Below are 113,016 nucleotides of genomic sequence, written 5' to 3'. Positions count from 1 at the left end.
TACTAGTAACCTATTTTATTCATTTCTTACTAAATCACATCATAAATTAAATACATATCAAATAATCAAATAACTAATTGATTTAAAAAAAAATCAACATTATAACATTTGATAGAAATTTAATAACAAAAGTCTACGACTAGAGAACATACCTACCCAAATTGTACCTGCGCACTTGACTAGAAGCAAAATTCGATAACAAAAGTTTAGTTATTGAATCTGTGTCATGATTCTTAGCGAACTCTTTTTTCAATGTGGAAAATCATGTTATCAGCCAAAAGTCATTCTTCATCTTATTGCGCAATGTTGTTTTGATATGTTTCATGGCTGAAAATGTTATTTCTGCAGTTGCTGTAGAAACTAGCAAAGTCAAAACAAGATGAATTAAACTGATCAATCATTTGATATCTCTATGATCTTTTTGTTTTAAAACATCCTCAATATAACTTAGAAAAAGTAGTCACATTCTTTAGCACATCCTGATGAGGTACATTAGACTCATAAATGATCAACTTACTTCTCAAAAGGAAATAACATATATATGAGCAAAAAAAGAAAAGAAATAACATATAGACTAAGTTTAGAAATTTGGGGTTAGCTCAGTGATTAGAGCCCTCATTATCTAAGATCGAGGTGATAGGTTCGAGTCACCATGAGGGTAGGAGTGAAAACATTTGATCCTCTTTAAAAAAGAAAAAAAGTTTAGAAATTTGGGGCGGGCTATTTTTTAATATTTAATTTTTTAAACTAAAATTAAGATACAAATATGTTTTTTTTTTTTTCAAAATTTGGAGTGAGCAGTACCCAACCAAAACCAGTGTGTAACTACACCCTTGGGTCTAGTAGTACTTGTATTATCCATTGGTTAGCCCTTTTAGTACTTTCATTGAAGTAGGGATAAAATTATGAAAAATATGTTGTTTTTTTTACAATTTTTTATTTTTTTTAAAAATTATTGAACTAAATTAAAATAAATTAAATTGGGTTATAAATAGAAAGAGCAAGAATTAAATTTTAGTGAATATTTAGATTTACCTATCGCTTCCATTGATTAATGATATTAGTTATTCGAGAAAAAAATTATCTCATTAGTTTACCCAAATTAATATACATTAACATTTTCATAAAAAAAATTTATAAAAAAAAAAAAAACAAACAAACAAACACAAGCAAAAGTACTTAAAAGTTTAAGGGCTCTTGACCATTTATCCAATTTGAGCTCAACAAATGCCCGCTTACTCTACTAAAAGATTTGTGTGCCCACTTATCCAATTTAAATGTAAAAAGACAAGTTTGCCCTTCAAATAATTAAAAAATCATTGGAGACTTTGCCAGACTCCCATCACCTGTCGACGGAATCCAGTCACCAGTAGCAAGACTCCGATAATCGGTCGCCGAAATCTGGTCACCAACTGGAGCTTCCCAAAGAGGTCACCGGAGACTTTTATTACTCCAAATAAATTTATTGGGGGGTAATAAAGTTTATTGCAGAGCAATAAAATGTTTATTGGGCATTATTGGAGAGCAATAAAACAGGTTGCTGGACTCCGGTCACCGGTCAGGAGGTTGCCGGAAGTTCGCAAAGAGGTCGTTGGAGACTTTTATTACCCCCCAATAATTTTTTTTTAAATTTTTTTTAAAGGGGTTTTAGAACCCAGTGTAGCTGAGAAGCTCATCCCCACTCCCGGTTCCATTTATTATATTAATAGTAGAGTTTTGCATCGGGAAGGACATAAAACCTGGACCCCGAGCTACATAAGAGCAGTTACACATATCCTCGTAGAGAACATCCTGAATGATTGCAGGCATCTCATCTAACCAAACCTCATTAATAACACTATTCCTAGCAAGGTGAGCTAGTCTATCTGCTACACAATTTGCTTCACGGTAAATATGTTGAACTCTAACTGATTGAAAAGCGCCCAAATACTATTTACAATTATCTAAAACTCGACTTAACTCAGAGAAATTCTTCTCCTTGCAATTAGGATGGCATAGTCGCTTTCAATATCTATGTCCGTCCAACCTTGGTGAATACCAAGAAGTAAACCAGCCCTACACACCTCCGCTTCCATATTCAGGATCGAGTGTGCATGTAGGAAAGATTTAGCCAAAGCAGCAATACCAATGCCAACATCTTTCCAAACTACTACTCCAATACCTCCATCACTTCCATCTTCAGCGTTAAATGCCCTATCCACATTAATTTTTAGACACCCGCTAGGACCCCCCAATAAATTTTTATTGGAGGCAATAAAATGTTTATTGGGGGGGGGGCAAGTTTATTGGATATTATTGGGGGGCAATAATACCCAATAAACTAGGTTAACTGAGGGATAGTACATGTACTACTAGACTTTCTAAACATTTATAGGTACTAAAAAGCGCATTTTGTAATAATTCAGATACCATAATTTTACCCGTTGGACATTTTACAAAACTAACAATGAGAAAATAGAAAATATAGATATAAACACACACTTTAAGAGAGTATGAAATAATGATTTGTTCACGTAAGGAGCTAAACATTTTCCTGTGTTGAAAAAATGGATATTGGTCAGAGAACAGAAAACTATGTGAAACGTGTCATGCGACACATGTTCTAAATCCTGCTGAAAAATATCGGTTTCTTGCTCTCATACGAAACTTTCGACTCTAAATGCATTAGTGCATACAACCCCCCAAGAAGGATAACAAAGTCTCACTGCCTTCTCTATGTTCATACTTCATACACACCTGTTTCAATCTTAATAAGAAAGATATGGGTACTCTGTAAAGCCTTATTAGAACTAGACATCAGCATTGTCTAATTAAGATGATATTTTTTAGAAGTTTAGAGTTCAAATAAATACTAATACGTTGTATATATAAACTTGTAATCGAAAATAGTTTTATATATATTGAAATCTGTTTGAATTTGAATTTCAAATGGTGTGGTTATCAATATCAATCCAATCTGACAATGATAAGGAAGTTATGCAGCAGTTCCTTAATGGATGGAACTGCATAACTGTTTTGTCTGATATAAAGAATAAACAACGCCTGCATTGATCCCTGCTAGAGCACCACACCTCAATCGAATTGTCCCATTAACAATATGAGATCAAGGGTGAATCTAGGAGAAGAACAATGCAAGGAGTAGTGAATCTAGTTAGTATCTCTACAATCTCTTTATCTTTGATTTCAATTTATATTGCTTGGTGCGATATATATATGTACTTACTGTGTCATAGGATTGCAATGTCATACGCATCCTAACTTAGGATCAGAACAACATATCAATCTTATATTTGTCATAACTGATCTTCTGTTCATGTTAATTTGCAGACATTAAGATAGATATAGGGTTGCAGTCCTAAATTAGGATGCGACTACAACAGCAATACTAATCTGCAAACTGCAGTATATGTGTTTACATGTGCTTATTCTGAGATAGTTTATAGTACTCATTTTGTGTAACTTCTAACAATTGGTATCAGATCTCACTATCTTTAGATGAGTTACATGTTACTGATATTCAATTAAACTTACTTTACAACCGATTTCTGGGGATTTCATGTTCATATATATAATCCGCATGCAGTTATATATATATATATATATATATATATATATATATATGCAGTTATATATATATATATATATATAGAATCATTCTCAGGTGCGGATATCCGCACCTAAGAAAAAAGGTGCGGATTTCCATTTTTTCCCCACTTTCCGATCACATTTTGCACATCTTAGCCGTTCAGTTTTTAGGTCCTAATGTATAGATCATCTCTACAAAATTTCAGCTAAATTGGTGATCGTTAAGGCATCCAAAACAGCAATTTACACGAACGGACCGAATCTGCAGAACCGGAACCGTTCGTGTACATTGTTGTAAATTGCAGTTTTGGATGCCTTAACGATCACCAATTTGGCTGAAATTTTGCAGAGGTGATCTATACATTAGGACCTATAAACTGAACGGTTAAGATGTGAAAATATGATCTGAAAGTGGGTCAAAATTGGAAATCGGCACCAATGAAAAACTGCGGACGTCCGCAGTGGAGAAGGCATATATATATATATATATATATATATATATATATATATATTGCATATCTAATGCATTTATCCACATATGCACGCTCTCACATTTGCAAATCCAATTTGCTCTGGATTGATGCAAGTGAAATTGGGTTCTCCCAAATTTATTATCCATTACCCTCATTCTTTGAGAGGAGGAGAAAATGAGAGAGCAATTAAGGCAACCACCGAGTTCTATCACTTCAGTTGATCACTAAATAGTGCCTTCTACCAAGTTGGTGTATGTCGATCCAGGTCTTGCTTTATGAGCAGATAAGATATGTATCCAAATTATCAGTCTTCGATTTGGTGAGTTCCCTTGAGGCATTATAGTGAAACTATAATTTTATTTGGTTGTTTGATAGTAATGCATGCTACTTACATTGTTGCTGTGTGGCTAGTTTAGTTGGTATGTGTTTATGTATTACTTGGATTATAACTGATGAGTGGATCTTGGAGAAGCATAAATGGATTTTGAAATTGCATCATGTTGGTATTGGTATCACATACTCTTATCAGTTTTGACTTTAATATTTAATTTGCTACAGATTATATTTTGGCTTTGAATCATGTTGCTGTTGATTTACAATCTTATATTTGGCATAGTCATCTTAATTATCTAGCAAGTGTTGATCTGTATAATGTCATACTCAGAATTAACCAAAATTCATAGTCAATTATATTTGCATGATTTGCATGATAGATCTTGACAAATGTTGTTGCTATTTTAATTGTCTTAGTTGCTATATATGTCCAAGTGTTTATATGGTTAGAGATAATTGTTGACTTAATGGTCAGCAACAAGATCAATTATGACTTTGACATTCCTACATTACATATTGAGCATTGTATCACGGTTAATTGATGTACTTTCAATCTGAGCAATAGCCTCAGAACATTGCTTAGAAATCACAATACTTTTCTTGGTTAGAAAATTGAGTGATGAAAAGGTTTTTGGCCAAAGAAAGAGATTTTAGCCACTTTCAGATTTTCTGGAATTTCAACCCAGTCACTTACTTTTGCAAAACTGTATAGATGCACTGAGAATTTGAGGTTGGTTTCTTCTAAAGAGTTTTAGTAGACATCTTAGAGAGTCATTGGGAGCTAGAATCACCCAAAACGGAATTTTCTAGGATTAGTTATGAATTTCCAAGTTCAGGAGTCAGTCACAGAAATTTTCTGATATCAGCTTATTAAGTTTAGTCAAAGGTACGTAACTCTTATAGCACCCTTAATTGATTCAATACAGGACCTCTATTTCATATGAAGATTACATTATATTCATCTGAGTACATATTTAGGTATTTCACATTATTTTGAAATGCTAAATGATGGATATGCATGTTTAAAGTTTCTGATATTAATTTTGAAAACTTCATATGTGGTGTGCTGCCAAAGTGGTCTCATGCATATACGAAGATTCTAAAGGATCAGATACACTGATGAAATGTGTAGAATGAAGTCAGTTGCATTTTGCATATGAAAAATGCTATCAAGATAGTTTCACATAGATAGCAATGAAACTGTCTTCAATTTCATCAAAAAAGAGATTATGAAACTTAAAATTAAATTTGATCCTAATTTTCAAAGAAATTTTGCATCAAACATTTGGTTTCATAATCTTGTATATATTAGGTGAATGAACATTTAGAACTATTAGAGAATAGTACTCAACAAATCTTGAAAATAGAAGAGTTCATTTTCTGCATATATACATCCATATTTCAGTAAATGGCTTTCAGATAGGTCATGATCACATTGTTGATATAAAGTCAATTAAATCTTCTTAGATGCTAAATGCTGTCAAAATGGCTTAGTGTAAAGGAGATCAATTGTCTTGTTTGGTTTTCAACAATAAAATCAAGCAACTTAAAATTTAATTTGATCCTTATTTTCAAAGAAGTCTGGTATCAAACATTTGGCTCTTGATGTATATGATGAAAATTAAACATTCAGATATCATTAAAGATGAGTACACCCCAAAGGATGTCAAAATCTTGAAAATGGTTGAGTTCTATTTTCTGAACATATGCATTTGGTGTGAAATGAATGTTTAAATCATTAATATTTTCATTTTATTTGGGATATACAGATAATTCTAGTATTGTGGTAAACTAGAATGATTTTATTGATCAACTTCATATACACCTGTGCATTTTCCTTTGAGCATCAATCAAGTTGCACTACAGAATGACTTAAATTTTGGAAAATGGTAAAGTGACATTGAGTTGAACTTGAGAGTACAAGACTAAGATGAATGATTCAAGTGCATCATGTAAGACTCCTTCACATATGTACAATTTATATACATTGCCGATATCAGGATAGATATGATGTTTTAGTTCTATATTAGGATACGACTAGTATATCACTCCTAAATAGTTCATTCAAATATTAGGATAGATATGTTTCTGCAATCCTACTATACTATGCGTTTACTACTGCAATCCTAAATATAGTTCACGTATATAAGTCTGTTATGTTTGTATTATGTTATTTATGTATTCTGCAGATACAGGATTGATATAGCGACTTCAATCCCAAGCCTGGATACATAATCTGATGATGCACGTGATTTCATTTATATTGCTTTATATATCATAAAGTTTATACAATATGCATACATAGGATATATATGATATTTCAATCCTAAATGCTAATTACAATCACTGCTGCACTCCTACATATTTTTACATAGAAATCTTTGTTTACATGTGTTCAAGCTAAGATAGATTTATAGCAGTAGAACAGTGTAATTTCTGACAATTGGTAATGCACATATAGGAGAGCAATACAGTAAACTTCAATGTCTTAGTATTGATATTGTTTATATTTGTTTTGTCATATGAGATATAGTTTAGACTACTCTCATCTATGGGTCATCATTTTAAATTCTTGTTCAATAAATAATAAAAACAGGGGGAAAATATACATGTATATGTGTTTTTATTATCATAGTTATTTTCTTCTTGTACTTGATTTTGATTGTCCCAAATTGTATATTTATCGAGTTCTCTTAAAATCTGCTTCTCATATTGTATCAAAAAATGTAAACTGAGGAACAGTGGGAGTAAGTTCTTGGTCAATTACTTATTCTCTCAGTAACTTTTGAGTCTTATATTGGTGCATTCAGTTTACACTTTTTGCTGCAAATTATATTTGTGTGATTTACGAATGCATGATACATTATGGATGATCAAAGTTTTGAGTTTTGATTATATCTCAATAGCATTTGGATCATTATGTTCATTCATAACATATATCTATAGTGTATATTACTGTATTACATTATGCTACCAAAGTATACGTGTTTGTGACTTGGACTATCTAACAATTGGTCAATCTTAAGTGTAAGACCAGAAACTGCTGCATTTACATTGTATTACATTATGCTGCCAAAGTAGCCGTGTCTGTAAAGTTATATGCAAACTAAAGGTGTTTTCTTGATTATTTCATGCATCTTATACTTCCTGCCATCAAAGTGGTTGTTGTGTAAATGCATGAATTGATTCATTTGTTAACAGAAAACTATAACTCAAATTAGCTTAAAATTTAATTTGACTCTGATTTCCAAAGACGTCAGTGATCAAACATTTGGCTATTTGAGTTTGCATGTATACATCAATAAACATTCAGATGATACTGAACTAACATTTGGGACATACATTTCTGGTGGATAGTTTAGTCACCATAAAAGAAATGACTGGTTGCTAAACTGCGTAGGCAGTTGATAGCATGCAACAGTGACACTTTTGGCCTAAGGTTGAAATCTCAAGTTTTTGGTTATTTTCATTTGTTTATGAGTGATTCTGATTTTGCTGGTATATTAGGATTCAAATAATGTTGCACTCGTATATTAGGATTGAAACAATACTACTCTCCTTTTGTACCTTATCTATATATTGTTGTTTATATATACTATGATTATATTATATATTCAGTGACCCTATAGATTGATTTAGGCATAACAATTTATGACTTTTATGATGCTCTGCTTCCATAATATAGCTATAACTCTCTCTTATTGTTCTATTTTCTTCAATGATGCCATATGTCTCGATCATGAATTAAATTGTGCATTTTGTAGCATTCTAAACTCATAGCAAGCTTATTGTTTCCCTTTACTATATCATACCAAGAAGATATGGTTATTCAGAACAAACAAATTGTGATGCATCATAAATTGGTCTTAAACTATCAAGTTATGCATTAGTACTTTATTCAGAATTAAGCAGTCAAGTTTAAGTCTTTTGAGACAAGATTTTTGAACTTAGCAACTATAGGCATGAGAGCATGGATGTGACAGATTGTTTGTATAATGTTGTTTAATATCTCATCCTTTTGTTTATTCCAGTTCATCATTGGATGTTGTTTAATATTTCATGCTACGTCAACCTCATTCTCTTCTTGTTTGTTTGTATAGAGCTAAGTATTTTCCTAATGGTGAACTATGGGATGCTGAACTGACCTCTTCTCCTTCAGCGTGTTGGAGAGGGATTTTTGAGGCTTTGAAGGTTTTACAAAAAGGTGTTAGATGGCAAGTTGGAGATGGAAGATCAATTCATATTTGGGATTCTCCTTGGCTACCTAGACCTTGCTCTTTTAGGCCTATTGTTCGCAGTCCTAATTCTCCTGAGTGGGTCCATGAACTCTTACTTCCCTCAAGTTCTTGGAATTATGCTTTTATATCGGCACATTTTGATCCAGCGGATGCTGCTCTTATTCTCTCCATTCCACTTAGTAATCGACAAGTCCATGATAGGTTGATATGGCATTATGATGTTAAGGACAGGTTTACTACTCATAGTGCCTACAAAGTTGCTTATGGGATAGTGCATGATTCTGTTTCGGGTGCTACTACTTCAGAGGTTACTACTTCATTTTGGAAGAGCATTTGGTTTGCTAAGGTTCCAGGTAAAGTTAAGGTACACATTTGGAAGGCTTGTGTCGGTATTCTTCCAACGATATCTCAGCTTCTATCTCATCGAGTTTATTTGCAAGATGGTTGCATTTTCTGTAATGACGAAGATGAATCCATTACACATGTTCAGCGGGATTGTCACTTTGTGCGGTCAGTGCTGCTCTCTTTCCAGGTTTTTACTCCTGTTATGTATCTACCTTCTTCTCCTGCCTCTGTCATGGACTGGTTAATAGAGTGCTCTGAAATCCTGCCTAAGAATGATTTTGCTTTACTCCTCTTTACACTTTGGATGCTTTGGAAAGAGCGCAATAAGAGGGTATGGAGTGGTAAGGCTGTGAGTGCACAACATGTTGGCTTTCAAGCCTCCCATAAATTTCTCCTGTTCCAACAAATTACAAAGTTAGTTGCTACATCTTCCAGGCCAAGACGAACTTTGGCACAATGGCAGAGTCCCTCTAAGGCTTGTCTAAAAGCCAACTTTGATGGTGCATTTGATGTTAATTCTCGTAAGGGTGGCATTGGTGTGGTGGTGAGAGACTCCACTGGTGCTGTCGTTGGGGGGGGGTGGGGTTTGCATGCATGTTAATGTGGCTTTTTCACCAGTAGAAATTGAGGCCAAAGCTGCTAGAGTAGCTTGTGACTTGGCTGTGCAGTTTTAGCTTACTCCGATCAGTTTTGAAGGGGATTGCCTACAGGTTATTCAAGCTGTTAATGCCGGTGAGGAGGACACATCTCCTTGGGGTTGGTTAATTGATGATTCCATTTTCTTTTTGAGTCAGTTACTTGGAGCGTCATTTTCCCATGTCTTCCGGGAGTCCAACTCTACTGCTGATAAGTTAGCTAGATTAGCCCTTTATAGTCAAGTTACTGTTTCTTGGTTTGGCTGTATTCCTTCAGAGCTTAGGGGTTTTGTTACCTCGCTTTGTACACTTTAACTTTCTTTAAGTTAATAAAGTTTGACGTCATTCCTTTCAAAAAAAATCATTGGATGTTGATGTGAATAGATTATGTCAATATGTGATACATTTGTATGAACATATTGTGTGTTTAGTATTATTTGGTTATGTGTCTATTTCAGTTAATCAGTCATTTGTGAATTTATCGTCTGGCTTTTGTCATTTGAATAAAATTAGTTTTCAACATTTAGTTGCTATATAGGTAGAACATGTACATATGCAGAACCATGTACATATAAGGAACTAGATACTGATATACAAAATCAGTGAATATGTACATATGCAGAAGAACTTGATACTGATATGCCAAATCAGTAAGATAATACAGCTCTTCATCTAGTTGAAAATAATTTTGGATCAAATATGTTACAAATCGATTACTGTAAATATTAAACAGGTACAAATCACACTTGAGGTAGTTCCTATAATTTTGCTTGCTATATTGTGATTGCAGAAGATCAATGTTTTGCTAATTCATTATAGTCTTCTGTAGTTCAGGAAAATTGACAGAACTTTGAGGACAGATAGTGTTTTTGAACTCTGGTGCACACTTAAGAAACAACTCATTAATACAATAGATTATGTGTGATGTCTAGTTCAGTGGGAGATTGTAAAGCCTTATTAGAACTGGACATCAGCATTGTCTAATTAAGCTGATATTTTTGAGAAGTTTAGAGTTCAAATAAATACTAATACGTTGTATATATAAACTTGTAATCGAAAATAGTTTTATATATATTGAAATCTGTTTGAATTTGAATTTCAAATGGTGTGGTTATCAATATCAATCCAATCTGACAATGATAAGGAAGTTATGCAGCAGTTCCTTAATGGATGGAACTGCATAACTGTTTTGTCTGATATAAAGGATAAACAACGCCTGCATTGATCCCTGCTAGAGCACCACACCTCAATCGAATTGTCCCATTAACAATATGAGATCAAGGGTGAATCTAGGAGAAGAACAATGCAAGGAGTAGTGAATCTAGTTAGTATCTCTACAATCTCTTTATCTTTGATTTCAATTTATATTGCTTGGTGAGATATATATATGTACTTACTGTGTCATAGGATTCATAGGATTGCAATGTCATACGCATCCTAACTTAGGATCAGAACAACATATCAATCTTATATTTGTCATAACTGATCTTCTGTTCATGTTAATTTGCAGACATTACGATAGATATAGGGTTGCAGTCCTAAATTAGGATGCGACTACAACAACAATACTAATCTGCAAACTGCAGTATATATGTTTACATGTGCTTATTCTGAGATAGTTTATAGTACTCATTTTGTGTAACTTCTAACATACTCACCACTGTTTCTTAGTCTAACTGTGTATACATAAAGATATACATATATTTGAAAGCACAGAAGATACATATCGATGAATTTTGAGTCTGTCTCCATATGTGGAAAACGGTGTTACAAGCATCTTTAACAGGCAGAGTACATATAGGGCGAGAGCTCAAGTGGCATGGTGAGAAACAATCTAATGGATACAGAATGCATGTATTAGTACCCTTAACGTGCCTCAAATTCAGAATTGGACATATCATTTACTAATATAATTTCTGATCCGTCTCCATCTATACCAGCCCTGACAATTTTTCTTTCTATACAAAATGCTGGCTTTGTAGGTACAGGTAGAGAAATACTTTCATTTGTCAGCATAGATATGATATCCGATATGGTGGGCCGATCAACTGCATTTTCTTCGACACATAACAGACCGACATGGATGCATCTTAAAAATTGATCCTCAATACAAGAATCGGATAGTGTTGGATCCATTAATTCTAGCCCACGACCATCCTTCCACAACTCCCATGCCTGAAACAAGAGTATACAAATCGTTTTGGATATCAGAATGATTCAGTGTAATCAAAACTGCAGAGATTTTTTTGACATACATATCCTACTATATTGAGCACTGGATCATCGCTGTGGAAGCTGTTGTTTTTCCTGCCACTTATGATTTCAAGCATCATTACACCAAAACTGTAGATATCAGATTTTGTGGAGAAAGTTCCACGCATGGCATACTCAGGAGACATGTAACCACTGTTCCAAAGGAAAAGCAAAAGTAGCACGTTTAGCACCTAAATGTGAAAGTAATATGAACATGCTGTCTACTTACTATGTGCCAACAACCCTGTTAGTATTTGCTTGTGGTTCATTGTGCGAGAAAATCCTTGCCATCCCAAAGTCGGAAATTCTGGGAATCATGTTTTCATCAAGTAGTATGTTACTAGCTTTCAAATCTCTATGAATTACTCTCACTCTCGAGTATTTGTGCAAATAAAGCAATCCTTGAGCGATTCCTTCTATTATACTGCAACGCTTATTCCAATCTAGTAGCATCACTCTGGTTGAATCTGTCCATAGTTTTATTATTATGATAATCAATAAAGAAAATTTTGATACAAACTTTCCTACAACAAATGAAGTCAAGTATTAAGATTAAAGTAGGTGACCCTTACCAAACAAAAAGTAGTCCAAGCTTCTGTTTGGCATATACTCGTATATCAACATCCTCTCTTCCCCATGAGTGCAAAATCCCAAAAGTTGAACAAGGTTCGTATGTTGGAGTTCAGATATTAGTATCAATTCATTCTTAAACTCCAATGCTCCTTGCCCTGAACATCTGGAAAGTCTTTTCACAGCTATGTCTCTTCCTGTCACTGACTTTCCCTGAAGAGATGTTGCACATTAATATCTCACTATAGTAAACTATTAATAATAAAGCATTTGATTATAGTCCCCTACCCAATAAACAGGTCCAAATCCCCCTCTCCAAGTTTTTTTTCTTCAGAGAAGTTACTTGTAGCGACCAAGACAGATGCATAAGTATAAACTCCCAAATCACAATGTCCCACCCTTTCATCAGTTGGAAGCCCCTTGACATCAAAAGATTTATCAGATTGCACCAAATCAAGCAATTCCTTCTCAATCTTTTGCTGGCGTTTCCCTACTTAAGTTCATGTAGAAATTAGAACTAAATTTCAATTTGCGATCGAGAACAATTTCAAATATGTGAAATTCTGTCTAATGCAATGTTCAAGGGGATCATGTTATGATTACGGAATTTACCTGAAAGGAGAGATTTTCTTCTTAGGAGATAACACAAGATGCAAAGGACCATCACCAACAGACCACTAGCTATGGAAGTACCAATCCATATCCATCTGTTAGTATCTGATTCTTCATTGGCTGTATCTGCACTGTTTGTTTCTGCATTTAGTGATAACAACTCGCTTAGCTACTAACATATCCCGGGGAGAAACATGTGATTAACTTGCATACCCTAAACTCGTATCCTAATTAACAACCATTGGCCACACGGTAAGTATATTATTTCTTGTTGACACATGAAAAGTTCGTGTGAATAGAAAGTTTGTCGACAAATTTTTACCAAAAAATGTAAATAGATTATTAAACTTACCATTGCGCGATAACTCAGATAGGATAAAAATTCTTGGATTACTATAACCAAAGAGGTCATGTGAACTAAAGACCCAGTTTCCAACCCAAAATTTGCATCCAGTCTGATTATCGAATAGAGACAGGAATCCAAGACAGTCACAATCTTCCCTGCAAGCTTCCTTACAATCGCTGAGGGTGAGACTTGTATTTAAGTCAAGCTTAATTGTCTGATTGGATGTGAGTGATTTTAAATAACCATTTTTCTCAACAAATGTGTCACCAATATGCCTGCAACTGGGATAGTCCCGACTCTGGCACCCTTTATCAGTGTTAAAGCCATAACACTGATCTGCTGGTGCAATAACATTTCCTTCTAATTCAAGGAGTTGCCCAAATATGTTCAGAACCCATTCTGGTTTATGACTTTGATTAACACTAGCAGTAGTGTAAGTGAAGTAGTCTTCATTCTCATTTGAAACAATGCTAAACTCAAACCTGATCATACGCATATCATCATAAGGTTTCATAAATTCAAATTGCCCATCTCTAAAGATTCCACTCGTCCAATAAACCACCCCTCGTCGCTTGATTTTCAGTTCACGTCCATTAGGGTCCCAAACAAGGGTGAAAGGCCCTGGTGCTGGCCAATACACACTTGACCATGATGAAATCGACCAAATGTGGCCATTTATATGGTTAACTCCTACTTTCATGCCGGGCAAAAGGGTGTGTGTAGGATAATCAAAACTTTGCCACAGTACATGCTTCACTGATCCGTCAGAGTTCAGTTCTTGCATGATAAAATTTCCAGAATCCAATAGAGTAGCCACAACACTACTAGTACTGTAAATACTGGTAGTTTCAGAAGCAGGGTAAAGCACCACAGGATCCCCACCTTTGTGCATAATTTTCAATGTTTTATTGACGTCCAATGTCAGAACTCCCAAAGGGGATACTATTGGTGAGTCTCTGTTGGCAATCCATACGTGACTTTTACCTCTCTTCTGCCATGTATTTAGGTAGTTCTGCCATATAGCTAGGTAGCTGGACTCGGAATTTGGATTAATTACATGGAAACCCAATGTGAACTTCCCCTTTGCAGAAACTAAGAAACTTGAGGAATTGAGAGTGTCCCCTGGTTTGAGTGTGTCCGAGAAAGCCTCATGACAAGTCCACGAGATTGCAAAAATGAGGAAGAACAAGTTGAGACTGCAGATCACCGTTAATTAATTACGACAGGCATAAGTTGATATACTAATTATTCTCTTATAGTGATGAAAACTACTACGGCTGAAAAAACTTGAACAATAAATTATATAGAAGCCTTCTCATTTTGATATAAATTATCAAGTACCTCCACCTTGGTATCTGTCCCCCTAATATTCACCTCTTGATTATCAACTTATCCACTGATCCTAACCCAAGATCAGATATAGACCCAAAGGCAATAGAAATTACACAGTTGACAGAACTGGAAATATGAACCCTAAATCAGTCATAACAGATAAATGAGATACTGCAGCCCACTGTAAAATTTAAGCCATATTTCACACACATTACAGGCAGTATTTCCAGAGCATCACATCAAACTCTTCAAATTTACTGCTTACAGAGCCAATATTGTAGAGAGAGACTAATTGACAAACGAAAGATTAAAAATTGAAACATCCAAGTGAGAACTACAGAGATTACGTACCGGTTAGGTAACTGAAACTGCAATGAACTCATTAGCTGCATGTGGTAGGATTTTGAGGGAGGAGAAAGGAAGGATAGGAGTGAAATTAAAAGGCTGAAACTTTCAAGATTTCAGGGCTTTCACTACTCACTTAAACCCCTTCTCCCCACTTTCAACATTTTGAGTCAAAATCAGGGTACCCTACCAGCGCAAAACACGCTCTTCTTATCTGTTTGGTGAGGGAAGAAGTTCCGATTTGAACTTACATGCATGCACAATCCTCTTTTTTGGTCAGGTAACTCCCTCCCTCTTCTTTTTTTTTGTTCGTGGTCTGTGCCTCACTAATGAGGAAATTCTCAAATATAATATAACAACAAAATAAATAACAATATGGAACAAATCTGTATTTTATGGACCACTGCTACATTGCCCTCCAGGCCACCACCATTGAAGTGGAAGGTTGCCGAGTTTCATTGAAGGAGGACTTAATGTATAATTATCATTTTGCTTCTAGATGGCCCGATTTGGATGGGAATCGAAACTGTACCCTAACCCAGCAAAAAAAAACAAAAACAAAAAAAAATCTGATTTGGGCACCCACGTCGATAGCTGGACGCCTTTCTCACTGGTGCTTCGGAGCTCGGACTCCGAGATAGCCTACCAGGTCCGATTTCGAAGGAATGTTCAAGGCGGTGGTACTCTCTGACCTCCGATTGGGTCTCCATCAATCCTCGCCTCGCGCTTCTCTTCTCCGCTCCCAATTCCTTGCTTTCGAGCTTCTTGGCCTTCTGCTTACGACGCCTTTGACCAAATCGGCGACGGGATCTCCGATTGGCCTTCTGCTTCGCCGCGACGGGATCGGCCTAGTCCCAATCGATCAATCGACACCAAAGGAAGGCTGTAATTGCGATGAAGACAGCACCACCTGAAACCGAAAACGACGCCGGTATTCCTCTGGTCCCCGAGTTGCTGCGTCGTCGCCGGAGCTGGAGGAGAAAAGGAGACGACCTGGGTCGAGCACCAGAGCCGGAAGGGAGAGAGAGAGAGGGGGGGCCTGGGTCGAGAGCCGGAGCCGGAGGTAGGGAGAGAGGGGGAGAGAGAGAGATGTTGAGTGGCATAATGTAGTTTGTTAATTAAATTAAGGGTAAAATAGTCATTTGGTGTCAAATTAGATTAGTAGAAATAAAAATCTGTTACTGAAGTAAGTAAGATAATTTTGACTAATTTTGATGATTTGAGTCAAGGACCCAAATAGTTATATCTCAATGTAAGGTGTCATATTATATAATTAATAATATTGGTTATGAACCTTTATAGAGTAAATTGCACGGACAATCTTTTAAAATGAACAAAAAACTAAAGATTGCTTTTATCCATACCTCTATATTTGGTAGTTGGACCTCCTCCGATTTTTGTAACTTTTTTATTCCCATTATGCCCTCTAACGAAACAGAAACAGGGATTGAAACCCAACACTCGGCTTCCATGACTTCTATCTCAACCCCCTCATCTCTCTCTCTCTCTCTCTCGCAAGAACAGATCGCTCAATCTCCCCATGGTGTTTATCTTATGAATATGGATTTATTTAAATTAGGCCAATTCAAATACATGAGTCATGAATCTTCACTCCGAGAGCAAGATGGGGTTAAAATTTTCACGCAAAACGGCACCCTTGAAAGGGACCATATTTGATTCAAAAATTTGATACTTTATGAATTCCTAGCTCATCTTCAATTATTCGTAATCTTCTTTGAACACCTAAAACCCGAAAAGATGGTTGCTTGATTTCTATGAAGAGAGAGAGTTTGTACTGGAAAATTTAATCACCCAAAGAGACCACCAGTAGCTCATACCTAGTCTTGTTCCAATTTCATCAATGAAGACTACTATCGAAGTCTTTTAAAAAAGCTAATGTTAATTTGTCAAAGTAGTTGTATAACTATATCAAGACCCAATACTCTCTCACGTTTACTTCAAGATAACTTGGGAATCCGATTTTCATCTACAAGAAAATGTAACAACCAAAATGAATCTCACATTTGCATTCATCAATAATCTTTCATGGGTTTGAGAGAAGAGAAATAGAGAGAGAAAGAGAATGCCATAAAAGATCGAAGACACAGCAGAGTTCTTGTATTCCCAATTTTTTCAGTTTTTTAGAGGAGCATAATGGACATAAAATTTGTACAAAAATTAGAGGAGGTCCATAAGTCAAATTTGGAGATTTGAATGGAACCACTCTAAACTAAAAAAGAGGCGGTCCTTTCAGATAAAGTCTCTTTATAACCAATATAAATAGTTATATAATATGACATCTTCATCGGAAGGGATCACCTCTTCTCTTTTTTTTTTTTTTTTGCATTTTAAGAGAAACTGTACCGTAGAGCATCTTTAGCAGACTCTCTATTTTGGCTCCTTAGCTATTTTGGAAAGCATGTTTTAGCAGCTGCACCAGACTCCTAAGTGACTCTCTATTATAACTTTTAGCTATCTCGCTCCTAAATATAGAGAGCAGGATGAGGCTCTCTAAAATTTAAAACATTCCTTTTAAGTTATTTTATGTAATTTATAAATACATTTAAACTATTTAATCTTCATTTTAAAAATAGGGGCTGTGACCACTTACCCAATTTCAGCTTTAAAATTGCCCACTTACTCCACTAAGAGTTTTTTAACCTCATTTACCCAATCTAACAGCTATGGACAGTTTCGCCCTTATTTTAATTCATAAATTACACTCCCCCTCTCTCTCTCTCTCGCTCTCTCATCCCCTCCTCACCCAGACCACCGTCAATGATAGATATATATATATATATATATATATATATATCTCTCTCTCTCTCTCTCTCTCTCTCATCCGCCTCCTCACCCAGATCACCGTCGTCGATCTGGCAACAACCTCCTTTGCGGCTTCTCGGCCATCACCGCTGGCTACTCCATCATCGAGCCCAGGCAACCATTCCTGTCCCCATCAGAAGCAGCATCGGACCACCGTGCCAATCACTAAGTCAAACCACAAATCTGGAGATCAACGTCGACCTCAAACACGAAAGCCCGACCTTGACCCGATTCCAAATCCGATTAGACAGCCCGAGACACCGAGACCACCTTGAAAGGGAGCCAACCCAAGGTCCTCAATCCCAGGTTTGCGATTTTGCTGTTGGTGTTTGATTCCGAGGATGAGCTTGTGCTTCTTCTTGGCGCGCTCGTCGTCATCGTCCGGCGGAGGAGGAGGAGGGGCCGGCTTCACACTCTTGGGTGCCCAGAGCAATTTTTGGGTGCCCATAGCACTTTTTTTTTGTTTTTTTTGTTTTTGTACACTGTGAACCCCGAGAATGAGGAAGGAATTGCAATGTAACTGTGGGGTTTGTTTGATGGTCTACTGGGGGGCAGTAGACACATTATTGGCCCCCAGTAGACTTTGATACAAGGGACAGGGATCACTATAGTGTGGTGTTTTGATAAGTTACATGTTGTTTTCTGTGTATTAAAGTCAAATTATCTGTGAATCCTACAAAAAAGTGCATTTTTGGTGGTCTATTGGGAGGCAGTAGAGACATTAGACTTTGTATTGAGGGGCAATAATATGATTATTGGGAGGCAATAATATGATTATAAATTGATCAATTGTGTCTGTAGTGTATTCATTTTGGTTTTGGGAGTTCATACAATTCACTGGACGGCAATAATATGATTTTTGGGAGGCAATAATATGATTATTGGGGGGCAATAATATGGTTACTGGATATTATTAGGGACTGGTCGCCGGATTCCGGTCACCGGTCGTCGGATTCCGGTCACCGTTGGCCGGATTCCGGTCACCGGTTGCCGGCGCCCTGCCACTGGTCACCGGAGGCCGGCAAGGTGGAGGATGACTTCTCCCTCTAAGTGAAAAAGAAGGAGAGGGCAAAAAAGTCTAAAAAAAAAAAAAGAATTAATTGGGTAAAGGGGAAATAATCCTTTAGAGCGTTTTGGGTAAATGGGGTTAAAAAATAGTTGGTGGAGCAAGTGGGCAATTTTTAGCCTAAAATCGGGTAAATGATCATTTCCCCTAAAAAATAATATAAATTCAAAACTAGCTAAAATAGAGAGCATTGATGCAGAAGTGGTTAGCTAAAATAACTTTTTAGCTACTTTAGCTAAAATTTGACTCAAAAATAGCCAGCATTGCTAAAAATACTCTTAACTCAGCCAAATCCTAACTATTCCTAAGCTTTCATGTCCACCACAATTTGTGAAGATCGTGGTAAGATTTATTTAGGATTGCTCTTTGAAGACTCAAGAGCAATAATATCTCTATTTAAGATGTCATATTTATAATGATTGATATTGGTTATAAAGGGCTTTTATCGGCAGGGATCACCTCTTTTTTACTCTTTGTGCATTTTGAGTTTTCGATCATACTTAGACCAAAAAAAAATTCTGAGATTTCGACAATCTAAAATTTTAGTCCTCCATGAGTAGATACTTATGCAAAGTTCCGCTACATCGAAAATCGTTAAGACATTTTTTTTTTTGAAAGAGAAGTTGAATTCATTAGATCAACAGCAAAAAGGCTGAAGTCTACCAAAACTTACATAAGAAATCCGGAGTAACCTACTTACGCTAAAGCAAACCTTTAAAGATCACTGGGTCGCTCACAGTTAAGCGAGCCTATACAAGAATGATTGATTTAGATCACTGGGTCTCTCATCGTTAAGACATTAATAATTATAGTCTATGAACAATTAAAACTAAACATATTTAGATCATTGATTGATTTGATCTACTTTATACTTCAAGAAAATATTGGTAAACCTTCGGGTGCAAAGAGTAGTTTGTCCCTACACACCCTACGGAGAAATTGCATGGTCAGAGGAGTCGATAAGTTAGGCTTTGGTATGACAATACAATATTTGAAAATTTTGGATTTATTATGACATCTCCTTTGGAGATATCTACAAGAGCTTTCTTTTCCTCTTGGAACTAATCAAGATAAAAGTTTTTAGCTAGTTGTTTTCAGTAATAGCGTTAAATATGACTATATGTATCAAGTGATCTAAAAAAAAAAAAAAAAACAAGCTAGGAAATTTAATCTTACATACTTCCTAAATTATTCCTTAAATATCCTAGAAGGCTAGAATACTCGCGCCAACAGTTCACCCCAAACTCTTCTAGAGAAAAAACTTACACACAAGAAACGTGTAAAGATATAACTGATGATGTGAAGCACACCGAAAATGCAAAGGCCTTGGCTTAACATGCATCAAAATTGGAATTGGAAAAACCGTTTAGAGAAACTGTTTCTTATTCCATAAGTCTGACAACTCTTTTTTCTGATAAAAATGTTGGCTTTGTCCTTCGTAGGTGCAGGTAGTGGCACGATTTCATTTGTCAGCATAGATATCACCTCGAACAGAGTTTGCCAATCACCTGCATTTTTTCAAAATATAGTAGACCAACGTGGAACTATGGAAGTGTACTTACATGAGCATTTGCAAAGCATAATTAGCTATAATGAGCCACGCTCATGATACATCGACACTACAACAAAAGTCCTCATTTCCGACAAAAATTTCCGACGGCCCAAAATTGCCCTCGCAAAAAGACTCCTTTTTCGACCACAAAAAATGGTCGTCGGAAATGTTCTGTCAAAATATATTTTATTTCCGAGGGACAATATACGGTAGGAAAAGAGTTCCAATTTCGTCAGAAAAACAAAAAAATTGGCGGGACCTTTTGGTGCCATTATTATTTTTGACAACATTTTGTGTCGTCGGTAATGATAGACCTATTTCCGAGAGGCAGTTGACTTTGTCGAAAATGATTTCTTAATTGCGAGGGCAACAAAGTACCCTCGGTAATGAACAAAGTATTTCCGACGGCTAGTGACCCTTGAAAATATTTCTCTAAATTGTATTATTTTTATAAAAATATTATGTCAAAGAGGAGAATTGAACATAGGATCTCTAACTTTCAAAATTAATTTTACCATTTTTCCACAGGTTCATTGATGAGTATATTATTAGTTTATTAGAATTGATGCATATAAAGAAAACAATTTTATTATATATTGGTTATAAGGTAAGATCGAATAAATCTCATAATATATATATATATATATATATATATTATAAGTCTCATAGTTATATATACATAATACGTATGTGTTTTGAATTTATATATATAAGACTTGATTGATCGATCATGCTAATTTGGAGGTTCCGCCCTAACCCAATATATTATTAGTTACGAAAGTAGATAAGAGATCATCTATGGTAAATCACGATTATGCTAATTTGGAGATTCCGCGCTAACTGGGATGCTAACTAGGAGATTCCGCATCTTTAGATAAGAGATCATGCTAATTGGGAGATTTCGCCCTAAAACCCTAAACCTTAATAGTAAATCATGATTATGACTACATTAACAATCATCGATTGTACTAGAAACTTGTATAAGTGATCTACTCATGGCCAAAGAAAATATCCGTTAGTGGAAGACTCCTACACACACGCAATTCAATTCATTGTTGATCGATCATGTGTGCTTGTCCACACACACACTATATTATTACACAGTACTATTCATTATCGATCACATACATACTACATATATAGTACGAATTTCCCTCCACACATATATGAATTTGTATACAGTAGACATTGATCGATCATATACAATTATATAGAATAGCTAGACGAGAAAAAATAGAATACTAGCGAGTACATTTGTTTTTTAAAGGCTAACAAGTACATATTTATATATCAAGAATGTTATGAAATATTTTTCATTGGTCTATCTTATATTATAATAAAGATATTGATCTACATAGTCCGACATATCAATACATATGCATTTATATATAAGTTCCATGAAAATTGATTTTAAAAAAAATAAAAATAAAAAATAAAAAAATTCCCGCCTAGGGAGGAAAAATTTCCCTCTTATGGAGTATATTTTCTCCCTCCTATGCATTTATACATACCCTAATAAGGAGTCTTATCTCACCAAAAAAAGGAAAGACTCCTTATTTCTCCTCATGTTTAGTTCAACTAAATAATTAAAAAAATAAAACTTCCTTTGCTACACACTTGTTTCTCAAACCCTAAAAGCTTATGTTTCTAGCTTCCTCCTCTCTCATACGGCAATGGGAATTGAATTGAAAAGTTGAGAAGCTTCTTGATTGATTGGGTGATGATTAAAGGTTTGTCCATCTCTCCTTTCTCTCTATTAGTTTTCTTTATTTATTTAATTTTTACTTCATGGGTTAAGGTTAGGGTCACTATACGCTGCTGCAAATAAGCCGTCTCTTTGATAGTCATCCAAGAAGTCTTCGAATATGGACTTAGTCCCTTTCCTTTGCTATTGTCCCTGCTGAAAGCTCTGAGTGGAGGTGAACCAAAGCAAGGAGGAGAGCAGCCCGATCAATAGTAAGTCATCAACAATGTGGCAGCAATATATATGCTCAAGGTCAACGGAGTTAGGTCAATCAAATTGGATGGTCCAATGATTCATAATTAGAGGATCTCCTACGGCTTCAGATATATTGATTGCAATTATGTAATTGTAATGCTTGTATGTTTTCTCATATTATTTCTTACACAGTTTTTTTTTTTTTGGATATGTACAGAGTGAAGTGGAGTGGATCGGAATCGCTGTTGATTCATTCTTTCGGTGCGGTGCGGCAAGCAAAAGCAAAATTAGGTACATATACAACTCTCTCTGTTTTGTTTCTCATTCTGTTTCTAGTATTTTTTTTTTTTTTCTGTACATTGATATGGGAGTGTCTTCTAGACAATTTAAATAGACAACTTGATGATTGATACAGAACTAGAATCACTCAAAAATAATATTTCTACATTTAGTTATGAATTTCTGAACTTAAGTGTTAGTAAATTTTCTTATTTTTAACCTAGGTAAACGTTTACTTAAAACTGTACCAATCCATTAAGAAAATTGAAATAGTTCCTTCTAGAAAATTTAAATAGACAACTTGATGATTGATACAGAACTGGAATCACTCAAAAATAATATTTCTACATTTAGTTATGAATTTCTGAACTTAAGTGTTAGTAAATTTTCTTATTTTTAACCTAGGTAAACGTTTACTTAAAACTGTACCAATACATTAAGACACTTGAAATAGTTTCTTCTAGACAATTTAAATAGACAACTTGATGATTGATACAGAACTAGAATCACTCAAAAATAATATTTCTACATTTAGTTATGAATTTCTGAACTAAGTGTTAGTAAATTTTCTTATTTTTTAACCTAGGTAAACGTTTACTTAAAACTGTACCAATCCATTAAGAAACTTGAAATAGTTCCTTCTAGACAATTTAAATAGATCGACAAATTGATGATTAATACAGAACTGGAATCACTCAAAAATGATATTTCTACATTTAGTTATGAATTTCTGAACTTAAGTGTTTGGAACAAAAAGAAGATTATGAAAGAGTGAAAGGCCAAGTTGAATCTCTGATAGATAAATTGGACAAGTTGACTCAAATTGTTCAAAGTTTGCTGCCTAATACCTCAGACAATTCTAAAGCAAGAAACTCAAATTCTGTGGTACTATTTCTATCTTTCAAATATTTGTATATGTTGCTATTGTTCATGCTATTTACTGCATGTTTTAGCTCTTACTTATTTTGCATTCTAACTTCTGTGTTTTTCTTTTACAATAGGATAATATTGCAACAGATTCAAGTGCACACCGTGATGAAGATGGTACTGATGAAGATGGTGATGAAGATGTTGCTGATGAATATGATGCAAACTCTAATGAGGACTTTTATTAGATATATTGTTAGCTTCCTTGCTTAAGAATGATTATATTATAAAGACCAAATATTGAATATTTATCTTTATCTGAACATGTATGAATGATTAACTATGTTTCTTCTAATGCAATTTTTTTTTATGAAGATTTAATTGTCTCCTTGTATGTTTAATAAAAAATTATCTTGATTCATCTACCTCTTCCAATCAGGTTAATTGACAATTAAATTGAGTGGGAGGAAAAAAAATTGCTGACAAATTTCAACGAATAAATCTCGTGAAAAACATTTCCGACCAATTTTTCTGACTACAATATCATTCTCGGAAATATTAGACTATAATTTTCCGACAGAAAATATCAATTTCCGAGGAAAATATGACCCTCGAAACTTATTCATTTTCGATGCCAAATAGTCGTCGGAATTAAATATTCATATCAGAAATAGTTTTTTCCGACCACTACTATTCGTCGGAAATAAGTCCTTGGAAAAAAATGGATTGGCTAGCAACCAATTTTTTTCCTGCAAGCAACGAATTATTTCCAACAAACATCTTTTGTCGGAAATACTATTTGTCGTCGTTGAGGAGTAACAATTTCCGACCACCGAAAAATTATTTACGACCACATCTGGCTGTCGGAAATATATCTTTTTCCGAGGGTTGGTCGGAAAAAGACTATTTCCGATGATATTTTTTCCGAGGACCACCGAGGGCACCTAGCTGTCGGAAATAGCTTTTTCCGACGGGGAAAGTGCCTTTTCCGACCAAACGCCACCCTTGGAAATGACTATCATTGTTGTAGTGATCCAGTGGTACCAACTACCGCCAACTGTGTGACCTACGGAAATACAGCCAAACAGGCTACCGCCTGAGCCCCGGCTCACCCCCAGATCACTGCTGACGCGCCACCACGCGCCACTCCAAGTTAGCATCAGAAGCTCCAGAAGCTGGGAGTTGAAGTACATCAGTCCCACATCGAAAACATAGAAGATCTCGGCCTCTTCCCCACCTATAAAAGGCTATCTCCTCTCTCCTCATTAATTACGCATTTACTACTCACCTATAGTTACTCTATCAATATAAATACATTGACTAACTTAGGCATTGGAGAAGAGAAGACCACCCAACGCGGTCTCCCTCTGACAAGTCTTTGTATTTCACTTGACAGGTAACCGAAGCTCTGAGAACATTGCAAATAGCGGTCCGCCCATCGGATCAGCGTTAACCAAAGACTTGGGCTACTGCCCAAATCTAAAGCATTAACAGGAAGAATCTTTCAATTGATCCTTACTGCATAAATCGCTTAGTGTTTGGTCCATTACTTCTAGTTCTGCATCTTCTTACCTGTTAAAAGGGTTTCCAGGATAATCATAACTTTGCCACAACACCCTCTTCGTTGATCCGTCGGAGTAAAGTTGTTGTAGGATGAAGTTGACAAAATCTAAAAGTGTAGCAACACTATTGGAATTACTGGTAGTACTTTATGAAGCAGAGGATCACCATCATTCTATTTCAATGTGTTGTTTGATCATGTCTAAGGTACGAACTCCTGTTCGATATAAAATGGGAGTGTTTCAGTTGGAAATCTATGCATAATCTATTGAATTTCCAGTTTTGGTGTGGTAGATTGCTAGATAGCTGGATTTCGAGTTTCCATCTTTAAAGAACCCCAAACTGAACTTCCCCTATTTCAGAAACCAAGGAGCTTGCTGCTTGAGGAATTGAGCGTATCGCTTGTTTCGGTATATCTCTGTTTGCAGCATGAGAAGTCCAAAAGTTGGAAAGAAGAGTAAGGCCAAGCAACTACTGTTTGGCTCCAAAACCAGTCTGGCGTGCAAACAGTCTCTTTTGAGTGCGCAGGCGTGCCAGCACCATGGGGTGCAGTCGTCGGGGTGTCCCTTGACCTGACTTCTTGATCAAATGATGTGGACGAGGAGAGCATCAACCCCGTCACAAGGTTCTTTTATCTACCTTTAGAAAAATGACTTTTTGTCTTACAGATAAGGGCTTGTGGTGTGATCTCTTGCATCACCGAGTCAATACTTAGTATTGTAGACTAAGCAGAGCAATCACCGGGAAGTAGGAGAAAGCACGGGTTTTGCTAAATCATGACTTTAGCTTCGCTAGGTTGTGAGGGCGTTACCCTTGTTTCGCTGGTTTTCAACTAGGTTGAAGGTAGATTTGCTTAGGAGAGACTCAGATTGCAGAGTTGTTCGTATTTTGTTGTATCGCTTTGGCTTTTATATATAGGCTGCTGCAAATTCTCCTTCCAAATAGGAATGAAATACTATATTTTAGGCCATAGTTATTGGCCTTTGAATCAAATCAAAACAATTAATAGTTTTGATAGCTATCGTAGGCAATAATTAATAATTGTCCTCTGTCGTAGCTAGAATGTAGGCAAAGTTAATTGCCTCTTGAAGTCCTGGACGTAATCTTCTTGAATGTGAACTGTTCACTATACACGTCTTAATTGCATATATATCTTCACCAAGCATAATAATCTCATAATTCTCAAAAAAAAAAAAAAAAGCATAATAATCTCATAGCTATCCTTAATTGCATGCATGCTGTTTATATAGCCCACGCAAACTAACTTGTATATATATACCTTCCTGTTGACGATCGCGAGCAAGACTTGATTGCATAGCACCATGATTCCTTGCATCTTATTGGTAGCGAATAGTTAATGGCCCACCATACTATTCCTTAATTGTCTCACCATGCATGAGCCATCATACTTGATATATATATATATATATATATATATATATATATATATATATATATATATTCCTTGTTAACCTCAATCAAAGGTAGTTGATTCCTTCAATATGTTGCACGTCCATGCCATACTCCTTAATTGCATGAGAATATGTGAATATTTGCATGGCTCACGTACGTCCATGATCATTTCCTTAATTAATTATTGGTCCGCCATAGGACTTAATTGCATGGGCAACTATATGTATATAAAGGTCTGCTCACCTAAGGGACTGTTAGGGATAAGTGAATCTGATGGCTGAAAATAAATGCATAATTTTAAGTTGTTATAATTTCTGCTTTGATATTTAACATATGTGGTTGAGATGTATTTGTCTCTCACATTCCCTTAAACTGTCTCTTAGGTGAGCAAATCTGCATGTGTGTGTATATATATATAATAAGATTATATATACTTTCCTTGATGACCACAATCAAGCATGATTGCATGCTTCTATATATTGTACTTGCATGCCATTACACATTAATTGCATGAGAAACTTGACTACTCGCATGGGCCACGTTATTGTTCTCTCTTGCATAATCTTGGTAATCAAGCAAATCAAGTCACCATTAATTATCAAATATTTGATAATTAATAGTATATCAAGGAATATCCAGATTTGCTTCAAAATTGCCTGGCCTCCAAGTAAGCTTTATTTAGCCTCTAAATAATATATTCCGAACTTGTCGAAAATATATAGCTTGAGCCACGGATATTGGCCCGGTTTTCTTCAAGGCACACCTTGCAAGAAAAAATGTTAATTTTGGGTTCAAACAGCTACTGCTAGCCATGAATGTCTTCTATTTTATTTTTTAGTAGAAACAAGAACACTTTATTCAAGACATTACCTTTTTTTTTCTTTCTGTTTTTTTGTTTGTTTAAGGGGGTAACAACAACCTATTTTTGTTTGTTTTTTGTTTAAGGGAGTAGTTGTTCTCAAAACAAGGCAAGCGGCTCTTGGGAGTTTCATAGTTCTAGCAGAACCCTAGGGTTTTGAGTAGTGTGCGGCGGCAGCAGAGGAATATTTTCGGTTGCCGTTTGTCGTTAACACCGACGAGGCGCCTCGTCGTGGCAAGGGAACTTTGGGCATCTTGATTCCAAGCGGATTAGTGGTGCTTGAAGATTGAATCGTCTCCGATTTGAGGGAAAACCAGATAGGCGTTGGCTGGGCAGTGTGGTGCGTCTCGACGACCTGTATCAAGGAAGCAGATTGCAGTGGTTTGATGAGGTGGAGATTGCTTCTTCCTGGTACTTGATCGATCGACAGTCTGCATAGTGAGGTCCGGTTGATTAGCTTTTCCGGCTAGCTCTCAGTGCAGGCTCGGTTTTCTTTATTTCTCTCTTGATCCGGAGGATTGTTGACCGCGTATCGGAGAGGCAACAGCATCTGATGTTGTTGCACTGCTGGAACGGCCGGCCACCAGAGCTGTGGTCGAAGGTAGTGCCGCCGGAAGGTATGACGGCGGCAGAGGTAACCAAGCAACATGAGGCTCCTGTTCTGCTGGCCTGGGATTGGGCCTGGGTCTCTGGGCCTGGGCTCAATCTTGGGCTGATGGGCCTGGTTGATTTTGTTTCTGCTAGGCAAGACTGGACTTGGGCTTGGGCCTACGGGCTTAGGCTCAGATCAAGGCAATTGGGGCCCTAATGTGTTAGGGTATGAGCCTATGTAAAGTTGGATTAACTTCTATGAGTCTTCTATGACGTTTCTAGTTTCTTACTTGTACCACAATTGCGTGATTGGCACGTGAGGGCTAGTTGAATGATTTCTTTTCCATAGGGGGCGAGGTTTTTTCATTCTTGTATAGGCTCGCTTAAATGTGAGCGACCTAGTGATCTTTAAAGGTTTACTTTAACTTAGGTAGGTTACTCCGGATTTTCTTGCCGGATTTCTTATGTAAATTTTGGTAGACTTCAACCTTTTTACTATTGATCTAATGAATTCAACTTCTATTTAAAAAAAAAGAAAAAAGAACACTTTATTCAAAAGAACTGATAAATTATCGGTCCCTTTTTTTTGGTCCTGGCCTTCTCAGTCCCTAAAACTTGAAAACGAAATTTGAGCCCAACCCAAATAATTCTGGCTCGGTCCCGGATTTCGCTAATTACGTACCGGGCTGGAACCGTGCCCAGGCCTACAAGTGATAATATTGGTAAAGCCTCTTCTTTGGAAAGTACTGCTAGCCATGGATGGGCACAAGGCACGTACTTTCTCCAAATGATGAAAACATTAAAGAAAAAGACAAAAAAAAAACGTAATTTCTTGTCAAAGATAACATGCTATGCTTTTCAGACTACCATAAATAATATGTTCTTAAATAGATTGTATGGAATGTGGCCCCCTAACGTTAGAAAGAAAATCCAGTTTGGCTCGTCACATTACATCTAATGAACCATTCATCCTTACCTACAAATCACAGTGACATATTTATAAAAATAACAATGTAAAAATTATGCTTTGCAAGTACAAAAGATGGGTACATAGAGAACATAGGGTGAAAGCTCAAACCGGGAGCAACAATCAAATTGATACACAACGCATATATTAGTATCCTTAACGTCCCTCAAATTCATAATCCGATATATCATTTACTGATTCTGATCGATTTCCATCTTTACCATTCCCAACGACTTTTCTTCCCGTACAAAATGCTGGTTTTGTAGGTGCAGGTGGTGACATGCCTTCATTTGTTAGCATAGATATGACATCAGACATGGTGGGTCGATCAACTGCCTTTTCTTCCACACAAAGCAGACCAACATGGAAGCATCTCAACAATTGATCTTCAATATATGAGCTGCACAGTGTTGGATCCATTAATTGTAACCCAAGACCTTGTTTCCACAACTCCCATGCCTGAAACAAGAGAATATGAACCATTTAGGATATCACAATAATCGAATGTAATCGAAACTGCAGAAATTTGTTTCACATACATATCCTACTATATTCAACACATGATCATTATCGTTGAAACTACTGCTTTTCCTTCCACTTATGATTTCAAGCATTAGCACACCAAAACTGTAGACATCAGATTTTGTGGAGAAAATTCCCTCCATGGCATACTCAGGAGACATGTAACCACTGTTCCACATGGAAAAATAATATATTTTAGAACATAATATTATATAAATACATCTTCATCAAATCCAAAAGTAGTATGGGCGTGTTCACTTACTGTGTACCGACAACCCTATGAGTATTTGCTTCTGGTTCATCATGCATGAAAATCCTTGCCAAACCAAAGTCAGATATTCTGGGAATCATGTTTTCATCAAGTAGAATGTTACTAGCTTTTAAATCTCTATGAATTACCCTCACCCTGGAGTATTTGTGCAAATAAAGCAATCCTTGAGCTATTCCTTCTATTATACTGAAACGCTTATTCCAATCTAATAGCATCCGTCTGGTTGTATCTGTCCAATATATGAAGTTAAATGAGATCAATAATTTATATCTTTTGACAATTAATAAAAAGATATTTACAAACTTTTCTAGACCAAATGAAATGTGACATTAAGATTCAAGTGATAGTGATGCAAACCGAATAAGAAGAAGTCCAAGCTTTTGTTTGGCATATACTCATATATCAACATCCTCTCTTCCCCGTGAATGCAAAATCCCAGAAGTTGAACAAGGTTAGTATGTTGGAGTTCAGATATTAGTATCAATTCATTCTTAAACTCTAATGTTCCTTGCCCTGAACATCTAGAAAGTCTCTTCACAGCTATGTCTCTTCCTGTCCACGACTTCCCCTGAAGAATCATTTCACAATATCTCACTATAGCAACTATTAATAATTAAAACATTTTATTATATTAGCCCTTACCCTATAAACAGGTCCAAATCCTCCCTCTCCAAGTTTGTTTTCATCAGAAAAGTTGCTTGTAGCAGCCAAGACAGATGCATAAGTATATGCACTTAAATCATTATGTCCCATCTTTCCATCATTAGGAAGCCCCTCAGCATCAAGCGATTTATCAGATTGCACCAAATCTAGCAATTCATTCTCAATCTTTTGCTGGCATTTCCCTATTTAAATTGATGTAGATGCTAAAATTAAATGTACAATTGTGACTACAATGTCGAAAATGTGAAATTCTGTCTAATACCATATTCAAGGGATCAGGTTACTTGAGGAATTTACCTGAAAGGAGGGATTTTCTTCTTCTTAGGAGATAACACAAGATGCAAAGCACCATTAATAACAGAGCAGCAGCAATGGAAGTACCAATCCATATCCAACTGTTAGTATCTGATTCTTCGTTGGTTGTATCTGCACTGTTTGTATCTGCATTTAGTGATAACAAGTTACTAACAAATCCGGGGGAGAAACATGTGATTTACTTGCATACTCTAAACTCGTATCCTACATAACAACCATTGGCCAATGCCACTTAAAACACAGTAAGTGTATTGTTTCTTGTTGACACATGAGAAGTTTGTGTGAATAGAAAACTGGTTGAAATATTCTTACTAAAAAAGTTGTAGATTATAAGACTTACCATTGCGAGATAATCCAGATAGGACAAAAATTCTTGGATTAGCATAACCAAAGAGGTCACGTGAACTAAAGGTCCAGTTTCCGACCCAAAATTCACATCCAGTCTGATTTTCGAAGAGAGTCATGAATCCAAGACAGTCACAATCCTCCCAACAAGCTGCCTTACAATCACTAAGGGTGAGACTTGTATTTGAATCATGCTTCGTTGTCATATTGGATGTGAGTGATCTGAAGAAACCATTCGTTTCAACAAATGTGTCACCAATATGCCTGCAACTGGGATAGTCCCGTCTCTGGCACCCTCCATCGGTGGTAAAGCCATAACACTGATCTGCTGGCGCAATAACATTTCCATTTAAATCAAGGAGTCGCCCAAAGATGTTTAGCACCCATTGTGGTCCGTAGCTTTGATTGACACTAGCACTAGTGTAAGTGAAGTAGTCTTCATTCTCATTCGAAACAATGCTAAACTTATACCTGAGAGTACCCAATTCATCATAAGGTTTCATAAATTCGAATTGCCCATCTCTAAAGATTCCACTGGTCCAATAAACCACCGCACGTCGCTTTATTTTCAGTTCACGTCCACTAGGGTCCCAATCAAGGGTGAAAGGCCCTGGTGCTGGTTGTTCCTCACCTGACCATGCTGAAAGAAACCAAATGTGGCCATTTTTGTGGTTAACTCCTACTTTCATGCCTGGCAAAAGGGTGTCTGTAGGATAATCAAAACTTTGCCACAGTACCTGCCTCATTGTTCCATCATAGTTCAGTTCTTGCACAATAAAATTTCCAGAATCCAACAGAGTAGCCACAACACTACTAGTACTGTGAATACTGTTAGTTTCAGAAGCCCGGAAAAGCACCACAGGATCACCACCTTTGTGCATAATTTTTAATGTTTTATTCATGTCCAATGTTAGAACTCCGGAAGGGTATAATACTGGTGTGTATCGGTTGGCAATCCATGCGTGATTTCTACTTCCCGTCTGCCATGCAGCTAGGTAGCTGGAGTTGGAATTTTCATCATTTACATAGAAACACATAGTGAACTTTCCCTTTGCAGAAACCAAGGAACTCGATGAATTGAGAGTGTCCCCTAGTTTAAGTGTGTCCCTTGCTGCCTCATGATAAGTCCATAAGATTGCAAAAATGAGGAAGGACAAGTTGAGACTGCAAATAATATTACAATTAATGGCCACCAACCATAAAGTACTAATTACTTGTATCAAAGTGATGAAAACTTATACAGGGGAAGAAACTTGAACAATAAAGTTATATAAATTGTTTTGCAGGTTGTGGCTTGATAAGCTAGTTATAACTATTGGGAATTAAAAAATGATGCACAATATCTTGATCAAACAAACAAAAGGTCAAATAGGGTACAAAAGCCACCAAAACTAGAGATGGCATAAAAACCCACGGGTATGGGTACTCACGGGTACCCATTCCATTTGGGTAAAAATATTCGGGTATGGGTAGCAATAAATTACCCATGGGTAAATGGATGATGGGTGTTAGATACCCACTCGGGTATGGGTATATCCGCGGGTACCCATACTCATATTATTAAACTTTTTTGTTTTTATATCCAAACTTCCTTTAGAATTTATTTTATTATTATTATTTTTTTTTTATACAATTTTCCGGAGTCATCGACTTCGCCGGCTCCGGCGTCATACACATGGTTGAAGGCATCGCCGGCCCCTGGGGAGCTCATATCGAAGGTCCGAGAATCAGCCGTTTCGACCATTCTGGTTCGAGTGGTACGGGTTCAACCCGGAGGTAGAGCATCGGGCGTTCATGGAGGAGGAGGAGGAGGACGAGATAAACGCGGTGGCACATTCCAAGTACTCTTCCATGGCGGAAGACAGCGTTGTCGGCGGCTGAGGCGACTCGATCGAGGAGCATCATCACCAGCACCTCAGGCCAGAGAAGAAATCCGCGACGATTTCGGTGTTTGGCTGAGGATATAGTCCAACGAGCCCATCCGGATCTGACAACAGCGACTCCGGTGTGGTGCATGCAGTCTCGTTGGCATCAGGTGTTTAGGCCGGTGGTGAGAGCGGTGTTGAGGACGTGGTCGCCATCGAGCCAGAACAATATGAACGGTGTTCATAATCCAAAAAAAAAAAAATATATATATATATATATATATATATATCACACAATTTTATTTTTCTTAATTAAGATTAGAAATCAAGGAATCAGATGATGGGTAGTTGGGTACCCATTTACCTGATGAGTGAGCATGGAAATACCCGCGAAATATAAACCGGATAATAGGTATCATGGGTAATACCCATTCTGGTTGCTCGGTGGGTATATTACCCGCTGGTTTTACCCAATGGAAAAAATGCCAACTTGTCCAAAACCCTGGAAAACTCCGCAGAGGCCACCTTTTGAAACCTTTGGATTTCAATTTCATTTATCAAGTACCTCAACCTGCTTAATTTTCCTTTGAAAGTTTTGGTCATTCTAATTATTTATCCCACAAATAGTTCACTGTTTGATTAACAATGGGGTTATCCACTAATCCTAGCTGAAATCAAATATAATTACACAGTTGACAGTACTGGGAATACGCCCACAATTCAGAAAGACAATGTTTGAGAAACAGCAATATACTAGGCCATTCCACCATGTCTTATATTTTAGACTGACCAAAACAACTAACAAATAACACTGACACATATTATACATCAAATTTATTGCTTATAAAGAAATAGGCATTAAAATACAGACAAAATTGAAATTACAGACTTATAGAGAAACTATCCACAAATGGAAGATGCAAAGTAGAAACATTCAAATTACAGAGATAACATACCTATTAGGCAACTGAAACCGCAACGAACTCATTAGCTAGCTGTGGTAGGATTTCCAGGGTGGAGGAAAACAGATCAGAGAGAAAAGTAGGGTTGGAGTGAATTTGAAAGACTGAAAGTTAAAGATTTCATGTTTTCAGCGTTCACCCAAACCCTTCGTCGCACTTTGAAGATTGCCGGATTAGGCAAAAGTAGTCTAAAGGCTTCCCGCGCCAAACACGTTTTTAATATGTTGGGTGAGATGACAAGGACGATTAAACGCATATTTTCCCTGTGACATGTAATATATAAGGGAAGAATTTAGAACCGGATAGAATATAAGGGGACCATATTCGGTTTTGCGTGATGGCGCCCAGCAGCACAGCACAAAACGTCAAAACCCAAATTTCATCAGTAAAGTGAAAATGGTGCAAGAAGGGGGGCGACATGTACCTAAAAGAAAGACAAAACAACTCGATAAGACATTCAGATTGAGAGTGAAAACCCAAAAGAAGAAAATATCTTTGAACACTCATGCAATGAACTTGGAAGGGCTCACCTTTTTTGAATAAAGGGCTGGTGTGACTGCACTTATACTTTGATTGATAAAACTGTCGAATATAAAATAGGGATATTGAGCCTAAACACTTAATTACAATAACCATATAGAGAATGTCTTGAAAATAATATCAAGAGTCTCTACCAAATAAATATATTCAACTAAACACCAACCAGCAAAAAGTGTACTACTGACTCTTCTATTTGCTTTGACATAGCGTTGACATAACATAAGATAATGGAAAGGCTCACCTTAACAAGTAAGTGCCATTGGATTAGATTCCCCTAATGGTTAAGAGACAATGATGTACTCCGTTGGCTTATGAATAAAATTTCGAGTTCTTTTCATTTTCATTATGACTCAATTTTAATTCTGAGCATATTACTTTGTGACTACGATGGCTAGGCCATCAATATTAATTCGAGGACATGGAATAGCCCAAGTTCCCATTGCCAAATGGCACCTTGATTACTGTCACAGAAACTCTTTACGCTCTTAGGGCAAATTGTCCTATGAATAGCCAACGGATTCCATGCGAAAACACATGTAGAGAACGGAGATGAGTTCCTTTGCAATACCTCTAACGATTGCGAGCAAAGGCGCATCTTAGAGAAGTTTATGTGTCTCTCTAGTGGACTCTATGTCACTATTCGAGCTATTAAATCCAATAAAGCTATGAGAGAAGATCTCTTGGATTTAGACACATATTGGCTTTGTCACGACAGGATAGATCATCCTAGTCATGACATGATGATCCGTCTACTAAAGACTTCACACGGACATCCATCCTTTTGAGCAAACGAAGCAAGAATCTGATGACGCCATAAAAGGCGCCAACCATGAGCATAACGCCATGGTTGTTCCTCCTAGTGGCCATGACGCCATACATGCTAATTTCCATGGCTCCAACGCCATGATGGGAGATGTAGTCACACTTTTTGCTTCTAATAGCGCTACAGACGCTCAGGCCAAACCAAAATCCTCATTGGTTGCTTCTAAGGCCTCTTGCTCATTTTGCAAAGCTAGTTCCTTCAGGAAATTAGGACTGAGACCGTCCTACGGAAAGGATATGAAAATACTCATTATATTCTTACATCTAATCCATAGGGATTCTATGGAATGATTCAACCAGCTTGCGGACGTTTAAATATCTCATGATGTTGGTTGACACGCAAACACGCTGGTCACGTGTTGTGCCATTTTCCACTTGTCATGCTACTTATGCTACACTCCTAGCACATATCATATGACAACTGGCTCACTCCCCGAATCATCATATTCAGTCAATTGGATTTGACTATGCTAGTGAGTTTACATCGAAGACTCTCGATGGTTATTGCATTGAGACTGATGTTGGACATCATATTCTCATGTCCACACCCAAATGGTCTTGCGGAAACAACTACGATGGTAATCCGGACATTGGTAATGCGCACCAATCTCCTTATATCCGCTTGGGGTGCTGCAATATCGCATGTAGCTATGCTAATTCGTCTACGACCTACCGCCACTCAATGTACCTATGCGTTACAGCTAGTGACTGGGTATAAGTATTTTGTACTTACGCACATTAGAGTGAGCCATTTATGTGCCCATTGTGCCGCCATAACGCACTATGATAGGTCCTTATAGACGAATGGGTAACTCAGTTGGATTTGAGACTCCCATAATCGTCCGCCACTTAATGCCCTTGCAAGGCGATCTCCTTACAGCTAGACTTGCGGATGTCACTATGATGAAACAGTCTTCCCGTCGTTCGGGGGAGATAAGAACACAGATGTTCAACAGGAACGACAAGAATTGTCATGGTATGTCCCCATTATGTCTCATCTTGATCCCTATTAAAGTGACGAGATCACACAAATATGCTGCAAACATGCCTGCAAGGAAGGACGTCCCTACGAGAGGACGTAACGCCACCCTACACGAAGGTAGGCATGGCGCCAACGCCAAAGAGAGTGGCACTCTGGCGTTATAGGCCATGGCCCCAGCTATGATGCATGGGAGGCCCGTGGGTTCGAATGATACATTGGCACAAACCAATCCTTGAATCATCGACACTCAAAATCCGTCTCATGAGAATCTTCCAGGTTATGGTTATCGTTGGGGGACGCCTCAACGTCAAAACCTATTCCTGAGAATATAGAGCTCTATGAAACTTACACTAGTGTACATGAGACGTGGGATAGAAACTCCATCATAATTGATGATGTAGTTGCGCATTTCATTACGCATGAGTTTATTGAGTCTAATGATATCGAACCACGCTCCGTTGATGAATGAATGCCAACGGAGAGAAATTTGGACTAAATGGAAAGATGCGATCCAGGTTAAGATGGATTCTCTAATGAAGAGGAAGGTTTTCTGAGCCAGTAATGCCAACACCTTCTGACATAAAACCTATTGACTAATGGGTCTTCGTTAGAAAGCGTGATGAGAAAAAGAGATGGCAATCTCGCCTTATGGCGCAAGGCTTCTCACAAAACGCCCTGGAATCGACTACGATGAGACATATTCTCTCGTAATGGATGTCATTGTACTCCACTACCTTGTCAGTTTGGTAGTTTCCGAATAACTAAACATGCAGCTTACAAATGTGGTCACTACGTATCTCTATAGGGATCTAGATACGGAATATACATGAAGGTTCATAGTGAACTTCATTTACCCAAGTCAGGAGGCTCTAGACCACGGGGCGCGTTTACAATAAGATTGAAACGCTCACTAAAGTGACTACTTGATTGGGAAGGGATATGCCCACGCGTTTCTATAACAAGTTTTGGATTCTATCGCGGTTCATGTTGGACATGATCTTCATTAGAATCCCTTAAAGAGTTAAGGGAAACCGCTGAACACTTGAAGTCCGAGTTTGAGATGAAGGATTTTGGGAGAACACGATTATGTCTCGGTTTGGAACTTGAGCACCGTGTTGATAGATGCTTAGGCATTTAACAAGGTCAAACCTTTAAGCACCCCCTTGATCGTTCGTAGTCCTGATCCTGAAAAGGATCCTCTTCATTCGAAGGATGATAATGAAGATGTGCTAGAGGCAGAAGTGTCTTGCTTGAGTACAATAGGCGCATTATTGTACTTAGCTAACTGCACAAGACCGGACATCTCGTTTACAATGAACTTGTTAGCTAGATATAGCTCTGCGCCAACGCAACGCCATTGGATTGGTGTAAAGATATCTTTCGAGACTTGAGATGTATGATTGATATGGGCTTATTCTATCCCTACAAAGAGATGATGGATTTGGACCCGTCACACACCAGGTACGCCGCCAACACTGGCCTGCGTCCACTATCCCCATCCCAAAGCGACATAAGTGTTTTGGAAGGTTTTGCTGATATTGGGTATCTCTCTGACCCACACAAAGGTCATTCTCAATCCGGGTAAGTGTTCACCATGGGAAAAGACCGTGACATCTTGGAGGTCTATAGAATAGACCCTAGTCGCTATATCTTCGAACAATGCAGAGATCATTGCTCTTCACGAAGTGGTTCGTGAGTATATATGGATTGGATCCATAATTACGCATGTTCGAACAATTGTGGTTTGAAGTCTAACACAGATGAGCCTACGAGCATTTAGGATAATGCTGCTTGTTTTGAACAAATGAGGCTAGGCTACATCAAAAGCGATAACACCAAGCATAATCAGCAACAACAGACTCTCCTCGAGATCAAAGTGAACTAGGTTCAATCTGAGGACAGTGAGGCAGACTTGTTTACTAAGTCATTGCCCAAATCCACGATCGAGAAACATGTGGCAAGAATTGGCTTGCGGAAATTATCTGAACTCCCATGATCGTAGTCATCAGGGGGAGGCGCAAACATCAGGGGGAGATGTCTACATGTTCACCTCGAAATGTGAAGGGTGTGTTGTGCTCTTTTTCCCCTTCGACCGAGGTTATTTTTGTCCCACTGGGTTTTTGTTACTCGGCAAGGTTTTTAACGAGGCAACGCGAGAAGCACCGCGTTTGGACAACACAAGGGGGAGTGTTTAAGGATATCTCTATTTGTGTTTGGCCCAAACTCTAGGTTACTTGACCTAGTGGTAATAGGGTTTAATTAGAAGAATCTAGAGATTATCTTTCCTTGTATGATTCTAACTCTATGCATTGTAATCCTCTATATAAAGAGGCCCCTATTATCAATGAGAAGACACAGCGATTACCTCTCAATTTCTGATTCCCTAAAACAGTTTTTGTTTGTTTTTTTTTTTTTTTTTGGGTCTATTTTCCGGAATTGCTTGTAAGACCTACTTTTCAATTACATATCAGTATTTTGATGGTTCAATTTTTAAATATCCGAATAGATAATTTATACAAATTTTCAACTAAATTGATAATTGTTATATACCAAATTAGATCAAATTATTATATGAACCAAATATGTCCAACCTGAAACGTTCATATTCATAATGATATATCAAGATTATGAATGAAATTTTTTAATTCGGCTAAAGATTTGCATAACAATGCAATGCTATTTTATCAAAGGGTGCAATTGATTCAGCCAATCAGGTGTACATGTTCGCTCCCTGTCTCAAAAATGAAATCTTCTTTACATGATGATTTATCTGGTCATGATTACCAAGCATTGCTCTCACCATATATGTATGTTACATGTCATAATCACTCCTGAATCGTGCTCGAGACTAGGTGGGTAAAATTATAATGACAGGAACAAGACGGAAGAAAATGCGAAGGGCCTAGCCAGTATTGGGTTTCACTTTCACCTCGATGGGCTGATTTGACTTTCACCCTATTCACCCTGATGAATGGGTTGTATGGGTCATATATCATACAATATGGTACCTTGGATTCATCCTGGTCTTCCTGTCGGCCACAATCGCCAGCTTCTTTCATCCTCAGAAACCTCTAGGGATGGCATTAATTAAAACCCACGGGTATGAGTATTTACGGGTACCCGTTTTATTTGGGTAAAAATATTCTGGTATGGGTAGCAATAAATTACTCATGGATAAATGGGTAATGGGTATTAGTCTATTAGATACCCACTCAGGTATGGGTATATCCGCGGGTATCCATACCCATGTAACTTATTAAACTTTTCTCTTCTTTTATCCAAACTTCCTGCAGAATTTTTTTTTTTTTTTTTTTACAATTTTCCAGAGTCATCGACTTCGTCGGCTCCGGCATTATCCACATGGTCGGAGGCATCGCCGGCCTTTGGGAAGCTTATATCGGCGGCCACTCCATCCTCAACACTGCTCTTGCCATTGGCCTGAACACCTGCACCGACGAGACTGCAAGCACCACGCTGGAGTCGGTGACGTCAGATTCGGATGGGCTCGTTGGACTGTATCCGCTACCAAACACCGAAACCGTCGCCGATTTCTTCTCCGGCCTGAGGTGGTGGTGATGATGCTCCTCGATCGAACAGTCTCCGCCACCGATGAAGCCGTCTTCCGCCATGGACGAGTACTTGGAATGCTCCGCAGCGATTCTCTCATCCTCCTCCGCCGTGAACGTCCGGTGCTTCACCTCCGGGTTGAACCTGTACCACCCGAACCAGAGAAGAAAAGTGTCCAAAACGACGATTCTCGGACCTTAGATATAAGCTTTCCAGAGGCTGGCGATGCCTCCGACCATGTGGATAATGCCGGAGCCGACGAAGTCGATGACTCCGAAAAATTGTACAAAAAAAAAAAAACAACAACAATTTTCTTTTTCTTAATTAAGATTAGAAATCAAGAAATCAGATGATGGGTAATTGGGTACCCATTTACCTAATGGGTGGGTATGGAAATATCCGCGAAATATAAACTGGGTAATGAGTATCATGGGTAATACCCATTTTGGTTGTTGGGTGGGTATATTACCCGCGGGTTTTACCCAATTGAAAAAATGCCAACTTGAGAAACCTCAAATCCCAGCAGCCCCAATTGAAACCAATCGACCATGTGATCCACCTCGAAAATCCCCAAAACTCCCCCAATCGATTTTTCAAGGTAAACCCATATTTCACCTTTCGCTTCTGGGCTTCTAATTTCGATCATTTTAGCTAAAGTTTTAATCTTTGATTCTGGGTCTGTTGGTTTGCTCAGCCATGGAATCAGGGTACTGTACCTTTGTGGACGTCGGCAGTGGACCATACAGTCCATACCTATGGAGGCCTCGCGTCACGTCTTCCACCAAGTCAACGGATTGATCTCTTTGGGGAACTGGGTCTCGCTCCAAATAACAGTACAACACACGTAGGTTTGGGATTAAGTTAACTGCTACGGTGGTGGTGTAATATTGAGAGTTCATTTGTTAAATGTGTAATTTAAGAGAGACAATTGAAAAATCCAAAAAAAAAAAAAACAAAAAAAGGTCTTTTTCTTTCCTCTGCACATGATTTATTAAGACTATTCTCAACGATTCATTATTATTATTTGAAGTTTTGTTTACAACTCTAAATTAAGATTCTGAATCAGAATCGTAGGGAATTGTTTTCTGGTTTACTGTTTACATTCCTTTTTTTATTATTATTATTATTTTTTTTTTATGATTCGATCTGGTTTACATTTTGATCTATCATGAAGGAATCTAATGACTTTTCGGTGTAAGATTATGTTGAGGAAAGTCAAGTCAAGTAATTAAATCCAATACTGTGATTAATTTGATTCTTCCATAGTTATTGTGATTAATTAGCTTTCTATATGTATTGAGAGAGAGAAATTTAACTTTCCATATGTATAGGAATTAATCATCAAAACAAATGTAAAGGAATTAGACGAATGATTTTTCCTTAGAATAGCGAGGTTGTTCTTGCTTGTTTAGGCTTGCTTTCTAGCGAACGTCCCTTTAGATTTTAATGAGTTTAGTTGTGGCTTAACTAGAGTTTATCCGGTTTGTTCCGGGTTATCTTATGTAAGTTCTGTTAGACTCTGGCCTGTTTTCATGGCTTGATTATTAATGAAATCAATTCCTATTCAAAAAAATCGCACAAAATTAAGAACAATAAATCAATTGAATAATTGATCATGAAACTTAAATTGAATGGTTACTTGGTACATATGATACCAATAGTATGAGCTAGAGAGTGCAGGGACTTGAACTTTATAAAGAAAATTGGATATTTTATAATCTCCGTGAATGAAACAATTTGAGGCCAAATCACTCTTGTAAATGTATTAGCTTAGTAACCACATATCAGACTCTCAGACAAGAACCTCCCATGAAGGATTTAATATTGAATGGAGCTTGCACTGGAGAGAAATGTTTTACGATTAGTCTCAAGTGTTAAACCCACCGTAATCATCTCCATATTTTTTTGTTATTTTGTCATTACTTCATCATGAAAAATTATTATAGTCAACTCAGTCTAGTTCGATGTATGAATAACTGTTAATTCTATTGTTATTCTGCCATTACTTCATCATAGTCTTTTTTTTTATCAAAAGAAAAGTTGCATTAAGGGCACGTTTACTTACTTGGAAGGAAAGGGAATAATTACAGGGTAAAAACATTCATGCGTTTACTAACACATAAAGGAATCAGATTCCAGGTAAAAGAATTCCTGCGTTTACTAACACATGAAGGAATCGGAATTGATGTAGGTTCCACCTCCTTATCAGGAATCGATTCCTGAATACTCAGGAATTCGATTACGAAGGGGGGAGATGGGTTTAGGAATCATTCCTCCGGAATCAATACCGATTCCTTTCTTCTCCCATTCCACTTGTCTCCGATTCATGATTATTTTCCATTCCAAGTAAGTAAACGTGCTATAAGATTAAGAGGCAACAGCCCATAAAGGGTACAAAGTCCATACTGGACAAGCTCCAGAAAGAGCTACAAAAGTAAACCTAACACTATAAACCATGAAACAACAAACAGGGGCCCAAATAGTGGGCCAACAAACAAGACCAGCCCACACACGCCAACCCATCATGAAAACCAAATGCCGTTGTTTGGCTCCAGTTTTGTTGCAGCTGGTCAACAGTCTCTTTTCTGCGCGGGTGTGCTAGCACCGTTCAGATGTGGTCGTCGGGGGGTGTCCCTTGACCTGACTTCTTTTGAACGACTGTAGACGAGGAGAGCACCAACCTCGTCGTGGGGGTCTTCTGTGCCTCGTGGTGAGGACTTTGTCTTGTGTCACCAAGTCAATACTCAACGTTATAGGTTAATCAGAGCGAAATCACCGGGAAGTAGAGAGAACTTGCTAAAACTTTAGCTTGGTTGGTTTGCGAGGGCGTTACCCTTGCTTGGCTAGTTCCGTAACCGTTGTGGTCGAGGTACTACAGTCAGCTCCTAAGGAGACTAGGATCGAAGCACTTTGATAGAGGGTTTGGTGGCACTGACAGTCGGCTCTTGAGAAGACTAGGACTGGAGTGTGATCACCGGTAAGAGAAAGAGAGGGGTTGGTCTTGAGAGGGGTTGCTCTAGAGAGGCTTGGATAATCTTAGAGATTGATTGATGAATTGTGTTGTGAATTGTTACTTGTTGTAGCCTCTATATATAGGCTACCAACCCATAGTGGTTGGGCTTAAACAAATCATGATGGGTTAGGTTTGAGCGCTTAAACACTAATTGCATGTTTGTTTCACGGGACTACCATGCCTTACCTTAATTTCTATGAGAGTCCTGGACTTCTCAAGCCTGGCTTATGCTAAACTAATCTTGATCCATGTTTGGTGCTCCGTAGGAGTACAACAGAAGAACGAACTCTTAATAAGAAAGAACAACACAGGAAAGAACACCAGGAGAATGATTGGTGGAGTAGAAAAAGAAAAAAGAACCAACTGATCGATTAAGGATTAACCAAGCCTTGATGAACTATCCAAAAAACATAGAGACAGATCTCAACTTATCTAAAATTTTTGAAAACAAAACATATGGTTTGGCAAGGCAACCAATCCCCCAATCTCCCTCTCTACTCTCCCAAACTTTATTACGTAACACCACAACTAGTTTGAACAATTTACCACAAACATTAGATCAAATCTCAAATAACAAAAGCAAAAATCAAAATCAAACTCAAATTCACAAATATGTCTTCTTTGTCCAGCTCTTGCTTCAATGGTTCTGTACTCCGACTCTCTTTTCTTATTTCTTCTCATAATCTAAATCAGATGTCTTTATTGCCACTGACTAGGAACCCAACTCAAATTTGTGGTAATCGGATTGCATGCAAGAACTCAAATTTCTAGTGAGTGCCTTTGAACAAAAAATATTTCTTACTCCCAGAAAAAAAAAAAAAAAAAAAAAAAAAAAAAAAAAAAAGCAGAGCAAAAATGTGAAATTGATCACAATTCTTACCAGGTCAAGCTACTCAGACAACAAATTGATCAAAATCTTAGCAGATCAAGCTACCCAGACACCAAAGAGATAGAAGAAGAAGAAGAAGGTAGAGGGGATTGAAGGAAAGAGTGAACAATGATTAACGCAAGAAAGGGAGTATGATCGAGTAAGAAGAGAAACTGAACCTGGTCTAGTTGAAGGAGACCGAAGCAAAAGATGCGAGTGAGGGACGAGAAGCGAAGAACGAGAGCGTTGCTTGCATAGTCCGGTGAAATTTGGGGAGACTATGTAAGAAGGTGCGAAGGCAAATTCGGAGACTGGATAGTCTCATTTAAGTGAGTCCTTGTTTCAGCCAAACATAGGATAACTCTTATTCTAATAAATAAGACAGTCCAATCCCATATAACAAACACCACCTAATGGAATTGTCAGGTTTAAGCATTTAAACACTAATGGAATTTGTTAGGTTTGAGTCACTTTTTGCTGCTTTATTCCTTCAGTTAGATCTCCACCAAGAAATCATAATGGGCATCCGACTTCTTCATATCAAATGATCCTTCATGAGTGTAGATCATTGTGGTGAGATTTCAGAGCTTAATTCCATATGGTTGGGCCGAAAATGCTGCTGGACTCCTTACAGGTCCAGTTTTCCAGTTTTGCTTCTGCAGAAAATTAGACTGATTGTTTGAAGGCTTTTCACTCAAAACTAGCTCTGGTACTCTTCATAAGAAATGATCCTTGGGATGTCTAGAATTAATCTGGAGAGTTTTAGCTCATTTGGATTTCGTTTGGTTAGTCTTCCGTCCTCCTTCCTTGTTTAGCTCGGTTTCTCCTAGCCGAAGTAGGAAAATGTGCTAAAGTTGACTTTTCATTTCCATGCTTCCTTCATTTCCTTTTCTTGCAGCTCGCATAATCTTCCATAATTCTGCAAGTAGGCTTTATTTAGCCTCTAAATAATATATTTCGAACTTGTCGACAATATATAGCTTGAGCCACTAACATTAGCTTAATTTCTCCAAGACACGCCTTGTCAGGCCAAAATGCTCATTTTGGGTTCAAACAGCCACCGAGACTCGCCGTAAACAACAGTGAGAAGCAGCAGCCAAGCTCCATGATGATCATTCAGAAATTGAAATCGAAGCTCCAAAGATCTCTAGCTAGCAGATCTAAATCTCTATCTCAGTACTTGCACGAACGTAAATCGGGTGACCCAGCGAAACGCCAAACTGGGGATCTCCCAGCAAGATGCCAACCAAGGAGAGAACTCCTCGTCGTCCAGGTTCCCGTCCGGGGACTCCTCGGAGGAGATCCGGATCGAGCTAGCAGCCTAGTATTTTTAGTAGTCCCAAAGGGGGAAAAACTGCTAATTGAGAAGGAATAGGAGAAGATTTGCAGCCATTTTCCAAGAGAGACGATGCCAACAAGAAACCAGGTAAGGAGGGAAGCAAAACCAAAGGTGGGGGAGATATAGAGATGGTTATGGATGGAGAGTAGCAAGGAATTTGGCCCCATGGTTCAGAGAAAACAGATTGAAAAGGATGTAATGAAAGAGAAAGAAAAAAAAAAACGTAGACAAACAAGTAAAGAAACAAGGAAAACCGGGACAGAGCCCGAATGAGGAGGCCGCCCCCAACCCTCAAGCCTTTTATCTGGATCCGGATAGATCAAGATCTAGGCAGGAGTGGAGGGGGAGGGGAAACTAGTTTCAGATTTGTTTTCCCTCTCTAACTTTTAGAGAGAGACGCTCCCAAGGTGGGTATTGTACATGTAGTATTATCCAGTCTAACTTCACCATAGTCAACGTACCTAGTCATGTTGATGTATAGGTACGTTGGAATAGAATTATTAGTACGTTTGGACAGAACAACAAATCAGTGACTAAGATTTGGACAGAAAAACAAATCAATGACTAACACTTGGTCACCATAATCAAGAACATTTGGAATGTACGTTGTTGCATGTTTAGTGACTAACATTCGAAATCAAACTAGTTTTCCAACATATTATTTTTTGAGAATAGAAATTATCCATTAATTAATAAAGCTTACAATGGGGGGGGGGACATTAACCAAAACCCTAAGGAAACCGCGGTTACTGAGACCATTAGGCCAAAGGGCCCAAACTCTAACCACCAAACGCCCATTTTCAAGCTACTTTGAGCGTTTGAACCCGAAAATTCTAGTAAAACCTTGTAATCAACCGCCAAGAAGGAAGCGTCCTCTTCAACACCATGTCTGAAGGTACTAGACCACGTGTAAAGAATCGCTTACCAGCAAATTGACAACAAACGTAAACCAGAGTTGAACAAAATCATCCTCGTCCTTGGGAATGACACCATTTACATGGCAGAACACCTAGACCAACTCCTAACTCAACAGAGTAGGAAACCAACCCTAGCTCAGAAGAGTAGGAACTTATTAAATCTAAACAAACCAAATAGAAAACCCTAATTAAAAAACAACTAAAACCAGAACAATTGGAAACCATGCCACACCAGCAAGGCCCACAAACAGGGGCCCGGCCTAGCACCCACTTCCCCCTGCAGTAATCAACCAATGCAGAAAACCATTCCCGCTACCGGCAAGCACCATCAACACCACCCCTCCACTCCACCTTGCCAATATGCATATAGATTCTACAGCTAGTTGACAATCGCAACCAGATCCAGAACCACAACAGAAACAGATCCCAACGGGGATCCCCTCTGCTGCTATTTGCTCGCATCCACCATAACCCATATTGCCTGTTCGATGACGCCATCTCCCACTGCTGGTCAAAAACAATTTGCCGCAGCCCCACAACCGCAGTCTCCCTCGATCCGAGAGGGACAAATCGAGAACGATCTGCCCAATCCATAGTCAAGAGCCCACCCTCCTCCCCTAGAGCACATCCCTGCTCTGAGGGCCAGCCACGAACCAGCAACGACATCCCTTCCCGGGCAGGAACGCAACTGTAGGATCGCTGGTAGCGTTCGGCCAGGAGAGAACGAACAACCTCCGGGTTTTTCCTTTCCTTCTGCGCGCGTGGGGCACGTTCTTCTCCTAACCTTGGAAAAAAGAGTTAGCAAAACTTTCTTTTTGTTTTCCAGCATATTATTAGTACATGGCTACAAGCAAACACAAATTTAGTATCTTCAACTAAAGTCCAGTGAATTCTGAAATGGACAAACCATTCAAAGATTCGATTTCTAATCCCGTACCACCTCCCATATCACCGGTCATGACCGCTATTCTTTCTATGCAAAATGCTGGCTTTGTAGGTGCTTGTAGTGCCATACCTTCATTCATCAATGTGTGTATCACTTCTAGCTAACAGAGTCGGCCGATCCTCTCCATTTTCCTCAACGCATAGTAGACCAACATGGACACATCTTAGAAATTGATTCCTATTACATGAATCGCCTAATGTTGGATCCATTAGTTCTATCCATGTACCGACTTTCCATAATCTCCATGCCTGCAAGGATGTTCATACAAAATAATTATCAGGTACAGATCTAACACCTAGTACTTTAAGAACTTAGATTTGTTTGACATACATACATATCCTAGTATATTGAGCACATGGTCATCATTGTAGAAGCTATTGCTTTTCCTCCCACTTATGATCTCAAGCAGTAATACTCCAAAACTGTAGACGTCAGTTTTTAGAGAAAAAATTCCCTCTCTGGCATACTCCGGAGGCATGTAACCATTGCAACAAACCAAAACATTGGTAAGTTAATTATAAATTATCAATGATCGATCTACAAAATTTCATGCTTTGCTACCAAAATAAAACTAATTAAACATATATGTGATAAATAAGAATAAATATTACCAGGTTCCTACAATCCTACTATTATTTGCTTCCATTTCATTATGCGTGAAGATTTTTGTCATACCAAAGTCGGAAATTTTAGGGTTCATATTTTCATCAAGCAGGACATTACTAGCTTTTAAATCTCTATGAATCACCCTCAATCTTGAGTATTTGTGCAAGTAAATTAATCCTTGAGCAACTCCTTCAATTATATTGAAACGCTTCTTCCAGTCAAGGAACATGCCTCTTGTTGAATCTGTCCAACATAGGGAGTTGATTAAAAATTAAAGAACAAAAAAATATGAACATGCATTTCTAGCTAAGAACAAATGAAACCAAGTACTAAGTTTAGTTTTGCTAACCAAATAAGTAGTAGTCCAAACTTTTGTTTGGGATGTACTCATATATCACTATTAGAGAAAACCCATTTAGAGACAAAATTATTTTGTTCTAATAGAGAGAATTCGTCCTCCAAAAAAATTTAAGACGGAACCGTTTTGCGGCTAAAGTCGTCTCCTAAATCTCGTCCCAAATTGTTTAAGGCAACAACCGATAAATTCCGTCTCCTAATGTATTTGGAGAAGAAATAAAAATTGTCCCCTATTCAATGAAATTTCATCCCCCATTCTCATTGAGCATTGAGAGAATGGAGGGAAAATAAAATAAATTGGTGCCAATCAGAGGAATAGGGGACGAACTCATTCCACCTCCTTTTATTTTCAAATTTTAAATTTTTTTTCAAATTTAATGGCTCCAATTAGACAAATAGGGGACGAAACTCACTTCGTCTCCTTTTATTCTCAAATTTTAAATTATTTTTAAATTTAATTTTAATTTTTAATAAATTATTGAATTATATTAGGCAACAAATCTAAGGGCTGTCATCAATTATATAAATAGAATTTTTCTTTTACAAAAAATTTGAATTTATTATGGATAAGAGTAGTGCTAGAGACACCAAAATATTATACCAAATTTCAATCCCAAATGATGTGGCATTGCCACCTCATTCATAGTTATTTCCAACATGTAATTATGTCAATTAATTTTCATTTATATAGTTTCCATTATATATGCAATTATTTAATATTATATTAAATGAGAAAAATAATGTTTCCCTGCAATCCCAAAAATTGATCATCATCATCCTCATCTCATGCTGCACCAAAATTTGGAACCCAAGAGACGAAAAATCATCTAGGATTTGAATAAATAAAAGGTCTTGCGTATGAAAATCTAAAATAAAGAAGATGATTATGAATATAGCAACCACAAGGTATAAATTGGCTTTGTAAATCATAATCACAAAGGATTATCATGAAAAACTGTGACTTAGCTCTTAATAAAAGATTAAGAAAGATACAAATCAGTACAGAAGTTAATTTAGCCAACTTGTTTTGAATCCACTGGATTGGTTCAAGAAATTAAAGAGAGAACAACAAATTTACTTCTTCTTTTTTTCTTCTTCTTCTTTTTTTTAACAATAGAAACAAAGAATTTACTGGTTGTGGATAGCATGGCTGCGATATATGGAGGATGAGTTTTGCATTTTTTTAGGGTTTATCAAGACATGAGTTTGCGCACTTGTTGGATTGATTAACTTCACCGCATTTTTCTTCTTCCGTTTTTTAATATCTTAGAGATAAATAATAAACTAATTTAAATACATATTCTAAATATATAAAAAAAAAATGACTAAATACTGTTTAGTCCTTGAACTTTTGCCCTAAAAACACTTCAGTCCCTGGCCTTCTAATTTCACACGTTTAGTCCTTGTACTTCAAAATTTCAGACAAATAGGTCATTTCCGTTACTCTCCGTCCAAAAACACAGTTAAATTGCTGACATGGCACTCCTTCCGCTGCAAAAAGTCAATTATACCCTCACTTTTTTTTTTCCCTCAATTTAATTTTTTTTCTCTGTTTTTTGTTTAATTTTTAATTTTTCTCTATTTTTAGGTTTCTTCTTACCCTCTCTCCAAAACTCCCAACCTCTTCTCTCTCCGAACAACCACCTCCCAACCATCAAAACCCAGAAATTTTACATGTTCTTGAACCAAATCCAAATAAGAAAGGAAAAAAAAAAACTGCAACAATTCTTCTCCCAAACCCAGATCGATTAGGCAAAAAGAAAAGAAAACCAAAACGATTCCATCAACAACCCATGAGCTCCATCTAAACCCTGCTCAAAACCTTCTTCAAAAATCCCAGTACCAACAAATCTCAATCCCAGGCCAAACAGCTGCATGTCCCAATCCCTACCGTCATCACCAACGCCATAGCTCCGCCGCCCAAAACCTTAATTCCCCACTTCTCCAATAGCCATCTCTCAAATCTCATTTCCTTCATTTGAATCAACCCTTCTACAAATCCATCCAATCCAATTCTCATACGCATTTCTCTGCTCCTCCATGAAAATACTATCCCAAATAGACTGGATACACTTGCTGACCTGATTGCTTTCGAATTAACTCATCATTATCAGAATCCAAATTGAACTCCTACCCAACAAAATCTGAAGCCCTTGTGGTGCTAGAAAGTCACCGAATTTAGAGCCGGAGCCCTGAGAATTTGAAGTTGCACCAAACCCTAGCCCCAAATTGGAATTTGACCCGAGATCATTGCCGTCATCACCTTCGATCTCCAGTTCAGTCACGAAAGGATCGGAACCCGACACGAGGACGCAATCGCTGGGGGATATGATCAGAAAAGGCGCGTCGGTCGAAGAGATCGTTGATGAAGCAGCTGACGTCATAGTCAGAATCGGAGGCGGCATCAGAGAAGAAGTCACCGTCGGAGCTGCTGGAATCGATGGGATAGGCGAAAGGGTTGAAGTTGTGATGGGTGCACCACCAGCGAGTCAGGTTGGTTTGGTGGCTCTGGGTCGCTAGGTAGGTGGCTCTGGGTCGCCAGATTTTCTAAAAATCTTGAAAGGTTTTAGCTCGGACGCTCCTTCGGGTTGGAGACGGAGAGGATTGTGCGGAGGTTTCTGGAGGAGAGAGAGAGAGCAGATGAGATAAAAAGAAAGAAAGGAAAAAAAAAGAATAAATTAAATATTAAAAAAAGAGAAAAGAATAAATTTCAAAAAATAATAATTAAAAAAAGGAAGTGAGGGTAAGATAGACATTTTGCCTCAAAATGACTACCACGTCAGCAATTTAACTGTGTTTTTAGACGGAAAGTAACGAAAAGGACCTATTGGTCTGAAATTTTGAAGTATAAGGACTAAACTTGTGAAATTAGAAGGGCAAGGACTGAAGTGTTTTTAGGGCAAAAGTTCAAGGACTAAACAGTATTTGGTCCAAAAAAAAATGACAGCTTGAATATTTTGAGGTTTATTAGGGTTGATGTAGTCAATGCCATGTCATTTGGGATGGTTTTTTTTGTATAGAATTTTGGGATCCAAAGCATTTTCCTTATAGTAATGAACAGAGCCCTAACATCAACTCTTTTTTCAAATCCAACTAACATGAACAAATGAAGCACTTTCATAATATGCTTCATAAGTCTTCAACTAGAAATAATATCTATAACTAAGTAATATCAGAAATGCAGACGGCTTTTGATGGAGAACCAGAGGCATATGGTGACTGTCCTTGAACATGTGTCCGATCAGTATACCTGCACCAAAAGCCTTAATCGTAAAACATTGCTGACCCCAACAAAATGCATGAAAGTGATAAAATGAAAATATATATGGTGGACCTTGATAAGAAATACTGAAATGAGTAAATAGGATTTGATAAGGAAACATGATTGACATTTTACAAAAATGGGTTCATGATGAACATAAAACATTATTTAATTAGTGCAAAACATCAAATTAAACAAAAGTTAGTTTTCAGTACCAAACAACACCATGAATACTTATCAAAGCAAAAATAGACACAAGATGCCAATGGTTTAAACTTGAGTTAAGCAACTAAAGACAATCAAACAAACATGAGAAAAAACATGTGGTCAGACCCATAAGGCCAAATAAGAAAGGGTTTACTTTAACGGTAAGGGGATCAAGGTAGGAGCCGACTACATAATTAATCTTCATGCTCCTAGCCACATATTCATCCAACTACACAATGTAACAAAAATCAAACACCAAAAGTTAATATCAAGAATGAAAATCCATAAAGTAAGCTAAATAAAAAATATCTTTATAGTAAATATCAAGAATGAAAATCAATATCAACTTGAAATTTGAACCATGTTAAAAAAATAAAAAAAAGACATGCAGAATTTCCACAGCATGTGACATTGATTAATCCAATTCTATGAAAGTGGATATTTAGTAAGAAACAGAGACAAGAAGCAATTGTGATTTTGGTAAGAAATCAATGACGAGAAGTGCTGATTAAATCTGCAATACAATAATATAACCTTTTGTCTGCAAAGATAGACTACCCTATAAATGAGCACTAAAAAATAACAATAACAAAGAAAAGGAAGACTTGGTCTGTTTTAGAGTTTTATTCATGTAATATTTGGTTAGTTTTATAGTTTTATCAAGTAAATCAAACACCTCAAGTATGATAACATCAAGGGTATCAACAATGTTCAATAATTATTTTCTAGGAATTTTATATGTAATGAAAAAGATTCACATACCTCAACTCCCAATCTCTAGTCAAGTCCCAGTAAAAATGAGTACAAAGAGTTCAAAATGGCTTGGATGTGCTTTGTTATCACGTTACTCCAGCAGATCTTGCAATTTTTCTGTACACGAAAACAAAAATTTTAATACAACACTCATGCAAAGACCAAAACAGTCCATAGTCATCGATATCTTTGAAGACAGAAGATATAGTGGCCTATATATAGACGGTCCCTTTGATCTAAAGCCAAAGAAGATAATGAATTGAATTGAAAACATCACTAAATTAGACTCTTAGACTAAAGTCACAAATATGGACATAAATTTTGCACCTCATGAAACTATAATATTATATCTATGATTTTATTGGCCCAGGATAATGATTTTCAGCTCAGGATTCACAAAAATACTATAAGCTAGACACAAATATATTCAAAGGGTACGGTTCCAGAAGATATATATAAAGTGTTGTGGCTATTAAACAAGCAGCTACAAGTGTGGCATTGTATTTCTCCTTTTCATATCGTAATTTATTCATCAATTTAAATACCTCAAACTTTGTACAGAACTTACTTCGGAAACAACACTGCACAAAAATGGAAAAGCAAATGAACATGGATTGATCAGAAATTTCTCAAGCAAAATCCTTATTCTCTAGAACAGAAAGTGCATGATTATATAATCTAATAATGTAAATGCATTTTATGGACTTGGTCCTTCTGCCTCAGACTTAGTAGCATCATGATCATTGATTATATAATCTAATAATGCAAATGCAACTATATATTGATCCTCTAGTGATTGGTTAACCTGGGAACTCACCGTCAAATTCAGAAAACCATAAACTTCTAGACACTGAAGAAACACAGAAAAACAAAACTGGGTCAGAAACATGAACGCCAACGACCCAGAGCTTTAATCGAGAATTAAATCAAAAATTGAATGAAACAAAGCTTTAAATCAATGGAAAACGAATCGGAGAGAGAGAGAGGGAGAGAACGAACCTGAAAACAGAAACGGAAAACGAATCGTAGAATCTTCGGGAAGCGAACGAACGTGAAGCAGAGAAGAAGAAGCTTCAAAGCGAGAGGGAGAGAGATTGGTTTGCGATGAATAATGGGTCTGCAACTTTGTGTTGGGAGAAGGGAGAACCCAAAGACACACGAAGGCCAGTCTGCTGCACCCTACAACCCATAAACAGAGGAGTAGTATTGCAGCAAAAGACTATACCTATGTAAAATAATGGGGAGAAAAAAAACAGATTCGTATAAAAAAGAAAATCAACTAATTGGAGGCACTTAATTTACAACATAGTTATTTACTATTTATTTTTTAATTAAAAAATCTTGAAATATATATATAATGAATTATTAAATTAAGTACCTTATGTTCCTCTCATAGTCGTGTGGTTGAAAATGGGATGGAAAATATTGCAACAAATATCTAAGCCAATCAAGTCACTTCAATTGATTTCAATAAGAAATTAAATTCAATATATAAAATATTTTCCGAATTGAAAAACACAAAACATCATTAAACCCCTAAACCTTACGCCCATCTCATAGTCGTGTGGTTGAAAATCGGATGGAAAAGATTGCAACAGATATCTAGGCCAATCAAGTCACCTGAGTTGGTTTCAATAAGAAATTATATTCAATATAAAATGCTTTTCGAATTTAAAAACAAAAAATATCATTAAACCTCTTAAGGCATATTTGAGTGAACAGAAATCTCCTTAAGGCTAATCTGGATGAGAATAAATCCTCTCAAGGCAAATCCAGGTGAGAAGTAATTCCCTAAATACAAATCTGTGTGAGGAGAAATCTCCTCAAAGCGAATCTGGGTGAGGAGCATTCCCTTCGATAAAAATCTGAGTGAGGAGTCGAATCCAGGTGAGAAGAAATTCCCTCAAGACGAACTCCAGGTAAGGAGAATTCATGATGGAGCAATTTTAACAAAAGAAAACAAACTTGATGGAGTCATGTTTCAAAAAATCTTATGCATATACATACGCGCTAATACTTCAACTGTATGAACAACTTTGATTAGAAAGAGGTTGGCGCCTAGGTTGGGTAAGTGGTACGCCGGCCTTTATGGTATGCGGTACGCTAGGATATATTAGTTAAAATTTTAATTAAAAATAAATTACATATGATAAATATAATTATGAAAAAATAATAAATAGATAATCATACATATAATAAAAATAACTTTTTTACATAAGTACCCCTCATACATATACTATGAAAACCACATTAATTTAGAAGGGTAAACAAGTAAAATTAGAGATTAGAGGTAATAAAGGAATTAGGATCGAAATCTCTTAGATATTATCTTCTTCTATTTTCCTTTTTTTCTTTTTTTTTCCTCTCAGCTTGTCGAGTTGCGTTGTCTTGTCTTATGAGTTTGGTACAAAGTTGAATCTTCCGTTTCATATATGTTCTATGTTATATAAAACAAAAATACTGCCAATAGAAATAGGGGCAAAAAAATTTCACCCCTATTTCTTTTTGTCAAAATTTTGAAATTTGGTGTAATTCCCTCTCAAATTTTAATCAATTATTTACCAAAAAAAAAAAAAAGGAGATGAAATTACATTTCATCCCCAATTAAATTTTGGGACAAATATTTTTTGTCCCCAATTGAAATTTATTTGTCTCTAATAGCATTGAGTGGAGAATTTTGAAACACAAAACTTTTAGGGACAAAATCAAAAAATTTGTCCCTAATTATGTGTTTGGGGGACGAAAAATTAGTCCGTCCCAAAAATTTTTGTCCCTAAATGGGTTTTCTCTAGTAGTGTATCAACATCCTCTCTTCATCATGAAGGCAAAATCCAAAAAGCTGAACAAGGTTTGTGTGTTGAAGTTCATATATGAGGATTAATTCATTCTTGAACTCTGACACGCCCTGCCTTGAAGATTTTGAAAGCTTCTTCACAGCTACTTCTTCTCCAGTCACTAGTTTTCCCTGAATTAACAGTAAAACTTTAGACCCTCCTAAATGAAATTTCTAGCTACGACACTGCCGGCCTCTCTTGCCTCACCCTAGGACCTCGCTCAACGACTAGAGATCGCGCCTTTGCTAGACCCAACGAAGAGGATTAGATCCGTTCCCGTTGCTTTCTGTGCTCAAACTCATACGGTCTCTCTATTTTATTTAGCGGGAATTTTCTGTATACTACTAAGCTACTACTATTAATCATCGATTTCTTAAAATTAAAAAATAACTACTGAAAAAAAAAAATGGAGAGAGAGAGATCTATGCACTAAATCTGCTTCCAAAAATCATTAACAGAAAAAGAAAATTGGATACAAAGAAAAAGAAAAGTGATTAATGTTGGAAATTAATCTTATCTCTGAATAACTTAACTTTCTTACCAACCTAACCGCTCTGCTAGGGTTTTATCGTTGGCCTCTCATCTTCAACAAATTTCCCAAATATATGGCTCTTGCCACAATTTTTCCTTCCTCCAGCGTGTCCTGTGTTGTTCTTGGGCGCTCTGCTGAATGCTATTCTTTGTTTTTCCTCCTCCTTATGTTCGATGTTTGCGGCTTTGATGGGGGACTATTAGATCCGGTTTTGGATCGGACTTTGGATCCTTATGTGTTCGGTGAAGGAGGTACTGCAAATAGCAGAATCAATCCTTGGAGGTGGAGAGGGTTTCTGGGCGTGGAGACTCTGATGCGTCTCGACGGATTCCGTCCGGGTTGTTTTGGCCTGGTTGGTTTTGGAGACGAGGGCAGCAATCTGGTAATGGTGAAGGATGGTGATCTGGCTCGATTTGCTTTCTTTGGTGATGCTCGCGACTGGGGTGGGAATTAGCTTGGTCGTGGTAGTCTAGTAGTGGCTTTATGTAGAAGCTTTGCGGTGTGGCAAGTCAGAGGTGGTGGTGGTCTGGACGCTAGGGTATCCTCATCAATTGGCGCCATCTGGGCCGTGTTAGGCCAGAACTATAACCCCAACATTTGGCTCGATGTGGAGTTGGTTGCCCTTATGTTGTTGGCTGCCCTTGTGTTGCGGGGTTGCTAGAGTAGGGTATTTTGGGCCCGCCGTGGTGAATCTTCTTGTGAACTTGTTGCTGCTGAAGCATCCAAAAAGACTGAGATTGCAGGCATGGAGGACTCGGAGCATGAAGAAGCATCACCTTCCATTCCCGCAATTGTTTAATTTCTATTTTAGGTCGCAAAAATTAGATACTCTGAGGGTCATTTTTACTTACTTGCTTCGGAGATTCTAGATTTTTGTTTGGAATAATGGTGCGTGGATTTTCTAAAGGGTGGGTGTACTGGGGGTATCCTGGGTATCCTGGGTCTTTCCTGGGTCTTATTCTTGAATTTAGAATAGGTTTTAGGGTTCTCTAATGAACGATTCTTTCTGTCAACCCTATAGGGGTGTTTCGTTTTTGTATTGCTTGCTGAATCTATATAATGAGCTGACCTCTTTTCATCAAAAAAAAAAAAAAAAGGTGATTAATTAATGAAATATAAGAAGCCTCCTTCCTCAACAAAAATGACTAATTATGTGAAACCTTACGCATGAACTATTAGAGGGAACCATAGTTTTAAGAAATTAAAAATAGTTAAAAATAACATTCAAGTGAGGATTGATTAAAGAGTTTTTCTATTGGAACCTTCAAATTTACTCACTTGACCTCTATGCTTTTTACACCTCCCTATCAAATTTTTAAATACTAAATTTACTCATTAAACCTCACTAAAGTTCCCCAAATAACCTCACTCATATAATTTACAAACAAACTAAGATCTTTATAATAAAAAACTTTAGTCGTTTCAATGATTTAATTACTCTATAAATCTTAATTACATCTTCATTCCTTAATCAGATCTCTTATCCAATAAAAAAAAATCAAACACAAAGTATTGAGTTTTAAAAATTAATAAAAATAAAATAACATGAAATATTATGTGATTTTTTTTATTTACTTTTTCTTTTTTAGCTGTGAAAAAAAAAAGATTAATAATTTTTTCTTAATGTTTCTCTGTACCTCATGATTAATTATTTAAATATTTATTTATTTATTTTTATTTGCTAGCTCTGTTTTTTTTCTTTTTCTTTCTGCAAATATAATGGATAGATATAGATTTAGGTCATAATACAATTTATTTTGTTCTCCCTGACCAATATGAGTTCAATATGCATATCATACATTTTTATCTTAATCATAGTTTTATTTCTTATTAAATATATATGAATGCTTTAATGAGTATATAGTGAAATTGGAAAATGAAAATAGATAGGGAAAATAATAAAGAATGCAATCTAATATTATTGAATTGGAAAATCTAGAGAAAATAAATATAATAATTTTTTTGGTATAATTATTGTCCTTAATAGTTATTTTATAGTAGGTTATATATGTCATTTAATAATTCATAATATAGTGAGGTCAAGTGAGCAGATTTGGAGGTCCCAATAGAAACTCTCTTGATTAAATCACAAAGTCATAGAAAAATACCTATCAGCGGCAACTGCAACAATCGGAGTGATAGTATGATTTTGCCAAGAGGAACCGAGTGCTGGGAGAACACGAGGTTGGAGACTTGGCGTGATCGAATTGAAATGCTCATCAGTGCGCACAGGTTAATTGACCTTAAAGGTACAATTAATTAAGAATCTAGTTATTAGGTGATGGAACCTGCACATACGTTAAATTAAGGAAAGGCGTGTAAAAGAAACTTTTGTTAGTCAATCAGAGTTATGATGAAAGTGTAACCCGGTAGTCCCGGGTTTCCGTGTTCACTTTTTCCGTTTAACGCGTTCAATACCCTTTCGAAGAAATTGAGAAAAAGGTTGAAGAAATTAGGCTCAAAAATTGGGAAAATGTTTATGTACTCAAATTTGAGCCATACTAATACTATTTATCCAAACATATTATAAGATTGTCCACTTATGTAATAAATTTCATATATTTTGCCCTAATACACAACTAAGTTTTTTTTAATTATTATTGTTTTTTGTTTATTTTTGGGATAATTTTGCTCTCTCTCTTTTTCTCACTTCAAGAGATAGAAGTCATCAGAGACTTCGCCGGACTCCCGTCACCGGTCGCAGGACTTAACAGGAAATCTTGTCGGAGGTCTCCAAAGAGGTCTTTGAAGATCTCATAGGTCACCAGAGACTTTTATTGACCCATAATAAAACCTAATAAACTTTTATTGCCCCCCAATAACATTTTTACTGGGGGGCAATAAAAGTTTAGATTTGCCACTTTGCCGGAACCTCGCTAGAGGTCGCTGGAGGCTTTTATTGCCCTCAATAAAACCAAATAAAAATTTTATTAGTGGGAGGAGGGCCAATAAAAGCTATTATGTTGTTATTGTCTGCTAATAATTTTTTTTATTAATGATCAATAATGAGTGAAAATGAAGATGTTATGCCCCCCAAAATAGAAATTTTGAGAGGCGATAAAATACTCAACTGCGATAAAACCAAGGTTATATAGCTACTTTAGCTTTAACACTATGACCAAAAAGGTAAATCCCACTAGCAGAAAGTAGACAATAATAAACAAGCCAAATTTAAGACCTCTCAGAAGCAAAAAGTAATTAGGAGGAGCACCTAGTTCGCACTAAAATACTAATTATATAGTACCAAAATAGATATTGCAAACGACCAGGATTTAAGCAATCCAAACAGGCCCACCCAAAGCATTTGTCCACTTAAGCTATTCCTGATTTCCTGCTGCTGCCGTTGGTCATAGTTAAGAGACCATTACTAGCTCATGTTTCAAGAGATACAAGACATTTCAATTGAATAGCCAACCATCAAAATTACTGCTGCTGGACTTGCCGTACCTGAGCACTGCTATACATACCGTAGCCATTAGCCTGACCACAATAATTTCAGAAGCTACATGCACAACACAAATATAGTATCTTCAACTAACGTCCAGTGAATTCTGAAATGGACAAACCATATTCAGGGATTCGATTTCTGGTCCCGTACCACCTCCCATACCACTGGTCATGACCGCTGTTCTTTCTATACAAAATGCTCGCTTTGTAGGTGCTGGTGGTGCCATGGTTTCGTTCGTCAATGCCTGTATCACTTCTAACATGGTCGGCCGATCCTCTCCATTTTCCTCAACGCATAGTAGACCAACATGGACACATCTTAGAAATTGATCCCTATTACATGAATCGCCTAATGTTGGGATCCATTAGTTCTAGCCATGTACCTTCGTTCCATAATCTCCATGCCTGCAAGGATATTCATACAAAATTATCAGGTACTGATCCAACACCTTGTACTTTATCAAAACTTGGATTTGTTTGACATACATACATATCCTACTATATTGTGCACATGATCATCATTGTAGAAGCTATTGCTTTTCCTCCCACTTATGATCTCAATTCTCAAGCAGTAATACTCCAAAACTGTAGACATCAGTTTTTATAGAAAAAAATTTCCTCATTGGCATACTCCAGAGGCATGTAACCACTGCAACAAACCAAAACATCAAAAAGTTAATTATAACTTATTAATGATCTATAAACTTTCAAGCTTAGCTACCAAAATAAAACTAATTAAACATGTGATAATTAAGAATAAATATTGTTCACTTACTGGGTTCCCACAATCCTACTAGCTAGAATTTGCTTCCATTTCATTATGCGTGAAGATTTTTGCCGGACCAAAGTTGGAAATTTTTGGATTCATATTGTCATCAAGTAGGACATTACTAGCTTTTAAATCTCTATGAATCACCCTCAATCTTGAGTATTTGTGCAAGTAAATTAATCCTTGAGCAACTCCTTCAATTATATTAAAACGCTTCTTCCGGTCAAGTAACATGCCTCTTGTTGAATCTGTCCAACATAGGGAGTTGATTAAAACTTAAAGAAGAAAACATATGAACATGCATTTCTGGCTAAGAACAAATGAAACCAACTACCAGCTAAGTTTAGATTTGCCAACCAAATAAGAAGTAGTCCAAACTTTTGTTTGGCATGTACTCATATATCAACATCCTCTCTTCACCATGAAGGCAAAATCCGAAAAGCTGAACAAGGTTTGTGTGTTGAAGTTCATGATATATGAGGATTAATTCATTCTTGAACTCTGACACGCCTTGCCCTGAAGATTTTGAAAGCTTCTTCACAGCTATTTCTTCTCCCAGTCACCAGTTTTCCCTGAATTAACAGTAAAACTTTAGATCATCAGACCAACTATTATATTTCTGCTTTAGATGTGTAGGTAATAAAGAAGAAACCTATTATATTTTTCAGCTACTAACAAAAATAGAAATACACTTCATTATTTAAACCATTACTTAATTACCTTGTAAACCGGTCCAAAGCCCTCCTGTCCCAGTTTGTTTTCTTCAGAGAAGTTGCATGTGGCAGCCAATACAGATGCATAGCTAAATACACTTAAATCCTGCCCCATCTTTCCGTCAATTTGAAGTCCATCCACAGCAGTTGGTCTATTAGATCTCATGAAGCTAAGTAGTTCTTTCTGAAAAATCTTCGTCCTGTTCTTACCTATACAATTAGATTAGTATTGAAACTTTAGAATTTCAATTTGTTGCAACAACTGTCAAAGATAATGTGATCAAACTCAATCGGAAAGGGATATATTTTCCTCTGAATCGGAAAGGGATTGGCATTGTTGGGGCCATGTCACAATATTATCCAATAATCTCAGTCATCGAAGTCTTAAATAAGAATTATATATCCTTGCTAATTGTTTAACGTACCATTTGATTATGACCATGATTGTTTCAGTTATTCAGTATTTACATTCTCATGTATAGATTGTCATGGTTAGTCTAGTTCAGAACTTCAAATGACTAATATATGATTCTCCAGTAAGGTTGATTCTTTGTAAGAACAATTCTTGAAATATATATTGGACAGATAAAATTACAAGTAGACTTACCCTTTTTGCGAGATGATGATGATGTTCTTATCATTGGTGGTCTTGTCATAACTACAAAACCAGTTGTAGTAGCCGAACCAGTAAGGTCTTCAGAGAAGGGACAATCTACACTCCAAAATCGGCATCCAGTCTGATTATCAAATAGAAAGTCATATCCAATGCAATCACAATCTTGCCAACATGTAGCCTGACAATCTGTACTACTACTGCTGTAATTTTTATCTGAAGCAAAATTAAGCCAGTACGGGCATCTTGAACTAGACAAGGAGGAAGTACTTGGTTTGAAGGAACCATTTTTTTCCTCAAAATTATTGCTAAACTCAAACCCTGTTGTACAGTCTGGTGTCCGGTCCCTTCTCTGGCACCCTCCCTCAGTGTTATACGCACCACACATGTCTGCTTCTACAATACCGACTTGGTCATCATTATCATAAAGTCTCCCCTGAAATCTTAGGATCCATTCTGGTTCATTAGTTTGATCCTCTAGAGCAGCGTAAGTGAGGTAGTCTTCATACTCATTTGAAACCATGCTGAAGTTGTACCTCTGCCTTTGATAAGGCAAAATGAACTCAAAACTATTGCTTGTAAATTTTCCACTTCTCCAATAAACCACCCCACGTCTTCTAAGCTCCAATTGGTGTCCATTTGGGTCCCAATCAAGGTTGAAAATTCCCATCTCTGGGTTGGTGTGAGTTTTCCATGATGTAATTGACCAAATTTTGCCAGTCTTATGGTTCACCCCTAATTTCATGCCTGGTAAAAATGTGTCTGCTGGATGATCAAAACTTTCCCACTACACCTGGTTAGAGTTCACTTCTTGTAGGACAAAATTACCAGAATCCAAAAGGGTAGCTACATTAACGCTAATACATTTCGAAGCCGAGTGAAGCACTATAGGGGGATCACCACCTTTTTGGGTTGTGATTTTCAATGTGTTGTTCATGTCCAAGGAAAGAACTCCCGTTGGATATGGAATAGGCATGTGTCGGTTGGCAACCCATGCTTGGTTTGGACCATTACCGTGCAGTGTAACTAGGTTGCTGGAGATGGTACCATTTGTCCAGAATTCAAAAGTGAATTTCCCAGAAGAAGAAACTAAGCTACTTGTAGAATTGTGAATGTCTCCTGATTTTAGTGAGTCCCCAGTGTTTTCAGCACCACTACAAGTTTGAGCCATGCATCTTTCCTACACATCACAGGCAAAGTGCCTCTGCAGAATCACATTACACTCATCAAATTTATTGCTTACACATCCAATATTGTAAAGAGAGAGACTAATGGACAAATGAAAGATGAAAGATTGAAACATCCAAGTGCGAATTACAGAGCTCATGTACCCGGCCTATAGGTAGCTGAAACTGCAATGAACTCATTAGCTGTTGTAGGATTTAGAGGGCGGAGAAAAGAAGGGGCTGGAGTAATTTTGAAAGGCTGAAACTTTCAAGATTTCAGGTTTCCACAAGTCCCTCAAACCCCTTCTTCCCCCATTTCAACATTGATTGAATATCAATAGCAGGTACCCTTCCTGCGCAAAAACACGTTTTTTTGTCATCTTTTTGGTGAGGGGAGAAGTTCGATTGAACGGAGTCTGAGGATTCACATGCATACTCAGTACTCCTGTCTTTTTTTTTTTTTTTGTTGAGAATACAGTACTCCTGTCTGGGTCAGGTAACTCCTTCCCAGAAAGTTCATAGTCTGTGTCTCACTAATGAAGGAAATTCTCAAATATAATAATTACAAAATAAAGAACAATGGAAAACAGAACTCTATTATTGAAGTAGAGGTTGCTGGTATTTATTGATCAGTTATCATTTCGTCAGGACTAGGGGTGGTTGGGTTGGTGGCATGGTTTGGTTGCAATTATGAACCCAATTTCAATTATCACAACGCCAAAGCGGCCAGCCCTCTTGGATCTAGTGAGTGTGCAACTCGGTCGATAGGACTCTGGGAAAGCATACCAACATGGATGCATCTTCATTGTCAATCTCTAGTACATACCACATTAATCTCCTATTGTTGAATCCATTTGTCCTAGCTCTCCACCTTGTTTCCATAACCCCTACGCCTGAAATGAACAACTGGACAATGATTCAGGATCAGAATCTCACAATAAAATGTACAGACCAAATTCTAAGCGTAATTCAAAATCGTTAGACCATGTAGCAGATATTATTTCTCGTACAAAATAGGTGTGTCCGGGTTGGCAATCCATGCATATGACTTTTATTATCATCCCACCTTATAGCTAAGTAGCTGAAGTTGGAATTAACCTCATATACCCAATAGGCCAAAATGAACTTCCCTGTAGCAGAAACAAAAGAACCTGAAGAATCTGAGTGTCACCTAGCTTGAGTGTATCCTTTGCAGCATAACAAGTCCACATCCATGAAAAACTGAGCAAAAATATCAAGAAAGTCAACTGGTTCTGTTAGTCTGAGTGAAACGCTGGACTGAACAAAGTCTGTAACATTAGCTTGAGTGGGTTGAAGCCTAATACTGATAAACATCGTGTTTCCTTCTCTGCTCGCATTCAGAATAAACAACAATTCAAGAAAGCTGAGTATAAGAAAAGAGGATACATGGAATATTGCAAAGAACTGCTGGTGCTACAATAAGCAGTCACCATTCATGCGCAGGAATGAGGGTAGCTCCATGTCAAAATCCATAAATAAGTTATTGAAAAGGAAATTGAACAACTTTTACTTTTAAAAATGAAAAACAGAGCAGCAAGCCCTCAAGGCATCTCATAATCACGACACTAGTGCTGCTGAAAATGTTAATGACAGGAAACTTGTACACATCATGTACATCAAGTATCAAAACAACTGTGATTCTTAGTGTGTACTAATTACCTATTACATACAAACTACAATCCAGAGGAGATATGTGTTAATGTATAAGAAACATTTGTACAGGGGAACACAAACCACAAAGAAGTCCTCAGTAGTTCCCACTCTGCCAGGACAACTAGGGGGTTTATCCACCTACTGCCACAGGCACATATGCAGTTCCAGCTAGTAACTTTTGTAAACAAACTACAATCACATTCATGTAAGTATAATTTTGACACACACCAAACATATGTTAACGCCTTCATCGCCCAATAACAAAGGAGTTTGACAAGTCATTTGACGAAATTTCTGATCTGTTTCCACTTCCATCAACTTCAGCCACACGTCTTACTGGGAAAAATGCTGGTTTTGTTGGTGTAGGTAATGGCAAGCTTTCATTTGTCAACAGTGATATGGCATCTGACATGGTTGGCCGATGTTCTGCATCTTCTTCCACGCATAATAGACCAACATGTATGCATCTTAGCAGTTGATCTCTATTACATGAATCGCTTAGCCTTGGATCCATTAAATCTAGTCCTGCACCTTCTTTCCATAACTCCCATGTCTGAAAGAAGATTGATTTCTCTAAATTATCAAAAATTCACACATCAAAGGAAAAAGAAATTCGTTACAACTGAGAGAATTGCATGACATACATATCCTACTAAATTGAGCGAGCGATGAGCATTGTGGAAGCTGTTGTTTCTCCTACCACTTATGATTTCAAGCATCAACACTCCAAAACTAAAGACATCAGATTTGCCAGAAAAAATTCCCTCCATAGCATACTCAGGAGACATGTAACCACTGTCCATATGAAAAAGAAACTATTTTTAGTGCAGACACAAAAATGTCTGATTAGCAACCAAAACTGAAAGAAACAGTAGAAATATGTTGCTAATGTATGACTTACTATGTGCCAACAATCCACTGTCCATATGAAAAAGAAACTATTTTTAGTGCAGACACAAAAATGTCTGATTAGCAACCAAAACTGAAAGAAACAGTAGAAATATGTAGCTAATGTATGACTTACTATGTGCCAACAATCCGATTAGTATTTGCTTCAACTTCATTAACCGTGAAAATCCTTGCCAAACCAAAATCAGAAATTTTGGGATTCATATCTTCATCAAGTAGTATGTTACTAGCTTTAAGATCTCTATGGATTACTTTCAATCTTGAGTATTTGTGCAAGTAAATCAATCCTTGAGCAATTCCTTCAATTATATTGAAACGCTTCTTCCAATCTAGTAGCATGCCTCTGGTTGAATCTGACCAATATATACAGAGTTCTTCGTTAACAGGACAAAATCTATGCATTTTCACCACTGAAACTCAGATGAAACAAGTACTTAGATGAAAACACAGCTAATTACCAAATAAGATGTAGTCTAAACTTTTGTTTGACAGATACTCGTATATTAACATCCTCTCTACACCATGAATGCAATATCCCAAGAGCTGAACAAGGTTAGTGTGTTGGAGTTCAGATATGAGTATCAATTCATTTTTAAACTCCAATGTTCCCTGCACCGAACCTCTTGAAAGCCTCTTTATAGCTACTTCTCGCCCCTCTGACAATTTTCCCTGAATTGATGATCCGTAATAAGCCATATGATCAGTTTCATTCAACACGTAATTAGAAAATTACTTCTCAATACCTCAAACTTACCTTATAAACAGGTCCAAAGCCCCCCTCTCCTAGCTTGTTTTGTAAGGAGAAGCAGTCTGTGGCAGCCATGATAGATTCATAGCTAAATGCTCTTAAATCATGTCCCATCGATCCATCATTCTGAATCCCGTGGACATCAGTTGATATATCAGATCCCCTTAAGTCAAGCAGGTCCTTCTCATCAATCTTTGCTTTGTTCTTCCCTATTTAGAACAATATAGAAAATTATTTTGTTGTTCAAATCTGGGAAATTATCTCTAAAAGTTCATTATGTTTAAGAACTTACCAAAAAGGGAGAGTTTTCTTCTTCTTAATAGACAGCAGATGATGCAAACCGCCATTAAAAATACAGAAGTGCCAATAGTAGCGCCAATCCATATCCACTTATGCGCTGCATAGGCTAACAATTAGCTATATATTGAGTTACAATATACCAGCTATAGTTTTGAGTTTTGACAAACATGCTCATTATAAACAAGCTAAGGATGAGTAACTTACAGCTGCTGTCTGACTTTGTTGTTAAAAAATATACAACACTTGAACTATAACCTGCGCTGTCTGCAATGAATTTCAAGTTTCCAGTCCAATACCGGCATCCAGTCTGATTAACAAACAGAAAGATGAATCCACGACAGTTACAATCTGCCCAACAAGCAGCCTTACAATCACTAATAGTGAGACTTGTATTTGGATCACTTGTTGATGTTGCAGTAGAGCCACTAGAATCCGTTGGATTGAAGTAACCATTTTCTTGCTCAAATACATCACCATAACGCCTACACTTAGTTGGCTGGTCCCAAATCTGGCATCCTCCATCTGTGTTATACCCATAACAGGAATCTGCTTTTGCAATATCAATTGATTCATCAAAGTCTTGTAGTCGCCCTATTGTGGTTAGCATCCATTCTGATACAGCATTTTCATCTAAAGCAGTGTAACTGAAATAGTCTTCATTCTTCTTTGAAACAACGCTAAAACTAAACCTCTTCTGCTTAATATTTTCAAAATTCCCATCTCGAAACACTCCACTACTCCAATACACCACCCCACGCCGCTTAATTTTCAATTCGTGTCCATCAGGGTCCCATTCAAGAGTGAAAGGTCCTGGCACTGCACTTTTCTCAGTTAACCAGCACGAAAGTGACCAATTATGCCCATTACTACGGTTAACCCCTAATTTCATACCTGGCAGAAGCACATCCCCAGGATAATCAAAACCCTGCCACAAATCCCTCTTCACCGATCCATCATCACTCACTTCTTGCAGCACAAAATTCCCATCATCCATAAGAGTAGCCACAGCATCACCACTGATAGTCTCCGAATCAGCAGAGTAAAGCACCACAGCATCCCCATCTCTGTCAGTAATCTTCAATGTGTAGTTCCTGTCCAATGTAAGAACTCCAAAAGGGTACAAAATGGGTGTTTCTCTGTTTGCAACCCACGCATAGTTATGACTCGCATTCCACTTTATAACTAAGTAACTCAAGTTTGCCTCATGCTCATAAACACGAAAATTCAAAGTGAACTTCCCATTTGCAGAAACTAACAAGCTTGAAGAATTTAGACTTTCACCTGGTTTCAGTGTGTTTGTTGCACCATCACAAATACTCCACAAGCTCCACATAAACACTAAGCAAATCAAATCGACACCGCCAGCCATAAATGCTAAATCACCAAAACCACAGAGTACTCCTCCAAAATCCAAATGATAAAATCTATGCTGAAAATTTTTCTTGCTGCGCTGTACTGTACAGCCAAAAAAGCAAAATATTCTAGAGACCCTTTTTTGTGCTGGAATAATTGAAGAGAATTTAACACTCAAAACCAATGTCTCCCCATAAAGTAAATGGTCAACTGTAGCCAGCGGGACACAGCATCACAGGAATTAAAGTTTTTTGCTTTAATTAATCAGATTTTTGTTTGATTGATAGAGAGGGGAGTGACAAGCATGTAGCTTTTTTCCACTAACAGCTATTTTGAGCATTAAAGAAATGACCTTTCATTCTCAGTGAGGACTTTCAGCAAACACCTTCAACCCAATTCACCCACCTTTCTCGCAAAGACCATAAAACCCAATTGACCAAAAGCTGAAAGATGGTAAAAAAATTCAACCTGAAATCAAATAGAGAACTTGGGTGGACGTCAAACCTATGATTTCTCTTCTTCAAGACTTGAACTTTGGGTTGTTGGTACTTGGTAGTGAGGAGCGGCTATCGTTGTCTTTGGTCTCTGGCAATCTTCACAATTTAGGAACTCTTACGTTTTGGGGTTTTTGACGCATAGTTAAAATAGTTGGTACAATAAGGAATGGTATCAGATCTCATTCATTACAAGCCGCCAAAAGAAAAGAAAAAAAAAACAGGAAAGAGAAAGGGAGTCATCTGGTCCCAATAGCATCATTACCCAAACCCAACCGACTTGAAAGCCGTCAATGGCGTTGGTACACAAAAATCAACCTTGGAATAATGGCCATGGCGATAGCAGAAAATCTCACATGATGCAAGCATTGTGAAGAAGTCAACTTCAAACGGATCTTGTAATCAAGAAAGTCTAGTTCAAGACCGAGGTGCTTAAACAATAAGTTATTCTGATTTTAGCTTTCATAACAACTCTGTTGTTAACTTATGAAAGCTGTTTCTCACTAATTTTTATAAATCATCCTAAAATGATTGAAACTTTCATAGAACGTCGTAAAGTGGTTGAACTTTTTTCATTTAAATGCTCCAGATTAGACATATATTACAGTAACCCCTTGTAATACACATAATTACCTATTACATAATGTTACAAGTATAATACAGAGGAGATATATTGTTGTATAATACAGAGGAGATATATTGTTGTATCCCCTTAGCTGATTGAGTAAAAACTCAACCAGGAGGGATTAGCTGGCTAGCCACCTTCTTCCACAGCACATTGAGCGCCTTCACCGTCCTACAATAAGGGAGTCGGACAAACCATTTTCTGATATCTTTCAGAGTCGTTTCCTCTTATATTTACTCCAGCCGAAATCCTTACTGGAAAAGATGCTGGTCTTGTTGGTATAGGTAAAGGCAAAAGCTTTCATTTGTCAGCATAGATATAGCATCTGACATGGTTGGCCGAAGTTCTGCATCTTCTTCGACGCATGGCAGACCAACATGGATGCATCTTAAAAATTGATTTTCAACACACGAATCAGTTAGAGTTGCGTCCATCAATTCTAGTCCTGCATCTTCTTGCCATAACTCCCATGCCTGAGACAAGATTGTATCCATTTAGGATACATAACTTATTTACATTCACATGAAAAATAAAAAAACAAAAATTATACTTGTATAACTGAGAGAATTGCATGACATACATATCCTACTAAATTGGGCGCACGATGAGCAGTGTGGAAGCTGTTGTTTTTCCTACCACTTATGATTTCAAGCATCAACACTCCAAAACTAAAAATATTCAATTTTTTCAGAAAAAAAAATTCCCTGCATAGCATACTTAGGAGACGTGTAGCCACCGTACCAAATGAAAAAGAACCTTTTATTAGAACATACATACATCAATGCTTGATTTGAAACAAACTGAAAGACAAAATAGGAATATGTTGCTTATATAAGACTTACAATGTCCCAACAACTCGTCTAGTAATTGCTTGAACTTCATGCCGTGTGAACATCCTTGCCGTACCAAAATCAGAAATTTTGGGGTACATATTTTCATCAAGTAGTATGTTACTAGCTTTAAGATCTCTATGAATTACTTTTGATCTTGAGTGTTTGTGCAAGTAAAGCAATCCTTGAGCGATTCCTTCGATTATATTGAAACGCTTCTTCCAATCTTGTAGCATGCATCTGCTAGAATCTGGCCAATACATACAGAGAGTGGTTATGTCTTTTCATAACTAAAAATCAAATGAAACAAATAAGTGAGGGTCTGGTTACCAAATGAAATGTAGTCCAGACTTTTGTTTGGCATATACTCGTATATCAGCATCCTCTCTTCACCATAAATGCAATATCCAAAAAGCTGAACAAGCTTGTACCGAACCTCTTGACAGCGTCTTTACAGCTATTTCTTGACCTGTCGGCATTGATCCCTGAATTGATGATCCATAATAAGCCACATGATGATCAATTTCCCTTAACTAATTAGAAAATTACTTCTCATTATCCAAAATATATGTACCTTATAAACAGGTCCAAAGCCCCCTTCTCCGAGCTTGTTTTCTGCAGAGAAATTGTCTGTAGCAGGCTAGCAGCCATGACAGAGTCATAGCTAAATACTCTTAAATCACCTCTCATTGATCCATTATTTGGAGGCCCTACTTAGAGTAATATAGAACATAAAAAGATTTCATTTGTCAAATCTCTGAAAACATGTCTGAAAATTCATTATGTTTGAAAAGTTACCTGGAGGGGCAGGATCTCTGCTTAATAGATAGCTGAGGATGCAAAGCACCATTACCAATAGACCAGCAGCACCAATTCATATCCACTTATGTGCTGTATAGGCTAACAATTGAAACATAAGTTGAGTTTTAATACACTAGCGTCTGGAGAGAGTCCTGATTTCAATAAGCTAGTATATGAGTTACAATTAACTAGCTATAGATGTGTGAAACATGTAAGTTTACTGATCATGATTTCTGTTTCTTCTATTTATCTTAAGATTCATCATTGCTTGTTCTTTACTTTTTGTGGAAGCCAAAATTCTTATTTGTTGTTGGTGCGCGCATGTTCTCATTTAATTGAAGGATGTGAAGTCATGTTATATGGAAAATTTGTTGAACAATTATCATTAGCTCATGAGCAAGAATGCTTACAGCGGCTGCTGGCTGATTTTGTTGTTAAAAAATAAACAACACTCGAACAGTAACCTGCTTTTGCTGGAATGAACTTTAACTTTCCATTCCAAAATCAACATCCAGTCCGATTAGCTAGCTAACAGAAAAATGAATCCAAGACAGTCACAATCTGCCCAACAAGCAGCCTTACAATCACTAATGCTGAGGCTTGTATTTGAATCACTCGTTGATGTTGCATTAGAGCCACTAGAATCTGTTGGATAAAAGTAACCATTGTCTTGCTCAAATACATCACCAAAACGCATGCACTGAGTTGGCTGGTCCCAAATCTGGCACCCTCTGTCTGTGTCATATCCATAACAGTAATCTGCTTTTGCAATATCAAATGATTCATCAAAGTCATATGGTCTCCCAACTGTGGTTAGCAGCCACTCTGGTATAGCACCTTGATCTACTGGCGTGCAAGTGAAATAGTCTTCATTCTAATTTGAAACAATGCTAAAATTGTACCTCTTCTGCTTAAGAAACTCAAAACTTCCATCTCTGAAGAATCCACTACTCCAATTAACTACCCCTCGTAGCCTAATTTTTATTTCAAGTCTATCAGGATCCCAATCAAGAGTGAAAGCTCCTGGCATTGCACTTTTTTCAGTTAACCGTGACGAAAGTGACCAAATGTGGCCACTACTATGGTCAACCCCTAGTTTCATGCCTGGCAGAAGTACATCACCTGGATAATCAAAACTTTGCCACAGAACCATCTTGTCCGATCCAACAGAGCTCACCTCTTGTAGCCAAAATTTCCAGAATCCAAATGTGTAGCCACAACGCTACTACTGGTGATTTCTGATGCATTGTAGAGCTCCACTGGATCACCGTTTTCATGTGTAATTTTCAATGTGTTGTTCATGTCTAACATAAGAATTCCGAAAGCGTATAAAACAGGAGTATATCTATTGGCAACCCAAGCATAATTATGACTTGCATTCCACTTTATAACTAGATAGCTCAGGTTTGCATCGCGATCATATACATGGAAACGTACTCAAAGTGAACTTCCCATTTTCAGAAACTAAGGAGCTTGAAGAATCGAGAGTGTCACCCGGTTTCAGTGTGTTCATTGCAGCATTACAAGTACTCAACAAGCTCCATAAAAAGAGAAAGGGAATCAAGTTGAGATGGCAAGCCATGAATGAACCACAGGGTTTCTCCAAATGATAATTTTAGCTGAAATTTTTCTGTTGTGGCTAGCTCAAAAGCAAACAATGGGAAAAAAGTAAAGGTCATCTGCAGGCCAGCCAACAAAACTTCAGAAAATTGATGTTTACTCAATCTTATTTCTCTGTTTAATTGGTCGCATTCCTATCCTTAGTTATGAGTGCACAAGGTCATGACATTTGTGGCTAAACCATTTCCAGTAAAAGGCTGCTCTGCAATCTCCATGTTGGACGTCAATCTCAATTATAAACCACATGCATAACAAATCGAAGGTTCACACAGTATTTGGGCACATTCCCTTATTTCTCTTTCCTTTTCTTTTTTCCATTTCGAGGAAATCCAATCATAAAATCACAATTATACTATGGGTTTTTTACTTCAACAGTGTCTGAACTCTTTGAGGACTTTTGAAATGATATCTGAACTCATTTTTTAGTATCAACGTCGTACCTGCAGTCGAATTCCGTCACAGAACAGTTAACAATGACCACGTGCCCAGCACGTGAGGTACAAAATAAGGGTAAAAATGGCATTTCCCACTTCCTTTAGTTCTTCACGGGGTTTTTTTTTACTTCAACAGTGTCTGAACTCTTCGAGGACTTTTGAAATGATACCTGAACTTTCAAAGTTATCAATGTGATACCTGGACTCATTTTTTAGTATCAACGTCGTACCTGCGGTCGATTTCCGTCACAGAATTGTTAACTATGACCACGTGCCCAGCACGTGAGGCAGTTAATGAGGTTAAAAGACTAATTTACCCTCAAAAGTATTGTTTTTTATTTTTTTTGCTTTCTTTCTTTTTTTCTTTCTTGTTTTTCTTTTTTGACGTCTTCTTCCCTCTTATTTGTCCCCTCCGATTGGAAGCCATGGCCACAAATCAGATCTCACCTTCTCTCTCAACCACCCAACCCTTTCCAAGCACTACCTGACTACAACCACATTGAACTCAGCTAGATCGATATGGTTACCTTGCAAAAATTCAAGCTCCTCACCACTCAATGCCCAGTCGTCGCCTGAAGCCCCACGCGTATCCCATCCGCCAGCCCCGTCATCCACCTCCGCAGCCGTAAAACCCTCAGATTGTTCCTCACCCGCCCCGACTGCCGCCGATTGCCTCACCGGAGTACCTGGTTCGATGCTCCCACTAAGTACTGATATTACAGCCGCAAATAACCAAAGGCCGGTTCTTTTTTGGACAAATTGATTAGAAGCTGGAATCAATGAAATGATCATTACCCCATTGTTTGATAAATCATATACAGATAGATATAGTTATACACAGACATGCAGTCGTGGAAAAATCAGTTTTGGGTTTTCTCCCATCATCACCATCCTTCGCCTTTTCGCCGCTATTGAGAGAGAGAAAGAGAGTTGCAGAGAGAGAAAGAGAGAGACTCTCAGTCTCCTTCACTTTTGCAGATTTTGATTCAATTACAAAGACACAGATTATTTTTGAAATTCATGAACTTATGCTGTGATATTAGTTGCGGTGAGGAAGCTGAGTGCCACGATGGCGTGGCCCGCTTATATCATATCTCCGGCAAGCTGCACAAAAAGGTCTGGATTGCCGCCGGCCATATTCTCTCTCTCTCTCTCTGATCCCTCTGTCTGAAATCTCAGGTAAATTCCAAGTCTCAGATCTGGAGGCCAAGAGTCGTGAAACCGTCTACACCGCTCTGGCCTACAATAAATTCAGAGAAGCAAAATCGTCGAGCAAGTTGTGCTTGGAGAACTCCGACGAGATGGAGTCCTCGGCGGTGTCCGTCCATCAGAGAATTGGATTCAAGTTTTGCTTTGGGTTTTGCATTTTGCTAGGAAATGTCATCATCCCATCTGATTGCATTTTGCAGATGAAAAAGGAAATAGAAATGGAGAAGAAGAACTGAAGGCACGACGGGACACGTGAAGAACTAAAGGAAGTGGGAAAGGTCATTTTTACCCTTATTTTGTGCCTCATGTGCTGGGCACGTGGTCATAGTTAACGGTTCTGTGACGGTAATCGACCGCAGGTACGACGTTGATACGAAAAAATGAGTCCAGGTATCACATTGATAACTTTGAAAGTTCAAGTATCATTTCAAAAGTCCTCGAAGAGTTCAGACACTGTTGAAGTATATACTTTTGAGGGTAAATTAGTCTTTTAACCTCATTAAGTGCCTCACGTGCTGGGCACGTGGTGGTCATAGGTAACGGTTCTGTGACGGAAATCGACCGCAGGTACGACGTTGATACGAAAAAATGAGTCCAGGTATCACATTGATAACTTTGAAAGTTCAGGTATCATTTCAAAAGTCCTCGAAGAGTTCAGACACTGTTGAAGTAAAAAACCCTTAAACTATATATGAAAGATGAGTTAATTGTTCACACATGTCCATGTAACAGTAAAAAATCGATTTTGCCCTTGCTTTTTTCCCACAACTTCAGGGTGCCATTGAGCTGCTAGATGCTTCCATCGGTTTCTTCGTTCTTCTACTGGGTGTTTACTCCGGAGAAGGACAACCTACTTTGATCTGCTGAAAAAAAAAAAAAACAGAGAGAGAGGGGTACAGAGAGTGAGTGATAGAACAATTGCACCAACCAAGAGGAAGAAAGAAGAGGGAAATTCACATCACGAGACTGAAAAGAGAGAGAAGAGGGGGACGGGAAGAAGAAGAGGAGGAATCTGGGTCTTGATCTGAAGCACCTGGCTTTTTTGGATATCACTTTTCTTTTTCTTGGCAAATCTTGATCTACAGAGTGTGAGGTGCGTAGGTCCTTTTCGTTGATGTTTCGTGTTTGTGATTATCATCTAATTTCTATTTCAAGTGTAGCCGATTCGCTTCCAAAATCTGGTTGCTAAACTAAAGCAGCCGAGAGGGATGTCTATGATTTCTTCTCCTTCTTTGGCTCAATTGAAATGTTTTGTTGGTTGGTTGGTTTGGAATATTACATATTCGGTGAATGTGCATGTGCTGTCTATCTGACGTTCAAGCTAGGATTGGTATTAATTTAGAACTTTTTATTAATCAAACTTATTTAACCACTAATCATGATTGGAGTCCTTAATTCTTTTCAGCTGTTCAGATTTGCTGTCTATCAATCTGTGAACCAGAGTTTCGAATTGGATTGAGATTTGCAGAAGCCTTACAGTTTCATGAATCATTGTTGAGCTTGAACCAGGTAACTAAATGTTTGATTCTATGTGATTTGCTTTTAAATTAAATATACATATAATTGAATAGTTAGTAAACCAGTTTGACGGTATTACACATATAACGTTGGACCCCTTTATATTACTACACAGAATTCTTAAAACTTTACTCTCTACTTTTGTTTATCATTTGTCTTCTATTCAATAAGCTACAACAATGAATGAGAAAATTGGCAAATTCTGCTGTAAAGTTTGCAAATTTAGTTATACCTACAATGACAAATGAATAGATTGATTTCAATTTTATTGACTTGGTTCAGGAATTCAGTGTGAACATTGTAGCTTCATATTCAAACCTATTTCACTAGAAATATTACAGTTTCTATAAATGCACTTTTCATATCTCTTTTGATTTGATTCAAAATTTATGTTAATATTTTTTCCTGGAATAATTCATTTTGTTTAGTATAATCTCACTTCTTTTTGTTAACAAAAAACCTGTCTAACTAAAAAGACTACAGTTTCTATAACTGTACACTTTAACTTTTATTTTCATTTTTTTTTAGCCTAATCTCTTTTTTTTTTTTGTGTGCAGTATTTCAATGTGCTAATGTCATTAACTCCCTCTTGAATGTTTTATGATATTGCTTGCATTGAATCAAATAAGTTGGTATTGAATTTCTTTCACTTAGTATTGATTGACATTGATTTTCAGTACTGCTCAGAAAGAATGCTCACATATTAATAGCCGTTTCTAATGTTTTTATGTTTAGCAACTTTTGACAGTACAATGCATTATTTGATACACAGACCACTACACCTTAATGAAATTGTTAAGTTGATTCCAGTTGTACTGGCTACAATTTTTTGTTACTAACTGACATTGCGCCATGTTTTGAAGATTTGGTCTTGGGCACCACCATTGTATCTGGGGGAATATAGAATGTGTCTCTATCTTTCATGTTGAACTTTTCTTAATGAAATAGTCGAAGATCATGAGAATGCAGATGATTAATTCAATCTTCATCTCATTCTAAAATTCTCTAATTGCTGGAAAATTTAGAATCCGTCTTAAAATAATCAAACTTGGTCATGAGAGATTGCCGGTTGTCAAAGTGGCATGATGGTTAGTTTTGGGGTTGTTAGGATATGCATGTAGTTGCTTCTAAGTTGGTGTCTATGAAGTAATGAAACTGTTGCAACTAGTTTAATATTTTTAATCAGGTTGGAACTAGAGGAGTCATTCATGCGGTTTGTGAATTCTTTAGATATATTTGCAAAAATCATTCATGCTGTCAATCATTTAAAGAGAAATTATTATCGTTACTATTGTTTTAGTTTTATCTATACGTGATATTCAAATGTTTAGCTGATTTAACTGTCAAGTTACAACAAAAGAGGCTAAAGTTCTAAATTATGTTGTTGTCTAAAGCTGCAGTTTTGGGTAACAAGTGTGCTTTTATTAAATTAAATATAAAAATTTCTTCTTTAAAATATTTGCAGAATGAATTGACACAAAATTAAAGATTCATTATCACATTTCTTGACTCATTGATTATTTTTCTTACTGTTTCTTTTTTCTTATTTGTTTTTAGGCATTGAAATCTAATTAGTTGTTTGTATGTAGTTCAGCACTACTAGAATAATGTCATTAGACATCACCACTATTAAATCGGTCAGGATTGCACCTGATGTTAAAAAACATTTTAACATCAGTTTGTGAAGAAACCGATTTCTATTGTTATTGTGGACATCAGTCACCAAATAAACCGATGAGAAAAGTTTCGTACGGAAAATTTACAAAAACGCGGAGGGACTAAGTTGAAAAATTTGAGAAACGCGGGACTTAAAATTTCATTCCCCCCACACTTAGTTATTTTTCTCACACGACTTGCATTGACTTTGAGTCATTCCCAAACCCTAACTCATTTTCACCCGACCTCCTCGTCTTCCTCCTCCGCCTCTGAGCTAGCCATCTTGGGCACCTCCATTCCCTTCAACTCTCTCAAGCTCGATTGTAAGCACAATCAATCTCTCTCTCTCTCTCTCTCTCTCTCTCTCCCTCCCTCTCTCTCTCTCCCTTCACCGACGACTACTTCTCCTTGTACCCCTGCAAGCTCGAAGACTGGTCCTTGTCTCTCTCTCTCTCTCTCTCTCTCTCTCTCTTCCCTTCTTTCTGTTTCTCTTGTTCCGAATCTGAACATGCCTCTGTTGATTTCGTAATCTAACAATCTGTTTCTTCTGTAAAGCTCTAATTGTAGGCGTCGGAGAACCCCATGAGGGAAATCAAGGTCCAGAAGCTCGTCCTCAACATCTCCGTCGGCGAGAGTGGCGATCGTCTCACCAAGGCCGCCGAGGTCTTTGGAGCAACTCACCAAGGCCGCCAAGGTTTTTGTTTTTGTTTTTCTTTTGTATCTACTTTCTGATTATCTTAAATTTTGAATTTGGATTTGGATTTGATTTGCTTGCATAATCACCGGTGCAGAATGAAAAACCCCTATTAATTAGCTGTCAGTGTTCTATACTTGTCTACTCTACTCATCTTGATCGCTCAGTCTCAGACTCTCTATACGACTGTAAGTTCACTTTGTAGAGCTTATTATTTTCAATTGTGTGCATTTTTCTTACTTAGGAAAGATGATCGATGATGGTATTAGCTATGTATTGATTCATTACTGTGTTTTACAGCAAAGAGAAGCAGAAAAACCGAACTCTTGATGTCGCTCTATTTGCTTTCCATAACTTTCTTTTGTTTGCTCTGCAGTCGGTGTCTATTTGATTTGGAAACCTAATTTATTTTCGTTAGTGCTTTCATTTTGTTTCTGGTTTCAATGGCATTTTGCTCAAAACAATATTTTGTTATATATTTGCAGGTAACAACAGTAAGATTAGAAGATATCAATCTATTGATACCCCCATGTTTTTATATTCAAAGATATCAATCATCTTTATGCACTAATTTTCTCTATAAGGGCCATTCGAAAGTGGGTATCTTGATTTTGAATCATGGATTGCGATAAGCATATAAATCTCAGGATGTGTTCAAAAATTAATTGCTGCTTTCCAATCGATTTTGGTTTTGGTTTATATATATAGTGCTCGATCTATAGACATTTATGTGATGTTTGTATGCTTTTCAACAGCCAAGTGAACATGGGATTTCATATGTATTAAAGGAGGATAAGGCTATAATCATAGATTCATTGACGGGGAGTTATAAAATATCTTGCTATGTCCAGGTTTTGTGTAATTAACTAACTTATTTTCTTCTTCTTGTGCTAGAATAATTTTGGGTTCGACTAGTGGACCCGGATCTGATGAGATACATTGATGATAAAATGGCCAAGTTCTATAGATCTTCAAGAAGTAAGTTGTACATTAGATATATAAATTGGTTAGATGTATATTCAAGTTTGTTTGATGAGAAAGTGGCACAATATTCCGAAAATCATTTTAATTTCTTTCGTTTTTGGTCCGTTTCACATGACATTATGACTCATTATGATATTTCATTCTATTTGGTTTGTAGGATTCACCTCTAGTAGGAGCATCACAAACACCAGTGTCAACACTATTGAAGAAAGCTTCGGAGGATATGAATTCACCAAATGTAATGAATATTTCAAAGCACCAAAAAAAGGTAGAAATTTCTCACAGTTTTACTGATGGTATATTAATAAGTAGTGCAAATGGAGGAGGTCCTGACTATTAAGAACAGCTTGTCAGAAGGGCTGAGAGGGCTGGTTACAAGGCAATAGTCCTCACTGCTGACACTCCAAGGCTCGGGCGCAGGGACACTGATATCAAGAACAGGTGAGCGGTAATTTAAGAATATCGCGTGGAGATAAAGAATTTCATGTGATATCTACTGTTACTATGTGGCTCTTTTGGTACATGATACTGCTTCTATGTTCCATATGCAATCAAATATCATTTTAAGGTTTGATATATCTTCTTTAACTTGATTTTGCGTAATGAGGTCCTAAAGCTGTCTAATGGTTCTTCACAGGTTTACTATGCCACCAAGTTTGACATTGAAAAACTTTGAAAATTTGGATCTTGGAAAGATTGATGAGGTTGGACCCATTTACTTCTAATATCAGACCAAATAAAAGTCTCTGCAGTTACTTTTCATTTTGGCTTAGTTATTCAGCATTGTGTTAATGAAATTACAGACCAATGATTCTGGATTAGCATCATATGTTGCTGGACTATTTGCCCGCTCTCTCAGCTGGAAGGTAAGATGATTGCTTCAATATTGATAAATGACGTAGTAGCAATCTGAAGTAACAATTTGAAATATTTTATGGGTAACATGGGCTCACAGGATGTGAAATGGCTTCAGTCAATCACTACATTACCAATTCTGTTAAAGGGCGTAATTACTGCTGAGGATAGTAAGTAAACACATTACTAACTTCAACCTCCGATCCAAAATTTACTTCTGTGCTTGATGCTAATACCTTGTTACAAACTTGTCATATATGTGCTAACATTAATGCAGCAAGGTTATGCATACAAGCTGGAGCTGCAGGAATAATTGTATCCAATCATGGAGCTCGGCAACTAGATTATGTCCCTGCAACTATTATGGCTTTGGAAGAGGTACATATACGCTTCATTTATCTTTCTGATTTTTATTGATTTATTTATTGCTTACGAATGAAAGGGCAGGAGTTCCTTTATCAATTGTTTGCATTCCTGAAGTTTCAGTCATTATAAGTGCTTAGTATTTCCCTTAGTTTGATTTTCTATTAAACTTTGTTTTAAATATTAGTGTTTCATTATGACTTACATTGTTATATATATTTGTAGTGGGCGGTAAAGGATCGGAAATGGTATACCCAACAACAACTTGACGAGGTGCGCATTGAAGTAGCCGACTACTTACAGACTGCTGTAAATTCTGACCAGTTTCTTGATTTTGAGTTAGACTAGCTTTTGATTAACTTTTGTGTAGCAATTATGAACAAAAATGAATACTAATTGCTAGGCTAGCCTTGTAGTAGGTGAGTTGGGGTTTTATTTTGCCCATTTTGTAAACTGTTTAGGATGTGATTTTAGATAAAATACCCCAATATTCAAATCACTCTTACTCTTGTTAACTGTCGAAATTGCAATTTATAGCAGCAGCTACATATTCTGTGGACATCATCCTCTTTATAGAATATGATGACTAGATATAAAGTTGAAATCAGTTTTAACCATAAAAACTGATGTCCAGTAATACAGATACATCAGTTCTAAAATGAAAATCGATTAAAATATACAGACATCGATTTTTTGTCCAAAACGATATGTTACTGAGTACCAGACATCAGTTCCAACATGAAAATCGATGTTACTGAAATATATAGACATCGATTTTTTGTCGAAAACGATATGTTGCTGAGTACCAGACATCAGTTCCAAAATGGAAATTGATGTTACTAAAATATACAGACATCGATTTTTTGTCGAAAACGATATGTTACTGAGTACCAGACATCAGTTCCAAAATGGAAATCGATGTTACTAAAATATACAGACATCGATTTATTGTCGAAAACGATGTACAATAGATAATTAACATCGTTTTTTCCTTAGGCACTGATGTTAATGTAAGTAAATATATCGGTTCATACAATACTAGACTTTGTATATTGAATCTAAAATCGTGGTATATGTGGCAAATTATGCTTCAAAATCATGAACAACAAGAAATCTTTATGGGAACCAATGTCTGTAACAGTATTAGTCATCGTTTCTTAAATCAATAACGATGTTAAAATGCAAACTTGTGCTGTATAATATATATTTGTTTAAGCATTAAATACAATAAAATGAGGGTTTAACAATAGTAAAACATGCAAGTTTGTTATCATTTAAACCTATTTACATCGATTTCTAATGAGGAACCGATGTCTAAAATAATACTAGACATCGGCTAAAAACCGATGTCTGCATTTTCCGGATTTTTCTCATCACCCACAAAGACATCGGTCAGGTTTTTGTTAGACATCGGTTTTTGGCCGATGTCTGGGGCCAAAATTCTAGTATTGCAGACTCGAAAGTTGCATATACTCGAGAACTTGGGAAAACAGTTTTTTAAACTCCTAGACGCAGAAGTTTGACAGTTTAAGGATTCTGCTCCAACGTTAGCATTCTGTATATATGCTAAAGAGAAAATTGTTTTAATCTGTAAAGGTCTTTTAACATTGCAAGTAAAAGTTGTAAATAAACTGGCTAATACTCATTTGAGAAAAAATTTATGCTCATTTGAGTGTCAAGCAATTACCTTCAGACTGGATCCTAGACCATTGTCATCATTCTAAACTAGAAGTGATATTCTACAACATCATCAATGGAATTGTCAGCAAGGAGAAAACCGACTGCAGTTCCAAACCACTTTTTCTAAAAACAAAGGAAAGCGACTTTTCGCACATCCCCCACAACTACATTATCAACTATTTTTTGTAAACCATTGCAGCAGCAATTGTAACTAAGTTAGCCTTAAACTATGACAACCTATTTTTTCAACACTACCAATAGAACACAAACTATTTCATCTGTAGTTGTAAAACAGACATAAATCTTTTGTTAATTTAGTTCTTGAATAATGTTGTATTAGCTCCAAAACAGCAGCAAAGCGCGGGCACAATTTCTAATAACTCTTCGTAGCTCTAGGCCTCTAGCTACTTGCACATACTAAAAAAAAAAAAAAAAATTATCGGTTCTGACTTCTCACAAAGCACTCTTAACTTTGTTTAACAAACAGCACCAAAATTTTTTGTGCTTTCCTCCAAAAAAAAAAAAACAAAGTCTGGTTAAAAATCCTATAATAATTTACAATTGTTAAAGTAAAATGACAACTAGAATTGGTCTCATCATTTCATTTCATAGTCCCTTTATATAGGGATAGAATTACAACGGAAATATCGATTACATTAATGATACTAAATGCTGATTGATCCGTAATTGCGCTGATTGATGGTAATCACTGATTCCTTAATTCCCTCTCCGTCAGTTGCTTTGACGAAGGCACACAATATGTTTTTCCTTTAACACTCCCCTTGTGCCAAGTCAAAGACGAAATGGTGCATGAGTTGTTGCCTCACTAAAAACCTTGCCAAGTAACAATAAAAACCCTGTGGGACAAAAAATACACTTTGGTCGAAGGAAAAGAGCACAACGCACCTTTTACATTTGAGGATGATATGTGTGTGTTAGACTCCCCCTAACGTCTACACCACCCCCTGATCCTTACATTAATCAAGGGAGCTTGGAAAGTCTTCACATTCCTATGCTTTTCACATGTTTCTCAAATATGGCTTTAGGCAATGATTTGGTGAACAAATCTGCTACATTCTCCTCAGATCTTACTTGATTCACTTAAATCTTGAGGAGGGCCTGTTGTTGCTGATTGTAGAAAAACTTTGGTGATATGTGTTTTGTATTATCACCCTTGATATGCCCTAGCTTCATTTGTTCGATGCAAGCTGCATTATCTTTATTAATGCAAGTAGGCTCTTCAGTGGTAGAACTCAAACCACTAGTCCCTCGAATATGTGTGATGATAGCTCTTAACCATACATACTCACAAACCGCCTCATGTAGAGTAATGATCTCTGAGTGGTTCGAGGAGGTAGCCACAAGGGTTTTCTTGGTTGATCTCCAAGATATCGTCATGTTCCCACTGGTAAATACATAACCAGTTTGGGAACGACCTTTATGTGGGTCAGAGAGATACCCAGCATCAGCAAAACCAACCAAAACGTCATTTGGCGTTTCGGTGTAGTGAATGGCGCTTTCGCCTTCAATATTTCCTTCAGGGATTGCAGTTCCATCTGTGGTCCCTCTTGTCTCTCTGTAGGGAAAGAACAGTCCCAAGTCAATGGTTCCTTTTAGGTATCGAAAAATGTTCTTGATACCATTCCAATGACGCTGCGTTGGCGCTGAGCTAAATTTAGCTAACAAGTTCACTGAGAATGCAATGTCTGGTCGAGTACATTAGGCTAAATACAATAATGCGCCTATTGCACGTAGATAGGGAATTTAAGCTCCCAACATCTCTTCATCATCTTCCTTTGGACGAAATGGATCTTTCTTTGCATCCAAGCTTCGACCGATCATGGGAGTGCTAGCAGGATGCACTTTGTCCATGTTAAATTGCCTGACTTTTGGACATACGCAGACTGGTGGATTAGTATTCCACAAACTCAGTGTTCTAGTTCAAGGCCTAGATAGAATTGAGTTTTCCTAAGATCTTTCATCTCAAATTCGGATTTCAAGTAGCTCGCGGTTTCTCTTATTTCATCAAGAGTACCTATTATGTTCATATCATCGACATATACAGCTACAATTGCAAATCCGGAACTTGTTTTCTTTATGAATACGCAGGGGCATACTTCATCGTTCTTATATCCCTTTCCAATCAAGTAGTCACTTAGACGGGCATACCACATCCACCCGGATTGTTTCAATCCATAAAGTGAGCGTTTCAACCTACTTGCAAACGCACTCCATGGTTTAGAGTCACTTGACTTGGGTAATGTAAGGCCATCAGGCACTTTCATATATATCTCTGAATCTAGATCCCCATAGAGATATGCAGTAACCACATCCATAAGCTGCATTTCCAGTCCTTCGGAAACTACTACGCTAACTAAGTAGCGGAACGTTATAACGTCCATTACAGGAGAGTATGTCTCCTTGTAGTCAATTCCAGGGCGTTGTGAGAAACCTTGCGCCACAAGGCGAGTCTTGTACCTTAGGACTTCATTCTTCTCACTACGCTTTCTGACAAAGACCCATTTATGTCCTACAGGCTTTACACTTGGTGAGGTTAGCACTACTGGACCAAATACCTGTCTCTTTGTCAGAGAATTTAATTCTACCTGGATTGTTTCTTTCCATTTAGGCCAATCTGCTCTTTGTTGACATTTTGCAACAGAGTGTAGTTCGATATCATCGTGCTCTATGATTCCTTGAGCAACAGTATATATCATCAATGTGTATGGAAGATCTTTCTATCAACTGATACGCACTCTCATAATCCTTTGAGATTTCTTTGTTCTCTGGAATCATTTTAAACATCGGAGCGTCCTCCAGTATTGATTTATGGACATAACTATAATCAGAAACAATCTCATGAGAGGGATTCTATACATTGATGATTGGTTTGTGCCTTACTCACCCTCTTCTTCCTTGGGTGAGTGTCAATCGAACCAAGTGGCCTCCCCCTTTTCCCTTCGGGAGCCACGGCCTCAACCACACCTCCACTAAGTGTGGTTGTAGTGCCTCTATCTGCAGCACCGTGCCCCTTGTTGGGGACTTCTAACCTTGCAGGCACATTTGCAGCTGGTATATGTGATCTCGTCACTTTTGCGATATCAGTAAACGCATCCGACATCGAATCTGCTACGTTCTGAAGATCGATTATTCTTTTCACTTCACTTTCACATTGTGAAGTGCGGGGATCAAAATGAGACAGAGTGGGGACAAACCACGACAATTCCTGTCGTTCCCTTGGAAAATCCTTTTTCTATCTCCCCCTAACGACGGGAAGACTGTCTCATCAAAGTGACAATCCGCAAATCTAGCGGTAGAGAGATCGCCTGTCAAGGGTTCCAACTAGCAGATAATTGTTGGGGATTCGTATCCAACATAAATACTTAATCGTCTCTGAGGACCCATTTTGATGTGCTGTGGGGGCGCAATAGGCACATATACTGCGCAACCAAATATGCGTAAGTGTGAAATGTCAGGCTCATATCCAGTTACCAACTGGTACGTAGAAAATGGTTGGCTAGTAGTGGGTCTGAAACGAATAAGTAAAGCTGCATGCAATATTGCATAACCCCATGCAGATATAGGCAGGTTGGTGCGCATAACCAATGCCCTAGCCACCATCTGTAGCCTTTTGATGGTGGCTTCTGCGAGACCATTTTGTGTATGTACATGGGGTACATGATGCTCTACATCGATCCCAATAGATATGCAATAATCATCAAATGCTTTTGATGTAAACTCTCCAGCATTATCAAGCCTTATAGACTTGATAGGGTGATCAGGGTGGTGAGCCCTTAAGCGTATAATTTGTGCTAGGAGTTTTGCAAATGTGGCATTTCTTGTGGACAATAAAACGACATGTGACCAGATTGTCGAAGAATCCACCAGAACCATAAAGTACTTCAATGGTCCGCATTCTGGATGGATAGGTCCATAGATATCTCCTTATATCCTTCGTAAGAATGGAATGTTTTGTTTTGTATCTTTAGCATAGGAAGGTCTCGATCCTGTTTTTGCTAAAGAGCAGGCTTTGCAAAACGAGTGATGTGCCTTTGAAATAGTCAATGAGGCATAATGGGAGGGAGGTAGTGCTTCTGGTACTTCAGAAGGCAATGGCTGCATTTGAGCAGTACTAGGACCGACACCTTGCAGTGTGGCGGACTTTTCTCCCATTTTATTTTTCACTCGAAAGAAGGGATGTCCATATGAGTTCTTTAAAATACGGATCATCATGTCATGACCGGGATGCCTTAGGCGGTCATGCCAAAGCCTGTATGAGTCAGTGTCCCACATTTCATTGTTGGTGACAGTATAGGATTCAATGATCCGAATCATAGTGAGGTACAGTCCACTAGATTGACTCATAAGTTTCTCTAAAATGCGTTTCCTTCCACATTCATTAGAGTTAATATCAAGATATTCAGTTCCATTCTCACAGTGTGTTTCTACTGGATAACCGTTGGCACAAATAGCTTTGAAACTTAACAAGGTTCGATTATCTCTGGGTGCATATAGAGCGTCTGTGACTTGAAATGTTGTGCCATTAGGCAGCAAAAATTTGGTAGTTTCTCGCCCTTTTATTACTTGTGATGATCCAATCATCGTAGTCACAGAGGAATTATAGGCTATTAATTCAATGAATAATTGCCTATTTCTTAATATTGTGTGGGTAGTCCCACTATCAATTAAGCAATCAAGTTCTCCTCCATTCATTCCTACAAATAAATGGGAGGTATTTAGAAAATATAACTCATATTCTTTAGAGTATTTCTATTTGTGTAGAATGTTATTCTTTTTATTCTAATAATTTTTCTCTAGATGTATTGCTTTACATCTTTATAGTGCTATGTCGAACCATGTAAATATGTGTAGTAAATAAATTTGAATAAATTCAGTACTTCAGAATAAAATTCAAAATTTATTAATAAGCCAACGATAATCAAATCAAGGTCTTTGTTCAGAAATCTAATTCATCAAACCATTCTTTAAGACCAAATAATAGTCTAATTAAAAATGAGGCATTATGCCTTCAAATCTGTCTTTGGAAAATAAATAGATAAAGCAGATCGGTCAAAATCTAGTCCATCCATTGACTGACCAAGTCCCTTTTTTCCATTGAAGTCTGCAATTGTAAGGTTGACGTCTAGGTCATGACCTCCTTCTTCCATATAGTGAGCCTCTTGTTCTTTAGACTCTCTATACCTCTTGTAATTGGCTACTACTCTGTTGTTTGCTTGGCAGTTCTTGTACCAATGCCCAATGAATCCACACCTATAGCATGGTTCATTGTCAACTCTTTCCTTTTGCATCTTGTTTCCACGATCCCCATGTCCCTTTCCACGTGGTGCATTGTTGCCACGTGGGTAGGGATCATCACGTCTAAACCCCCTCGCATTGGAGTTCTTTCCACCTTTCATTTTTCCATAATTAGCCTTGGGAATTTTCTTTATCCCAGTGGGCTTGGCATTGTTGTTCAAGAGAACCTCATTATGTCTTTCAGCTACTTGCAGTAGGCTTATTAACTTATTGAAGGTTGTGATTCTTTTGTTGTCATACTCTAACTTATACTGGTTCGCTAGTATAAATGCTGAAGTAGGAAAGGTGGTAAGAGTCTTGTAGATCATATCATCTTCTGTGATTTCCCTTCCACAGAAATTGAGACGTGCCTTTAAGCTCAACATGTCCTTGTTGAAGTCATTGACCTTTTTATAGTCAAGCAAGCGGATTCCAGTCCACTGAACGGCCAGTTCTGGGAGCAAAGTATCGTGAATGTTCCCAAAACGTCCCTTAAGGGCATCCCACAGTTCTTTGGGTGTCTTCAACTGAAGGTACTCCCAGCGTAGGCTAGGATCAATATGTCGCCTCAGAAACATTAAGGCATTTGCTTTCACCTTATTAGATAGTTCATCATCTTTGGGGTCGGTAATGGTGGTAGTGTAATCTTTTGCCACAAAGGCAATTTCCATATCGGAAACCCAACGATGGTACTCAAGTCCTTCTGAGTCCAAGATGTCAAATTCAGGTTGAGTTGAATCAGTCATCTACATAAACAAGAGAGAAGATATAAATTACGCAGTCATAAAGACATCCACGTAAATTATTTTCCAAAAATGTGAATTAGATTTCAAGACCAAGATTCGTAATGGTCACATTGTTTTTCGATGCTATGTGAAAATATTTTATCACAGTAAGTGTGTGTGTGTGTGTGTGTGTGTATAATGCGCATGAATTTTCATTATCATGGCAAAGCAGATTGTATATGGTGCATGCTAAAAATAAGCATAGCACATTTAAACATAGCATATATAAAAATAAATTTCATGGCATGCTCAAATTTCACACATATACAACAAATTATATACTACACATAATAAGAGCAATAATATATCATGCATAAAATAAAATATAAACAATAGCATAATACAAAGCATGCGTAGACATAATTTATATAAGCGTAAATAAAATAAAAACATGCTCAAAATTTCATAATAAAAACATAAGCAATAAAATATAAAGCATGCTTAAATTTCTACGAATAATAAAACATATATAAAATAACAAGGCATGTTTAAAAATCAATATTATCTAACTAAACATGCTCATTAGCAAATTATAATAAACGGATTAACAATAAAGTATAAAGCATGCTTAAAAAAAAAATAGAAAACATAAAATTCACATGCTTGGTTAAAATTATAAATTAAAATAAAGAAAACATACTTGATTTCTAGAAAACAAAACGATCCTAGCACGTGCGTGTTGATGCAGGCGTGTGTAGCGATGTTTTTAGGCTTGAGAAAAATTGGGCTGCTTTCTCTTTTTTCGGCAGTGGGCCACAATGCCTTTTTTTTTCTTTTCTTTTCTTCTCTTTTTTTTTTGTTGTTTTTTTTTCTCTGGGCCGGGTTTTCTTTTTGGGCCGGTCCTATTCTTTGGGCCGGGCACCCTTTTTTTCTCTTCTTCGTCTCTCTCTTTTTTTTCTTCTTCTTCCTCTGGTTCTCTCTTCTTCCTCTAGTTCTCTGTTCCTTCTTCCTCTGGGCGTGCGTGCGATTCGGCAAGAAGAGCGAGTGGGCTCGGGCAGTGCGCTGCAGGTGAGAGGAGGGCGCCGTGCGTTGCAGGTGGGAGACCGGAGCCGTACGCTACTGGTGAGAGGCCGGAGCAGTGTGCTGCAGGTGGGAGGCCGGACTCAAGTCTTGGGGCGGAGGCAGGGTGTGCAGCGCTGAACAGAGGCTGGAGGCGGTCTGGGTGGAGGGTGAGATCTGAAGATGAAAGCCGGTGAAGGGGAGAGGACGGGTGAAGGATAGAGGACTGGTGAAGGCTAGCGGCGGGGCTCGAGCCCAGTCTGTTGCAAGGGCGAGGTGCAGAGGCTGGAGGGCGCTGGGATCTGGGCTGGAGAGACCGTGGAGCTGGCGACCAGGCAGAGGCCGGCTGTGGGGCTTAGTGTTGCTACGCGGGCTGGGATGCAGGCTACTGCTGCAAGCAGCTGTCGGATCGAGGAGAAATTTTTTTTTTTTTTGTTGACGGCGGCAAAAAAGAAGAAAATATTTTTTTCTTCTAGGGTTTTGGTTTTTTTTCTTGGCTATTTGCTCTAAGCGTGCTGATAACGTGTTAAAGTAGAATGACAACTAGAATTGGTCTCATCATTTCATTTCATAGTCCCTTTATATAGGGATAGAATTACAACGGAAATATCGATTACATTAATGATACTAAATGCTGATTGATCCGTAATTGCGCTGATTGATGTTAATCACTGATTCCTTGATTTCCTCTCCGTCAGTTGCTTTGACGAAGGCACACAATATGTTTTTCCTTTAACAACAATTTGAAATTACTGTGCTGCAATATAAGTTTAGGAAATGTGAAAATAACACATAACTAATTCTAACCTAACTATCTACAAGTTTTAGAGAAGCAAAAACTGGAAAGCACCAATTTTCTTCGCTAGAAAGCAAAAAAGCGGAGGTTTTAATGTTGCTCTTAGCTTAGTGCCTTTTTTATTTTCCTTTTGGGAGGAGCTCGTTTGGTTTGTTCTATCTGAGGACTCCGTCTCTCTCAAAGCCTCTGAAATTTCCTTGCGGCGTTGCCTTTTGGGTTTGGCCTTGATTTCGTGGCTGGATTCTGAGATTTTTATATTTGGGCCTGGGTGTAAGAGATAGTCTAATGGCCCAATTACTATCTAAACGACGTTGTTTCATCTATGGAATCACGTCTCTCAACTTAGTAAATTCTCTCTTTGGGAGACGTAATTTTTTTTTTTTTTTTATCGCAATCACACGGTATCCTCAAAGCGTTTCTAGGCTCAGAGACTAATCCGGACCAAGGGATCATGTCAAAATGGTTCATTTCCTCTAGCCACTAAGAATAGATTGAGATTTAAACTCCAATCAACGTCTGTGGGATTCGATCCCTAGTGTGGGGGTGGAACAACTGGAGACTCTTACCAACCTGATTACCTATGTTGGTTTGGTAGAAAATGTAATTGAACAGCATACTACTTTGCGCATGGAGTGAGACAATAATAACAACGCATTAGAGTAATCATATTTAATTCTAGAGGTGTTAATTTAGCACGGTTACACCTCATTTTTGTCATGGAATCAAAATCAAGAACAGAAAACTTATTCTTGAGCGGTTAAACAAAATTTTTTTGAATAATTTTTGAAAGAGTTTCATAGTATGTCACACTGATTATGTTATAACATTACCATTATTGACCATTAGAATCCAAACGACTATAATCAACTCAATATCAGGAGTACACATAAATATTAGAATCCAAACGATTATAAATTATTCAGCCATAAATATCGTCAATAACATACATAACATACGTGATTACATTTTGTAAAGAGAAGAAAATAGAACCATCTTATGCTTTTTGACAGAAAATCAAACTTCGAATCTCATAACCACCTATATTCTCAAGGGGAAAGGGTGTAACTTTAACGCCCCTCAAAACCAGAATTGGAGATAGCATTTATAGATGAAACCGTTTCCGATCCGCTTCCACTTATTGCATCTGTGATCACACTTCTTTCTGTACAGAATGCTGGTTTTGTAGGAACTGGTAAAGACATGCTTTCATTGGTCAGCATAGGTATCACATCTAACATCGTGGGTCGACTAGCTGCATTTTCCTCCACGCATAGCAGACCAACATGGATGCACCTCAACAATTGATCTTTATCACATGAATCGCCAAGTGTCGGATCCATTAATCCTAGTCCTGCACCTGCTTTCCATAACGCCCATGCCTGAAACAATATCACATTCATTTAGAATTTTTGAATCACTAAACCCGGCAACCCCTACAAGAAAAACAAAGATTTGTTGACACTTTGACATACATAGTCAACTAAGTTGAAGGCGCGATCATCATTGTGGAAGCTGTTGTTTCTCCTACCACTTAGGATTTCAAGCATTAACACTCCGAAACTATAGACATCCGATTTTGTGGAAAAATTTCCCCCCATAACATACTCGGGGGACATATAACCACTGCACCAAATGGAGATGAAAAATTCATTAGTGCAACTACATTCACAAATGCATGCTTAACAACCAAAAGCAAAATATCAGAACTGCATGTTTGCTTACCGTGTCCCAACAATCTTCATAGTATTTGCTTCTTGTTCATCATTCATGAAAATCCTTGCCATTCCAAAGTCAGAAATTTTGGGATTCATCCTTTCATCAAGCAGAACATTACTTGCCTTCAAATCTCTATGAATTACTCTCATTCTGGAATATTTGTGCAAGTAAACCAAACCTTGAGCAATTCCTTCAATTATGTTGAAACGTTTGTTCCAATCTAGCTGCTGGCATCTAGTTGAATCTGTACAATTGGTACAATCGGATCAAATCTAATGACAAATACATATGTACATTCCTATAACAAATAATATATGGAATTAAGCAAGTAGTTAGATTAAAGTAACAACCAAATAAAAAGTGGGCCAAGCTTTTGTTTGTCATGTACTCATATATCAACATCCTCTCTTCACCATGAATGCAAAATCCGAAGAGCTTAACAAGGTTTGTATGTTGGAGTTCATGTATAAGTATCAACTCATTCTTAAACTCCGATATTCCCTGCCCTGAACGTTTTGAAAGCCTCTTCACTGCCACTTCTTGTCCGGTGACCAATTTCCCCTGAATAATACGTCACCCAATTATATTTTATATATTCTCAGTAGTGCACAAGAAAAAAACTAATAATGTACTATATAAGATTCACTTGCATTATTCAAAGCCTCACCTTATAAACAGGTCCAAAACCGCCTTCTCCTAGCTTATTTTCATCAGAGAAGTTGCAGGTGGCGGCTATGATAGAAGGATACTTAAATACCCTTAAATCATGTCCCCCCTTTCCATCATTTTGAAGTCCACTAGCATTAGTAGGTATATTAGAATTTATCATGTTCAGCATATCCTGGACATTTCTTTGGTTCTCACCTATTAAGATTAATTAAGATAATTTATCATTTCAATTTGCAAAAGCATTGTCAAAATGTGAAGTTCTTTATAACAGGTGTACAAAGCAAATGTTTAAAGAAACTATATACCTGCAAGTTTTCTTCTTCGTAGTACGTAGCACATGCTAGAAAACACCATTGCCAGAAGAACAGCGACAAGTGCAATACCAATCCATATCCACTTATGCGATGCATCTACATAGAGTAACTATTATGCATCATTATGCTTTGTGGTTAAGTAGACTTACCATCATTTCTGGGAGATAGCTTTGTAGTGTTTATTAGTCTGGGTACAATTTAGTTTTGACAAACATGCTCAATATAAAAAAGGTAAGGATGTGTATACGTACCACTGCTGTCGACTGACTTTGTTGTTAAAACATATACAACATTTGAATTATAACTTATGCTGTCTGCAATGAATTTCAAGTTTCCAGTCCAATACCGACATCCAGTCTGATTAGGAAACAGAAAGAGGAATCCAATACAGTTACAATCTGCCCAACAAGCAGCCTTACAGTCGCTAATACTGAGACTTGTATTTGAATCACTTGTTGATGTTGCAGTAGTGCCGCTAGCACCTGTTGGATTAAAGTAACCATTTTGTTGCTCAAATACAGCACTAGAACGCCGACACTTTGGCTGGTCCCAAATCTGGCATCCACCTTCAGTGTTATACCCATAACAGGAATCTGCTTTTGCAATATCAATTGATTCATCAAAGTCTTTTAGTCGCCCTATTGTGGTTAGCAGCCACTCTGATACAGCATTTTCATCTAAAGTAGCGTAACTGAAATATTCTTCATTCTTCTTTGAAACAATGCTAAACTTATACCTCTTCTCCTTAATATTTTCAAAACTCCCATCTCGAAACACTCCACTACTCCAATACACCACCCCACGCCGCTTAATTTTCAAGTCGTGTCCATCAGGGTCCCATTCAAGAGTGAAAGGTCCTGGTACCGCACTTCTCTCAGTAAACCAGCACGACAGTGACCAATTGCGGCCACTACTACGGTTGACCCCTAATTTCATACCTGGCAGAAGCACATCTCCAGGATAATCAAAACTCTGCCACAAAACCCTCTTCGCCGATCCATCAGAGCTCACTTCTTGCAGCACAAAATTCCCATCATCCATAAGAGTAGCCACAGCATCACCACTGATAGTCTCCGAATCAGCAGAGTAAAGCACCAGGGCATCCCCATCTCTGTGAGTAACCTTCAATGTGTTGTTCCTGTCCAATGTAAGAGCTCCAGAAGGGTACAAAATGGATGCTTCTCTATTCGCAACCCACGCATAGTTATGACTCCCATTCCACGTTATAACTAAGTAGCTATGGTTTGGATCAAGCTCATGAGCACGAAAATTCATAGTGAACTTCCCATTTGCAGAAACTAACAAGCTTGAAGAATTTAGACTTTCACCTGGTTTCAGAGTGTCTGTTACACCATTACAAGCAGCACTCCACAAGCTCCCCATAAACACCAAGCAAATCAAATCGACACCGCCAGCCATAAATGATTAGTCACCACAACCCCAAAGTACTCCTCCGAAATCCAAATGACAAAATCAATGCAGAAATTCTTTTTGCTGCGCTGTACAGATCCGTTTTTTGTGCTGCAATTATTGAAAACAACTCAACATTCAAAACCAATATTGTCTGCCTAAAAAGTAAATGGTCAACAGCAGCCAGCGGTCAAAAGCATCACAGAAATTAAGTTTTTTACTTTATTTATTCATCCAAATCCCATGAATGTAAAGGTAACTGTTAATGGTTATCACAGCAAACTTCAAACCACTAGTAAACTGCCTGGAAGGTGCTCGTCATAATGCCTCGGACAAGAAGTGAGCTTTTTTCCAACTTAAATTTCGAGGTAAAGAGAATGAGACTGCGAATGGGGGGTGGCTTTGATATAGAGGAGGGTAATCTAGGAGTTGAAAACAAGTGGGCTCTGCCGGGTTGTAGTGCTGGAATTTTCTTGGCAATGTCAAAGCAAACAATGTAAGGATGTTCCTGTACCTCCATGTGTATGATTACAAATGCATTTAGAGGTAGTAATTGTTTTGGAAAAAGTTTCTAGAAGCAGGAATCTTTGTTGACAGAGACTGAAATCTTGTTACAATATTCTTGGATTATGCAATCCACTTAGAAAGTAATGTGTAGTTATAGACTTGGATGTGTTGACATGATGTTAGTGCAATGTTTATTTTGATTGGCATTTCCTAAGCGCAACAACCAAGAGTCATGTTTCTTGTAATAGCTTTCTACTCTTAGATCCTTGAAAGAATGGAAAGCTTCAAGCTTCAGGCACAACTCTCATCAATCAGGTATGTCTTGCATACATGTGCATGCTTGTAAAGTGGTTAGGACTGAACTTGCCTTTGAATCCTATTATAGGATGCGAAAATCTTTTCAATCCTAATGTACTGATATGAGAATTTTTGGAAGGTTTTATCCAAAGCATTCAAACTTTCTTCATTTGGTTTATGGGCTTTTCCTTTTAAACGTCTGATTTTAATCCATGGATAAAAACCTCTTTTGAAAAGCCTTTCGGTAGCAGAAACCCTAGGAGACCCTAGTTGATTCATATCTTATATATATGTGTTTTTCACGTTGTTAAGTGTGTGCACCAGAACAGAAAAAACAAATTACTGCTACATTTATAAAGAGCTTTCTGATCTTTCATCCTCAGAAAGTATTGAGCCAAAATTGTTGTTGAGAATTCTTCATGAGCTGTTCCTTGTTTAGCTCTTGAAGGATTATCAAATCTCAAACTTTTTCTATCAAAAAGTTTTCTGGTTTTATGCTTCATGTGTGTTGGTAGTTCATGCATGATTTGTGCCTTGAGGTGATTGACAACCGAGGTGAGAGTTGTGCCATCTTAAGATTGACAAAGGAGAACAAGGTCGCTGATTTGGAAGTAGCAAAGACGAGGAGACACCGCTGCCCACTAGATTGGTTCTAGTAGATGAGTTGTGTAAGATCTTTATGTACTTCCATATTCATATAGTGGATTGTTCACCGGCATAGTGCCCGCAGTTGTTTACCTCTTTGGAGGGTCACTACAACAAAAAACCTCATTTGCGAGAAACAAATTCCTCGCTAAAAACAGACATTTCGTCGCGGAAGTACTTCCGCGAGGAAATTCTTTTCGTCTTCAATTCGTCGGAGAATGCTCGTCAAGAAAAGGTTCAGCGACGAAAAAACAATGTCCTCGTCAAACCCTTTCCGTGATGAAATCTATTTGTCTCGCTGTTATTCTATAGCGACAATTTCTTTCCTCACTCAAACCCATACTTTTTTCTTGTTAAAAAAGTTCAATGATTAGAAAATAGTCGTTAAATATATTTTCTGACATACTAGATTTCATCGCGAAATTAATTATTTCCTCGCCAATGATAACTAAAATAAAAAAATGTAAATAAATAAAATATTTAAACTACTTTTTTCTGCGACGAATTTTCATCGTTATAAGCTTTGGGTGAGGAAGCTTTTTCTCGCTGTAAACTTTTTTTAGCGAGGATATTTTGTTTCATTGTACCATGTATTCTTTCAGCGAGAAAAAGTTTTCTCGTTAAAGATACTTAACAACGAGGAATATGTTTTCCATCGACGTTGGAACTACAGTTTTTGAGATGAAAATATTTTCGTCGTTATAAATAGCTTTGGGTGACCAAGTTTTTCTTCGCTATAAATTGTTTTTAGCGAGGAAATTTTGTTTCTTCGTAAAATGTATCTTCACAATGAGAAAAGGTTTTCTCGATAAAGATACTCAACAATGAGGAATGTGTTTTTCCTCGGTGTATGGACTACAGTTTTTGGGACAAAAATATTTTCGTCGTTATAAATAGCTCTCAGGTTTTTGGTCGCTAAACCTCATTGACATGCATATATTAGTGAAAATGTTGACAGACAGCTAACACATTGAACATCGAAAATAAAATATAAATCCGCGAATAAAAAAAACAAATAGGCTTTCCAAGGCTTTTAATTTTGGTCTCCATTACACTTGAACATTTGTAATGAATAATCTTCAAAAGAACACCTAGCTAACAGAGATAGCACTAAAAGAAACCATATGTGAAGAACCCTAACTATTTGAGAGATGCTACAGTGCTGCACTTCTGAATTTTTACCACCCAGCACCACTCTGCAAATGAAAAAGATAAAGAAATATGATTTAATGTTAAGGAGAATGCAACAAAATATACTTTAAGCAACTTCATTATACAAAGAGGCAACATAAACTTCTGAAAACAAGAAGTAAAAAACAAAAAGCAAAAAACACTAGCAACAGCTAGCGATGACAAAATAGTACCCAGCTCCAACAATTACAGCTCTCAAAAGTTCCATCCTTGTCTCATAGACTCTTAACAAATACTGTATCTGTAAATTTGATAAATAAAGAGGTTCAGGGTTCAAATATAATTCACTTCATACACTATGCATATTTAGCAGATTTGAAGGTAGGCAACAGAGTTTCCACTGCTTAGGTATTGAAAAGGAGAAAAGAGACCTCCTGACATGTTAAAAAGGACACGATATGATGCTAAAGAAAGATAACAAAATAGTTAATATGAGAATAAGCATTGGACTTACCATATCTGAGGAAAATTGTCCTGCATTTCCCTTTGCACAATCTCTGTCATTCATGAAGAAGAATACCAAAGCCCAATTATCATTAGTCACTGAGAACTAACCCACCAAAATACCAAATCACCCAAACCACACCAAAATCAGAAATCCAAAAATGCAGGCACCAAATTAGAGAGTGAGAATACGAACTGACCTTGTGAAAGTTGAGACCCAACTTGAATCATGGAACTAAAATATGGAAGCACAGACCCAATTGAAACCCAGAATAACAGAGCAATTGGTGGTGCAGCCAGAGAAAAGCTTGAATCAACAACTCCTTGACCTGGACTCACAAGAAAACCAGAACAATCTTTGTTAATTTAACACTAGTATGTAACTGCTATTTTCTCTCAAACAGTATGCAATTTTAACATGGATAATAATATTGGACAAAAACATGGGGGAGATAGAAAGCTTTTTTAGGCCTCTAAAACGTTGCCCTTTCATAAAACGTATCCACAGTGCCACAACGTATTATTGAACAGAAATCTTCTAGCTGCAAACAATTTAGACCCATTCATTGCTTAGCCCATCTGATGAACTAGAAAAGGATTTGGATTCTCCGATCAAGATAACTGTTTGCAGCCTTACAATTAAGGTCACCACAATAAACTCTCAAGTAATTGATGTGATTAGATTAATACATTTTTCTGTAGCACACAACGATGAGATAGCCCAGTAACTAAAGGGGAACAACCTTGGACCATTCTATTTAATGCAACCACGGACGGTAACAATAAGAAACTATACCTCTCACGCTTCTTGTCTTCTTCTCATTCATGGCAAGTCTGTATTAAGAGGCGAAGGCATACCCATCTGTGTAACTATTGATCTTGAATAGTTGCCCTTCAATCTGTGTAACTATTGATCTTCAATTGGGGTGCATTTAATTGAAATAAAACCAAATATATAAACCACGACATCTCACATTTAGATTTAGCAAAAAATAAAAAGACCTTGATTAATCAAGCTATACAAGAATGAGATTCAGGGAGGAAGAAAGATGAATCTAATCCTACTTACAGATATGAGAGCTTCAAATATGGTAGATTCAGAAAGGGAGCCAGAGACGGAGCTTCAACAGGAGAACGCTGTCAGAGATGGAATAGTGTGAAAAAGATGGAACTCTATCTAAAGATTAGGTTTTTTATCTTCGTTTATTTTTCCTTTGGATCAGCGCCTTTTCTTTTCTCCCCGCCTTTGATCAAATTTGGGTTTTAAGTCCCGCTTCTCTAATTCTTTTTATTTTTATTTTTCTCTAATCCTCAATTATGCCGTTTATAAAAAATAAAAAAAATAGAATTAAGGTTTGGGGTTTGGGGTTTAGGGTTTAGGGTTTAGGGTATAAGGTGTCTATTCACAAAACATATAGCTTAATGATTCGAATGTTTCCTTGTATAATTTATAACTAAATACTTAAATTAAACATAATTTGCATCGTCAAGTATGTATTGCATAATATGTCCAACGTATAATCTCTCAAATTAGTGGTTACATCGTCAGAATTCTATTTTATAGTGAGTTTCATGTGTGGTCCCTAAAATTGCAAAAAGGAAGACTTCCATTATTGAACAACAATTTATCCACATACATACAATATAGGTCATGTAATGAGTTATTGTCATATTATTGTCTATGTGGAATGTAGTGATTCTTATGTAGGAGAGAAACAAAGTAGAGTGAAGCTCATGCAATTGTAGAAAACTGAAGAGTGAAAATAAGTCATTCATATTAATGTTTACAAACAAACATACCAAATTAGTATCATGAAGGACCATCGATGTTTATTAACTTGTTTAGTAACTATGAAATCATTCATACAGACACGCCTTATGATTTTAGAGAAGTTCATGATATTCAATCATAGTTTGAAAAGCAAAAATATGAATAATGCTCATATATGTGAATAATGAGTGTGAAATCAAATATATCATATAGCACGTTTCACACTTACAAAGGAAAAAAAAAACTGATTACAACAAATACGAACACCTAGCACATGTGGTTCATTATTAAACTTACTTGTAGTATAATATTATTTAAATATTTATTTATCGCAGGTCAATTTATTTCTTCATCTCAAATTTTCCTATTATTATTAGCAGGGTCCTTGAGGTGGTTCGGGTAGCGTAGTAGCAGGGTAGGTCTCTGTTCCTGTAATTAGTCAAGTACTCATATAAAATAAAATAAAAGTCTTACAAATGCAACATAAAAATTCCAGGGGAGTTGGTTAAGCAATTGGGTATTGTTGTGGCTATCTAGGGTTCGAGTCCCTTTTGTGAATTAACCAGGCCTTTTTTATATTCATTTTTTTTGCATCCTTTTTATTTAATTGAAACTAACTAACGTTTTCTATTTGAGTATTGTGTGCAAGGTAAGTTTAAAAAAAAGATATGCCCACTCTTTTCGTTTTTAATACCACAAATTTTTCCCCTGCAAAACTTAGAATGACTAAATAAATAGATCCTCGCTAAATGTATCAGGGGTGAGGAAATCATTCATCGCTTAAATGATACTGTTAGCGACGACTGCTCAAATTCGTAGTCATTAAATTTGGCAGGTCTTACTAAATTTTCTGCCAAAACTAATAACGATGAAATCATTATTTCCTCGTTAATTGTTTTTTTTTTTACGAGGAAATTGTTCCTCGTAGAACATAGACTTTTTGCGAGAAAACTATAGCTTTGTCGCCGTTAAATTTGGCGGGTCTTACACAATTTTCCGCCAAACTAATAACGACGAAATCATTATTTCCTCACTAATTGTTTCTTTTGACGTGGAAATGGTTCCTCGTAGAATATAGACTTTTTGCGAGGAAACTATAGTTTTTTCGCCATTGAATTTAGCGGGTTTTATACAATTTTCCGCCAAACTAATAATGAGGAAAGCGTTATTTCCTCGCTAATTGCTGCATTTGACGAGGAAATGATTCCTCGTAGAACACAAACTTTTAGCGAGGAAAACTAGTTTTGTCGCCCTTGAATTTGGCGGGTCTTACACAGTTTTCCGCCAAAACAATAACGACAAAATCATTATTTCCTCACTGAATGCCGTTTTCACGATGAAACAATTTGTCACCTAAGTCTCATATTTCCTCGCTAATAACATGACGTTTCGGGAGACCAACTTATGGTCACCTTTAATGATGAACTGAAATATTCGTCGTAGAAAGTGATAAATAGTGAGGAAAATATATTCCTCGTAGAAAACTTAATAGCATTTAGTGAGGAACTGAAATATTCCTCGTAAAATGTGTCATTTATTGAGGAAAATAAATTCCTCGCAAAAAACTTAGTCGCTAAAAAGACTTTCTGTTGTAGTGGGTTTTACTGCGTCAACAGATCTTGTGTTATGTGTGATGAGTTTACTTTGAATGATTTGGCTAATTGAGTAAAGCATAACATCGTTAGACTTATTAAGATTGATCGGCAGTTTCGTTTAGGATTCAAGTTGTGTTGCTATCCTGTATTAGGATGCGAACTGGCCTGCACTCCTAAGACTGATTTCTAAAGTTGTTGACATATTGATCAGTTCCATTAGTTGAGAATTACATACATCCATTCTGTAATTACAATTGGCATCAGAGCAGGTCACTAGACGGACTTAGTGAGATCCTCAAAGGAAACAGAATGGAAGGTATAAGTGATCGTGCAACTGGGTCAACAAGTCACCCTCCGTTTATTGATGACAAAACCAACTATGCAGCATGGAAGGCTAAGATGAAAGCTTTTTTGTGGGCAAAGGATGTAGCTGTATGGGCTGTTATTGAAAGTGGTTGGGAGTATCCAACTAAGACTGAAAAAGTTGACACAAAAGAGATTGGAGAGGGCAGTTCTACTGTTGAAGCCAAAGTCAAGAAGCCGATGAGTGAATGGACTATAGATGAGAACACCAAGAGTACAAATAATCAGAAAGCATTAAACTCTATCTTCACAGCGGTATCCTCTGATAAATTTCAGCTTATTTCTCATTGTTACTCTGCAAAGCAAGCATGGGATATTCTCCAAGTTACTCATGAAGGCACTACAGCTGTTCGAGAATCCAAGCTTCAGCAACTTATCCAGCAATTTGAAAATATGAAGATGGGTGATGATGACAAGTTTGCTGATTTCTATGCTAGGCTTAGTATTGTTGTGAATGGTTGTTTCAACTTAGGAGATCCCATACCTCAGCACAGAATAGTCAAGAAAATACTCAGGTCTCTTCCTATGAAATATCATTCCAAGAAGATAGCCATTCAAGAGTCAAAGGACCTGAATACTTATAATCTGCAAGAATTGATTGGAAACTTAACTACATATGAGATGGAACTCCCTGATGAAATGAAGAGCAAAAGCATAGCTCTTAAAGTGAAGAAAGACATTGAAGATGAGTCAACAGATGAAGAGGATGCTGATGAAGATGAAATTGATCTTGTCACAAGAAAATTCAGAAAATTTCTCAAGGATAGGAAATCCAAAAGAAGTGAATCAAGGTTTGTCTCAAGCTCCAAGACTACAAGAATAAAAGAAAAGCCGGGTAATAAGGTTTTAAGGTTTGAAAGAGCACATGAAAAACGAAACAACAATGCTCCAAAGTGTTTTGCATGTGAAGGGTTTGGTCACATTGCATCTGAGTGTGCAAATACCTTGAAGAAGTCCAAGAATAAACGGAATAAAGCAATGAATGTTACTTGGAGTGACAGTGAAGATGACTCTATGCTTGATAGTGATTCTGAAGTGGTGGCCTTGGTAGGATTAATGACTATTGGTGATGAGTCTGAAATTGAAGAATTTGATCTTGAGGAAGTAATGCAACAATATATCATGTTGTCTGAGGCTTCAAAAGAATTGAAGAAAAGAAATTCAGAATTGAGTAATGAAGTTGAGAACTTGAAGACTGATATTAGTAGGACTGAAGCTGGATTTCAATCCCAATTGGAGGCAAGTGATGCAGTGAGAAAGTCTCTTGTGGAGGACTTTCAATCCCTTCAACAAAAGTACCAAGAGAGATGTGATAAAGTTGAGGGACTTGAAACTGAAAAGGCTTGTCTGTTATATGAGCTCGAGCAAATGAAAGCTAAGGCTGGATGTGATTCTTCAAATGGTGAAAAGTTGGAAAGTATTCTAATGATTGGTAAAAAATTTGGAGATAAACATGGCCTGGGATATGATGCTGAAAGTTCATCCAAAGGAGAGCATGTCACCAAGTTTGTTAAAGGTTCTGATCATTCCTCGTCACAATCCACGTTCCCTGTGCGTGAAGAACCTAAACCAATGTTGAAGAATTTTGTGCCTGTGTGTCATCATTGTGGAAAGCGAGGACATATAAGACCGAGGTGCAATCAACTAAGAAAAAATTCTTGGAATGACAAGAAGCCACTCATGAACAAAAAGAAAGAATATCTTCAAGACAAGCTGGAATTTCTTTTGAAAGAAGTAAACAAGATAGCAAGATTTGTTTCAGTTCCATTCTCACCTATGCCCAAAATGAAGCAAGTCTGGATACGAAAAGAGCCTCATCTTTCTAAGCTTCCACATACAGGTAAGTGAACTCTTCCAATGTGTGCTTGTGAAAAATATATTCTTGAATGTCAATAGCTTTATTTTTCATCTTAAGTACATATATAGGGGGAGTAGTGTCTTTCTGTTTACATTAAGTTTTCTTATTGCTAGTATGTTCTGGTTTGTTAGGACTGAATATGCTTTCAATCCTAAGATCTTAGTAGCTTATGTTTATTTTTCTGTAACATGTTCTTTTCTCTTTTTAGGTTTGTTTTTGTTTAGTCCTTATAAAAAAAAAAATAATAATACTAATAAAAAAAAAAAGAGAAAAACTGAAGTGCATGCTTTGATTTTATATCATACCATACCATGCCTCACGGGTATTTTTGTTTGAGAGTGTTGAGTTGCAGGATTAATGGAGAAATGTTTGGATGCTCAATTTCCAAAGAAAACTAGGTTGCCGAAGTTTAAAACAAAAAATTGGTCTGGAACTTTGGCATCAACAACTCAATGCCTTGGAAAATTTCACAATGGTGTTCTTAAATCTGTGAATCAAATTCATCCGATCTATCATGTGGTAAGTTGACAGGTAAGGTTAATTATAAGAACATGTCATGTGGTGTTTTTAATGGTGCTGAAAGAAGTTCTCTTGCACTTGAGTTCATGTTAAATGAATGCCAACTTTCAATGCCTGTGGATTAAGTATGTATTGACAATCTCAAGCGATTCATTAGAATTTGTGATCTAAGTTGGTTCCCAGTTTTTAACTTGTGCTTGCAGCAGCTGTGTGCTTGCATGTAGTATAGATTTGATTATTGTTGTCCTCATTTAGGTTCGAGTTACTTGACTATCTGCATATTTGTTGCTATTTCTGCATTTAGGATTCCAGGTTTATTTCAATCCTAGTTTAGGATGCGTGTTCTGTTGCAATCCTAATATGTGCATTGTCGTACATTATCACCTCAAGAGCAACTCATGAACCGAGATTTAGTTAAATCACTTGGCCTTCTCCTGTAGTGATATGTTCTTGCTGTTTGAGTGTTTAAAGGTCCAGAATTAAACCCTATTCTTTTCCCTCCCTTCTTGTGTTTACGGCAACTAAAGCCTTGCTTTGTCTCTTGCACTTGCGCACCTAAGATGTTGAGTGGGGTATGCAGACCGAGTTATCACTCTTGTAATGGCACCAGTTGTTCTTCAAGGAGACATCCAGTCTACCACCAAATGTAGATGGGACACCTGCCTTGTAAAGCTAGAGTGTTTCAGGTCGAAACGGTGGTGGTCTAGGCAAGTCAGGCTATCTCCAAATGTAGATGGGACACCTGCCTTGTAAAGCTAGTGTGTTTCAGGTCGAAACGGGGATGGTTTGACTCATGATCTTTCTGTTAAAAAAAAAAAAAAAAAAAAAGGAAAGCAGGGGGTCGCAACAAAAAAAAAAAAAAGAAAGTATATCCGTTGCTCAACGCTCAATGCGCCCTCATAGATCATATCTCGATTTATATGTATATTGTGCCTCTTCGTGATACTCTCTCTAAAGCCTCTGATGATCTGGGTTCACTTTTCAGCATTGCACTTTTAGTACCCTAACTCAATTTGGTTTTGAAATAAATAGTGTTTCGTTACTGAGACCTGCTCTCTTTCAATCTGCGAGTTGATGCTCTTGAGAAGTGTTCATGTTGATGTTATCTTGGAAAAGCTCTGCTTGATTTCTCTGTGCGTGGTAATGGTCTATCTCATGCATCATCTCTGCTTGGTTCTTCTTAATTGTGTCTGCTACATAGTGCAGGTTTCCTTGGTTCAAACATATACACTATTCTTCTTGATCTTTTGAAATTTGTCATAACATACTAATATTCAAGAGTGCTTGAAGGTTCAATTCTATTGCAGGATCAGTTTGACATTTTATTCCTAGCCCCCTGATTAATGTTTGTTTCCGCTGCTACCAATACATGTGTATTGAATTTAGGGGGAGTGAAATCTTATGCACAGTATGCTTTGGTCCCTTTGTCCTTTCCAGGCAAAAAGGGGGAGAGATTGGAAGTTTAATGTTCTTAATGTTCCATATGCTTATGCTTACATTACTTCAACCATACTTGTTCTTCACGGGTGTTATGTTTCTTGTGTACAGATTACAACTTGGAAGTTCATATTTCTTGGGTCATGGTAGCATAGGATCAACTATTGTGTATGATTAAATGTATATGTTGTTTTGCCTAGGAAATGCCAAAGGGGGAGATTGTTAGTGCAATGTTTATTTTGATTGGCATTTCCTAAGCGCAACAACCAAGAGTCATGTTTCTTGTAATAGCTTTCTACTCTTAGATCCTTGAAAGAATGGAATGCTTCAAGCTTCAGGCACAACTCTCATCCATCAGGTATGTCTTGCATACATGTGCATGCTTGTAAAGTGGTTAGGACTGAACTTGCCTTTGAATCCTATTATAGGATGCGAAAATCTTTTCAATCCTAATGTACTGATATGAGAATTTTTGGAAGGTTTTATCCAAAGCATTCAAACTTTCTTCATTTGGTTTATGGGCTTTTCCTTTTAAACGTTTGATTTTAATCCATGGATAAAAACCTCTTTTGAAAAGCCTTTCGGTAGCAGAAACCCTAGTTGATTCATATCTTATATATATGTGTTTTTCACGTTGTTAAGTGTGTGCACCAGAACAGAAAAAACAAATTACTGCTACGTTTATAAAGAGCTTTCTGATCTTTCATCCTCAGAAAGTATTGAGCCAAAATTGTTGTTGAGAATTCTTCATGAGCTGTTCCTTGTTTAGCTCTTGAAGGATTATCAAATCTCAAACTTTTTCTATCAAAAAGTTTTCTGGTTTTATGCTTCATGTGTGTTGGTAGTTCATGCATGATTTGTGCCTTGAGGTGATTGACAACCGAGGTGAGAGTTGTGCCATCTTAAGATTGACAAAGGAGAACAAGGTCGCTGATTTGGAAGTAGCAAAGACGAGGAGACACCGCTGCCCACTAGATTGGTTCTAGTAGATGAGTTGTGTAAGATCTTTATGTACTTTCATATTCATATAGTGGATTGTTCACCGGCATAGTGCCCGCAGTTGTTTACCTTTTTGGAGGGTTTTACTGCGTCAACAGATCTTGTGTTATGTGTGATGAGTTTACTTTGAATGATTTGGCTAATTGAGTAAAGCATAACATCGTTAGACTTATTAAGATTGATCGGCAGTTTCGTTTAGGATTCAAGTTGTGTTGCTATCCTGTGTTAGGATGCGAACTGGCCTGCACTCCTAAGACTGATTTCTAAAGTTGTTGACATATTGATCAGTTCCATTAGTTGAGAATTACATACATCCATTCTGTAATTACACATGACATCTTCAAAATAGCCCAGCCACACCATGAAGGTGACAAGAACCTGCCCTCTATACAAGTTTGGGATGTAAGGAGTCTTGGAAACCAACTAGCAGCACCACATAGCTAGAAGGGCCCTGGATTTCGATCGGAACTAGTCTCAAAACTAAGACGACCCCACTTGGCTGTACACAGAAGTTGGACTTGTTCATGCGCATTTTCCACTTAAAATAAGATATCAACTTCCCATTTTCTCTACCTGCTTTCCCATTTTCTTTACCTGCTTATCCTCTTGTGTACAATATTTGTGAAGTAGACAACTGTACTATGCATATAGGTTAGTAGTGAAAGTCACCAAACTAGCAAATTGACTTGATTCCCTTCACTATTATTCAGTGTGCAAGGCTGCTTTACTTTTATTATGGAGCACTAAATGCTATTAAGTATACAAATATTAGGATAACTTATTTTTTAATTTTTGGTTTTTCATTACTTATATGATTATTGGAAACAAGCAAATATAGAATGCCTAGTTCTCAAATAAAATGAATTAGTGACTTGTGGATTGGGTTAAAAAAATTCTTAAGCAATAAGAAACTGCGCATGGACTAGTAAGTAAGGAAGTTTTGGTGTCATATATTGCTAACTAGTTTTGGCTAGAATACAATCATCAAGTATGAATGCACTTATTTGTCACATCCACATTAGCTAGATAGAAACAGCAGCCAAATATCAACCACTTTATAACTAGGTGGCTCAAGTTTGCATCATGCTTATAAACACGAAAATTCATAGTGAACTTCCCATTAGCAGAAACTAATCACAAGCTTGAAGAATCTAGACTTTCACCTGGTTTCAGTGTGTTTGTTGCACCATCACAAGTACTCCACAAGCTCCACATAAGCATCAAGCAAATCAAATCGACACCGCCAATCATAAATCCTAAATCACCAGAACCACAAAGTACTCCTCCAAAATCCAAATGATAAAATCTATGCTGGCACTCTTCACAAGTTAGGAAGAAGGAAGCACGTTTATGTTTTGGGGTTTTGGACACAGTTAAAGCAGTTGGTACAATACGGAATGGTATCAGATCTCATTTATTACAAGCCGCCAAAAGAAAAAAAAAGCAAAAAAAAAAAAAAAGGGAAAGAGAAAGGGGGTCAACTGGTCCCAATGGCATCATCACCCAGACCCAACCAACTTGAAAGCCGTCAATGGCTTTGGTACAGAAAAATCAACCTTGGAATAATGGCCATGGCGATAGCAGAAAATCTCACATGATGCAAGCATTGTGAAGACGTCAACTTCAATGGATAAGACGAGGTGCTTAAACAATAAGCTATTCTGTTTTTAGCGTTCATAGCAACCCCTCTATTTTCAGCTTATGAAAGCTGGCTCTCACTGACTTTTATAAATTATTTTAAAATGATTGAATGTCGTAAATTAGTTGGACTTTTTTCTTTTAACTGCTCCAGATTAGACATATATTACAGTAACTTTTGGTATACACGTAATTACCTATTACATAATGTTACAAGTATAATACAGAGGAGATATATTATTGTATACATGTATGACACTTTATTTACGTAGAGAACACAAAGCACAAAGAATCCCTTAGCTAACTCAAGTTGATCCAACTCAACCAGGGCAAATTAGCTGGCTAGCCACCTTCTTCCATAACACATTAGGCGCCTTCACCGTCCTAGAATAAGGGAGTCGGACAAGCCATTTTCTGTAATCTTTTCAGATTCATTTCCTCTTATATTTACTCCAGCCGAATTCCTTACTGGAAAAGATGCTGGTCTTGTTGGTATAGGTAAAGGCAAGCTTTCAATTGTCAGCATAGATATGGCATCTGACATGGTTGGCCGAAGTCCTGGATCCTCTTCAACACATAGTAGACCAACATGGATGCATCTTAATAGTTGATTTTCAACGTACACATAAATCACTTAGAGTTGCGTCCATCAATTCTAGTCCTGCACCTTCTTGCCATAACTCCCATGCTTGAAACAAGATCGTATCCATTTAGGATACATAATTTTATTTACATTTCACATGAAAATAAAGAACAAAATCAATACAAGTATTACTAAGAATTGCATGATATACATATCCTACTAAATTGAGCGCACGATGAGCAGTGTGGAAGCTGTTGTTTTTCCTACCACTTATGATTTCGAGCATCAACACTCCAAAACTAAAGACATCTGATTTTTCAGAAAAAAATCCCTGCATAGCATACTCAGCTAGAAGACATGTAACCACTGTACCAAATGAAAAATAACCTGTCATTAGCAACAAAACTGAAGACACAATAGAAATATGTTGCTTAATTATATAAGACTTAATATGGCCCAACAACCCGTCTAGTAATTGCTTCAATTTCATGCCGAGTGAACATCCTTTACCATACCAAAATCAGAAATTTTGGGGTACATATTTTCATCAAGTAGTATGTTACTAGCTTTAAGATCTCTGTGAATTACTTTAGATATTGAGTATTTGTGCAAGTAGAGCAATCCTTGGGCTATTCCTTCAATTATATTGAAACGCTTCTTCCAATCTAGAAGCATGCGGCTGGTTGAATCTGGCCAATATATACAGAGTGGCTATGCATTTTCATAAATAAAAATCAAATCAAACGAGTAAGTGATGGTCTAATTACCAAATAAAATGTAGTCCAGACTTTTGTAAGTTTGTTTGCCATATACTCGTATATCAACATCCTCTCTTCACCATGATTCCATGAATGCAATATCCAAAAAGCTGAACAAGATTAATATGTTGGAGTTCAGATATGAGTATCAGTTCATTCTTGAACTCTACTTCTCCTTGCACCGAACCACTTGAAAGCGTCTTTACAGCTATTTCTTGACCTGTCGGCATTGATCCCTGAATTGATAATCCATAATAGGCCACATGATGATCAATTTCCCTGAGCAACTAATTAGGAAATTACTTCTCATTATCCAAAATATTAAATATATGTACCTTATAAACAGGTCCAAAGCCCCCTTCTCCGAGCTTGTTTTCTCCAGAGAAATTGTCTGTAGCAGCCATGACAGATTCATAGCTAAATACTTTTAAATCATCTCCCATAAATCTATCATTTGGAGGCCCTAATCCGAGTAATATATTAAACAAAAAGATTTCATTTGTCAAATCTCTAAAATCAATTATGTTTGAAAAGTTACCTGGAGTTGCAGGATCTCTTCTTAATAGATAGCAGAGGATGCAAAGCACCATTACCAATAGACCAGCAGCACCAATCCATATCCACTTATGTGCTGTAGAGGCTAACAATTGAAACATAAATTGAGTTTTAATACACTAGCTTCTGGAGAGAGCCCTGATTTCAGATATGGCTAGTATATGAGTTACAATAAACTGGTTATAGATGTGTGAAACATGTAAGTTTACTGATCATGATTTCTGTTAACTTCTATTTATCCCAAGATTCATTGCTTGTTGTTTACTTTTTATGGAAGCCAAAGTTCTTATTTGCTGTTGGTGCGCACATGTTCTCATTTGATTGAAGGATGTGAAGTCATGTTATGTGAAAAATTTGTGGAACGATTTTTTGCTCTTGGCTCAAGAGCAAGAATGCTTCCAGCTCCTGCTGGCTGATTTTGTTGTTAAAAAATAAACAACACTAGAACCGTAACCAACTTTTGCTGGAATGAACTTTAACTTTCCATTCCAAAATCGACATCCAGTCCGATTAGGTAGCAAGCAGAAAAATGAATCCAAGACGGTCACAATCTGCCCAACAAGCAGCCTTACAATCACTAATGCTGCGACTTCTATTTGAATCACTTGTTGATGTTGCATTAGAGCCACTAGAATCTGTTGGATTAAAGTAACCATTGTCTTGCTCAAATACATCACCAAAACGCCAGCACTTAGTTGGCTGCTGGTCCCAAATCTGGGACCCTCCATCTCTGTCATATCCATAACAGTAATCTGCTTTTGCAATATCAAATGATCTCGTGCTTTTTGACAGAAAATCAAACTTCGAATCTCATAACCACCTATATTCTCAAGGGGAAAGGGTGTAACTTTAACGCCCATCAAAACCAGAATTGGAGATAGTATTTATAGATGAAACCGTTTCCGATCCGCTTCCACCTATAGCATCTGTGATCACATTTCTTTCTGTACAGAATGCTGGTTTTGTAGGAACTGGTAAAGACATGCTTTCATTGGTCAACATAGGTATCACATCTAACATCGTGGGTCGACTAGCTGCATTTTCCTCCACGCAGAGCAGACCAACATGGATGCACCTCAACAATTGATGTTCATCACATGAATCACCAAGTGTCGGATCCATTAATCCTAGTCCTGCACCTTCTTTCCATAACGCCCATGCCTGAAACAATGTCACATTCATTTAGAATTTTAGAATCACTAAACCCAGCAACCCCTACAAGAAAAACAAAGATTTGCTGACACTTTGACATACATAACCAACTAAGTTGAAGGCGCGATCATCATTGTAGAAGCTGTTGTTTCTCCTACCACTTAGGATTTCAAGCATTAACACTCCAAAACTATAGACATCCGATTTTGTGGAAAAATTTCCCCCCATAACATACTCGGGGGACATATAACCACTGCACCAAATGGAGATGAAAAATTTCATTAGTGCAACTACATTCACAAATGAATGCTTAACAACCAAAAGCAAAATATCAGAACTGCTTGTTTGCTTACCGTGTCCCAACAATCTTCATAGTATTTGCTTCTTGTTCATCATTCATGAAAATCCTTGCCATTCCAAAGTCAGAAATTTTGGGATTCATCCTTTCATCAAGCAGAACATTACTTGCCTTCAAATCTCTATGAATTACTCTCATTCTGGAATATTTGTGCAAGTAAACCAAACCTTGAGCAATTCCTTCAATTATGTTGAAACGTTTGTTCCAATCTAGCTGCTGGCATTTAGTGGAATCTGTACAATCGGTACAATCGGATCAAATCTAATGACAAATACATATGTACATTCCTATAACAAATAATATATGGAATTAAGCAAGTAGTTAGATTAAAGTAACAACCAAATAAAAAGTGGGCCAAGCTTTTGTTCGTCATGTACTCATATATCAACATCCTCTCTTCACCATGAATGCAAAATCCGAAGAGCTTAACAAGGTTTGTATGCTGGAGTTCATGTATAAGTATCAACTCATTCTTAAACTCCGATATTCCCTGTCCTGAAAGTTTTGAAAGCCTCTTCACTGCCACTTCTTGTCCGGTCACCAATTTCCCCTGAATAATACATTTCACCCAATTATATTTTATATATTCTCAGTAGTGCACAAGAAAAAAACTAATAATGTACGTACTATATAAGATTCACTTGCATTATTCAACGCCTTACCTTATAAACAGGTCCAAAACCGCCTTCTCCTAGCTTATTTTCATCAGAGAAGTTGCAGGTGGCGGCTATGATAGATGGATACTTAAATACCCTTAAATCATGTCCCCCCTTTCCATCATTTTGAAGTCCATTAGCATTAGTAGGTCTATTAGAGTTTATCATGTTCAGCATATCCTGGACATTTCTTTGGTTCTCACCTATTAAGATTAATGCAGATAATTTATCATTTCAATTTGCAAAAGCAATGTCAAAATGTGAAGTTCTTTATAACAGGTGTACATATCAATGTTTAAAGAAACTATATACCTGCAAGTTTTCTTCTTCGTAGTAGGTAGCACATGCTACAAAGCACCATTACCAGAAGAACAGCGAGAAGTGCAATACCAATCCATATCCACTTACGTGATGCATCTGCATAGAGTAACTATATGCATCATTATGCTTTGTGGTTAAGTAGACTTACCATCATTTCTGGGAGATAGCTTTGTAGTGTTTATTAGTCCTGGTACAATATAGTTTTGACAAACATGCTCATTATATACAAGCTAAGGATGCGTATACTTACCGCTGCTGTCGACTGACTTTGTTGTTAAAACATATACAACATTTGAATCATAACTTATGCTGTCTGCAATGAATTTCAAGTTTCCAGTCCAATACCGACATCCAGTCTGATTAGGAAACAGAAAGAGGAATCCAATACAGTTACAATCTGCCCAACAAGCAGCCTTACAGTCACTAATACTGAGACTTGTATTTGAATCACTTGTTGATGTTGCAGTAGTGCCGCTAGCACCTGTTGGATTAAAGTAACCATTTTGTTGCTCAAATTCAGCACTAGAACGCCGACACTTTGGCTGGTCCCAAATCTGGCATCCACCTTCAGTGTTATACCCATAACAGGAATCTGCTTTTGCAATATCAATTGATTCATCAAAGTCTTTTAGTCGCCCTATTGTGGTTAGCAGCCACTCTGATACAGCATTTTCATCTAAAGTAGTGTAACTAAAATAGTCTTCATTCTTCTTTGAAACAATGCTAAACTTATACCTCTTCTCCTTAATATTTTCAAAACTCCCATCTCGAAACACTCCACTACTCCAATACACCACCCTACGCCGCTTAATTTTCAAGTCGTGTCCGTCAGGGTCCCATTCAAGAGTGAAAGGTCCTGGCACCGCACTTCTCTCAGTAAACCAGCACGACAGTGACCAATTGCGGCCACTACTACGGTTAACCCCTAATTTCATACCTGGCAGAAGCACATCTCCAGGATAATCAAAACTCTGCCACAAAACCCTCTTCTCCGATCCATCAGAGCTCACTTCTTGCAGCACAAAATTCCCATCATCCATAAGAGTAGCCACAGCATCACCACCGATAGTCTCCGAATCAGCAGAGTAAAGCACCAGGGCATCCCCATCTCTGTGAGTAACCTTCAATGTGTTGTTCCTGTCCAATGTAAGAGCTCCAGAAGGGTACAAAATGGATGCTTCTCTATTCGCAACCCACGCATAGTTATGACTCCCATTCCACGTTATAACTAAGTAACTATGGTTTGGATCAAGCTCATGAGCACGAAAATTCATAGTGAACTTCCCATTTGCAGAAACTAACAAGCTTGAAGAATTTAGACTTTCACCTGGTTTCAGAGTGTCTGTTGCACCATTACAAGCAGCACTCCACAAGCTCCACATAAACACCAAGCAAATCAAATCGACACCGCCAGCCATAAACGCTAAATCACCAAAACCACAGAGTACTCCTCCAAAATCCAAATGATAAAATCTATGCTGAAATTATTTCTTGCTGCGCTGTACAGGTCCCTTTTTCCAACTGAAATTTCGAGGTAAAGAGAACGAGAATGCGAATGGGGTAGCTCTGATATTGAGGAGGGTAATGTAGGAGCTGAAAACAAGTGGGCTCTGCCGGGTTGTGCTGGAATTTTCTTGGCAATGCCTAGACAAACAATGTAAGGATGTTCCTGTATGATTAGAGATGCATTTAGAGGTAGTAATTGTTTTGGAAAAAGATTTCAGAAGCAGGATTGTTTGTTGACAGAGACTGAAATCTGCTTGGAAAGTAATGTGTGGTTATAGACTTGTAGTTGCCATGACATCTTCAAAATAGCTCAGCCACACCATGAAGATGACAAGAATCTGCCCTCTGTACACGTTTGGGATGTAAGGAGTCTTGGAAACCAACTAGCAGCACCACGTAGCTAGAAGGGCCCCGGATTTCGATCGGAACTTCTCAAAACTTGACAGAAGTTGGACTTGTTCATGCACATTTTCCACTAAGAAAACAAGATATCAACTTCCCATTTTCTCATCCACTTGTGTGGAAAATGCGTCGAAGCTTGGGTCCCTTCCTAAATTCCCATGGGACGATACCTATGTTTTCAATTTTACAAATTTTTCTAGTTTATGCGTTTGTGGTACAATATTTGAAAACTAGACAACTGTACTATGCATATAGGTTAGTAGCTAGTGAAGTAGACCTAGTCACCAAACTAGCAAATTGTCTTGATTCCCTTCACTATTATTCAGTGTGCAAGGCTGCTTTACTTTTATTATGGAGCACTAAATGCTATTAAGTATACAAATATTAGGATAACTTATTTTTTAATTTTTGGTTTTTCATTACTTATATGATTATTGGAAACAAGCAAATATAGAATGCCTAGTTCTCAAATAAAATGAATTAGTGACTTGTGGATTGGGTTAAAAAATTTCTTAAGCAATAAGAAACTGCGCATGGACTAGTAAGTAAGG

The 113,016-nt window shown here is 37.3% G+C and overlaps 7 protein-coding genes, 4 long non-coding RNA genes and 1 pseudogene across 15 annotated transcripts; 1 reads left to right on the top strand and 11 right to left on the bottom strand.

Annotated features, from left to right (window-relative positions):
* Positions 1 to 11,335: 11,335 nt before the first annotated feature.
* LOC112203355 lies at positions 11,336 to 16,133 on the bottom strand (annotated as a pseudogene).
* A 12,855-nt stretch (positions 16,134 to 28,988) lies between these two features.
* LOC112168417 (G-type lectin S-receptor-like serine/threonine-protein kinase At1g67520) lies at positions 28,989 to 34,171 on the bottom strand. The gene is made up of 8 exons (XM_024305540.2): positions 33,921 to 34,171; positions 31,095 to 32,263; positions 30,737 to 30,880; positions 30,419 to 30,621; positions 30,134 to 30,344; positions 29,768 to 30,005; positions 29,523 to 29,673; positions 28,989 to 29,442 (listed from the first exon to the last, which is right to left on the bottom strand). Exons 1-8 carry the CDS (start codon positions 33,950 to 33,952, stop codon positions 29,140 to 29,142), a joined length of 2,451 nt encoding a protein of 816 aa, XP_024161308.1. The 5' UTR covers positions 33,953 to 34,171; the 3' UTR covers positions 28,989 to 29,139.
* Positions 34,172 to 47,032: 12,861 nt separating this feature from the next.
* On the bottom strand, positions 47,033 to 47,921 carry LOC112203354. Its single transcript, XR_005799070.1, has 3 exons — positions 47,876 to 47,921; positions 47,255 to 47,769; positions 47,033 to 47,168 (listed from the first exon to the last, which is right to left on the bottom strand). It is a non-coding gene; the product is annotated as an uncharacterized LOC112203354 (long non-coding RNA).
* Positions 47,922 to 50,974: 3,053 nt separating this feature from the next.
* LOC112202797 lies at positions 50,975 to 53,262 on the bottom strand. Of its 2 annotated transcripts, XR_005799068.1 has the most exons (5): positions 53,105 to 53,262; positions 52,923 to 52,955; positions 52,115 to 52,222; positions 51,507 to 51,581; positions 50,975 to 51,133 (listed from the first exon to the last, which is right to left on the bottom strand). It is a non-coding gene; the product is annotated as an uncharacterized LOC112202797 (long non-coding RNA). The 2 variants fall into 2 exon arrangements; XR_005799069.1 differs by lacking the exons at positions 52,923 to 52,955; positions 53,105 to 53,262 and adding an exon at positions 52,651 to 52,841.
* Positions 53,263 to 59,181: 5,919 nt separating this feature from the next.
* On the bottom strand, positions 59,182 to 63,654 carry LOC112202796 (G-type lectin S-receptor-like serine/threonine-protein kinase CES101). Its single transcript, XM_040505350.1, has 5 exons — positions 61,008 to 63,654; positions 60,408 to 60,610; positions 59,694 to 60,259; positions 59,409 to 59,567; positions 59,182 to 59,323 (listed from the first exon to the last, which is right to left on the bottom strand). Exons 1-3 carry the CDS (start codon positions 61,756 to 61,758, stop codon positions 60,176 to 60,178), a joined length of 1,038 nt encoding a protein of 345 aa, XP_040361284.1. The 5' UTR covers positions 61,759 to 63,654; the 3' UTR covers positions 59,182 to 59,323; positions 59,409 to 59,567; positions 59,694 to 60,175.
* Positions 59,290 to 79,594, top strand: LOC112203352 ((S)-2-hydroxy-acid oxidase GLO1-like). Its single transcript, XM_024344334.2, has 12 exons — positions 59,290 to 59,352; positions 74,582 to 74,685; positions 76,906 to 77,044; positions 77,142 to 77,232; positions 77,939 to 78,022; positions 78,186 to 78,296; positions 78,375 to 78,469; positions 78,666 to 78,732; positions 78,832 to 78,894; positions 78,984 to 79,053; positions 79,161 to 79,261; positions 79,472 to 79,594. The coding sequence occupies exons 5-12, from the start codon at positions 77,987 to 77,989 to the stop codon at positions 79,592 to 79,594; spliced, it is 666 nt and encodes a 221-aa protein (XP_024200102.2). The 5' UTR covers positions 59,290 to 59,352; positions 74,582 to 74,685; positions 76,906 to 77,044; positions 77,142 to 77,232; positions 77,939 to 77,986.
* On the bottom strand, positions 63,788 to 67,758 carry LOC112203353 (G-type lectin S-receptor-like serine/threonine-protein kinase CES101). 4 transcript variants are annotated; one of them, XR_005799067.1, is made up of 8 exons: positions 66,015 to 67,758; positions 65,803 to 65,916; positions 65,517 to 65,719; positions 65,221 to 65,431; positions 64,878 to 65,115; positions 64,755 to 64,771; positions 64,498 to 64,648; positions 64,265 to 64,406 (listed from the first exon to the last, which is right to left on the bottom strand). XR_005799067.1 is itself a non-coding variant. In XM_024343805.2 (7 exons), exons 1-7 carry the CDS (start codon positions 67,177 to 67,179, stop codon positions 64,101 to 64,103), a joined length of 2,388 nt encoding a protein of 795 aa, XP_024199573.1. In that variant the 5' UTR covers positions 67,180 to 67,755; the 3' UTR covers positions 63,788 to 64,100. The 4 variants fall into 4 exon arrangements, 2 of the variants coding, with proteins under 2 accessions (XP_024199573.1, XP_024199574.1); XM_024343805.2 differs by lacking the exon at positions 64,755 to 64,771 and having other exon boundaries at positions 63,788 to 64,406; positions 66,015 to 67,755; XM_024343806.2 differs by lacking the exon at positions 64,755 to 64,771 and having other exon boundaries at positions 63,788 to 64,406; positions 65,803 to 65,907; positions 66,015 to 67,753.
* Positions 68,211 to 69,819, bottom strand: LOC121048835 (G-type lectin S-receptor-like serine/threonine-protein kinase CES101). The gene is made up of 5 exons (XM_040505351.1): positions 69,687 to 69,819; positions 69,443 to 69,597; positions 69,125 to 69,362; positions 68,863 to 68,998; positions 68,211 to 68,755 (listed from the first exon to the last, which is right to left on the bottom strand). The coding sequence occupies exons 2-5, from the start codon at positions 69,492 to 69,494 to the stop codon at positions 68,534 to 68,536; spliced, it is 648 nt and encodes a 215-aa protein (XP_040361285.1). The 5' UTR covers positions 69,495 to 69,597; positions 69,687 to 69,819; the 3' UTR covers positions 68,211 to 68,533.
* A 10,100-nt stretch (positions 79,595 to 89,694) lies between the features above and the next one.
* Positions 89,695 to 93,040, bottom strand: LOC112202795 (G-type lectin S-receptor-like serine/threonine-protein kinase At1g67520). Its single transcript, XM_024343807.2, has 7 exons — positions 91,752 to 93,040; positions 91,492 to 91,596; positions 91,185 to 91,381; positions 90,868 to 91,078; positions 90,524 to 90,761; positions 90,274 to 90,424; positions 89,695 to 90,180 (listed from the first exon to the last, which is right to left on the bottom strand). Exons 1-7 carry the CDS (start codon positions 92,917 to 92,919, stop codon positions 89,869 to 89,871), a joined length of 2,382 nt encoding a protein of 793 aa, XP_024199575.1. The 5' UTR covers positions 92,920 to 93,040; the 3' UTR covers positions 89,695 to 89,868.
* Positions 93,041 to 95,403: 2,363 nt separating this feature from the next.
* LOC112202356 lies at positions 95,404 to 96,240 on the bottom strand. Its single transcript, XR_002937312.2, has 4 exons — positions 96,195 to 96,240; positions 96,005 to 96,047; positions 95,724 to 95,791; positions 95,404 to 95,555 (listed from the first exon to the last, which is right to left on the bottom strand). It is a non-coding gene; the product is annotated as an uncharacterized LOC112202356 (long non-coding RNA).
* Positions 96,241 to 96,244: 4 nt separating this feature from the next.
* LOC112202355 lies at positions 96,245 to 97,129 on the bottom strand. The gene is made up of 3 exons (XR_002937311.2): positions 97,064 to 97,129; positions 96,791 to 96,893; positions 96,245 to 96,323 (listed from the first exon to the last, which is right to left on the bottom strand). It is a non-coding gene; the product is annotated as an uncharacterized LOC112202355 (long non-coding RNA).
* A 9,288-nt stretch (positions 97,130 to 106,417) lies between these two features.
* LOC112164762 (G-type lectin S-receptor-like serine/threonine-protein kinase CES101) lies at positions 106,418 to 112,589 on the bottom strand. Its single transcript, XM_024301059.2, has 10 exons — positions 110,808 to 112,589; positions 110,549 to 110,653; positions 110,243 to 110,439; positions 109,920 to 110,130; positions 109,576 to 109,813; positions 109,325 to 109,475; positions 108,054 to 109,231; positions 107,851 to 107,906; positions 107,525 to 107,751; positions 106,418 to 107,123 (listed from the first exon to the last, which is right to left on the bottom strand). The coding sequence occupies exons 1-7, from the start codon at positions 111,973 to 111,975 to the stop codon at positions 108,920 to 108,922; spliced, it is 2,382 nt and encodes a 793-aa protein (XP_024156827.1). The 5' UTR covers positions 111,976 to 112,589; the 3' UTR covers positions 106,418 to 107,123; positions 107,525 to 107,751; positions 107,851 to 107,906; positions 108,054 to 108,919.
* Between the last annotated feature and the right edge of the window lie 427 nt (positions 112,590 to 113,016).

This window comes from Rosa chinensis, chromosome 5 (genome assembly GCF_002994745.2).
Source record: "Rosa chinensis cultivar Old Blush chromosome 5, RchiOBHm-V2, whole genome shotgun sequence".
Classification (NCBI taxonomy): domain Eukaryota; kingdom Viridiplantae; phylum Streptophyta; class Magnoliopsida; order Rosales; family Rosaceae; genus Rosa; species Rosa chinensis.
Note: the sequence above shows the minus strand (reverse complement) of the source record. Positions and strands in the feature narration are given on the sequence as shown.

Bases quoted from the DNA above. Each gene is read 5' to 3' on its own strand.
- LOC112168417 (XM_024305540.2), bottom strand. From the start codon at position 33,952: ATGAGTTCGTTGCGGTTTCAGTTGCCTAATAG. The intron at 32,264-33,920 runs GTATGTTATCTC...TATTATTTGCAG, and splicing joins CGGTTTCAGTTGCCTAATAG to TCTCAACTTGTCCTTCCTCA. The intron at 30,622-30,736 runs GTAAATTCCTCA...CAATTTAAATAG, and splicing joins AAGAAAATCCCTCCTTTCAG to GGAAATGCCAGCAAAAGATT.
- LOC112202796 (XM_040505350.1), bottom strand. From the start codon at position 61,758: ATGAAATTAGGGGTGAACCATAAGACTGGCAAAATTTGGTCAATTACA. The intron at 60,611-61,007 runs GTAAGTCTACTT...CTAATTGTATAG, and splicing joins ATCATCATCTCGCAAAAAGG to GTAAGAACAGGACGAAGATT. The intron at 60,260-60,407 runs GTAATTAAGTAA...CTGTTAATTCAG, and splicing joins GCTTTGGACCGGTTTACAAG to GGAAAACTGGTGACTGGGAG.
- LOC112203353 (XM_024343805.2), bottom strand. From the start codon at position 67,179: ATGGCTGGCGGTGTCGATTTGATTTGCTTAGTGTTTATGTGGAGCTTG. The intron at 65,917-66,014 runs GTAAGTTACTCA...GCTAATTGTTAG, and splicing joins AACAAAGTCAGACAGCAGCT to CCTATGCAGCGCATAAGTGG. The intron at 65,432-65,516 runs GTAAGTTTGAGG...TCATCAATTCAG, and splicing joins GCTTTGGACCTGTTTATAAG to GGAAAATTGTCAGAGGGGCG.
- LOC121048835 (XM_040505351.1), bottom strand. From the start codon at position 69,494: ATGCTGATATACGAGTATATGCCAAACAAAAGTCTGGACTACATTTCA. The intron at 69,363-69,442 runs GTAACCAGACCC...TGTATTGGCCAG, and splicing joins TCTGGACTACATTTCATTTG to ATTCTAGCAGATGCATGCTA. The intron at 68,756-68,862 runs GTATGTCATGCA...ATCTTGTCTCAG, and splicing joins CGCCCAATTTAGTAGGATAT to GCATGGGAGTTATGGCAAGA.
- LOC112203352 (XM_024344334.2), top strand. From the start codon at position 77,987: ATGATAAAATGGCCAAGTTCTATAGATCTTCAAGAA. The intron at 78,023-78,185 runs GTAAGTTGTACA...TTTGGTTTGTAG, and splicing joins GTTCTATAGATCTTCAAGAA to GATTCACCTCTAGTAGGAGC. The intron at 79,054-79,160 runs GTAAGTAAACAC...ACATTAATGCAG, and splicing joins CGTAATTACTGCTGAGGATA to CAAGGTTATGCATACAAGCT.
- LOC112202795 (XM_024343807.2), bottom strand. From the start codon at position 92,919: ATGGCTGGCGGTGTCGATTTGATTTGCTTGGTGTTTATGGGGAGCTTG. The intron at 90,762-90,867 runs GTTGTTACTTTA...CCAATTGTACAG, and splicing joins CTTGGCCCACTTTTTATTTG to ATTCAACTAGATGCCAGCAG. The intron at 90,181-90,273 runs GTATGTCAAAGT...ATATTGTTTCAG, and splicing joins CCTTCAACTTAGTTGACTAT to GCATGGGCGTTATGGAAAGC.
- LOC112164762 (XM_024301059.2), bottom strand. From the start codon at position 111,975: ATGGCTGGCGGTGTCGATTTGATTTGCTTGGTGTTTATGTGGAGCTTG. The intron at 110,131-110,242 runs GTAAGGCGTTGA...TGTATTATTCAG, and splicing joins GTTTTGGACCTGTTTATAAG to GGGAAATTGGTGACCGGACA. The intron at 109,476-109,575 runs GTAAGCAAACAA...CATTTGGTGCAG, and splicing joins ATGAAGATTGTTGGGACACG to TGGTTATATGTCCCCCGAGT.